This window comes from Triturus cristatus, chromosome 2_2 (assembly GCF_964204655.1).
Source record: "Triturus cristatus chromosome 2_2, aTriCri1.1, whole genome shotgun sequence".
NCBI lineage: Eukaryota > Metazoa > Chordata > Amphibia > Caudata > Salamandridae > Triturus > Triturus cristatus.
Genome location: NC_140582.1, coordinates 362,904,212 through 363,048,390, shown reverse-complemented (window position 1 = coordinate 363,048,390; position 144,179 = coordinate 362,904,212). Strand labels below are relative to the sequence as shown.

General features: G+C 46.7%; 1 pseudogene; it reads left to right on the top strand.

The window, feature by feature from the left end:
• Positions 1 to 55,471: 55,471 nt before the first annotated feature.
• LOC146862280 (serine/threonine-protein kinase RIO2-like) lies at positions 55,472 to 141,313 on the top strand (annotated as a pseudogene).
• The last annotated feature ends 2,866 nt before the right edge of the window (positions 141,314 to 144,179 follow it).

The window sequence follows — 144,179 nt, the reverse complement described above, 5'->3', positions numbered from 1 at the left end:
GAGGATTCATCCGACGGAGCGTCACAGACATCGTCACGGACTGCTTCCGAGGGTCCCCGCAGGAAGGTGGGTCGTCCACGAAAAAGACTGTGAGAGTCAGCAGAACATCACCATCTCCCAGGTCACCTGGCCTGGCACCTGGCCCTCTGGCCCAATAGCAGCACATGACATTCTCTGCCACATGGACTTGCTGGTCACTGTCTGACCTATGTTGACGAAGACTGTGGCATGGACTCTGACATTTTGCTACGGCAAGGATACCAACTCCCCCAGTGAACTTTGGATTCTACACTCCCGCTGTGCACCTCTTGTCATCCCCACAAACCCGTACCCCACCACAAATAAATTAATCACACTTACAAGATGATGCAGTGATTCTGCATTATTACAATACATGTGTGTGTCGTAAAGTCAAAGCATGCCTGATCTCAGAATTAACTCCAACCATCCAAACCGTGGGGTCGCAGTCTTGCCCAGGACACACATGGGTCCCAATGTATCATCTGATACAGACATGGAGTACCATACTCACCTGTGCTGGGCCCAACCAGCTGAGTGGTTCCCGCACAACTGTGGCTAGAGACACATTCAGGGGAGCAACAGTCATGCGCAGAGGTCAGGGATCATGTGGAGTGACCTGGCTTGCCGCTCCCAGGTATGTCTAGACATGTGTCCCTACAATGTCCTGCATGCTTGCGTCAGGCGGATGTTGAGAATGGTGGCTAGCCCAAGGTTGGATGCATGGAGATGCCAGAATGGAGTTTTGGATCACAGTGCCACATGGTTGTGTTGGGGTTGTGGGCTGCATCATGAGTGTGGGCGTGGATCGAGAAGGTCATCCTGCAGCTGGCTGTGAAACATTCCCCCCATCCCGTTTGGACGTTGATGTGGCCTGGTTGCCCGATGCAGTAGCAGAGCTGTGCAGATGCACTCCGGATATGGACAAGTATCATGGGAGTCGTAAGGCACATGTCCGTAGACTGCAGGGTAGGATTCGACACGGATGTTGTAGTTGCCCTGGGGGATGGTCTCTCTTGCCTTGAGGTGGATGGAACTGTGCATCTTGTGCATAATACAGTTCCCACTCCCTGACAAACCCCTAGCATCTTGTCACTCTACACATAGACACATATGCACCACCTCTGAAAACTATGCCAGACATGCCGCACGCACAGTGGCAACAGGCCACCATTGACAGGGAAGAGGCACCTTGGAGACAGAGGGACAAATTTATTAGTCATGTGTGTTGGAATGACAATGATACTCTGTCAACACATACACAGGTCATGTGGATGAACATATGGGAGCAACACTGGCACCCCCCATTGCAACACAGATGCTGGTATTCCATTGAACTGGCACACAAGTGACGGATAACAGCTAAACACCCCCTGCTGCCACGGAGAGGCCGCTATACACCATTGAGGCCCTGATGGGGCAATCACACACCATGTCAACCCGGTGCAACCTGTATGTTTCCGAGGTCAGTGTTACACACAATGATGGCCTCATCACAATCCCCAATCCCCTGCCACATGACAGTCACCAAGTCTGACCATGGCTCCAGGTGAAGCCTGCCCCATGTCATGTTCCCCATGTAGGATCCACATGTATGCAAATGGAACACACATGAACCGGAGAAGTGCACACAGACTACAAACAATTCACACACCCAAAACGCCGTGAGGCATCCCTTACCCTAAGGAGATTTCAAAACTTGCCCGTGCATGTGACGCAGAATCAGCACATGTTGCTGTGTTCATGAGGAGTAGCAGGAGCACAACAATGCCACCAGCAGACAGCATGCCCATGGACCTGTGGAAGAGAGACACACAAGGAGTCAGCCCAAAGGAGCACATCCGCAAGCATGTACTCAACACGTATCATGTTGTCAACATGACAGGTGACAATGATGACCCTCAGACAACATCCTTCCATTGCGCCATCACTCGAGTGACACTTCAATACACACCACTGACTCACTTGGCAGACATGCAGATGGACACACACATTGCAACACATGCCACACACAGCCCAATGCGTGCACACTCAGACACTGGAACTCACCACTAAGCAAAGAAGTTGCGTATGAGCCGACTCCGCATGTCCTCCACAGCCTCTTCCTCCTCCACATCACTTGCCCCGTCACCAAGGCCTTCATCCTCCACGGGTGGATGGTCCTGGTCATCTTGATCCAGTATGAGTGGAACAGCTTCCTCCACTGCCATGTTGTGCAGCATGCAGCAGACGATGATGATCTTGCACACCTTCACCGGGGCATATGGGAGTGCTCCACCGGTCTTGTGGAGGCACCGGAATCGGCTCTTCAGAAGTCCAAACGTCCTCTCAATGACTCTCCTGGTCCGCCCATGTGCGTTGTTGTAGCGGTGCTCGGCAGCCGTGCTGGGGTTGCGGACAGGCGTCATCAGCCATGGCATGTTGGGATAGCCAGCGTCCCCTACAAGGAAACATCATGGACAGAAGTGTGTCAGCACAGGCAGTGAGATTGGAAGATGACGCCAAACACTGAACTGCCAGAGTCTACCCACCAACAATACATGCTCGCTCGTTCCGCAGCTGCAGCATCATTTCAGGCAGCCTGCTACGCCTCATGATGAAGGCATCATGTGCTGATCCTGGAAAGCGAACACAGACATGTGAAATCACCATGTTGGACAGACACACCACAAGGTCATTAATGGAGTGATAATGTTTGCGATTCCTATACACCACCTCCTGTGCCTGTGGTGGTACCAACGCAACATGTGTCCCATCTATGGACCCAATGACATGGGGCATCCCTCCCAGGGCATAGAACTCACGCTTGACATCTGTCAACTGCTCACGAATTGGGAATTTAATGTACTCATCCAGGTGAACCAACATGGCCTCTAAGAAATCATGCAGAACACGGCTGAACATCGTCTGGGACATGCCCCCGACATCAGCAATGGTATGTTGGAACGTACCCGTGGCAAGGAAATGTAGGGCTGCCATCACCTTCAACTTGGGTGTCAGTGCACTGGGATACCTGTGGCGCGGGAGGAGTTGTGCTTCCAGCCGGCCAGTCAACTCATCAATCAACCGTTGGCTGAATCTGTAGCGGCGTATACAGTCCCGTTCATGCAGGGCAGCCATGTCTGGCATATGTCGAGGGAGAGGCGGAGCCCTGCAGTGAAATGGAAGGAACACCGAAGAGTGAGCACTGTACAACGACATTGTCAATGCACTGAGCACATGTTACACAGCCAATACACATATGCCACATTCTGAGTCAGCTCTGTGCCACATTTCCTGGACACGTACGCCAGTCAGGTGACACTCCTACCAAGGGACAGCCACTAACGGAGGGGGGCAAGATCACGATGACATGGCATGAGACTAGCTGTGGGCCAGTGTAAGTGAACATGCACACGGATTCACAAGCGCGTGTACAGTTCGTACTACTGTGGCGTACGCATACGCCAGCGCCCATATTGTGATCCGGACCGTACAAGCGCGTGTACAGTTCGTACTACTGTGGCGTACGCATACGCCAGCGCCCATATTGTGATCCGGACCGTACAAGCGCGTGTACAGTTCGTACTACTGTGGCGTACGCATACGCCAGCGCCCATATTGTGATCCGGACCGTACAAGCGCGTGTACGGTCCGTATCACTGCTTGGAGGGTGCCCTAGGGCGTGGAACGCACCGTACCTGTGTGTATATGTATGAAAACACATAGGGGACACATGAGGGACAAGTATAAGGGCCTAAATGCATGATGGTTGCCATGGAGACTGAGTTAGATTTTTGAATTTGAGCACCAGGTGCCCAGCAGAAGTCAGTTTGAAAGAATCTACATTGTTGCAATGTGGATGATGACTTGACATCCTCATCAAAACTGAAACCATGCAAAGGCACACACTGGGGTAGGTTTGAAGGGATTGGATGAAACGTAGGATGCAAATGTGACTGACCAATCAATCTGTACTCCTGTACATGAACAGGCCAGCCAGGCATATATAAGGCAGCCAGGTCCCATGAGAGAGCACTTGCCTGCACATCCATTCATCCATGACCACTGCTGCTGATAGTGATTCCTCTGGCACCATGTCCAGGACTGTGGAGAGGTCACAGCCATTCACCCAGGAGGAGAACCTTGCCCTGATAGATGTGATCCTCCCACAGTTCCAGAGCCTGTATGGTCGACCAGGGGTTCAGGTGAGTGCAGACTCCACTAGCTTAGACTGTGCCCCTTTTGTGTGCCAGTGACTTCTGCCATTGTATCCATGTGTGACAGACATGCACTGTTGTTTGGAGTGGGTCCCAGGGTGTGGAAGGCCTCATGTCACCCATGCAGAGCATGCTGTGTTTCCTGTGTGCACTCCTCACTTGCATAGTACCTACTGTGACAATGAATGCACGGTGCATGCCACATTCTGCATGCATACTCCTCCTGGGGATGTTGTTTCCACAGTCCTGATGTGATCCTGTGTTCCCCCCAGTGTGACAGGTGTCAGTACCCATGGATGTGTGTTTGTTCAGTGTACCTGTGCTGTGAGTGTCCAAAGGCGGTGTTTGTCCCCTGCACATTGGTGTGTGTGCAAGTCCCCTGTCATGTGGGTGAGTGCATATGGGGAGTGTTGCACACAAGCAGCATGAGGGATGGATGTAGCCTGGCCATCCAATGTGAGCAGGGAGCAGTGCTGTGTGCATGCCGTGCTGAGCCAGCCCCACACCTGTGACACCCCCGTCTACTGGCACATGGGCAGAGTGAGGTGTGTACCCCCAGTTGGCAATGCCATGTGATTGTCCTGTACCTGTGTGTGTCTGTGTACTCTGCTGAGGTAGCATCAGTGTGCTGGGGCAGGTGACTGCTGTGAGGTGCTGTACATAATCCTGGTGTAGCCTGTGAGGCACAGTGTGATCCCTGGTCAGTGAGTGTGTGGTACCCCTCATGCCACCTGTGTACTTTCAATGGCACGTAGTGCATTTGGCCTTCGACAGTGGATAATGTCCCTATGACAAAGGTGCAATTAGTTGCATGCATACCATGGCCTGTTCATAAAGAGGATTGTTCTATATGTGTGTCTCTGTGTCTCTGCTCATGTGGATTAATGTATTCTCACTTTTGCATCCTCACAGGTAGGCGCCATTGCCAAGGGGGAGATCTGGAGTGAAGCCGTCAGTGCCGTGAGGGGTACAGAGGGTCGGAGGCGGAGCCTGTCTCAGGTGAGGAAACGCTGGCAGGACATCCGGTGCTGGACGAGGAGGATTGCACGGGTCCTGCTGGGGGACTCACCTGTGAGCCGTAAGAACCGTGGGCGCCGTCGTCTGACCCACATCCAGAAGCGTGTGCTGGCGGTGGTCTTCCCCGATATGGACAGGCGCCTACAGGAGAAGCAGCAGCAGGAAGGGGGTAGGTACATGTGTGTCAGTTGTGTGTCCCCAGCCAATGTAAGTGTGCAGTTGCATGGATACACTGCCAGGGTTTGATTGTGCAGTGCGTCAACTTCTCAACAAAGTAGCACAGTGCTGTTCTCACTCCCTCCCTTCCCCTCCTTGCCATGTGTTCCCTGGTCTGTCTGTAGCCACTCTTGCACAAGGGTATTTAGGCAGGCAGTTCATGCAGGTGCCCTATGCCATCAGCATCATGTGTGGGGGTGATGTGCCACAGGTATGGGGACCTTGCGTGTGCCATGGCCAATTTCAGTCATTGTGGTGTCCATGTCACTTGGCACTGATTGTGAATCACGACATAGGGGTGTGTCTCCAAACTGTACAGCCTTCCAGCATGCATGTCCAATTGTGTGCCCTCTGACATGATGTGCCTGAGTGGGAGGCCTGCTAAGTGCAGGGACGGTTGCTTAATTTGCAGTCATGTCCATCCTGGACCATGGAGGAGTGTGGGCACTACTGTGGCCTGGGGCACCTCTTCCTAGGTATCATGTGCGTCATCCAACAATATGGCCATTCACTGTGTCTTCGCCATGGGTTGGGTAGGGTGGCATTGTACCCTGGGCTCAACTGTTAGGACCTACAGGTTGCTACATGTGTCCACTGTACAGGGGGACCCATTTTGCTTGTGCATACTCACAGTGGGCATTACCTGTGTGTGTTGTTGAGACAATCTGATGATGTTTGCCTGTCAATGATGTGTGGACATGCCCACCAGGGGCTGTGTGTGTACAGTCATTAATTAGTGGAGGCCATGTGTTTTCATCCCAGAGTAAGAGGTGTACATACTTTCTCCGTCTCAATGAGATTGTCTCAGGTGTGGGTGGTTTGTGCGTACAAGGCCTACATGTCAGGAGCTTCATCCTCCTTGCTGGGTTTAGCCTGTGTGTGATGTTTGACTGGACATACGCTCAAGGTGCAGTGACCCAGTCATGTTTGGCCTGGTTTCATGTATTGCCTTTGCAGCATGCGGCAAGAGTAAATGTATATCATTCATGCTCATCCCTTTTTGACGACGCAGTGTGGTGCAGGTGCTGTGCACATTTGTCCCCAGAGGCTGGCTCCTCTGTAAAATTTCAGGTGCAGTGATTTGCTGTTGTGTCATGCTCTCCATTGTGTCTCAGTGGCATGGTGGGTCGAAAAACTGTGTGTTCCATGGCCTACATGTGTACATTGTTTTGTAGGTGTTACTCCTGTTGCTTTTCAGGCTATGCAATGTGACCTATGTATATTTGACTCATGTGACATATGTGTACAGGTGTCTGATTATCTCCTGTCTCTTCACCTTGCCCACAGCATCGCCGGGGGACACGGAAGGAGACACTAGCACGGACCGGGAGGAGGGATTGAGCACCAGTGCCAGCAGTGCTGTCCTGTCTGGCACATGGAGTGGCACGGAGGCCGAAGGGAGTGAGGCATAGGACCTGTCGACTGCCAACACAGACTATGACGCAGACGGGTCCGAGGCTGAGCTCCAAGAGGTGGCGGAGTCTGCCCCCCCAGCTGATGGCAGCCCTCCACATCCCCCTGCCACCTCAGGTTCCATCACCGGCCTCCCACATGCTCGTGGCCCTTCCCTCCGTGCTCGGTCCCCACATGTCTCCTTCCTGCCAGGCACCGCACCCCCTGCCCCTGTCACCACTGCTGCGGTGAGTGCAGAGTCTGTGGACATCCTGAGGCAGTTGCAGGTTGGTCAGACTGCGATGCTAAATGTCCTCCATGCCCACACCCAGGTGCTGACCCAGATGGAGGCATACATGGAGGGCATGTCGGCTGCGCAGTCTGACCAACGGCAGTTGCTGAGGACCATAGACTCCACACTGACTGCAGCACTGGATCTCCTGCAGCGCTGCGTACCCCCCCCTACCCCTGCCCCATCCACAATTCCCACTCCCGTGCCTGTCACACGCACATCCAGACGTCAGCGTGCACGCACCCCAACAGACACAGGCACCACACCACCAGGGAAGTCGAAGCGCACACCTCCTGTCACGCACACACAGGGTGAGGAAGGCACACCCACTGGGTCGGGGGGAAACGTAGAACACGCAGCCACAGTGGGAGTCCGCATTCCACACAACCCACTCCCTCCAAATCCACTCCCCTTAGCTCTCCTGGCCAACAGTCGGTGACAGCATCATCCACTGCGAGTGTGCCCCCCAGCCCCAGGATGACACCACCCCGCAAGCGGTGGAGGCGGGACCCGGCCAGGGGAGTTGAGTCCCCCACCCTGTCCATACCCTCCCCCAGTGGCGCTGCGACCCATCCCTTTGCCCCCCCCCCTCCTTGGGGCCTGTGGTTGGATTGGGTGCGGGGGAGTCGCTGGGGGAACTTGCCGACGTGTGCAGCGCCATTCTGTCCTCCACCTTTGGCGCTGGCACCCCCCCTGTGGCAGAATCATCCCTCCCTGCACCCACAACACCTACCCTTTCCCCTCCGGTCCCTGCGGTGCCTGTTTCCACACTCCCCCTGATGCCCCCTCTTCTGTGGATGAAATGGACTTGTGAACTGTGCAGGCAAGCTAGGGGACACACGTCCCGATGTGTACCCCCCCCCCGGACTTTGCTGCTGGGCTGGCCCATGGCCCTTGTACACAGTGGACATTTTCTCAGAGATATTTTCCTGCTGAATAAAGCATTTTCTTTTGGTTTTGCACACTGATGCTTTCCTGGACTTGCTGTTGGTGCTGGTGCTCCCTGAGTTGGGGTGGTGATAATGTGTTAGGGGTCTGTGAAATGTTGGAGTGTGCTGCTCATGGGGTGTACCCTGCCATCTGCGTGCCATCACAAAGGTCTCTGCCAATGGTATTTGGTCATGTTTGCTCTCACTGTATGGTGACATTGTCCCAAGGTGTGTTCCATCCTCTGTGGAGCAGGCCATTTTCCCTGCAGGGTGTCTCCCAAATGCTGTGCTGTGCTGTGTCTACATTTCCTGGATGTGTGAGGGTTGCCGTTCAATATAGCCATGCTGGCTCAGCGATGGCTCCGCCTGCATCTGGGGTATCACCCTTGTTGGTCACTGAACTTGTTGATGGGGTATCTTGTACTATGTCTGGGCACTGCTGGGAGGACTCTGCACCAACCCCTCCTGTGTCTGGGCACTGCTGGGAGGACTCTTCACCCACCCCTCCTGTGTCTGGGCACTGCTGGGAGGACTCTGCACCCACCCCTCCTGTGTCTGGGCACTGCTGGGAGGACTCTGCACCCACCCCTCCTGTGTCTGGGCACTGCTGGGAGGACTCTGCACCCACCCCTCCTATGTCTGGGCACTGCTGGGGGTGTTTGGCACACACCATTCTTATTGCAGGTTCGGTGCGTACATACACGGGTGGGGGTTCGGTGCGTACATACAGTGCTGGGGTGGGGTTTCGGTGCGTACATACACGGGTGGGGGTTCGGGGCGTACATACACGGGTGGGGGTTCTGTGCGTACATACACGGGTGGTGGTTCGGTGCGTACATACACGGCTGGGGGGGGGTTCGGTGCGTACATACACGGGTGGTGGTTGGGTGCGTACATACACGGGTGGTGGTTCGGTGCGTACATACACAGCTGGGGGGGGGGGTTCAGTGCATACATACACGTCTGGGGGGGTTTCGGTCCGTTCATTCACGGGTGGGGGTTTGGTGCGTACATACACGGGTGGGGGTTCGGGGCGTACATACACGGGTAGGGGTTCGGGGCGTACATACACGGCTGGGGGGGGTTCGGTGCGTACATACACGGGTGGGGGTTCGGTGCGTACATACAGTGCTGGGGTGGGGTTTCGGTGCGTACATACACGGGTGGGGGTTCGGGGCGTACATACACGGGTGGGGGTTCGGTGCGTACATACACGGGTGGTGGTTTGGTGCGTACATACAGTGCTGGGGTGGGGGTTCGGTGCGTACATACCAGGGTGGGGTGGGGGTTCGGTGCGTACATACACGGGTGGGGGTTCGGTGCGTACATACACTGCTGGGGTGGGGGTTCGGTGCGTAGATACACTGCTGGGGTGGGGGTTCGGTGCGTACATACACGGGTGGTGGTTGGGTGCGTACATACACGGGTGGGGGTTCGGGGCGTACATACATGGGTGGGGTTTCGGTGCGTACATACACGGGTGGGGGTTCGGGGCGTACATACACGGGTGGGGGTTCGGTGCGTACATACACGGGTGGTGGTTTGGGGCGTACATACAGTGCTGGGGTGGGGGTTCGGTGCGTACATACCAGGGTGGGGTGGGGGTTCGGTGCGTACATACACGGGTGGGGGTTCGGGGCGTACATACAATGCTGGGGTGGGGGTTCGGGGCATACATACACGGGTGGGGGTTCGAGGCGTACATACAATGCTGGGGTGGGGGTTCGGTGCGTACATACACGGGTTGGGGTTCGGTGCGTACATACACGGGTGGGGGTTCGGGGCATACATACAATGCTGGGGTGGGGGTTCGGTGCGTACATACACGGGTGGTGGTTCGGTGCGTACATACACGGGTGGGGGTTCGGGGCGTACATACAATGCTGGGGTGGGGGTTCGGGGCATACATACACGGGTGGGGGTTCGGGGCGTACATACAATGCTGGGGTGGGGGTTCAGGGCGTACATACATGGGTGGGGGTTCGGGGCGTACATACAATGCTGGGGTGGGGGTTCGGGGCGTACATACACGGGTGGGGGTTCGGGGCGTACATACAATGCTGGGATTGGGGTTCGGGGCGTACATACACGGGTGGGGGTTCGGTGCGTACATACACGGGTGGTGGTTCGGGGCGTACATACAATGCTGGGGTGGGTTCGGGGCGTACATACAATGCTGGGGTGGGGGTTCGGGGCGTACATACACGGGTGGGGGTTCGGGGCGCACATACACTGCTGGGGTGGGGGTACGGTCCGTACATACCCGTACCCACGCTCTGCATGCCTGGGTACGGCCCGTACCCATGCCTTTGGTGGGTGGGTACGGTGCGTCCCCCCATTGTTGCGGTGCCGTGGGGTCCGCACCGTACACAGTCCTTGGGGGCGTGGCTACGGGTCATACCACGCGTACCCCTACATGACCCCAGCAATGCTGGTACGAGCCGTACCCAGGCATTTCTGATGTGGGTACGGGCCGTACCGCCATTGTTGTAGTGACGTAGGGGGACGCGTGGTACGTTCCGTACCCACGCTCTTACTGCCTGGGTAGGGTACGTACCGGTTCGCATGACCATCCACTTCCGCTGTGGCGGACGCATGCCTTGCTGGCCACGCCCCCACCCCCTGGAGGTGACCAGGCCCTGATGGTCAGGTATGTCCAGGCCATGTATGATTTGGTACCATGTGTTGGTGTTGTGTGTCCTGCCCCTGCCCCCCCCTTTGCCCCTGGTTGTTGTGCTGACCTTCTGCGGCGTCTGTGGCGGTTCCTGTACGCCAGGTGGACTGCTAGGAGGGCAGGGATGGCACGTAGGTTCGGGTCCATGTCTGTTCGTCGCGTCCAGCTGCTCCTTGCGTGTGTCGTCCTGATTTCCCGGCAGTTTTTGGCAGCCGGTAAATATTTTCCGTGCGGGATGACGTCGGTTCGAATCGTACTTCCTGGTTCGTGAAACGTAGGCTGGATGCGTACCGACGTCAGGTCGGCGCCTTTCAGGATCGGAATTGTGTTTAGTTTCTGTTCGGTCGGTGTTTTGTTCGATTCGTACGGAAATGGTGTTTCCGTATGAATCGTACTTGCATTTTCGGATGGATTTCGCACCGGGTACGAGTCGGACGGAGAAAAGGCTCCGTCCGACGGTTCGTACCCGGTTTTTACCGGATCGGAATTGGCACCTAAATGTGACTCTAAAGCATCCGTAAGTGACATCTTGACTCAATTGAAATATCAGAGAGGGATTGAACCCTGTGTTTCATCTATGAATAATCCTCTTTTTCCGATATTGAAACCGGACAGTTCATATCGTATAGTTTTAGACTACAGACATGTTTGTACCTTTGCGGTTCAGCACACATAGCTCTGCGTTAGTAAACAACATTGTTCTAAAAAAATATAAAACTACTTTGGATATTTCCGATGGCTTTTTCAGCCATTCCTTGGCGCCATAAGGCCATGATTTGACCGCATTCAGTGCGTTAGGCAACCAGAGATGCTATGCGAGATTGCCTATGGGATATAAGAGTAGGCCAAGCGTGTTTGTGGCACGCATTGTTTCAATTTTACATGAGATAGACCCTGATGCCTTTTCCAACGTCGATGACATTTATTTGACAGATGATGATATGACTCTGCATCCTATGCGCGTGGATCGCATAGTCACACAGTTTGCAAAGTTAGGCTACAAATTTAATTTTGCGAAATCACACCTTTCCTTTCTGGCAGTACATTTCCTTGGTTATGAACTCAATAACGAAGGTAAAGGGATGGCTCCCCACTTTTTGGAGAAATGTGCTCAATTGTAGCCTCCCTCTACCCTTAAAAAAATTGCAGTCTTTTCTGTTTTTTTAAAATTTTGGCAGAAATTACATTCCTGATTATGTCCTGTGTATCAAGCCGCTATACGCGTTGATACAACCCTCTTTTTCGTCTTCCAGTTGGCTTCCGGAACATACAGCAGTACTTAGGTCTTTGCAGTCTTATCTGCTTGTGACTCAATTCTTGTTAACGAGAGATAATACTACTAATTTGGTCATAAGGATTGAACCAGGAGCATTAGGATTCACTTACGTGACTTTCAATGAAGGGTACAATGTCCCCATTGCTTATAAATCGCATTTGTATACTCCAGCTGAGATGTGTTTCTCTTCTACAGAATTTTTTTTGACAGCGGTCCAGATGGCGATTCTGAAAGAACTCTCTTTGGCTCAGGGTAAACACATTTTCATGGCCTCGCCAGTGCCTGCTTTAGAAGCAGTCACAAAGTCTAGTGTCCCAAATTCCAAAGCCTTGCATCCACGTTGGATACAATGGGCTAGTTCTTGGTGTCAGCTGATGTAAACTTTATCTTTGACCCTTCTTTGCAAACACAGGAGTTTCAAACATATCCTCCGCCTTTATCATTGCTCCCTCTTGATCAGTACAAATGCATTATTTACACTGATTGGTCTGTGCATCGAGCCATTGGTTCTAAACATGCTTATTATGCATCCTGCGCAATTGTGCTGGTACGATTGTTAATGGGGATTTTAAATCCTCCTTGGTGCCCACACAATCTCTTGGAGAATGCATGGATTAATTGGCTGATCTACGTGCTTTGGTTTTGGCTCTTGAATTTGCTGATCCAGACATTCCTACACTTGTGGCGTGGGATTCGTTTTACTGTGTACAGTCCTTCAATGATATATTGTTCTTCTGGACATAAAATGATTTTTGCGATTCTAAAGGCAGCAAAATTAAGCATAAAACTCTTTGGGCCTGAGTAGCCGCTCTTAATGAACGTTTGCCACTCACACGTTATCCATACATTGGGCCATCAACGTGTGGGAGCACACGCTGTTGGTAATTCGCTGGCTGATGAGGCAGCTAAATCTGCAGTAGCCACATGTTCAGTAGCAGCAGTCACTAGGTCTATGACTAAAATTGATGACAATATTCTTGCGGCTACTGCTGTGACAAAGGACAGGAACAGATTTCCCCAAGGTTTCCCTTCACGTTTTACATACCACTTGTCGGCTGATAAACTTCTATTTGGGACTATTCCACCCATTGGAGATCAGCTGATTCCCAACAAGGACTGCAGATTTTCTTTAATAGTGGCTGCACATGAAGGCATTGCTTCTGCACATGCCAGAGTGACAGCAACTATTTCCCTTTTACAGCAACGTTTTTGGTGGTGTGGTTTGTACCAATAGGCATGTAAATATGTTCTTTCCTGTGATATTTGTCAACAGATTAAGCCTTCCACTGTTTCACGTCCACCCCACACTCAACTGTACATTACAAATCAACTGTTTGGTTGTATTTATCTTGATCACTGCTGTCCTTTTACATCTGATAATGCTTGTAAGTATATCTTGGTTGCAGTGAATTCGTGCACTAGATTCCTTTGGGTTTGGCCGCACCGTAGTGCTGACGCTCAAACTCTTATAAAAGATTTGAGTGTCTTTGTAGGGACATTTGCCTGTAGCACCTTCCATTCTGACCCTAGATCCTATTTTTATAAACTGAAGATACCCACCCAAACCAAATTTATGCTGACCCATACTAAATTAGTCTACTCCTTGCCCTTCATAACTGATTTGTCCGTGAAAGGTTATGTTTACTGGAAGGACATGGTTGATTTACAATCCATTTGGGGTACCAAGGTTTGGCAAGTTCAGGGCGCTGAATCATTGCATCACGCGTCTGAAACCGTCACAGCTCATATTTTTAAATGAGACGGTACAACAGACTACTTGTTTTGGTTTAGTCACAGCTAAAAATCTAAATACTCCTTCGATTCCGTTATTGCTTGCTTATGACACATGGCAAACATATTCCAACTACTCAATTGAGAAATTAACTGTAATGTTTCAGAATGGCACACTCAACTCTTCCAATATTGACCCCTTGGGATGGTTATTATGGCCAACAAGCTCAAATGCATGTCAATTCTACTTTTTGAATACCACAAAAGGGTTTACACAAAGTAGACCTGACCCTCATTTTCCACATTCCCATACAGTTACCACATATTCTGTAGGTAAATTATGTCAACAGTGGTTGGAACATTCCACAGTATCATCTGTGAAACAACATCTTTTCCTTTTGTCAGGTGACATTGATCTTGCTGATTTTCTTTTGGGTCCAAAGTCCCCTCGAACAAAACCTTTTGTTTATGTGGTATCGCAGATGGAAGCTGCGGTGCGCCTGCGCCAAATTGACCAAGATAATTTAGAAAATGTTCTGGCAGTAGTCGATAACAGTATTAATAAATTGTCTTCTCATATTAATACTTTGGATAATATTGTGTCATCAGTCATTGACATTGTTCAAAATGAAGTGTCTGTTTTGTACCATGGTCAAAATCAGTTACGTTCTGTAATGCAATTTGGTTGGACCTTGCAAACACTCAAAAGTGGAAAAGTACCATGGGATTACCTGAATGCTTCCACACTGTTTAAACCATTTAATTTGACAGGAATCGATGTCAATGAAGGACACGACATACACATTGTTACATAGTGAACAACTAGAACAGTTACCATTTTCTGTGGCAGAGACTGATTCAGCCGTGTGGTTAATACATGGGGTTATTTCATTGTTTATCTCACTCTTTCAGTTTATGGCCTGCATGAAACACTATCCGGTTGGTAGATATGAGCCCCTCTGCAGTAGCTATAATCATGAATTATGGTTGTTGCCTTTCACCTTTTGATGTCAATGAGCAGATAAGAAGGTTTTCCTTACAGGAGAGGATTGTGATTGTGTAGTAGGACACTCCTTGGTCTGCAAACAAGTAAAACTTTGCGGTCCCTGTAACGTTTCGGCTCCTAATTTAGCTTGTTATTTAAAGGGGACCTCAGTCCCAGCTATTATTCCAGCACTAACTTTGCTTTCAAACGGCAGTTATCCGCTAGGCCTGGGCAAAAATGTCGTTCCGTTCGCGGAAATTGCGATAATTTGACATTTTTGCGTTCCGCGGAGAGCGCGAAAATGTCAAAAATTCCGGTTTCCGCAGCTTGGCGATAATTTGTTTCTTGCTCGCGCTGTAAAATGATACATTCTCGCGCGCGCGCGATCGCCTTACCTGAATCCCTGCGTTCGCCGACAAGTTTTCTTGATCCGGTCGCGTTCTCCATGAGATGTTGTATTGTTTTTAGCCATTTGCGCTGTCTCGCGACAGTTCGCGCCCGCAGTGACGTCATGCGTCGCGCGATCACGTCTTTCTTCTCGCGATCATGCACCGCGAGAACAACTCAAAACAAGATGGCCGCGCCCGCAAGCAACCACATGGGTAAGTTGGCGACCCGCAACCATGCAGAAAATCTCGCGAACATGCCGGAAAAAAACTTCCGCATCTTCGCGATATTTCTGCTTGTTTGCGATAATTTTAAACATTCTCGCGATAATTTGCGAAGGTTAATTCCGCAAATTCCGCCCACCCCTATTATCCGCTTCCCAATAATCACAACTGCTGCAGCTTACAGGCAGGCATCCCGTATACAGTAACTGATTAACAACGTGTTACATGTTGCAGCAATGTCCTGTTTCGGCCCCCGCATGGGATTGTAGATATTTCACTTTAGCCTTCCATTCCAACTTTGAAAACAGATTTCAAAAAGCTAAGTAAACTCAAAGCGCTATTGTTTCAAAAAGATGTGGCTCTCACATCAGCTCGTGAGACCTTCGAATTGCAGGTGGCAAGAACCGCAAGTAAAATTCAGTCACTGCTCAACACGAATCTCCCACTCCTTTTTAGAGAATTAATTCACCAAATATTTAATGTGTCTGATACAGAGGGCTTTGCCGACTTTTTTAAACTTGTAGCATCTGGACTTGTCACCTCCTTTCAGACTATTTTTGGAGTAATCCTAGCTTTTATCCATTCTATTTTTTTCCAGCTCATTCGGAGGGTTTCCCCTGATGATCTTATTGATTTGTGGCATTCTCGTACTTCTACTGCTGCTCTGTAATGGCTGCTCAACCTGTCGTGCTGACAAACCCGGTCCAGCTGCAGCTGTACCATGAACGAATGTGGCAGCTTTTTGGTCTGATGCCATTAGAAGCTCTTAACAACGACTGTTGGCTGACCTTCCATTATGCCTACTTTACCTGCGTGCAACCTGTTTTCTACTGCCTCCGGTGTCCTTTTCAATGGGCCCTGGATGCCTGCCTCTCCAATACGTCACACACTGCTCTGGATTATGAACTGTTGAAGGGTACGTTGATGGCCCGTGACTAGGACTGTTCCATGGGCAGGCGCCTGGTGTGCGATCCTCTGCTTGGACCAGCGGCAGACTGGAGTACCTGTGCTCGTGCACAGCACCTCTTGGATCAGAGTTTCATCAAAGTTAACGCAGGTTGCCCTGATATGCTCCTAACGGACTCTGGATATGAGGAGCATGTGTGCTCGTTCAACTTACTTAATTAGATGGCATACCTTTTTACTGTGGAAGGTTCAGACAACATACTGGAGTTTATGGCATTCCACTTTTCCTGTAACATGTTTGACTCTGATGACTCACTGTGAATGGATATATTTTATGGTACCCGGTTGGCTATTTTTTAAATTTGAGAAAAAATCTTTTGGGGGTTCCGCAAACATTCTAATTTGGATACAACCAAGACGCTTTGCCTCTGCCTACCTCTGAATTTTGTTTTAGCCCAGTGCTAACAACCTGACCAAGGGGAGGGTGTCATATGGCCCATGGGGACATTGTCGTTTTCGCTAAGTTAGCAGAAGCATGCTGCAGCTTGCCTGCTGCTTTTCACACGTTACTACACAACTTTATTTTTGCAATAATTTCTATGGCTGTTTTAACGCGAGAACTCATCACTGTGTTCACTCTCTGCAGGTTCCTGGGATTTTCACTAAACATTGTGAGCAAGGTTGAACAACAATGTGCCTTGTTATTTTGTTCTGGCCAGGCGTTAGCCCATAGACAAAAAATACTGATGCAGCTGTTGTTTGAATAACGTACTTGGGTTTTATTGGAATACACCAATAGGTAGCACACACTTGGAGAAGGATCTTTCCAGGGAGAAGAGCTCCTATGATGTAGATCTACCATCTATAGGCTAAGGTATGGGGTCTTCTGACAAAGCCCAGAGATCTTCTAATATATAATAATAATACATCTTAGCAGGGGGAGGAAGGTTAGGCTCTATTGTCTTTTCATGATGACATCTCCCTTCATGATTTAGGGACTAGCTGCTATGCTGACTGTATTTGTACTATGCATTTTCTGCATGTTAGGGCACGTTAGTTAAAACAAGGGGAGGGAGGTTAGGCTCTATTGTCCCTTCATTATTTATGGACTACCTGCTATGCTGACTGTATTTGTACTATGCATTTTCTTACTTGTCGCACGTATACTGCATGTTAGGGCACCTTAGTTAACATAAATATTTTAAACTGTTTCGTGCCTCTGTCAGATCTTATTATGAACAAGTACAAGAGTGCGAAAGAAAGCATGTGTCTTGTTACCGCCATTCCTGAGAGATCTGTGAGTGTTGTGTTATGGGGGGTCTAATCATTTGTTTCTCTGTGAGTGAGTAGGAGAGCAAGTGAGATACTATAGTTAGTCGGTCCCGGGTTCATGGGTGCTAAGGTGGTAGGATGACTCAGTCCCTATATACCAAGGTCCTATAATCCTTCGCATAGTTCTGTGTTTTTGGGCAGAATCCCTGCGACACCCTGTTAATTTGCCTATACCCCTTCTTTATTTGCATCTCAGGCTGAGTACATGGGGGCATCAGTCACTTGATAACATGATTTGTAAAAGGTGAGGACTAGAAATATGGATCCATGTCCACATGCAATGACTTGACCACTCTACCATAAAGGTTTCTTGTAGCAGAGATGAAGAAGAGTGCATGCAGTGAAAAATCATTTATAATTAGTGAACCCAGGGCAGGGATTCCAGGCCATTATGTTGTATGTTACTGTAGGCATGAGTTCTCAGGGACAACTAACAGGCCCAGATGGGACGGGCAGGGGCAACAATTCAGCGGGGTGGTTTGGTGTGTAACACCACTTCAAATGCATTCTTTGTTCAGAAGTTGGGTCTGGTGGCCCTGAGTTGAGTCTGCTCTCTGTCAGTTTTTCTCATCATTCTCATTTCACTAAGAAGTTTAAACGTGTTAATTTTTTGGTCCCGAATCTTAAAAATATATATATAGTGACTGGGTTGCCCAAAGAATAGTAACTATGCACCTCGGGAAGTCCTCCTTGATTTCAGTGCAAATGTACTACTTTTTGGAATTCACAAACATTGGGAGTAGTAGGTTTAAAAAGCAGTGGCAGTGTCATGTTTTCCTGCATACTACTCGTAATCAAACACCCAGGAGGTGATTAAATAAATGCTTTCAAACAGCCTAACAATTGGCAATAACTTGAGGTAGTATTCTAACCCATCGTTGTTCGCCCATTGTGCCACTCTAGACCGAGGACCATTGTTAGACTTGGCATCTTTGGTGTGGTTTTCCCTGACTTTTTATCTCCACCTCCTTTATTTTTGATGCTGTGCTGGATTTCGTTTTTGCTGGTTGAGATGCTTTGGGCACTTTGCCACTGCTGATCAGTGTCAAAGTGCAAGTGCTCCCTGTGTAAATTGTTATTGTGATTGGTTCTCCCTGATGGGCATATTTGATTTACTGGTCAGTCCCTAGTAGAGTGCAATGAGTGTGCCAGGGCTGGTAAATCAAATACTACTAGTGGGCCTACAGCACTGATTGTGCCACCCACACGAGTAGTCCTGAAACGGTAACTCAGACTTGCCACAGCAGTGTCTGTGCGCAGTTGTTAAATGCCATGTCAACTTGGCAAGTGCGCTCACGTGCCAGGCCCTAACCTTCCCTTTCTTACATGTCAGTCACCCCTAAGATAGGCCCAAGGTACCCCTGTGGGCAGGGTGCAGTGTATGGAAAGGTAGGACATGCCTTGATGTGTGTGGCATGTCCTGATAGTGAAATACTGCTAATTTCGTATTTCACTATTTTAAGGCTGTCTGTCCCCATAGGAAAGCATAGGAGTTAAACATAACTTACCCATGGGACCAGATAGGAAAATAAAGTTTAGTATGCCTGAACTCAGAATCTAAAGATGCATCTTTTAGGAAAGGTGATTTTTACATTCTGAGTTTGAAACTACCACTTTTAGAAAGTGGCTATTTTCTTGTTCAACCATCCTGTGTGCCTCTGCCTGTTTGTGGATTGACTGTCTGGCTTTGGAGTGGCAGGGGCTGGGGAGGTGCAGTGGCTCCAGGAGTCTGGATGAGTCAGCAGTGGGCTGGATAGGCCTGATCTGAATTAGAGTGGTGGGAGGAGTAACACCTGTACCTGAATAGGGCTGTGTGTGCCTTCCACAATGCTGGCTTCGCCCCCCATGTGGTGTGTCTGGAGCCAAGGCTCACACTGACAATGGATGTTGTGTACTTGCAGGGTGCTCCCCAGAACTGGTTTGAACTGGGCTCAGAGCCCCTTGCACGAAGAGAACAAAGACATTTTGGGGTATAAGTATCAGATCCAAAACCCCTGAACTTTAGACTACTTCTGGAATCAAGAGGAACCTTTGCTGAGGAGAAGAGCTGGAGAAACTGAGGAGAAGTACTGCCTTTGCTGTGTGGCTGGGGTTGGCCTGCAGTTGCTATTCTGCCAAAGAAAGGAGAAGGACTTTGCTGTGTGCTGTGTCCCCTGCTTGAGGAAAGTCTCCAAGAGCTTGAGTAGAGCTTGCCTCCTGTTTTGACGTCTCAGGAACACAAAGACTCCCTTGAACTTCCTTGATGGGAGTTCTGATCTGCCAGGAGTGCCTGTGACTGTGTGGGGCCTCTGGAGGTTGTTTCAGCTGCTGGGAGCTGGAAACGAACGCAGCAAACAAGGAAATCGACGCATCGCTCTTCTTGCGAAAGATTTCTGATGCAACGCTGTGGTGCAAGAAGAATCTCCCTGCACCGCCGTGCCGCTGCTGAAATCGATGCAGCGCCTGTCGGTGCTACAAGAATTGACGCATCGAGGGATCACAGCTGAAAAGGTTGACGCAGAGCCACTCGCCGCATCGTTCGACAACGAATCCCGGATTTCCACGCATCGTCCCTGTGCCGCAAGTTTTCCCCGATGCATCACCCACGGATCGGAGTTGTCTCAGAACCGACGCATCGCTTCCCCCTACAGACCGGACCTGACGCATCGCTCCCCTGTGTAGAGCGGAACTGTCGCATTGCATCCACGAAGGTCTCAGGAACGACGCATCTCTTTGTTTTTTGACGCTTCTTATCGCTGCGGCTGTTTGGCATGGTTAACTTTGTTGCAACAACAGGTACTTTGCAAGAAATCACGCATCCATAGTTTTCTATGAACTAAGTTGCTAAAACCTTTTGAAAGTCATTTTTCTTAATACTTGTATGTTGTATTTTTGTTGTTTTGGTCTTGTTAAGTTTAGATAGTGATACTTTATCTTTTAAACCGGTGTGGTGTCCATTTGCTGTGTGATCACTGTGTTACTGTGAGTGTTGTTACAAATACTTTACACATTGCCTTTGGGATAAGCCTATCTGCTCGTGCCAAGCTGCCAAGGGGGTGAGCAGGGGTTATCTAAAGTGTGTATCCCCCTTACCCTGACTAGAAGCAAGGGTCCCTATTTGGACAAAGGTACCCACCTCTGCCAACTAGAGACCCCCATTTCTAACACCCACCAAATGGAAACAGTTCTTTCCGAACCTTGGTCAACCCACCCCTTTACCCTTCAGCCCTCTGCTTTTTTATTTGGGAAATCTGAGATTCACCCTCCCTCCCCCAAAATCTCATTGATTAAGCTGCACCCCTGAAGACAACACTCTTGCACACTACCACATAGCAAAGCTAAGGATTAAATTCTGTGTCTTTTTTCAGATTTTAATACTTCAAGGTTTCAAAATCACTACATGGCTCTTTAACCACTTGATACGTAACTGGTTAACAAACAACACTATACAGCGCATTTTGCTTTATCCATAGTGATCCTTAGGGCTGGACTAGCCGAGTGGGTGCAATCTGGCAATGCTAGAAAGGCTGGTCTGAGAGATCGGTGTCTGGGTCGATTAATTTGCAGTTTATGGTCCTATTTAATGGTGTGGTTAGTCGGTTTTTACAGTTAATTCCCTGACGTTACTCCAAATATATGCAGTCCCCCATACATACCAGTCTGTCTTTGCAAGTTAAAAACAGCCCCAATGTTCAAACGTGGGCCACTTTCTTTAGCTTTATTTATTTTGGTGCCTGGGACTATTTTCGGTGCCAGTCGGACCCTCGTAGTCAAAGTCTTAAGTAGAGCAATCTCAGGACAAGCCATTTACAGGAGAAGCAAATGCAGCCAGCTTTCCCAGCGTGCTTCCTCTTCTGTCATGTTCCTCATTTGCATCTCATGATTAGTCTCCAAATATTAAGCAAAGCTCTGCATAGTCAGACAAAATAAACTGCTGGAGTGATTGTTCGCCCCTCTCTGAGATTGCTAGGCAAGTACAGGACTGCATGTGCTGCATTCTGTGACTAAGATAGAGCCCCGAGTGTTTTCCCAGCTCAATCAAGTGTGCTAAGAACTGTCACAATAGTCCCTCAGCCAAGAAAAAGAACTTTAGGTTAGAGTGAAAAATCCTGAGTTGAATCTTAATAGATATTCACTTGCACCAATGTGTTTATTTCTATCGCATTATTTTGCCTCTATTGACAATCTATTCAAGTCTTATCATTTCTTCTTTCAGGACTAGCAGAAAGGAGAGACGGTGTTTTTTTAGAGGCTGGATAATTGTCACTGAAATGTTGTCACATTCCTACCGGTAGCCATTTCTTTTCAAGTGGCACCCACTGGCATTTCCTGCACAAAATGTTATTTGTTTGCCTTTTTTTTCTTTCAGAAAGAGAAAAACACATACTTCAAAATGATAAATTATGACAGAAAAATCAACAGCTGAATTGAAAGATAATAGTGAGAGCAGAGGTCTTGAAGCAGGAGAAGGAAAACAACAGTGCCTGAAGTTGTTTAAATCCGTGAGTCGAAAAGCGTCTATTCTGGTTGATGAGCAGAAATTGAGGGCTTACAGTTACGCTCGTGGAGGCCACTAATAAACAATGCCTCATCAAAATCGCTGACAAGTTCAGAATAGGCCAATGGCTCAATCAGCTTAGAGAATAAACACAAAGTTTCTTTTTCATATTGTGGTAAATAATTTTCCTTTACCGGGACTGAATTTGATACAGAAACATAATAAAATAGCTCAGTAAAATGAGAGGCAGAATCCGTGGTATTAGAGGTTCGGAATGGGCTTTATTCCAATACTCGATTATAATCGGATGCTTCAAGTTCCGTCACCACGAAGGTTCAGGAAGTGAAGTACATACATTATTGACATGAAATGGCTTTTATAGAACATACATTACAATGAAGCGAATACAGTAGGCGTAACAATTGATAAGGAAAATGACGATACATCTACGTAACCAAAAATGGGTGTAATAAGGAGTAAAAAGGAACATAATTGGTTGTGATGTCATGTATAGGTGGATCTATAAGATAATACTTGGCATAGATGCGCGCGCAGCATTATGACGTGTGATTGACGTGTAACTAGGGGGTGAAGGGGACTTGACATTTAGCTCTACATGTGGAGACAAGAATTCTGAGGGGTCAAGTCAACCTAATCCCAAATCATATCTAACATCCTATGTTTAAAGAACTATGTTATCCACAAAGGAAGGACTCTCGGACAGAATCTATTCTATACTGACTGTGCGTGCGTGTACAAGCGTCTAAGTGTCTACACTAAATGCGAGGGCAGGAATCTTCCATAGTAACAGGGCTATGAATTACTTGTATTAAGACAGAGAAGCCGGGCCCTTTGCTTGGTAGCTGGAAGAATTGTTTACTTAAACTACTAGGCAGGAATGCATCGGCTGAGGGGGAAGCAGATAACTCGAAGGTGAAATACAGTTCTTGGCAGAGAATAGGCTGATGTCAGGCTTCGTGAGCCGCGCAGAGAATGAGACAGAGTTCATGGTCACAGATGCAGGCTCAGACTGGAGCTTTCAGAGGCAGAAGGCAAGAAGAGTTTGATGACAGAATCAGGGCCTACTTGCCTGGACTGAAAAATGGCATAAGTGAACCATATAAAGGCGGTGGCCTTTCGTACTTAAGAAGGGAATATCCGGTCTATTCATGGTGGGTCTGACAGAGGACATGTTGACGGTGGACGCACATGTATTTGCGTCTTCATAACTGGAACTGGAGGGAACATACATGTACTTGTAACATGCACATAGAACCGTTGGGGTCCAAGATAGGGGACATAACTGACCAGAAAATCCATATTTCCACATTCCCTCCTTGTCCCCTACTTGCCCATCAAGAGACATCAATCTTCATTAATCCATCGATTTGTTCATATAGCATCATTTGTTCTTCTTTCTTCTTCCGGGGTCTTGAATGAAATCTTGGTGGTGGAATACACGATGTGGCACACAGACCACAAATCGCTGGTCCACATTGTAGACATAGACAGCAACTGAATAGTATGAGAAGGCCAATACCTAGGAAGGATAGAACTCTCCATCCCCAGGCTGATATCACACTCCAAAACCAATTGGACCAAGTCCAAGTGCCTGGATTCTGGTGTATCTGGCTTACAATCTTGTGAAGGCGAGTTATAGCTTTATATACAGATGGCGAATTCTCTGGTATGAATACGCAGCAGCTTGATCCGATGACCCTACAAGCTCCGCCCCTATCAGCCAGGATGACGTCAAGGACAAGACGATTTTGAAGCACAACAATTCGCATAGCAGACTGCTCTTCTGTTAAATTGCCTAAGGCGGAAATAGTTTCATTCACTACTGCTTCAAGGGTTCTAGTTAATCTACGTATCAGTTTACTATTAGTAACAGTACCTATATAGGGAAAGATGCCTTTATTGAAATCTGTGTATTTTTCCCATGCTGTTTCAGTGTAATCGACAATCGGGAGATCTCTCCGCTCTCTATTGTGTACTAAATGAATATTTCTGTAATAATCAGGAGGAGCTAGGAAAACAGGTGGCAAAAGGAATGCAATATAGCAGGTACCATCCCAATCTAGAGGTAGACGCATATATGCAGTCTGACCACATACAAAGTAGGAATGGCGAGAAGCTCTAAATGAAGATTTGCCTTGATCACTGAATTCTACTATAGTAGTGCATTTACTATGGCCCATATGTATGGAACCAACTTTTCTTACACACAATTCACCTTTTGCTGGAAATACTGACATGGTGGGTAAGACTAGTTCAACTTCGGTTACGACATTTAGAATCATGAGATTAGGTGTAAAATTACCTAATCCATATACTTCATTTTCTAGATCAGTTCCTGTTCTTTTGGGGCGACCCTCCTTGTCAGGGTAGCAGACCTTGAGTAAAACTAGGTTTAGGTTTCCCCATACCCACTGATCCTGGAAAACTGCGGTGTCTGAGTCTATGGAATTGATTAAACTAAACCATGCTCCACAGGAGCCATTATGTGTAAATGGATGTGGAAAGAAAGGCAAGACTCCTTCATAATTCTGATAGGGAGGGAGTCGGCCACACACCCAACAATTGGTGGCATTACTAGTCTGATGAGAATGATGTAACATACTAATGAAAGTGTTATTGCGCAGCGCAAGTCTATAAGACAATTCATGCGGAGGTAAGTCACTAAAAGAATGTTCAACAGCAATATTATAAACATGTCTAGAAATAGGGTAATATATGTGCAACAACATACTTGTAATAATTATTAAAAGACTCAATAAAAACAAAATTAATAATGTCACTATACAGTGGCTACGCAGTGATTTACAATACGCCTGTCGTTTCAACATTTTCCGGGTATTTTCTCTACTCAGGTCCAAGGGATACATGTCAGAGACAATTCAACCGCTTCACCTTGGAGAGGACTTAAACAATCAAATTGCTCGACTTGTTGGGCCTAAGCTTTAGTTTGTAAAGTTCGGTTTCAGTCCTTTCAACCAAAGGAAGTTTTGAATCAGTCTGTGAGGGAGTGCAGGGCACAATGTCTATATCCGAGGATTGTCCATGAAATTTCTTGATATGACTTGAATGAATCCAGCCCTTGCGGCCCTCGATCTTCACGGCTGTTCTTGTGGTCAGCAGAACCAACTTGGGTGTCTTCCACCTGGGCTCCAGCTGAGTCTTTCGGTCGAAATTTCTCACAAATACAATATCCCCCGGAACTACGTCATGGGGTTTCACCTCAGTGTTGTCGGGAAATGCTGCAGCAACCTGTGAACGACAAGATTGTAGTGCAGACATCAAGGAAGCCAAGTAATCTGTCAGCATATTACAGTCAATATCAGTTATTTTGCGTGGTATAGGCGTCCCCCACATATTTGGTGGTCTGCCGAAGATCACCTCATACGGGGATAGCCCTGTTCGAGAGTGTGCTACCATTCTCATGTAAAAGAGTGCAACTGGTAATGCTACTATCCAGTCGACCCCTTTCTCTCTGCATATTTTGGACAGTCTTATTTTCAGTATCTGATTATGTCTTTCTACGAGACCTGCTGCCTCGGGGTGTCGAACAGAGTGGAATTTCCACTGATATCCTAGCAGAAGTGAAACATGTTTCATTAATTCGGATGAGAACGGCTGGCCGTTATCTGAGTAGACAACACGTGGTAAACCGTAGCGTGGGAAGAATTCTCGAACTAACTGTTTGGCAGTAGTCGGGGCAGTGTAATCTGAAACCGGGTATGCCTCCGTCCAACGAGACAGAGCGCAGACAACTACGAGAACATATTTGAATCCTCGACATCGTTCCATCTGGATATAATCCATCTGGAGGACTTCAAAAGGGTGATCAGGAGGATGAAATCCACCCTGTTCTACGGGAACGCTTTTTCCTGGGTTGAACTGGCAACAGATCATACAGGTACGGACTTTTTGTTTGGCTGCTGCTCGTAAATGTTTATTGAACCAAATGTGTTGAATGCTGTCTAGCATAGCTTTCTCTCCTAAATGCGCTGGACTATGGATAGTGTTAATAATGACTTGGACCATTGAATCAGGAAGGAACCATACAGACCTTTCTTTCATCATCCATCCTTGGTCCGTTTGGATCCCTCCTAATTCAGTCCATTTCCTTATTTCGTCTGGTGTAGCATGTGTCTGTATGTCAATTACGTCAAGAGTAGGATCTTTAACTGTCATACAATGTGTCGGCATCGGGACTATTGTCTTTGTCATGTCGGGTGTTTGTGTTTGAGCAGTCTGTTTAGCTGTTCTGTCCGCTAAATCATTGCCTTGAGAAATGATATCAGTAACCTTCGTATGAGCCTTACATTTCATAATTGATATTGCAGTAGGTAGATGTATTGCATCTAATAAGGCATGAATGAGGGGTCCGTGCTGAATGTGGGCACCGTGGGAAGTTAAATAACCTCTCTCTCGCCACAGCACGCCGAAGTCATGTACAACTCCGAATGCATATCGTGAATCAGTGTATATGTTGACTTTTTTACTTGTGGCTTGAATACAGGCTTGTGTCAGAGCAATAAGTTCTGCGGCTTGAGCTGACAAAGTATTTATACGATTTGTTTCAATGACTTCAGTATCTGTTGTGACTGAGTAAGCAGCCACCAACTCTCCTGTACTTGTTCTCATACATGAACCATCTACATACAATGTCAGGTCTGGATCTGACAATGGAACATCTGTCAAGTCTTGTCTAGGTTTCGTCGTTATAGTAATAACTTCAATACAGTCATGGGCTAGTGGGTCTGTTCCGGTTACTGGCAAAAGTGTGGCAGGATTCAATGTGTTACAGCGTCTGATTTCTATGTGTGGCTGAAACAGTGTAAGTTCGTACCCTGTGAGTCGTGCTATAGTCAAGTGTTGTGTTTGCGTTCTATTTACAAGAACCTCTACTGCATGTGGTACTTGAACTGTCAATGGATGTCCTAACACTATGGCATCGCTTTGTCTAATTGCTAAAGCTGTTGCTGCTACTGATTTCAGGCATGCAGGCAAAGCCTGAGCTACGGGATCTAATGTACTAGAAAAATAAGCACATGGTTTGTGTGCTCCTGCTTGTTCCTGTGTGAGTACTGACAAAGCAGTACCTTCGCGTTCTGTAACAAAGAGTGTAAACTGTTTTCTGTAACATGGCGTTGCTAAAACAGGTGCTTGACATAAAGCTTTCTTTAGGCTTTCAAAAGCTTGCGTATGTTCCTGGGTCCAAGGGAGAACAGTCGATGTGGCTGCCTCCTGGGTTGTCAACTGAATGAGTGGTTTTGCTAGAAATGCATACTGAGGGATCCACTGTCTACAGTATGAAGTGAGGCCTATGAAAGCCCGCACCTCCTTTTGTGTCTTGGGTATTGGCATGTTAGCTATTAACTGAATGCGGTCTGGTGTAAGCTGCCTTCCCTCCTTGGACAGCGAGTGTCCAAGATAAATAACTCGCTGGACACAGAATTGCAGCTTAGAAGGGGACACCTTGTGCCCCTTTTCGGCTAGAAATTGTAAAACTGTCAGTGATGCTTTTTCACATTCAGGTTCGCTTCGGGCGGTGATCAGCAGATCATCGACGTATTGAAGCAGAGCAGTGTTAACTGGCATGTGGATACTGTCAAGTTCTCGTTTCAGTGCTTGGCTATAGATGCTGGGGCTTTCTGTAAATCCTTGAGGTGCGCGTGTGAATTTAAAGCTACGTCCATTTAAACTAAATCCGAATAAATATTGGCTTTCCGGATCTATTGGGACGCTGAAAAAGGCATTCTTGAGATCGATTACAGTAAAGAATGTTGCTTCGGAATCAATGGCTGTCAGTAATGACGAGATATCTGGGACCACAGGGAATTGTGGCACAATGCATTTGTTTAACTCGCGCAGATCAATAACCAATCGATATACTGGCGGGGCCTTTGGATCTGTTCGTTTAAGAATCGGAATTATCGGTGAATTACATATATTGGAGTCGGTTTCTACAACCACTCCTTGGGTAATGAGCTCGTCAATGATTTGTAGTAAAGCCACTACAGCATCTGGCGGTAACTTGTATTGTCGCATTCGTGGTAGCACCACTCCTGCCTTTAGTGTGACTCGATATGGTGTAATATTCATGCAACCAACATCAGTAGGGCCTCGTGCCCATATATGTGTCGGTAAAGTCTGCAGTCGGGGATCCATGTCTCTAGATACATAGTGACCTTTAAAATCACGTAAAAACAATCTTACTCCTTCCGGAGAACAACATATTATGGCTCCTAGAGCTTTTAACGTTTTTATTCCTAATAGATTTTCTGGACATGATTTAGTAAGCAATAAATCTGTAGTTCGGGTCAGAGGTCCTATCGTAAGTGGCAGAGGTTGTGACACTTCATTAACAATAGGTTTTCCTGAAAAACCAAGGGAAATATTTTGTGAGCCTGAGAGGGGTGCCCCTGGAACTTCACTACGTTTTATGGTTGTTCGACTTGCCCCGGTATCGAGTAAAAATTTTCTGTCTTGGCCTAACAATTCACTGTGTACATAAGGTCCTTCTTGATCTACAGGTATCTCGATAAGGGGTAAGTCAACTTCCCTCTCTAGGCTAGTTCATGCGTAACGCTGGTACTCAGGATATTCATACTGTGCGGTCTGATACATTTGTCGTGTTGTTGTCTGTGTGGCAGCAACAGGCAACGCTGGTGCAGCTGGCACGAACTGTATTGGCTGTTGTGCGGCTGGCATGGCCTGGGCATGCTGTAGAGCTCCTTGTTCATTCTGATCTTGTCTAAGTGGCCGTGATCTTTCTTGCGTTTTACCTATGGCGATATTATGTTTTAAAACTGGACAATCGTGTACATAATGACCTGGCTTTTTACAATAATTGCATGTCCCTTTTACAGGTCCTGCTGAATCAGAATGTGTCATACCCTTTTTATGTCCTTCAGCTGGAACTGTCTGAGAAACTAGCATTTTCATTTTTGTGTCCTTCATGCGTCTGTGTTCATGTTCTTGTTCTTCTCTGATTCTATTGTGATGGTACTGTAACATTTGTAACATTTGTGATGGAGTGTTACCTTGCCAGGTACTCTCGAATTTTAATACTCTATTCTTTACTGGGGGCAGGGCATTTTCTACTAATTTTGTTACAAACAGATGTGGGTATGATTCGCTACTTGCTTTTATGCCACTATTTATACCGAAACATTTTTCAAATCGGGCATAGTAATCACTAGTGTCCTCATCTTGCTTCTGTTTACAGGCTGAAATTGTACCCCAGTCTTCCTTTTTCGTAGTTAATAAGCGTGGCAGTACCTGTACTAATAAACCTGGTAATGCCTTAGTTTTGTCCCCAAGCCCTGCTCCTGCAGTTCGGGCCTTTTCTTCTGCTTCTAATACTGACCATTCTATCTTTTGGTCTCCTACCTCCCACTCCTTTTCCTTGAGTTTCTCATAAATGCCAGCAGGCATCAATACCTTTAATATTGTCATAATGTCGGGATAGGTATACTCTCCCATGAGTAACATGTCTTTAATTTCTCGGTGAAAACCCGCTGGGTCTTTGTCATGACTGGGTACCACTTTCTTCATTTGTAACAATTCTATTTTCGAGATGGGCGTGTATACAAATACGCGCTTGAACTGATTGTCCTCGCCCTTTATTGGGTGCACTTCTCGTAAGGGATTCTGTCTATCCATGTGATACGCGGTTCTTTCCTTGACGGGCAATGAAACATGTTCTGAACATACAAAAAGAATATATTGCTTTCTTGATTCTAGAATTTCTTTAATTAATTTAGTACCTGAACCTCTCCATCTATTCGTGAGTAATTCAGTCAATATGTCGGGTAAGGGACCAGGATCTGAATGTTGACTCCGATATAGTATAATGAGTTGTTGAATCATATAAATCCCAGCTAACCTCTGTTCATCTGGGGTGAGATTCAAAAATGTGCGTACTACTGTATCATCACTATATTTTCCGGGACTGTCCACCCAATGGACAGCTGCCCTGGCTAAATCTTGTTCATCCATAGAATCGAGAAAATGATAACCCCTTCGTTCTCGGAGTAGTTTGTCAGCTGTTTGGAACGAATGCTCGTTAGACCTTATATGGACTATGGGTGTTGGGAAACCCCTGTTATTGTCTGGACATATCGGGCGTATCGGGTCAATAAGACATCTCGTACTATTATAAGATCTTCTTTTACCTACATATGCTATAGTTTCTGACTGTCCTGTGGGCGGTCCTGACCCTTCTTCCTCGCTTTGTTCGAACTCGTCTACCTCTAATCTCTCTTCGTGTAGGCGTTCTATTTCTTTACGGATCTTTCGGCACATGGCTATTATACAATTTTGTTTATCATGTCTCCCTTCTGATATATTCTGGCTCCATCTTGTAAGAATTTGCATTGCTTCCGGGTCTACCCCCGGTCGGTCTTGATTTCTGATCACACAGTTTATGAGGAAACGTAACAGTTCCCCCTGTATCTCTACTTTCTGGTATTCCATAGCTCTGTGAATACATTCTGGATCTCGCCCCGTTTGGACAAAATTGTATATATTATCTAGATGCGCAGTCATTCCTGGTAACTTCCCTAAATACACTGCGGCTCGTCTGATACGTAATGATGCTAGGGTCATTTCGTCCTCTTTTCCGGGCACAGGGTCATATCTACAATCTACAAGAAGTTCCTTAAGCGCACGGGCACTAATGAGTTTGGGTGTACGTGAATGTGCGGACTCTTGAAAAGTAAGTTTATTTATTCTAGGCGGCGTAGAAAAGATATTGGTAGCACCTCCCGTGGCCCCATCTGGGGTGTCGGGTGTGAAAGGATTCGTCGAACGTGACACAGCAACTACAGGTGTGGACACAGCTATAGGAGTAGCTGTAGGAGCGGATGCAGAAACAGATGTGCTTGCCGGAACTTGTGTCAGAACTTGTTGCTGTAACGATACGGGTACTGGATCTTGGCGTTGAACCTCCCTGGTATGCGGTCTGTGCGGGGCGGGATTAGCATACTCGGGAGCTGCGTCATCTAAATATGAGGACAGAAAAACATCTTCTGCGGTTCTAGGATGCCCCCTTGGATGTACCTTTATTGGAAATAATGGGGTTGGCAAGTCTTTCGGTATCTCTGGAGTAGCCTTAGGTAATCCTTCGGCCAGAAGGGGGTACATACCATTCATAAGGGCATTTCTTTGTCTGTCTACTTGTTCTGCTTTCACTCGGATACCTTCCTCAATTAATAGATTTTCTTGAACTTTATTGGAATTCTCTTTACTCTTCTCTTCCTGTCTACGTGCTTTTTCTGTTCGTCTATGTGATTCTTTACGCCATAATTCAATGGCATCTTTCTGTGACTGTCTGACTTTTCTTTTCCATAACTCTTCTTCTACTTTTATGATGCATTCCGCATCCCAGGTTCCCGCTGTGGGCCACCTCTGACTTTCTGGTAATTCCTTGGTATAGTCTACCCATAAATCAAGAAATAATATGGCATCTAAGCCATGTTTATGATACATGAAGTACCCTGGGGTGTCCCTAGGAGGAATAGGAACGGCTTCTTCGAGTACCCCTTTTCTGGTGGTGATCTGTCTTAATTTCGAAAAGAGCGGCATATTGAAAACTGACCTTATACTTGATTTTGACCAACTGACCTGATACTTGAATTTGAACAGACTTAATACAATAAACACGATAATGAACAGTCATTCATACCACAACATACAGAACATACTTAAACACATTAAACATTAAACATTAAAACCTTTAACTGAAACAACAATGATGATTGTCTGCATAACTAATCACCAAGCTTAATTCTTGACAATAACTAGATACTTCGGAATACTTGATATACTGCTAAACAGTACAGATACACTGCTAAAACAGTGCAGACCGGATTTGTGTACCCAAACCCGTCTTGACCGGCACAACCTATGTGCACGTCAGAAATGCCTCCCCAGCAATGGTACTCACCGGGTAGCTTCGGAAACGGAAGGCCTCAGTAACTTGAACTTGAATCGGACTGGACTTGACTCGACTCGTCGGACACTGGACTCGACTTGGGACTTCAAACACGTGTGGGCCTCTGTATACCTCGGATCTTGCTCTCTCAGCTATGCTCTGGTCGGGATACTTCGCACTTCTCACCGCCTCGTCTGGGTGTTGATCGCAGTCTCAGTCGCCCCCGCTTGACCGGAGGGAGATACAGGAAATCCTGCTGGTACGCGTTATTGTCCGTCCAGCTGTGGCAGGAGACCGGGCCTGCAACTCACCGCCGGCGCGTGAGATGAGAAAGTGTCCCTATTCGGGCGCCATCATGTGGTAAATAATTTTCCTTTACCGTGACTGAATTTGATACAGAAACATAATAAAATAGCACAGTAAAATGAGAGGCAGAATCCGTGGTATTAGAGGTTCGGAATGGGCTTTATTCCAATACTCGATTATAATCGGATGCTTCAAGTTCCGTCACCACGAAGGTTCAGGAAGTGAAGTACATACATTATTGACATGAAATGGCTTTTATAGAACATACATTACAATGAAGCGAATACAGTAGGCGTAACAATTGATAAGGAAAATGACGATACATCTACGTAACCAAAAATGGGTGTAATAAGGAGTAAAAAGGAACATAATTGGTTGTGATGTCATGTATAGGTGGATCTATAAGATAATACTTGGCATAGATGCGCGCGCAGCATTATGACGTGTGATTGACGTGTAACTAGGGGGTGAAGGGGACTTGACATTTAGCTCTACATGTGGAGACAAGAAGTCTGAGGGGTCAAGTCAACCTAATCCCAAATCATATCTAACATCCTATGTTTAAAGAACTATGTTATCCACAAAGGAAGGACTCTCGGACAGAATCTATTCTATACTGACTGTGCGTGCGTGTACAAGCGTCTAAGTGTCTACACTAAATGCGAGGGCAGGAATCTTCCATAGTAACAGGGCTATGAATTACTTGTATTAAGACAGAGAAGCCGGGCCCTTTGCTTGGTAGCTGGAAGAATTGTTTACTTAAACTACTAGGCAGGAATGCATCGGCTGAGGGGGAAGCAGATAACTCGAAGGTGAAATACAGTTCTTGGCAGAGAATAGGCTGATGTCAGGCTTCGTGAGCCGCGCAGAGAATGAGACAGAGTTCATGGTCACAGATGCAGGCTCAGACTGGAGCTTTCAGAGGCAGAAGGCAAGAAGAGTTTGATGACAGAATCAGGGCCTACTTGCCTGGACTGAAAAATGGCATAAGTGAACCATATAAAGGCGGTGGCCTTTCGTACTTAAGAAGGGAATATCCGGTCTATTCATGGTGGGTCTGACAGAGGACATGTTGACGGTGGACGCACATGTATTTGCGTCTTCATAACTGGAACTGGAGGGAACATACATGTACTTGTAACATGCACATAGAACCGTTGGGGTCCAAGATAGGGGACATAACTGACCAGAAAATCCATATTTCCACAATATAGCTCTTAATGTCAGATTCCTGTGTTACTCAGCACTATGTTTCACAAATGTTAATAATTCCCAATCTATAGGCCCTCACTGCAAGAATTATTTGATTTTGGCATGATTCAAACTTGTGGCTGTAGATCAAAATAGATGTGAGAAAAAAGAATAACTTACTGAGTCAACTTACTATCTTTTGCGAACACTTAAAATCGGTCTGACGGAATCTGAGTTCTAAGACAATATACATTTTTAACCAGCGGCGGCTCCACTGCTATGGAGGAGTAGCATGGCCCCTCCAAACATGGCAGGAAAGGAAAAATAAAATGATAATAAGCACTTGGTTTCTTTTTCTTTTCCAGCTGAGTCTTGGGGACGGAGCCTGGGGGCTGACAGGAATTTAGGGGCGTGGTAAGTGCACTCCCTTCAATGCGCATGACGGGTTGGCCGGCCGTCTCAGGCTGGCCAACCGTCACACACAGCTGGGTTGGAGAGAGCAAGCACATACTCACAATCTGTCCTGGAGCACAAATCGAGGGGGCTCAGGCCAATCCTGAAGCTACTATCATGCATGAGAGCAGCTTAAGGATTGGCCGCAGGGCGTTCTGGGAGCCTGTGACACCTGGAGAAGAGGAGCAAAGAACGCGACATGGCCTACTGCAGGTAAGCTTAAACAACATTTTTTTGGTTTACATAAAAGTCTCACTGCAATGCTTCCAATTAAAGGATTGTATTTTACAGTTTTTTTTATATTGTCGATGACTTTTTGCCTCACTATAGAATATGGTGTCTCACCAAGACCAACCAATGCAAGGGGCAGGTCCAGCACTCCATAGCGCTACAAAGCGTATCACTGTCTCACGCTGTGTGGAATGCCAAACTCTGCAGCAGCCAGAGGTGACAGGAGACTCCAAGCCCCAGGAACCCATGCGCCAGGAGGCGTGTCAGCATGGGGTAGGTCCAGCACTCCATAGCCCTATAAAGTGTATCACTGTCTACCGCTGCGCAGCATGATGAACTCTGCAACAGCCAGACGTGACATCATTTTATATTTGCATAGTTACAGTAAACCAATACAGAGAGAGAGTATCTTATTTGAAATACACCAGATCTAAACTGGAACTGTTCATAAATGAGGAGGTGCCAATTGCACATCAAGAGTAAGCACGATTAAGGTTTTTTTTTAACTTTTTATTGTTTTTGATAGAAACAAAACAACAAGACACTTGAGTAGACATTTTGTTCGTATCATTCGACAATACAACATCCCGATTTACACCACAATTCAGGTTTTTAATTGTCCATCTGCTCCATAATTGTTAATGGATCAATGTCTACAATACTTTGTTACACAAGCTCTCCATCAAGTTCTGCATTCATTCTTGGGATTTGACTTTGAGTGAAAGTGTGAGTGAATATTTGGTTTTAAAATACCTCGCCATGATCTATTTCCTCTAGGAATAGGTGATGCGAATTGTAAAAGACAAGACGGCTCTGAGAGATGATTTTGAAACTTTCCATGTGACACGCAGGGAGAGAAAGATGTAGAGGAAAGGGCCTATTTATTCCACTCCTTAGTACATGATTTGTCACTCAGGATAGATTTATGGATATGTACATCATCTAAACTGAATTGGATTAACACACGGATCTACCTCCCTCACACTCTGTCTGATTGTTTACCTGTAATGCTGCAGCTCACACCTCCATGTGTAGCTTTCAATGAAGAAATACCAACTTTCTTAGAGATTATTTTGTACTAAATGTTGACTCAAGGGACACATGTTATTGGAAGCATTTAAGTCCATGATAAGAAGTGTGAATAGCTGGAGAGGCTGGCATATAGAAGTCAATACAAACAGTTACAAAAGTTGTAAAATAAACCTAATACACTGGAAAGAATGCTCAATGTAGATACAGACCTCAGTAAAGGACGAAATAAACTTAGCCTTGCTTGTGTTTCATGACTCAGCAGACAAAGAAGTATTCCCCCATTGGGAATCGCGAACAGTGTCTCAGTCACTGTTGTACATTGGCGATTGCGACTCGCAAACTGAGACTCGCAATTTTGCGCAATTTGCGAGTCGCAATTGCCAATGGTCATACATCTGGCCCCAAGATTGCACTGAGGCCTGCTAACCAGCTCTCAGTGCCAGTGTCCTGACCCTAAAATTGTATGTCGAATTGGCTAAGACCAATTGTAAGTCCCTAGTAAATGGTACCCTGGCACCCATGGAACGTAAGTTGAAGGGGTACCCCAGGACTTGCAGCATTGATTGTGTCACCCTGGATGTCCCCCAAGTAAAACAAGTCCCCCAGTCTGCCACTCCAGACTTGTAGAGCAGTTGCGCAATGCTAGACCGACTTTGCCATTGGAAGCAATAGCAAAGCCACCACTTCCCTTGGACATGTGTGCAAGTCACCCCTCTGGTAGACCTACGAAGCCCTAAAGGCAGGATGCAACATATGGCACAGGTAGGATATGTATTTTACATGTCCTGACAGTAAAGCACGCAAAACAACCGTTTTTATTGTGGAAAAACTTAGTCGGCCAATTGGCGAGTATAGAGTTGCATGCTGACCGCTCAGCTGTGCTAACGCCTGAACAGCACAAACAAAGTGTGCACTGCTACTCATTACATTAAGCCCGACTTGTATTCCAAGTCAAAAACTTATTGTAGTGTGAAGCTTTAGCAAAGCTGCCATTTTGTTACTTTTAAAACTCCTGTGCCTTCCTGGGCACACAAGGAACCTGCTCAACGAGACATCTTTCTGCCCTCCTAGAAAGATATGCTAATGACTCTCAGGAAGGAGAAAAAAAAAGGGGTTGCAGGCCAGGGAGGTTTCACCTCCATCCTTCAGGAATCCACTTAGGTGTTAGCCTCAAAAGGAAGGCATCAAAGGTAAAGTTGCCTTTAAACAGCAGATGCGGGACACCAAGGAGGGAGGGCTGTCTAATTGTTGAGGTAGACAGGCTGACATGGAGAGCAGAGACGGGAACCAATTCACAAACCAGTTACCCAGGGGCATGTAACCCTGAGGTAGCCACACCCCAGGTGTGTGTTAGGGAGGTCTGTACACCAGGATGTAGATCTTGCCATTTGGAAGTGAGCAGAATGGTGCATCCTGGGCTAGCCAGATGCCACACTCCGCAGAAAGTGGTCACCAGGTGGAAGGGAACCTGGTAGCCCATTGGCTACCAACCACATCCTGCCCTTTGGCTTTTTCTGAGCATAAGAGGGGCACCCCTGGAACCCAGACCTCAGATCTCGACTGACTCAGAAGAAGGACTGAAGAAGGACTGCCCTGCTGCACAGAGGGACCAGCTAAGAGAGGGTGCACTGTCGAGGACTGCACCTGTACACCTGGTGGCAAGTGAAAGGAGGGACTGTGCCTTCCATGTCCTGCTCAAGCAGACGTCATCTCCAGAGCCTAGTCAAGCCAGGAGAACTCCAAGGGCCAGCTGACTGGAATGCTGTTTGCAGCACAGGTACACAACAGCTGAAGGATCCTGGTGGGGCAAGTTGGTCGCCCAAAGTCTTCAAGCTGCTTCCACCGCTGCTGAGCAACACCGAGGACCATGACCCAACACACAGAGTTGAACCCAAGTTTGCTGAACCCAGGAGTTACTGTGACCCTCAGAAGGTGAGTTATCGACTAAGGAAGATTGGCCCGTGACCGCGACGAGAGACTGGTAGTCCAGTAGTGACTGGACTTCGGCCAGACTGGAGAGGACTTTGTTGGATGTTGACCCTGCAACCAGGACCCCCACACTATCTTTGTGGGAGGAATCCCTGCAGGAAGATCCATCATCCACTGCTTCGCATCCTTAGAGCATCTTCAGCATCTTTGCACTGATTTATTAACGCTTGTAAAATCTTTTACCTCTGGAACCCTCCGCTGGATCTTTTTTGTTCTAGTGTCTAAAGTTTTATAATTTTATAAATTGGTGTTGGATTTCCTGAGTGGCATGTCGACCTTTCCTACAATTGTTATAGTGCTGTTTAAATGCTTAACACTTGTTCCTCTGTGTAAGCCTTGCGGCTCAGTGCACACAGCTATTCATTATTGACCTGAGGCTTTTTGTGTTGAAACCCAAGGGTTCCAAAGGGGTTGGTAAGTGCATTACATGGCTAGGTTGCACTACCACACCATATAATATACTCCCTTATTTTAAATCCTGCCTGACTAGAAAGGGTTTAAACTTACTGGATCTACCGCACTTAACATACTCAAGTTATTTGCAACAATGCACCAGATAAACCCATAAATACCAGCAACCGGTGCCCTTTTAGATCCTCTTAGAAGGCCTTTGAATTGCTAGAATGGCCTTTCATATGTGCAATAATAAAAAAGTATGGGAATATGTGCAAAATTACTTAAAATTATAAATCTACTAATGTAAGCCCTACTGTTAGACTGTCATTTGTAGGGTGATCTTTCCCAAAGACGTTTTGCCTTCGCCTCCACGTTTTGCTGATCCTTTTTGTTGGCCTTAGGACTCTGAAAACTTTACCACTGCTAACCAAAGCTAAAGTGCGTCTCCATTAAACATGATGACATTGGTATATACCTGATTTATACATTGGATGTACTGGTAAGTTCCATGTAAATTGGTGTACCATATACCCAGGGTCTAACCTAAAAATATTACTAGTGGGCCTGCAACACTTATTGTGCCACCCACATAAGTAGCCTTTCAAGCCTGTCTTAGGCCTGCCACTACCGTGCCCGGGTTTGCAGTTTACTCCCACTTTGGCTCATCACTTAAAACTACTTGCCAAGCCTCAAACTCCCATTTTTATTTCTTATATGTCACCCCTAAGGTAGGGCCTTAGTAACTCTAAGGGGATGGTGCCATGTAAGTATAAGGTACGACATGTGTGTTTAACCTTTACATGTCCTGGTAGTGACAAATTGACTATTTTCTTTTCAATATTGTGATGACTAATCCTCTTCTAGGCTAGCAAGGGGAATTACCTAATACACTTTTAAGCTGTAAATCCTGATCACACAGAAGTAGCTTTTTTTCATACGTTTAGAATGGTAATGTTAAATCCTCCTTACTGGGGAAGTTGGATTTAAAATTACTGTTGTAAATATGCCTCTTTTAAAAGTGGACATGTCTATGCACTTACTGCTCTGTGTGCCTGACAGCCTGTCTCCAATACATTTCTGGTCAGGGTGACAGCCACAGCACAGGAAGGATAGGTGTGCCTGAGTACTCATCTACATACATCTGCATTATGATGTGCAGGACGGAAGGGAAGGGCTAACACTTCACTTGAATAGGCTGTGTACTGCCGCCACAGAAAGGACTGATCACCCCCCTACAGATCGTTTGGCAAACAGGAATGGTTTAAAAGGGATACCTGTGCACTTCAGAGAACGGCTTTAAAGTCACTCCTCACATCAAAGGCACTTTTGGGTATAAGTACTGGGCCTCTGAACCCCTAAAATCAGACACTACTGGACTTTTAACTGAAGCTCTGCTTGAAGATCTGTTGTGCTGCTTCAAAGGACTCAAATGGACTGCTGATCTGGAAGGCCTGTTTTTCTGTTTGTTGCCCTGTTGCTCTCTGACTCTGCTGAAGGATAGCTGGACTCTGCCTTCACTCAAAATCATCTCCAAGGGCTTGCTGGCTTGCCTCCTGTTCCTTGAGATTCATTGATATCAAATTGTCTACCCATCCGGCGCATTGCTCGATGCCCCTCGACCCCAGCACTCGTCTTTGGAACTGACGTACCACCTTCAGTACATGGAAAAGATTGACGCATCTCGCGGTTTGCGACCAGGAAAGGTACTTTGTTCACCAGGGCCAGCGTAGGTCCTTCAACCAGCCGGCGCTCCATCGCTGTTGACCCGAGCTTTGGTTTTGCCCTGTTCAGTGCAACCTAAAGAAACCTTTGTATCACTACTTGCTTCTAGGCACTTTACTGTGTTCAATATTTCAACTTCAATGCATTGGACTTTTGTAATTTTGGTCTTGTTTTGTTAAGAAAATAATAATCTATTTTTTTTAAACATGTGGTGAGCCTTTTTGTGGTGTTTTCATTGGGTTACTGTGTGTGTGTGTGTGTGTGTGTGTGTGTGTGAGCGTGTGCGCACAAATACTTTACACATTGCCACTTTAGATAAGTGTGACTGCTCCGTGTCAAGCTACCAGGGGGTTAGCACAGTTTATCTTTTAGACTGCATCTAGCTTACCCTGACTAAAGTGGTCGTTCCTGCCTGGCCTGGGTGCATACCTCAGCCAACCAGGAATTCAAGTTCTAACACCAACTGCCTGCATAAACATTAATAACTCGATAATAGAACCAATACCCTTCACTAGCTGCAAAATACAAGGTTTTCGCTGTCACTGCACCCATTCCCCACAACAATGGAGCCATTAGCATGTAAGAACAGACAGCATCATACACACAGTGAACTGTCTTTCCGCAAAAGTTGACTAATTATTTGCATGTTGCAGTAATAATGCAGAGACCAATCTTACACCAGTGCTCCATGAGACCACCAAAATTCGGGGCCTACTCAGGGAAACTGGGGCAACTCTGAAATTTACTCACTGACACCAGTCATCCTGACAACTACACTACACTAAACCCTGGTAGAATACTGTTGGTTCAATTTAGCAGACTTGCTTGGGCAGGTCGGCATGTGTGACTGCTCTGGGAGATATTGACAATACCACTTGCCAAGGGTGGCATTACAGACCCAGACTCCGAGACATACTATCTATCAATGCATGCCTCTTTTTACAGTATCCAGGTAACTCCCAAAGCTACTCATACCCATAGGTCTGACAGGATAGAGGTAGACTCCCTTTAGACCTGTCTCTTCAAATGCATGCCTCATCCCATGAGTGGCATTGACATGGTTGTAGCAAAGAGCAGGGCATAGTATAGATTGAGTAGCTAGTTAAACATACACCAAATACACTCACTATTGGCACCACTTTTAGATATTTCAACACTGTATGGATGACTGAGACAGTGGTGAAGGACTCTTTAAATAAGCACAAGCTAAATGAGTTAGGATATTTATAAATAGATAGGTTCTTTTCATCCTTGTCACAATTTAAAGACAGAGGCCACACCAATGCCCTGGATGTTTTAATCTATTAACCCCTTCTGTGCCACGCCCTTTTCCCCTCCTGTGCCGGGCGTTTTATTAGTGGGTGGGGTTCATGACGAGATAGTCTCGTCATGGGCACAGCGCGACCGTGCTCCATGACGAGACTATCTCGTCATGGGCACTGAAGAGGTTTAAGACTAAGGAAAGCCATGGGCATTTTGTGTAATATGTTTCAGAACTTAAGGGTTCTTTGTGTATAAATCTTGTCATAATATAGGTGATGGTTTGAAATATATTTCACTATATCAGCCCTCAAGATACGTGGATTACTTTCCATTTGTATATGGATAATGATGGGATATTTTTGAATATGTTTTTACAGCCCTGATGAAGTCCCATTTTGGGAACAAAATGTGTTGGCTCGGCTAGTAACTATTTGATCACAAGTTAAGAGAAGACAGAAGAATAAAGGATTGAAAATACATCTGTCTTTATTGGCCTATCTTTAGTGTTTGGTGGACTGAATAGTTTGATTGACTGAATAGGGACATCCTCTAATCATCACCTTGAGCACAAAAATAATATGTTAAATAATGAGATCTAGGATACAGCAATTGCTAATTAATAGGTTGCGCTTGCTCTTGTTTGTATAGCAGACTTTGATGTATTGAGGAGGTTTTTGTTGGCAGTTGGACCTCTCAAAGTTAGCACCCTTGAGTATAGAGATTGCTGATTACCAGTGTGAAATACAACCATCTCTGCCAATCGGACCTATTATTTCATCTTATCTGTTACCTTTAGATTGTGAAAATTGCAGCTGCCATGTCTGTTACTTAATTTACTTTATCTTATATTAAGTCCAGTTGGACTTTTCCATAAGCTACCAGTGACTACATAAATAAAATTTTTGAACACTTTCCATGGTGCTGGCACTTGCCCTGAATAGCTCAGGCCTCGACTACAGCTCTATCTACCCTCTCGCATGCTTTGTTCCTCCTCTCACACATTCTTGGTTGTGGCCATGCCCCATCACACTAGTGCCAGAAGACTCTCTTTTGGTTCTTGCTCCTATTTCCAGTGCACAAGAGGTAAAAGACTGTGGGCCATATTCTCAAGGAGCTATCTCCGATTTAACGTACTTTAGCGCAGCCAAAGTCGTGATAAATTTACCGCCCCATTCACCAGCTGGTGCAAACAGCCCACAGCACCACTTTTACGACGTTGGCATCCGCAACAAACATCACCACGTATAAATCTGGCAACTATCGCTAATGAGATGCAGAGTAGGCGTTCCTGAGCAAAAATCAGCGACAACATCACTCCGCAACATTCTCAATGACCAGCCAGATCTGCGATAGGAACACAAAAAAGGCGATAAGGCGCGTTAGCACCAGGAAATTAACACCTGCTCAGACCTGGTGCAAAGTCGGACCACAGCCTGCACCAGACAAGGGAGCACAGCCCATAGCCACACATGAAGAACAACAGATGCCCCCGAGCAACTGAACATGCAGCACGGACACCCAAGAGGGCAACAACACCCACCGACACCACCCCCAGGCCCGCAACACCCCCCCCCCCCCGGCCCATCCCCAACCCCGGACAAAGAAACTGCACACCGACACCATGAATCCCAAAACAAATATTTTGCCTGATGTCGCACTAGCAGGAAAATAAACATACACACGTGGCCAGAAAATGGAGAATCAGTCATACAGCAATGCAATCACAAATACAAAACATCATTCAAACAAAAGCCAAAACAACCATTCGGATGAGTCCCAGCGGGTCCTCACTGGGCAATCGGTAGGACACAGCCTGGAAGACAAAATCCAAGTGAAGAAGTTGTGCCATACGCCCAACAAAGCAAAGAGAGGGAGAGAGCGAGGAAGAGAGACGGAGTGAGATTGCACAAGCGGCGCAAGGCCTCTCAGGCACCTGGCTCCACATGCCAACATGTGTGTGTGTATCGCCATCCATACACCATGAGCCCAAGTCCTTGTCCCAATCTCAGCGCCAAAGCCACATCACATTCCGAAAACGCAAGTAGTAGTCAGACAAACATCAGGGATGAAAGCTCCATTGTTTCAATGCAGAAGGCGGAAGGACACCTGCACCTCTGACCTTGGTCCAGAACGTAGCTGGAACACACTGAGAGAGATGCCATGGCAGATGGTGATGACTCCCACACCACGCATTGCACAAATGAACTGTCCAACTTATCCACACCCCACACACAGAAGCCTCAGCCTGAGGTACCCTGGGACGTCCTTGACACTCAAGGAAACAGCAACCCATTCTCCCCAATGTTGCACACACACTCGAATCATTGCTCAGAGCTATGGCATATCCTCCACACAACTGCCGCAGTTCAGAAGAGTGCTGGTTCCACAAGACGCAATGGCAGGCTATCCCGGACACATGCATAACCCCAGTATCGTGGAACAGTACCTTGCACGTATGCTGCATTTACTGGGCGCACTGGCAGTGCTGCGGATCAGTTACCGTCTGAGCTTCCCCCTTGTCTACGCCACCTGCGTCCAGCCCTGGTTCCACTGCTGAACATGCACATTCGAGTGTCCCATGGATGTCTTCCTATCCAACACAACTGTAGATGAATTGGACTATGACTTGTGTCTGCGCCCCCTGTTGGATCACGAACAGGAGTGTAACCGAGACAGCCGTGCATGGGATGCCTTGACATACTGCATATGTATTGACAGTTATGCATGGGAGATTGCAAAATTCCTCGTGTGCAGTGACCACATCAAGGCGCTCCCCTATTGGGCTGTGTTGCGGATTGGTGAAACAGCGTGGGTTGAGCACACCTGCCCGAAGCAGTTGATGGATTGGCTCACCCTGGTGTTCCTTGAACACGACAACAACGTACTATTGGAACACATTGCATATGAAGCTGCACGGGCATTCATGGACAAGTAACTACGTTCCTGCAGCCACATCGGATTATCAACCACAGCACAGGTCCCAACAACTTGTTGCATCGTAGGGAATGCTCACATATCCCACCACAACAGAGGACATGTCTGCCTTCGTCAGGACGCTGGATGCATGTGCGTGGAACTACACGTGTGTCCACACACCTGTGCAAGGTGATGCAGGTATATGGTCGCAGCAACACAGCGTCATTTGCCAACGTTACCAATTCGGACACACTGCTGGGGGAGAGTATACACATGGCAATGTAGCACGACATGTAAACCTATCGGACTCTTTTACCTGATCACTGTCAGCAGAGCAGACAATCGGCGCACTCCGGTGGCAGAGCACTATGCAGACCCCATGGGCAGTGAGTCGTGCCCCCTCACACGGGGAAATGGGCAGACTCCAAAGAACACATGACTCGTCCAGCACGGCAAGGTGGGCTGAGACCGTTGCCAACTGTGATGATTGTTGTCCATTTTAGCCTAACCATTTTCTGAACCTCAACATGTTCCCATGCTGCGTGTAAGTGTCTTAAGCATGTCCCTGCCTGTTGTGGCCGTTGCCTCGTTCGTACTGATACGCACATGCCAATAAAGTCTATGCCACTCCACTGGTGTCTAACTGTGATGTGTGTTGATTAGATTGTCCACTCGTGTGCCACAATGAGCATCATCACTACACAGGGAGGAACTGACTGATGCATGTGCAATGGAGGTGGCTCCCTTTTGCAAGCTCCACCTCTGTGAGCCAGACATTGTTTTGGGATAGTTGCTGGCCGACCTGTGCACTTACGTGACTTCAGCAATGTGAGTATGGTGTCCAACCTCTGACTATGTAGAGCAATGTCATATATCCTAACAGAATTTGTCCACACAGATGTGTGTGAGTAGGTATGAGACGTGCAGTTTTGTTGTCACATGTGATGTAGGACATCACTTCGGGCCTGCTACCGATTTGGTCATTCCTACACACAGCCCTATTCAATACATGGACATTTGCCTATGTTGGGGGGTTGTGAGATTGTTGTTGATGTGCAAGGAGGACACAGCTAGTACTCACCTTCACAGTCATCCAATTGGCCATGTGTCTCAGGGATAAACATGTGCATAGATGTCAGTTACCAGGGTGCACCTTCATGTGCAATCATTGTACCTACATCCAGCCAAATTTCCATATGTGAGTGAACATAGTCATGACACATCTGTGTGATTTAGAATGTTTTATTCACATTCAGGTGATTGACAGAGCTGGAGCTGTACATGGCCATCCAAGCCCACATTAAGTGGAAGCCCAGTGATGGGCCAACCAGAGTCCTTTCGGGATTCAAACATGATTTGAAAGAGGGGGAGTGCAGTACACAGCAGGATTGCTGTATAATTGTCCAGCAGTGAAGATATGGCAGTCTGTGTCGGGGTCCAGGTGAATGTCGCAGAGTGTTCCAGGGGTCAGTGGGAGGTATTGTCCCAGGGCATGATGCATAGGGCAGAACCAGGCAGGGACAGGCCATCTGGTGATTGATGCTACTGCCTCCTTCCTCACACAGTAATTACCATCCCCATCTTACTCCCCTGATACGGGTTCTGTGCCCGGTGTGTCTGGTGTGTGTGGCGGGGTAATGGCTGCATCACTGTGTGCCACGTACACATCAGACTGCGAAGGTGATGGGGCAGCATCACTGTGTGCCACTGACACATCAGGGGTCAGAGCTGTGTGTGTCGATGTTCCCACTTCAGTCATCTGGGACAGGCTCAGTGGCAGCAATGGCAAGATGATGAACTGCAGGGCATTGAAGTTCCCAGCTACTACTCGCTAGTGTCCAGCCATGGCAGCCATACTTCCAGCCTGCATCTGCTCCATGGTCTCCATTGACCTCCGCATCTGTGCCAGCTCTGTGCTGTCATCGCTGGTGCCTGTCTGACCAGACAGTTCTTGTATTTGATTAATGGCCCCAGAGAGGTCAGCCAAGGTCTGTGGTGGAGCATGGTGTGTACAGGGGGTGTCCGATAGGGACTTTACGTGGTCCCTGATGGGACTCGGACACCCACGTATGGCATCGAGTTTGGCTGCCACGAGCTCGAAACCCACCCGCAGCTGTTCAGCCAACTCCACCTGGCAACCCCACATACGCTGTTGGAACTCCATGTATTGGTTGGGGGGTCCTGGGAGATAGCTGTGGTGGTGTGTGTTGCCTGCTGTGTGGTCTGTGCAGGTGGTGGGGTCACCTAGGGGCAGCTGGCCTGCCCTGCTCCTGGGGATGGGGTGTGGAGGCTGTCCATTATCCGTTGGAGGGTGTCTTGACATATGTGCAGGTTGTCCTCATCATCATCAATGATGGGAAGTGTGATGTGCTCTGCAGGAGGTGTTATTTGTCCCTCCGCAATGTAAAGGGGAGATGCAGGTTAACAGAGTTACTCATGTATGTTGAAGATTTGCAGATTTTTACATTCAGACTGCATGCCAATGTACATTGTGACTGTTTTGGTGGAGCTGGCTATTTGATGGCAGTCAGGGTGTTTTTCGACTACATGACGGATGTGTGGTAGTACCCGTACATTATCATCACACAGTGTCAGGCAGTGCCAGATGTGAGTGGATGGTTACTACGCATATGCGAAACCTGTTGTGAGCCCTGTCCTGTGGTGTTGGTGTTGCACTTTGTACCACATTGGCGTCATTGCTGATGTTCTGTGATTGCTATGTGTGTGTGCTGCATTGTGGGGGAGTTGCCCCTGCAGCTCTGATTTCATGAAGCCTTTGAGGCCGGGTGACTTTGAATTGTGTGCTTTTCGGAGGCTGAATTGTTTTTGACTTGGGTCATATGTGCTCTCAGCAGATTTTGTGGCCCGGTGCATTGTTTGTCTGCTGCGTATATTGTACGGCATGGGTTGTGGGTGCACGTGGATATGTGAGAGTGTGACCTGCTCCTTTACGGATGTGACCCGCACTGGGCCACCTCCATGTCAATTTGTGGGCCATGTCATGTTTTTTGGCTGCTGCCATGCTATCGGGCATGCAGTGTCACTTTCATAGTCAGTGTGGGTCACAGAGCTGCTGCTTTGCTGGATTCAGCAAATGTGCATGGGTCGGTTGTGATATTGGTGATAGGGAGTGGGGCCCCTTTGTGCACATTGTGGACGGGGGCCTACTTGGTGTTTCTTTGTGTGCTGCAGGGTTCCAAGGCTATCAGGGACATGTTCCACGATCATTTTGGGTGTGCAGTGTGCTAGACATAATTGTGCATGTGTGCCATTGTGCCCATCTCCCCCATCCCCCCAGTCCCTGGTCATTACTCACCCTGTTGCTGTTGGGTCAGGTCATATCGAGCTGTGTCCAGGCCACCAAATCTTGCCACCGTCTCCACACTGCTGACTGTGGCCACCATTTCCTCCAGCTCATCCAGCTCCTCCTGTGTCGCAGGACTCCCACCTCCTGTCGCCGTTGCTGCCTTCCTGTTGGCGGAGAGTTTCTGTTTGGTTTGGCTGTGCACTTCATGCCAGCGCCTCTTGACCTCCTCCATTGACCTTCTTGACACTCTGACTGCATTGACGTTGGTGACGATGGCCTGCCATATTTCCGTTTGGGTTGCCAGTGCCACAGTGGAGGTGCCGAACAGTTGTTGATGGTGTTCTATCACCTCCGTGACAATGATCCGGTCTTCCTGCGGACTGAACTCTGTCTTCCTCTTTCTCTACTTCTTGCCCTTCCCCGAACACGGGGCTCCTTGCTGGCCCTCTGTGGGGCTTGTGGGGTTCGGCTTGTCCTCTGCACTCGGTCCGGGTGCATCCATGATGCTACGCAGTTTGAATTGGTTTTGGTGTTTTTTTTTCTTTCTTTCATAGTGCAGACGCGTGGGATTTGCAGGCCTGTGACTGGTTTTCGATGATTTTTGTACCGCAATTGGCCACATCGCATGATTTTTTGAGTTTGCATTTTGCATTCTTGCGGCGTGGCGTTGATTTTCACTCTGACATTTGATGCGTTATCTGGTGACTATCGCATGCTACCGCCACGTTTTGAATACTTGGTTGGCAGGGCGTAATTTTCCCGCATAGGCTGCGATGTTGAGAGTTGCGTTCAGCTACTCTTGCGGTAGTTATCACACATTCTTGAGAATATACCCTTATGTCCATGTCAGTGTAGAGTAGGTGGTGTGCCTGTAAAAGTGCATGATGCTGTGCATTAAGGCCAGTGCTAAGCAAACAAATGATAGACGGAATGCTGAATAAATCATACATTCACCCCCAGTCAAGAGATCTAGGTTAAATCCATTGTTCTTTTGCTCACCATGCCACCCCAGTTTAGTGCATTAAGGCCTAACCTATTGGCATGACAATGCTTGTCCGATAAGTAAAGAGTTCTCTTTTCCACCAAGAGTACGTAAAAGTTTGCCTAGATTGCATGCCTTACATTATGCTACGGAAGCAGAAGAAATCTAGGTTGATGAAGCGGATGGAAAATTAAGCATAGAAGGACAGTGGTAATAGGGTAACTGTGGAGGGTATGGAACACTTCATGAATCCAGAGCGAGGAGGGCTGGGGTTTGGCTTCATTACAAGTGGAAAAGGACTTATGGAAAATGTATGTCTGCTGATTGGCTCTCAGGTGGCTGGCTCATTTTTTCATACAATAAATTCTGAGGCTTGCAGTCAATCTATTTTAAAGCTTCCATACGTCTTGTTGTAGGTGGTCACAGAAAGACTTTGGGGCATATTATCAAGGACGGCGTTAAAATTATCGCCGGTTTAGCGGTAGAAAACTGCAGCTAAAACGGCGATAATGGGCTTGATAATATGCCACAGAGAATTCCAGTAGAAACCCAGGTTCACACCAGAACATGGGCTTCTATAGGAATTCACTAGGGCATATTATCAAGCCCATTATTTTTAACACCCTCCTTGATAATATGCCCCCTGAATGTTTATGAAATGGGGACTTCAACTGCATACCTATGGGTCAGAGCATGATTTCATAGTTTGCTCTGTCTCTGTGTCAGTTGTGACAAGTTCAAACACTTCATAGAAACTTATCTGCATTCCATAATTTTAGCTTGTGATGATAGCACACTTTAATAGCAATCTGAACTTTCCACATTACTTTGGTTCCCGTAATTTCGTATGCCTATCACATGCATTTAAATCTCTAAATGATTGCAGTAGTTATCATCTGCAAATGCATCACTTTTATGCTGCTTGAATTTAAGCAAGGATAGATGAACCTCATTTTTGGTGAAAATCGCGTCTACTATTTTCTACGCTTTTCGTAGCAATTTCTATTAGGCTATCAAACGCCCACATTCTAAATTAGCCACAGTTGAGCAAAAAGAGAAAAAAATTATCCGCGATGCCAGAAATGAGAAGAAAAAATATGATTTCTCTCATGTCAGCTGTAAATATTCAAAAGATTCAAGTTCCTTTAGAATCTAATTCTAATCTAGAGAGAGAGTCCGATTCCCTCCCCCGTCTCTCCCACACTTGTAGCTGTTAAATCTGGTTGATTCAGACCGTGTGCTTGAAGTTTTTGAAATGCATGCTGTGAGTGCGGGAAGTGTTGTAGCTCGCCTGCTGTTCGGAATGCATGCCATTTTAGGTTTGAAATTTGAAGGTACTTGAGCCATTTGTGGCAAACATACTGTAATCAATTAATAAAATAATACAAACACACTTCAGCAGAAAGGGGGGTTTGGACAGCCCCCTTCAGCTATTGGCTTCTCGAGGTGTCATTTCCATTTTAGGGCAGCCCACTGAGTAGGATATATACCATAGGGCACAGGGTCAGCCCCGACAGGTTTTGGCTGTCACTCATGTTTGAAGCAGCCCACTGAACACGTCTCTAGGAGTGGGAGAGATGGCGTTTAGCTTTCTTACTGACTGCTGGAGTACACCTCTAGAGGAGCGCCAACTAGGAAAGTACTTCTCTGCAGCCCCTATCACCTGCATAGCACATCATTTCTCTTCACATCTTGTGTTTGGAAAGGTGCTTCTTTGTACATGCTCCTATGTGATATTATGGTTGAGTATGTGTCAGTGTGAGCTTGCCTTTGAGAATGCATGTATGAGTGTGCATGCCCGTATGTGTAACTACATCTGGGAGCAAGAACTTGAGGTGAGACCTCTTCTACGAAAGACTCATTTCACAGGACTGCAGCATAGAGAGGCTCTCCTACTCTGTTCGCCATCCATCGGCTATTAGAAGCTGCATTCATAAGTGGACCTCAGCATACAGGTGAACTTGACATTTCATTACGTATGTGTTCTCAGTTTGTGATGACATAAACCCTAGTCCCCAGACAAATGTCAGACCTCCTGTCTTTGCCAAGGGTTGTTAAAGTTCCTGCTTGTTTCCTCTTTGTCTATTTTATCTGGACCTTACAGCCTGCAGTAGTAGTCCCCCAAACATTCTTCCTTCTCCTCTACTCATTGGTGAATTTGTTTTTGTTCGCTTTAGGACCCTATGCGCTTTATCACTTCTAACTAGTGTGAACGTGATTGGGCTCTCTCCCTAAAACATGCTAAATTGGCCTACACCTAATTGGCACATTTAATTTACTTGTAACTCCCTAGTAAATAGTACTACATGTACCTAGAGCCCATAAATTAAATGCTACTATTGGGCCTGCAGCACTTATTGTGCCACAAGTTAAAGTTGCACTTTATAACATGCCCCAGGCCTGCCATTGCAGCTTGTAGAGCAGTTTTAAACTGCCAGTTCAACCTGGCAAAATCAAACTTTTGAAATGCCTAAATGTTCTTCACCCGTAAGGTAGATCCAACCAGCTCCATTGGCATGGTGCATGGTATTTAGGAAGTACGACATATAGGTTTAAGCTTTGCATGTCCTGGCAGTGTAAAACGACTAAAGTCGGTCTTTCCCATTGACTATGACTGTGTTACCTTATTGCATTTAATGAGTGCCAAATTCAGACTGTGAGCAGATAAAGAGATGCTGTTTAAACTCAAATGAATTGCAATTAAAAAATACTCTTCTCTTTAATGGTAAACTCAGATTTTAAGTCACAATTCTGAAAATGCCACTTTTAGATATGTGCCCAAATCAACAGTGCCTTTGTGCCAGTAGACAGTCATAGGACTGTGGCTGTCTCTCATGTAGTGTGTCTCTCCAGTAGTGAGTTGATGATTCCTTCTAGTCATAGGAAGAAAGGGGCTTAGGTGTGGACAGGATGGGCCACCCTGGCAGGATGTCTGGGAAAGATGTTGTACCCAGCCCTAATTACATTTCAAAGGGCCAAAATTGCAGCTCGCACAAAGGAACCTGTCCTGGCTTTTGACCCTGTAGATAGTTAGGATCCAAACCAGGAAAGACAGGGGAACTGATCAGAACTAGTTTGGGGGTGGGCTAATGGTTGCACCCCACACAAGGGCTGGCAGTACAGATATAAGGTGGCCCTTTCAGACCATACATCAGATCACTCCTTGACCTGTGGAAGATTCAGGAGAAGGGCTGCCCTGCTGCCTTGATGCCCTGCTTCCAACTGTTCAGCGGATTGCCTTGCTGCCCTGCTCTCTGAGGAAGGAAGACTGGCACTGCTCCCTTGAACACAGGACCCCCAGAGTAACTCCAAGCACTGGTTGGCTAGCCTCCTGTGTGAGCTACAGCGACAAAACAAGTTTCCGCAGACTTCCCTGCAACTACCCAGCTGACCAGCACCAACTGCCTGGACCTGCCTGCGCCCTGCTCTTGGCCTCTACCTAGAGTGAGACATGATCCCCAAGAGGTGCCTCCCAGGTTCTGGACCCTTGGTTGGCATCAGAGTATACTCCTCCCTATGAAAACATGAAAATCCTGAATTTTGGGATCTTTGGAACTTCACTCATGCTCCTTTGCACAAAGACGCTTCCAGCTGCAATGACCACCAACACAAAGCTCCTGTGAGACCTGCTCTTCATGCCGACAGTTTTGTCTGTGATGGATGGCAATGTGAGACCTGACTTTGCGCTGACAGACACCGTCCACAACGATCCACCACTGCGAAGCTCCAGCAATGACCAGATCTTTGTGCTACAACAACGACTGTCCATGGTGTTCGACATGCTCTTCATGCTAAAAGCCTCCTCCTTGCGGCCTACTCCAATGTGAAGAGAACTCTTTGTGCCAGGCTTGAGAAGTAACTCTTCAGTGGGACTAACCTGGTCCAGGTAACCTGCCTGCTCCCGCATCGTCGGTGTGGTTCACTATCGTATTAACTCCGTAACCTCTTCCAAGGTCCGCTGACCCTTGACCCTCGAGCCAAGACGAAGAACATATTGCATTATCCTAGCCCATCGGCCACGACTTTCCTTTTAAATATAAAAACTCGTCTCTGATATAACCGCGGCCGCGGTTATTCAGGTTGTATCTTACTGCCATTATTGTCCTTTGTCCTGATGATGATCCTTGCATTTATTCAGTAGGATCGAAACGCCGTCGACACTCACAAATACCCGATATGTTTAAAAACCGTGATTTTGACACATAAGGGTGTTATTTAAAATGTTTGTCTCTCAATTATCTACGATATCTATAAGCAAACTATGTTTTTATGCCTGAACCTTCTTGTCTCTTTGACCTAATGTATGTACTGGACGCAGGCTTGTGTCCCACTTTATGAATCTTCTAATTGTTTGGTCATTTTTCTATATCAGTAAAATTCATGACCTCTGTCCGGCTGGACAAGTCTTCCAAATTAAAAGTACTGATTGGGTCCTTATTTATCACTAACTTTATTCTTCCTATGTCTAGGGACATTTGTTGCTTAGAATTACTTAATTCCCAAGGTCCCTAGCTGACCTTTTTGGGTGCTCTTGTTGTTACTCAATATAATAGAAATACTTATGACACGCAGGGTAGGCTGGGTGGGTAACAGGCCCAAAGATGTTTGTGGGGACTGTGTTATAATTAATTTTAGGAACCCACGTATCGTACAGCACCTATTGCATCTGAGCCAATCCCTCCCAATCACAGGTTCTGCCATCAAACGTCTTCTGCTCACCCACTTTTACACCCTTGAATCAATTTTTAACACTAGGGCCGACACCAGACCTAGACAAAATGACTGGTTCCAGAATCAGCCAATAGTGTGACAGGGTGCTCTACAACTGAGACCATACACTTTCAATTTACCCCTGGCAAATAGATTTGGGGTTTTGGAAGAAGTCGATTGATTTATGGTCGAGTGGGCACCCTGAACAGTATGTGTGGGTGAACACTTAGTGGAAAGGGCCCCGGATTTTAAGAACAAGGCATTCAGTTCCTCCAATAAAGACTTCATTTCAAACACTGTAACTGCCCATCCCGGTCCTGTTGTCCAACCCAAATCGCCAAAAGCTCTATTAGTAACCTCTAGTCCTAAACCCACCACAATCATACAGGACACATATTCTTTTTCCTCTACACATTCCCATGCTCCTATTTGTTCCCATGGCATCCCGGAAACCTCTGCTAACCCAGACAGGGGGACAAACCCAGTGGTAATCATAGATTCTCTGAGCAAGTACCACAAAGCGTTATTGGAACCAGAATTTCTATCAGTGAATGTGGCCCAGGGAGGCACTTTAGCCAACCCTAGCACATTGAACAAATTTAAGGTTGTATCTTCGAATGTGGCAGGTCTTAAAAGCCAACGAGATTGCCCTGACTGGGGGGGGTTTGTGGATACCTGTGATATTTGTATGTATCAGGAATCCTGGGCAACTGAGGAACTAACTCGCCTGGGTTTTGCTTCATTTTACATACCTGCTGTAACCAGGGGACAGGGTAGACCCTCAGGCGGGCTTTGTACATGGGTTGGGTGTCATTTAGGGTGTACGATCACTCCAGTGGTGCATCACTTCCCAGACATACTGTGCCTCATACTGACCTTCACCCCAAAGTTTAAAATAGCCTTAATCAACATTTATTTGAGGACGGTGAGAACTGGTCAAAAATCACCAACCCTAGACCAACTTGACGGTCTGCTATCTGGTCTCTCGAATAATGCTCTAGTAGTGCTGGGTGGCGACCTTAATTGCCAATTTGAATAAATGAAAGATCTAATTGGTACAGTAGGATGAGCTGTGGGCTATTCCTAAGACCAACATCTTTCCGATTAGGGCTTGGACACCTCTGGCTCTGCAAATCAAAGTACTCACATTAAAGCATTCCCTGTGAGCCTGCAATGGTCGTTTTAGCTCATAATCTCCCGGGAGTTATACTTATAATAGGGTTGGCCACCCCTCTATCCTGGATTATATCCTAGTAGAAACCAGGTTGTGGTGCCAGGTTAAGGACCTCATTGTTCGGCCGTGCCATGATAGTGACCATAATGCTTTAATACTTGAACTCACCTTGCCAACAACTAGGGACCAACCAGCAGAAGCATCTGCTATAGATCACAGACTGACACTAACCAACAACAGGCGCAAAGTCAGGTGGGCATGGCTAGAAAAATCGCACGAAAAAATGGCTGTCCTATTTGAAGCCATTACACCCAATCTTGAAACCATGTCAGAGCTTGTAAAGTCAGGAGACATCACTGCTTCCCTTACAGAGGTTGCAAAGATCAATGAGTCCACCACCTCAAAGCTGGAGGAGGTGTTTTGGACAGCGTGTGCTAGGGGACGCGGGAGGAAGCCGAAGCAGTCTTGGTTCAATGGTAGTTGTCGGGTGGCAAAAAAGGCATTGATAGAGGTCATAAAATCCAAGTGTAATACTGCAGTAAAATCAGCAAGGTCCCTCTATAAAACCATCATTGCATCTGCTAAAACCGCATGGGAAATGGATCAATGGGATAGTTTGAACCTGGATCTGGAGACAAAAGATATTAAAACATGGTTGAGCATTATATCTACAGGTAGCAACAAAGGACAGGCGGCCTTCGAGCCAAATATAGCGGCCGGTAGTTGGAAAGAGCATTTTTTGGCTCTTTATGCCTCACATGCTGTTGAGGCCAGTAGCCTGACTCCAGCTAATCCGACTCCTTCAGTGTCTGAAATAGCTATTCCCGACATCGCTCTGGCAGAAGTCACAAAATCCCCAAGTTCCTGGGAAGGCTGCAGGCCTGGACAAGATACCAGGGGATCTTTATCGGGCAGAACCCAAGATTTGGGGTCCTTATTTTTGGGTCCTTATTTTTGGGTGGTCTTTAATTCAATGGCCCTTCCTGCAACCTGGCCAGCTGCTGAGATCCTTCCGGTATGCAAAAAGGGATCACCTCTATTACCCACAAACTACAGACTGATCAGTTTGATCGATGTTTCACAAAAAGTATTTGCCAGGATTTTAGTAGATCGCCTGCAATCCTGGTTGGAGAAACAAAAGATCATTACCCCTTTACAGGCCGACTTTAGAGAAAAAACATCAACAATAGATCAGATTTTTAGGCTCCAACTTCTTTATTGGAAAACAGTGCATCTTGAAGGAGGTAGCCTGTATCTGGTCTTCATGGATCTCAAGAGTGCATTTGACCTGCTACCCAGAGATGCTTTGTGGAGGGTTCTGAGTGAATAAGGACTACCCCTCTATCTTTTTGATATATTGAGAAGGTTACACAATGGTAACTATACCCAAATTAGGTATGGGAAAAATGGGGAACTCACGCCGCCCATCCCTGTCAACAGGGGAGTAAGACAGGGATGTGTGCTTGCCCCTACCATGTTCGGCAGCTACATCAACAGACTGGTAAGTGCGCTGAGAGAACTTAATATAGACGCCCCCAAACTAGCGCACAAGCCAATTCCGGCCATGATGTTTGCACACAATACCCTAATCCTCTCCAAGTCTCCCATGAGTATCCAGATAATTTTAGACGGGTTCTGTGAGTTCTGTAGGTCTAGAGGGTTGGAGATCAACATTCAAAAAACAAAATTTATGGTCTTCAACCCCAATAGATCAACCCGCCCTAACCCATGCATGAACGGTACTCCCCTAGAGTGGGTATCTATGTTTGACTACCTGGTCCTTACACTTACTGAAAACATGGCCTGGGGGCCTCAAATAGATAAGTCAAATCTTAAACTGGCCCAGACCGCAGGTGGCCTGGCCAAGTTCAATAGAAAGTCATCCCACAAGCCGGTAAGTCCAGTCATGGAGATCTATAAAACCCAGCTTAGAAGTGCTGCCCTATATGGGGCTGAACTCTGAGGGCACTATCACCTTAAGCTTATTGTTAAAACAGAGAACAACTTTCTTAGGCAATTATTCGTATTACCGGTGAGTTCCCCTCTGATTACACTGCGTATGGATCTAGGGGTGAGACCCATTGCAGAGGAAATTGGCTGCATACCTCTACTCTTTTGGCGGCTCCTCTGGGTGACACCGGAACTGGCCGAGTATAGATCTGAGCTCTTAGAAATTTTTAGACTCCCCTGCATAGGAAAGCTGTCATGGTTTGCATATATTAGGGAAGGTCTACGTGCAATTGGCAGAGACGACCTATGGGATAATCCAGATACAGCCTGTTTGAGAATCTCGCATAAACAGTTAAGTATCAGCTATTGAGGTGGCATACTCAACAAACTCCATGAAGATTCTACCACTGGTTCTCTTACATCAAACTTTCTGGATGTGAAGGTTACGTACAATATTGAGCCATGCCTAGATGAAATCCGACCGGCATTAGCCAGGAAACTGTGTGTGCAGTTTCGGCATGGCTGCCTTCCCTTGCGTTCCTTCACCAACAAATGGTCCAGTGGCACTTCATTGGGGTGTCCAGCATGTAGCTCGGTGAGGAGTCTGAGCTCCATGTTTTCTTCTTTTGCCAGGGATACCATATAATTAGACACAGATGGTTGATCCAGTTGTGTAGGAACCTTGGCACAACACATTGTAAAGAAGCATTAAGGCTCCTAGAATATAACACTGAACTCCACATTGTCTATGCAGTATCACGTTTTCTAAACTAAATGTGGTGGGCACGGATGAATTTTCTTAAGGTTTAACCAAAGACTGGGCTTTGTGATTGACCGTCTCATTGTTTTAATCTCAAGTAACATTTTAACCTATAATTGTTTTTACCATGATTATTATCCTTTTTAACTGTTTTAGTAATGTTTGTATCTATTAGTGTTTGTTCTTTTATGGTGTATAAACTGAAATAAAGAAACAATTGATGAAGATGATGATGAGAAGAGCCTATATTTGTTACCTCTAGTTGTCCTAGAAAGAAATTATAATATGAAGCAACATCTTTGGCTACAAGAGCATGCCAGCTGTGAGTGGGTCTCCTTTCCTGAACAGACTGAATTAGTATATATAAGACATGTTCTAAAAGAAGAATGCTACGAAAAGGAGTCAGAGGAGGAAGTTGAGTTGTAGGTGGTAAGCTTGAAAGACATAAACAGCAAAATATTATAGTAGAATCTGGTGACAAAGGGCCATTGTTTTAAAAGGTGCCTGTATGTGCACAGCTTTACTTTGTGAATAAAAAACTGTAAATCCAAAAACATGTTATCATGTTAGCAGATTAAAACAAATGAACATACAACTGTGATTAGTGTATAGTGATGTGTCTTTAAGACATTTTAAAGCATCCAAATCGCATGCCCTTCCCAAATGAAACAAAACAAAGAAGCCATAAAGCAGCAATTAGAATGCTATCAAGCCATCAAAATAAACTCATAAAAAACACACAATGGCTCTAGTGTATAAAATAACTACTTGAAGATTAATCACACATCCTATCCTGACAATAAAAATGGAAAATGTAAGCATCCCCAAAATTACGTCTTTGATGGATAATCCTTTCAAGAAATGGCAAATCATAAAAAGCACATGAAAGCTAATGAATGAAATGGGCTGATCCCAAGCCCAGGTTCTCTTTCTGTACTTCTTACTGTAACTTTTTGAAAAATTCATTACATTACATCCACCAACAAATAAAGCTATCTATAGACAAATGTTAAAATCTGTTCACATTTCATGATACAGAAACTGGGCATTGTATTAACATTTTCAATCAATATCTCTTTTTGGAGGATGATATGCTTCAATTTGTACATTCTCTAAAGCCTTTAGCGAATCATATTGACTTTAACCTAATTTAGCTCAAAATGAATGTTAGAACTGCAGATTTGAAGTGTGTCACACACTTGTTCAGTTGCTTCATGAATCATGAATGCAGGGTAAACATGCTTGTCATTTCAAAACATTGGTTCTAACCTTCAAGGCTTCCAAACGCTGTTGTGCTGCCCTCATCAATGCTTGTTTCTAGATGCTATTATATACCCCAATGCTAGGCACTAGGGCCCTAATGCACAAAGGTAAACTTACACTTTTTTATAAGTTTACTATTTTTTGCAATTCACACAGGAATTTTACAAGCAGTATCTTTACAACTGCGGTGTCTCTGTACTTGATGTGTGTTAGAACCGGCGGTCTCTAGTTGGCAGAGGTATACACTTCTGACAAATAGGGACCAACCAACTCTAGTCAGGGAAAGGGGATTACACACTCAGATAACCCCTGCTATCCCCTTGGTAGCTTGGCAGAGCAGACAGGCTTATCTCAGAGGCAGTGTGTTAAGCATTTATGACCACATACAGTAATAAAGTGAATACACTACAGATGGACACGACACAGAAGTTATTATAAAAATAGGATCTTTATATAAGGTTTAGCACAAGACCAAATAACGACAAAAATATACCACAGTCTTAATAAATACTCTTTGGAAGGAAAAATAATAGTTCAAGTAAGGTTTCTTCTTGGCAAATAGTTCTTTAGCAAAGTATTCTTCTGAGCACAGTTCTTTGGCAACAATGTAACCCCCACAGGAGTCACACGACGTCGAGTCTACAAGATTCCCAAGGTTCGGCGTCGACCGCGAGGAGCGCTACGTCGAGCCTGGAGTCGCAACAGACCCCACAAGTACAGTACCTTGAGAAACGAAGAAAACGAGGATCCACGGCGTCGAGATGTCGGCGTCGAGGTCGGCGTCGATCGTGCCTCGGAGTCGGGTCAATCCGCAGCGGCGTCGAGGGATGTCGGGCCGGAGCAGCGCTCACGGCGTCGAGAAGGGCGTCGAGTCGATGCGATCAGCAGCGGCGTCGGGACGGGGTCGCTTGGAGGTAGAGCCGATACTCACTCCTCACTGGCGTCGATACCGGCGTCGAGACGGGGTCACTTGGAGCCGGGGCCGATACCCACTGCTCACTGGCGTTGCTGCTGGCGTCGAGACTGCAGATTTTCCCTTGTGTACTGGAGACAACACTTTCCAGCAATTCAGCAATTCAGTAGATGGTGAAGTCCTTTGGCCCTGTGACTTCAACAGGAGACTGGCACTCTTCCAGTCCTTGGAGATTTCCTAGCAAGTGTTCAGAGAGTACACACCAAGTTCCTCTCTCCTTGTTCCTTGGCAAAAATAAAGAAGCAGCCTTCAGGTTCCTCCACAGCAAAACAGCACTCTGGCAGAAAGGGGAGGCAAGTCCTTAGATCAGCAGGCTTCTTGTCCTTGGTACAGGTTTCCTTGTCAGAAGTGATCTGAGTTCTTGGTTCAGGGGTCCTTCTCTTATACCCCATTTCTCCTTTGTTCCCTTTGTCCAAGCAGGGAAATTCCCACCATCTCAGGTTTGTTGTGGGTGTTGCCAGGCAGAGGCACCTGGCCTATTCACTGAGCAGGGCAGGGTCCTCAGCCGCCCAGCAGGAGGCGGAGCCAGTATTGTCACTGGCAGGAGCAGGGCTATCAGTCGCCCAGCAGGAGGCGGTGCCAGTATTGTGTCAGGCAGGGCAGGCTACTCTTCCCTCACTCTATGTGTAAACGCCCCATTCACCCCACACTGACTCATTCAGACCTCTGGAGCCACCCAGCCCCTGACACACACACCAAACCAGCAGAGACCGGTAGATAGTTGGACAAGAAACTAGCCACTTTCTAAAAGTGCTATTTTCAAACATAGAATTTAAAAACCATCCATCCTAAAGGGTGTGTTATTAAATTCTGAGTTCAGGGATACTAAACTCGACTTGCTACCATGCTCCCTGAGTCAGATAGATTATAATGGAGTTAATAATCAGTCTGCCCAGTCTGGCCTATTGGAGGCAGGTAGCCCTTCAATAGTGAAAAACGAAAATGGCTGTAATTCACTATTAGGCCATGCCACACACATCAGGGCATGACCTACCTTTTACCAACAATGCACCCTGCCCTAGGGCCTACCATAGAGGTGTCTGAAATGTGGCAAAGTGAAGGTTTAGAGACTGGCAAGAAGGTTTCCTTACAAAGTCGACATGGCAGTCAGGGACTGCACGCAGGCGCTGCGGTGGCAGGCCTGAGACACATTTTACACGCTGCTTCTGTGGGTGGCACAACCAGTGCTGCAAGCCCACCAGCAGCAGTTAACTTACACGCCCTTGGCACACGCAGTGCACTAGACTAGGGTCTGAACAGTAAGTCAACCAAGCCAATCATGGTAACACCAATCAATGTAACAATTTAACATAGGGAGCACTTGCACTGTGGCACTGATCAGCAGTGGCACAGTGCCCAAAGCAATAATCCAGCAAAAACATCGTAAACAGAGGAGGCAAACAGAAAAAAATGGAGGAGAGACTCATGCCAATGATGCCAGGTCTAACACGTGTCCCCTCCAGCTGAAATGTGGGGAGAACTACCCTTCACCCAGGGAGTCCTCATCACTAAGGCGGAAAAATCTGGACAGACCATCAGCATTGGCGTGATCTGTACCAGGGCGGTGTTCCACTGTAAAGTCCATCCCCTGTAGGGAAATGGACCACCTCAACAGCTTTGGGTTCTCACCCCTCATCTGCATTAACCATCTGAGGGGCCTGTGGTCTGTCTGAACCCGGAAGTGAGTCCCAAACAGGTAGGGTCTTAGCTTCTTCAGCGCCCAGACCACAGCAAATGCCTCACGCTCTATCGCACTCCACCTTTGTTCCCTGGGAAGTAACCTCCGGCTGATGAAGGCTACAGGTAAGTCTCGGCCCTCCTCATTCATCTGTGCTAGAACAGCCCCCACACCATGCTCTGAAGCGTCTGTCTGGACAATGAATTCTTTTGAGAAGTCGGGTGCCTGGAGGACCGGTGCTGTACACATTGCAGTTTTCAGGGTGTCAAAGGCGTTCTGACAGGCGTCAGTCCAGATCACAAGTCTCGGCTGCTTCCTGGAAGTCAGCGAGGTCAAGGGGTGCACAATGTTGCCATACCCCTTGACAAACCTCCTGTAGTAACCCGTGAGACCCAAGAAGGCTCTCACCTGAGTCTGGGTTTTGGGCGGTTCCCAAGCCAGGATGGTATCTATCTTGGGTTGCAGGGGGGCCACCTTGCCGCTCCCTACTTGGTGCCCCAAGTACACCACTGAACCCTGCCCAATCTGGCACTTACTAGCCTTGATTGTGAGGCCTGCTCTGCGCAGGGCCAACAACACTTCCTGGAGGTGGCGCAAGTGTTCCTCCCAGCTGGCGCTGAACACTGCTATGTCGTCCAGGTAGGCGGCGCTGAAACCTTCCAGCCCGGCCAATACCCGGTTAACCAACCTCTGGAATGTGGCAGGGGCATTCTTCATCCCAAAGGGCATCACACGGAACTGGTAGTGCCCATCTGGTGTGGAGAATGCAGACCTCTCTTTTGCCCCATCAGTCAAGGCGATCTGCCAGTACCCAGACGTTAGATCAAACGTACTAAGGTACCGGGCAGCCCCCAACCGATCGATGAGCTCATCCGCTCTGGGGATGGGGTGCGCGTCAGTCTTGGTGACCGAATTGAGTCCTCGGTAATCCACACAGAACCGAAGTTCTGGTGAAGCACCAGGCGCCGCAGCCTTCGGGACCCAGACCACTGGGCTGGCCCAAGGACTGCTAGAGGACTCAACCACCCCTAAGGCAAACATCTTGGAGACCTCCTCCTTGATATATGCTCTGACCTTTTCGGTCACCCTGTAGGCCTTGTGCCTCACAGGAGTGCTGTCCCCAGTGTCCACATCATGGACACACCACTGAGTGACACCAGGGATTAAGGAGAACAGATCAGGGAATTGTACCAACAGATGGCGACAATCTTGCTGCTGCTCAGGGGTCAGTGTGTCAGAGAGGACAACACCATCCACTGACCCATCTTTTTCTTTTGCACACAGGAGGTCAGGAAGAGGCTCACTCTCCTCCTCCATCCCAGCATCTGTGGCAAGGAGCATGCCCACTTCGGACCTTTCTAAGTGGGGCTTTAACCGGTTGACATGCAGGACCCTTAAGGGGTTCCTGGGAGACTTCAAGTCCACCAAGTAAGTGACATCGCTCTTTTTCTCCACAACCTCAAATGGTCCAGTCCACCTGTCCTTGAGTGCACAAGGTTCCACAGGGGCCATGACCCAAACTTTCTGACCAGGTTGAAGCTCAACCAGAGTGGCATTCTGATCGTACCACCGCTTCATCTCTTCCTGGCTGGCCTCCAGATTTGCCTGAGCAAGATCTCTGAAGCGCCGAGTCTGGTTCCTAAAGGCCAGCATGTAACTATATACATCCTGGGGAGGTTTCCTGGGAGATTGCTCCCAGCCTTCTTTGACCAGACTCAAAGGTCCTCTTACCGGGTGACCATACAAAAGCTCAAAGGGGCTGAACCCTAGAGACTTTTGTGGCACCTCACGGTAAGCAAACAGCAGGCATGGCAAGAGGACGTCCCATTTACGCCTCATTGGTTCTTCAAGACCCATGATCATGCCTTTTAGGGTCCGGTTGAATCTCTCAACCAGCCCATTCCCTTGAGGGTGGTAAGGAGTGGTAAACTTGTAGGTTACCCCACACTCCTTCCACAGAGACTTCATATAATTTGAAATGAAGTTGGTGCCCCGGTCTGACACCACCTCTCTGGGGAACCCCATGCGGGAGAAAACACCCATCAGTGCCCGTCCCACCACGGGGGCCGTCACTGTGCGGAGAGGGATGGCTTCCGGGTACCGGGTGGCATGGTCCACCAAGACCAGGATAAACCTGTTGCCCATGGCTGTCTTGGGGTCCAGTGGCCCCACAATGTCAATTCCCACTCGCTCAAAGGGGGTACTGACGACGGGAAAAGGTTGGAGGGGAGCCTTCTGCTTCCGCCCACTTTTCCCACTTGCCTGGCAAGTTTGACAGGTCCTACAATGGATATCTGAATCCCTTCTCATCTGAGGCCAATAAAAATGGGTGACAAGCCTGTCATAGGTCTTGTCCTGCCCCAGATGTCCAGCTAACGGAACGTCATGAGCCAACCCCAGTAGTAAGGCCCCGAAGCGCTGGGGTACCACCAGCACACGGGCTGACCCAGGTTCAGCAGCCTTAGGCTCGCTATACAGGAGGTCGTTCTCCCAGTAGACCCAATGTGATCCTGACTGATCACCTGTCGTTTGGGCTGAGGCCTGCTGCCTCATACCCACAAGAGAAGGGCACACTTTCTGTTCAGCACAAAATTCCTCCCTGGAGGGACCACCATCCTGCTGCCAATGGGTCAGCTCGGGCAGGTCTCCCAGTTCGGCCACTTGTTCTCCTGTCGGTTCCAGGGCATCCCCCTCAGGGTCTGCTCCCTCCTGGACCGCGGGAACGATGGGGGACGGTTTCCCGCGCCCCCTGCCTCTTCTCTTCACGGTTGGGACCTGGGCCATACTTTCAGGCTCCGGGCCCCCATCAACACCCTTACTGACTGACATGGACCGGGTGGTCGCACACACCCACTCAGGCAGACCCAACATTTCCAGATGCGCTTTTCTCTCCACCTTAGCCCAAGGGGAGTCCTCCAAATCATTGCCCAAGAGACAATCAACAGGCATGGCGGGCCTCACAGCAACCTGAAGAGTACCTGAGACCCCCCCCACTCAAAAGGAACTTGAGCTACCTCACACTGACTCTGTGAGTTGTCAGCAGCTACAACGGGGTAGAATGCATGCGGGACCACCTGCTCTCTGGACACCAAGTGACACTTGACAGCTGTCACACTCGCTCCGGTGTCTCTGAGAGCTTCCACCCTATGGCCATTAATGGTCACCCACTGCCTATATTTCTTAGTGTTACTAGGCAGAGGGGTTGGAGGGACCATTTCCACGTCTCCTAAAGAGACCAGGGACATTTCTGCGGGACCCCACCCACCGGGGGCACCCATCTCATCCCCTCCCAGGGCTACACTCGCTACCTGACGAGGGGGTGCACGCGGCGGTGCATTCGAATCCTTCATGGGACACTGGGGATCATAATAACGGTGTCCCACCTGCTTACAGGCATAGCAGGTCATGGGGCCCCTGTGAACAGGTTTACCTGTCGGGGCCTCTGGCTTCTTTACAGGGAGAGGCTGGGAACCCTTCCCTTGGTTCCCTTGGGGACTACTTTGGGGCCCTTTTTGAAACTCCCTCTGTTTACCCCTGTCCCCCCCACTCTTCTGCTGGGGACCCTGCCCACCTTTGGCTGAGTCTCCCACTGGACCCTTGTGGACCCTGGTACTGACCCAGCGGTCCGCCTCCTCAGCAAGTTTTCTAGGGTTAGATATCTTGCTATCAACAAGGTGCTGGCGTAGCTCTGGAAAACAGTTATTAGACAAGTGCTCCCAAGCAAACAAATCATAAAGAGCATCATAACTATCAACCTTGCTACCCTTTATCCAACCATCCATGGTTCTGCAGAAAAAAGACACATATTCAACCCACGTAGTACCAGGCAACTTCTTACATTCTCTAAAGGTTTGTCTGTACTTTTCTGGAGTTAAGCCATATCTCAGCATTAAAGCATCTTTCATATGAGTATAAGACATCCTATCCTCAGCAGGAAGGCTCAACAAGGTATCTCTCCCCTCGTTTGTAAAGCGGCTCCACAACCCCGTTCCCCAATCCTTCTCAGGGACCCGGTGGGCCAATAATGCTAACTCATATGCTTTAAACCATTGGCTAATATCTTCATTCTTACTGTAATCTTTGATCACATCTTTAGGAAAATAAAACCGACTTTCTGCAGGCACAGATGGAGTGCTGCCACCAGAGGGATTCAACTCTAAACTCTTAGTTTTAAGCTCCATCTCCCTCACCATCTTCTCACGTTCAAACGCTAATTTCTCTCTCTCAAAATCTAATCTTTTGCTCTCCATTTCAGCTTCTCTCTTGCTTCTTGCATTCTCTAATTCCAACTGCCCTCCTAATTTAAGTTTTGCCATTTCTAACTTGTACCCCCTCTCCTTCTCCCTGTCTTCTAATTCTTCGGGGGAAAGGCTCCTAGAGGACGCACTACTGCCTGGAGATGACACTGTCCCACCTGTGGGCTCTTCCTCTTCCTCTTCTTCTTCCTCTTCCGGTACCACCACCGGATCAGAGGGATTTCTGGCCTCTAACCAGGCCTTCAGCGCTTTGAGGAAGCCCTCTTTCTTTGAGACACCTGTGGTCGGAACTTTAAACTGCTTGCAAAATCCTTTTAGATCTTTTAGCGTGTAGGAATCTATCTTCTCCTTATCAAATTCCCCCACAACAATCTCCACAGGTGTAGTAGCTCCGGCATTCTCCATGGTCAAAACTGGCAGTGTTTAAAAAAATAAGCTCCAGGAAAGCGGAGAACAAAAATAGGATATCCTACCAAAAACAGATTGTGGCTGCGTTATGGTCTGCCTTCACTATGTAGCGTACACTAATCACTGCACATGAGTCATAAATGCAAAGTTCAAATCCCACCGCTGCCACCAATGTTAGAACCGGCGGTCTCTAGTTGGCAGAGGTATACACTTCTGACAAATAGGGACCAACCAACTCTAGTCAGGGAAAGGGGATTACACACTCAGATAACCCCTGCTACCCCCTTGGTAGCTTGGCAGAGCAGACAGGCTTATCTCAGAGGCAGTGTGTTAAGCATTTATGACCACATACAGTAATAAAGTGAATACACTACAGATGGACACGACACAGAAGTTATTATAAAAATAGGATCTTTATATAAGGTTTAGCACAAGACCAAATAACGACAAAAATATACCACAGTCTTAATAAATACTCTTTGGAAGGAAAAATAATAGTTCAAGTAAGGTTTCTTCTTGGCAAATAGTTCTTTAGCAAAGTATTCTTCTGAGCACAGTTCTTTGGCAACAATGTAACCCCCACAGGAGTCACACGACGTCGAGTCTACAAGATTCCCAAGGTTCGGCGTCGACCGCGAGGAGCGCTACGTCGAGCCTGGAGTCGCAACAGACCCCACAAGTACAGTACCTTGAGAAACGAAGAAAACGAGGATCCACGGCGTCGAGATGTCGGCGTCGAGGTCGGCGTCGATCGTGCCTCGGAGTCGGGTCAATCCGCAGCGGCGTCGAGGGATGTCGGGCCGGAGCAGCGCTCACGGCGTCGAGAAGGGCGTCGAGTCGATGCGATCAGCAGCGGCGTCGGGACGGGGTCGCTTGGAGGTAGAGCCGATACTCACTCCTCACTGGCGTCGATACCGGCGTCGAGACGGGGTCACTTGGAGCCGGGGCCGATACCCACTGCTCACTGGCGTTGCTGCTGGCGTCGAGACTGCAGATTTTCCCTTGTGTACTGGAGACAACACTTTCCAGCAATTCAGCAATTCAGTAGATGGTGAAGTCCTTTGGCCCTGTGACTTCAACAGGAGACTGGCACTCTTCCAGTCCTTGGAGATTTCCTAGCAAGTGTTCAGAGAGTACACACCAAGTTCCTCTCTCCTTGTTCCTTGGCAAAAATAAAGAAGCAGCCTTCAGGTTCCTCCACAGCAAAACAGCACTCTGGCAGAAAGGGGAGGCAAGTCCTTAGATCAGCAGGCTTCTTGTCCTTGGTACAGGTTTCCTTGTCAGAAGTGATCTGAGTTCTTGGTTCAGGGGTCCTTCTCTTATACCCCATTTCTCCTTTGTTCCCTTTGTCCAAGCAGGGAAATTCCCACCATCTCAGGTTTGTTGTGGGTGTTGCCAGGCAGAGGCACCTGGCCTATTCACTGAGCAGGGCAGGGTCCTCAGCCGCCCAGCAGGAGGCGGAGCCAGTATTGTCACTGGCAGGAGCAGGGCTATCAGTCGCCCAGCAGGAGGCGGAGCCAGTATTGTGTCAGGCAGGGCAGGCTACTCTTCCCTCACTCTATGTGTAAACGCCCCATTCACCCCACACTGACTCATTCAGACCTCTGGAGCCACCCAGCCCCTGACACACACACCAAACCAGCAGAGACCGGTAGATAGTTGGACAAGAAAATAGCCACTTTCTAAAAGTGCTATTTTCAAACATAGAATTTAAAAACCATCCATCCTAAAGGGTGTGTTATTAAATTCTGAGTTCAGGGATACTAAACTCGACTTGCTACCATGCTCCCTGAGTCAGATAGATTATAATGGAGTTAATAATCAGTCTGCCCAGTCTGGCCTATTGGAGGCAGGTAGCCCTTCAATAGTGAAAAACGAAAATGGCTGTAATTCACTATTAGGCCATGCCACACACATCAGGGCATGACCTACCTTTTACCAACAATGCACCCTGCCCTAGGGCCTACCATAGAGGTGTCTGAAATGTGGCAAAGTGAAGGTTTAGAGACTGGCAAGTAGGTTTCCTTACAAAGTCGACATGGCAGTCAGGGACTGCACGCAGGCGCTGCGGTGGCAGGCCTGAGACACATTTTACACGCTGCTTCTGTGGGTGGCACAACCAGTGCTGCAAGCCCACCAGCAGCAGTTAACTTACACGCCCTTGGCACACGCAGTGCACTAGACTAGGGTCTGAACAGTAAGTCAACCAAGCCAATCATGGTAACACCAATCAATGTAACAATTTAACATAGGGAGCACTTGCACTGTGGCACTGATCAGCAGTGGCACAGTGCCCAAAGCAATAATCCAGCAAAAACATCGTAAACAGAGGAGGCAAACAGAAAAAAATGGAGGAGAGACTCATGCCAATGATGCCAGGTCTAACAATGTGATGTAGAAATAAAAACATAAATTGAAAACCAAAAGGAGCTTTAAGATTTATTGGGATGGCACATCGCCAATCAGGTTACTGTGAGTTACTGTGCGATCAAGGATTGTTTGCAAAACAGCATATGACATATTATGATGTTGTTGGACCCGGCCTCGTAACATGGCTCTACTGGTCCCCACACCACCTAACCTGGTACCGGCAGCCCCAATCCCCCGGACTAACCGATCCTTTCCACCAGAACACACGCACCCGACCCGGACCTCCTCGTCCATGGCCTCTCTCCCTTCGGCCACCCCGGGCCCGCGTGCCCACTTCATGCACCAAGATGGCCGTCCGGCCCCAGCGCGACCCGGGCCTAGAGGCGCCACTCCGGCTGGAGGACATCACGCTTCCAGGGGATGAGAGAGGGAGGAGCAGTTTCTATCGCACCTCTGAACCCCCCTGGGGCGATGGGTTTCGATCGGCCCTCCGGCCTCCCTGAGGGCTGGCTCCACGCCTGCTGGGTGTCTGGGACTCCTCCCGACCCGGCCCTGAAAAGATCACAAGACAATGGCAGGAAACCCCGACAAGCGACCCCCAGGTGACAAGACCCCTGCCTGCACAGACTCAGGACATCAAAGAGGGGTCGACCTATAACAAGGGGTGATCTGGGACTGTCCGCAGATTCGACGCTGGAACAACGAGAGCCTGCTGACGCGGTCGCGGCTCCTGGAACTTAGAACCACCTGAGCCCTGCTGAGTGACTCGCGGCTCCCTGAAGATCGTAACACCTCCGAACTGTACCTGAGCCCTGCTGAGTGACTCGCGGCTCCCTGAAGATCGTAACACCTCCGAACTGTACCTGAGCCCTGCTGAGTGACTCGCGGCTCCCTGAAGATCGTAAGACCTCCGAACTTGTACCTGAGCCCTGCTGAGTGACTCGCGGCTCCACGAAGATCGTAAGACCTCCGAACTGTATCTGAGCCCTGCTGAGTGACTCGCGGCTACCTGAAGATCGTAAGACCTCCGAACTTGTACTTGAGCCTGCTGAGTGACTCGCGGCTCCCTGAAGATCGTAAGACCTCCGAACTTGTACTTGAGCCTGCTGAGTGACTCGCGGCTCCCTGAAGATCGTAAGACCTCCGAACTTGTACCTGAGCCCGCTGAGTGACTCGCGGCTTCCACAGACTCCACCGGTCCCGCCGGACCCCACGACAACCAGCCTACCCCCCAGCTCGAGGATTGTGAGCTGTGCGCCGGGTACGCCCTTGCCTTGAACCTTTTACCAGAGACTGTCCCGCTACCCCCTATCCCTTCCGAGACTCATTGAGCCCGTGCTCTCCTTGTACATATTTGCAGTGCTAACCTCTTTGATAAAGATTGGTTCCTAAGAACGCACGGTGTGGTGTTTCTGTGTCGTGTGGTGCCAGAAGTACGATCCTCGATACGAGATTTCTCCTCCTGAGGAGTCTCCCGCCAGTGCCCGGCTACGATACTTTGAGGGTGGGTCTCAGGGTAGTCAGGACCCCCTTTCCGGGCTCCTCTGAGGTCGCCGTCTAACATTGGTGGCAAGCGACGGGATTCGGGCCCATCACCGAGAGATCGTACCGTGAACAACGGACGCACTACCGACAAAGATGGCAGAAGGAAACGCCATGATCCCCGCAGAAATCAATGCCAACAGGGTGTTCCAGGTGGAACAACTAGAAGAATACACACACAAAGAACTAAAGCAATTCTGCAAAGAACTTAGAATCGCTACCACCGGTCTCAACACCAAGGAAGATTTGCAGAAAGCACTGAAAGCCTGGGTGGATGCCGGGGCCTCCCGCCCGGAAGACACGGGGGAGCGCCCCGACGAGGCCGAACCCCCGAAGGCGAAAGCAGCAGCAATCAGGTGCGAGGCATCGTACCAGACGGGGGTCTATCCCCGGAAGAACTCGCGGACAGAGAGAGAAGCCGCAATCACGAACTCGAGTTAGCTAAACTCAAAATTGAAGGCGAATTAAAGTTAGCGGAGAAAAAGCTAGCAGTAGAGCAAATGCGCGTGCAAGGCGAGCTAGAAGAGAAGAAGCTCCAACGGGAACACGAAGGAAGAAAGCTCCAACTAGAGCACGAACGCAGCTTGAAAGAAATCGAGCTCAAGGCCAGAAGTGAGGAAGGGAGGCCCCCGGGAAACCGAGAGGCGACCTCCCCAGCGGAGCAGAAGGTCCACATCCCCAAGGACGTGGTCAAGGAATAAAAACGATGACATTCAACAATGGTTCAGGGCCTACGAGGTCGCCATGACCTCCCATCGGGTCCCGCAGAAGGACTGGGGGGCAGGGTTGTGGGGACGGTTTCTGAGCGAAGGAAGAGACACCCTGCTCGACCTACCCCTCTCTCTGCAGACCTCCTACAGCCACATGAAAGAGGCTCTACTCACAAGGTACGGTCTCACCCCCGAGATGTACCGTCAGCGATTCCTGGACTGCAGGAAAATCCCGGGCACCACCTGGGTGGAATATGTAAACTTTTTTAGTCGGGCCTTCGATGGGTGGGTCAAGGGCAGCAAAGTCACCACCCTTGAGGAACTCACCGACCTCCTGTTGTGGGAACACCTGGCTGCGAACTGCTTTGTGGAACTACGCCAGCATCTGCTTGACAGCAAACTCACCGATCCCAGGAAGCTGGCGGTGGAAGCAGACCGCTGGACCAACACCCGGGTCACCCGGGGCATGGTAGGAGAATACCCCCGAGCCAGTCAGGGACCACCCCGCCAGAGAGGAGGGGGGAACCAGGGAGGCCAGAGAGAGTCCCAGCCGAGTCCCCCAAAAACCCAACCTCCACCTTTCCCAGCGCCCCCCCCCACCAGTAACCGGACCCCCCGGGAGACGGGGACACAGGGTAACCGTCACTTGTTTCCGTTGCCAGAAGCCCGGCCACTACGCCAATGACCCAGAATGCCCCATGGCCACCCAAAACACCCCTGCAAGACAGATAGCCAACATAGCTCTGGGGGAGGAGGTTGAGGAAACCGGGGAGTGGGAACCTGCAGCCATGGCCCTAGTATCCTTGGGAGATAGGGAGATGGTCCCTGGTAGCCTCCTGCCCTCCAACACGAAGAAATACGGGCAGCTCGTCAAGATCAATGGCCACCAAATAGAGGCCCTGCTGGACACCGGGGCCAGCATCACCGGTGTCCTCAGGCACTTAGTCCCCGAGGAGCAGATCCTCCCCAACGTCTTTTGCCCAGTAATTTCCGCCGATAATAGAGAGAGTATTTGTCAGGTAGCTCTGGTGCCGTTTGAGTGGGGTGGGGTGATAGGTAAGCTGAGGGTTGCCGTAAGAACCTCCCAGCCGGTCGACTGCCTCTTAGGGAACGACCTGGAGAGTTCTCCCTGGAAGCACGTCGAGCGCAAGGCCCACCTAGAGATGATGGGGCTCCCCGAGTGGGTGTGCGCCACCACCCGATCCATGTCAGCTCGACTTCCCCCCCTGGGAGAAGTCGAAGACGCCCCGACCGAAGAAGTCAGAGCAGTAACCCCCGAGGGTCCTCCCGTCCCCCCACCGGAAGGGCCCGTCGCCAGCGACGAGCCCTCCCTGTCCGACACCGTCCCGGTCCCCGAGTTAGGCGATCTACCCGAGTTGGCCCAATGGCGCCACGAGGGCGGGCCCACCCGGGAGGAGTTTTGCCGGGAGCAAGCCACTTGTCCTTCCCTGGTCGGACTACGGCGCCAGGCCGAGGGCCAAGCCGCAGGCGACCAAACTGGAACGCACCGAATTTATTGGGAGAATAGCATTTTGTACAGTGAGCAGAAGTCGGTGGAGCTGGGATCCGGACGGGTGCTGGTGGTACCCCTCCGCTTCCGAGACTTCCTCCTGGGCTTAGCCCACGACGTCCCCCTCGCCGGCCACCTGGGTCAAGACAAGACCTACAGCCGTCTCGTGACCCATTTTTACTGGCCTAGAATGAGAGCAGCTGTAGAAGCCCACTGCAAGTCCTGTCCCACATGCCAAGCTAGTGGGAAGAGTGGGGGGAAGCGCAAGGCTCCCCTCCAACCCTTCCCGGTCGTCAGTACCCCCTTTGAACGAGTCGGGATCGACATCGTGGGGCCCCTGGACCCCCCCACCTCCCAAGGTCACCGTTTCATCCTGGTCCTGGTGGATCACGCCACCCGATACCCTGAGGCGATCCCCCTACGCACCGTCACGGCCCCCGTAGTGGGCCGGGCCCTGATGGGGATCTTTTCCCGGGTAGGTTTCCCCCGCGAGGTCGTGAGCGATCGCAGCACTAATTTTATCTCGAAGTACATGACGTCCCTGTGGCAACAATGTGGAGTGTCCTACAAATTCACCAACCCGTACCATCCCCAAGGGAACGGCCTAGTAGAGAGGTTTAACAGGACTCTGAAAGGGATGATCACCGGCCTAGAAGAGCCCCTCCGGCGTAAGTGGGACGTCCTGCTCCCCTGCCTCTTATTCGCTTACCGAGAGGTCCCCCAGAAGTCCCTAGGGTTCAGCCCGTTTGAGTTGCTCTATGGACACCCCGTCCGAGGCCCCCTCAGCTTGGTTAAGGAAGGGTGGGAGGCGGCACCCCAGACCACCCCACGAGATGTGTTCCACTATGTTCTGACCCTCCAGAACCAGACCAGGAAGTTCCGAGCACTGGCCGAGGCCAACCTAGAGACAAGCCAAGAAGAGATGAAGCGCTGGTACGACCAGAATGCCACTCTGGTCGAGTTCCAGCCGGGCCAACAAGTATGGGTCATGGCCCCCGTAAAGCCAGGCGCCCTCCAGGACAGGTGGACCGGGCCCTACAAAGTGATTGAGCGGAAGAGTCAAGTCACATACTTGGTGGACGTCCAGTCGCCTCGGGATCCCCTCCAGGTCCTTCACGTGAACCGCCTCAAGCCTCACTTCGTGCGGACAGAACTGAGCCTCCTGCTGGCCACCGATGACGGGGCCGAAGATGAGTCCGATCCCCTCCCGGACCTCCTGTGTGTCAAGGAGCAGGATGGCTCCGTGGAGGGAGTAAACCTCTCCCCAGCTCTCACTGCCCAGCAACAAGAGGACTGCCGCCAGCTACTAGGACAATTTGCCGACCTCTTCTCCCTGATCCCCCGAGTCACCGACTGGTGTGTCCATGACGTGGACACCGGGGACAGCCCGCCGGTGAGACACCGAGCATACCGGGTCCCAGACCGGGTCCGGTCCTGCATTCAAGCTGAAGTCTCAAAGATGTTGACCATGGGGGTGATCGAGCCATCTGACAGCCCCTGGGCCAGCCCAGTGGTCCTGGTCCCGAAGGCAGCGGCCCCCGGTGTCGCCCCCGAGCTCCGGTTCTGTGTGGACTACCGGGGGCTCAATGACGTCACCCGAGCCGATGCCCACCCCATTCCACGAGCCGACGAACTCATTGACCGACTCGGGGCAGCCCGGTTCCTCAGCACCTTCGACCTCACCTGCGGATACTGGCAGATTGTGCTCACCGAGGGGGCCAAGGAGCGGTCCGCCTTCTCCACCCCAGATGGGCATTACCGCTTCCGCGTAATGCCCTTCGGAATGAAAAATGCCCCGGCCACCTTCCAGCGACTGGTGAATAGAGTCCTGGCCGGGCTGGAACAGTTCAGCGCGGCCTATCTAGACGACATCGCCGTGTTCAGTTCCGAATGGAGTGAGCACCTCCAGCACCTCCGGAGGGTGCTAACCGCCCTGCGCCAGGCAGGCCTCACAGTAAAAGCCAGCAAGTGCCAAATTGGGCAAGGATCAGTAGTCTACCTGGGGCACCAGGTCGGGAGTGGCCAGGTCGCCCCTCTACAGCCAAAGATCGACGCCATCGTGGCCTGGGAACCCCCCACCACCCAAACGGAGGTCCGAGCCTTTCTGGGCCTCACTGGCTACTACCGAAGATTCATCAAGGGGTATGGCAGCCTTGTCGGCCCCCTCACAGAACTCACCTCCAAAAAACAGCCAAAGAAGGTGCACTGGACGACTGCCTGCCAGGAGGCGTTCGAGGCTCTAAAGAAGGCCATGTGTACTGCCCCCGTCCTCCAGGCTCCCGACTACTCCAAGGAGTTTGTAGTCCAAACCGATGCCTCCGAGCATGGCATTGGGGCCGTCCTGTCCCAGGTGAATGACCAAGGCCTAGACCAGCCCATCGCCTTCCTCAGCCGGCGGCTGTTGCCCAGAGAACAGAGATGGAGCACCATTGAGCGCGAAGCCTTTGCCGTGGTCTGGGCGCTCAAGAAACTACGCCCTTACCTGTTCGGCACCCATTTCAAAGTCCAAACCGACCATCGGCCCTTGCGATGGCTCATGCAGATGTGAGGAGAAAACCCCAAGCTACTGCGGTGGTCAATCTCCCTCCAGGGGATGGATTTCACCGTAGAACATCGCCCTGGTACTGACCACGCCGATGACCTCTCCCGGTTCTTCCGCCTCAGCGAAGAGAACCCCCCAAGATGATGGGCAGTTCTCTCTGGCTTTCAGCTGGGGGGGACGCGTGTTGGACCCGGCCTCGTAACATGGCTCTACTGGTCCCCACACCACCTAACCTGGTACCGGCAGCCCCAATCCCCCGGCCTAACCGATCCTTTCCACCAGAACACACGCACCCGACCCGGACCTCCTCGTCCATGGCCTCTCTCCCTTCAGCCACCCCGGGCCCGCGTGCCCACTTCATGCACCAAGATGGCCGCCCGGCCCCAGCGTGACCCGGGCCTAGAGGCGCCACTCCGGCTGGAGGACATCACGCTTCCAGGGGATGAGAGAGGGAGGAGCAGTTTCTATCGCACCTCTGAACCCCCCTGGGGCGATGGGTTTCGATCGGCCCTCCGGCCTCCCTGAGGGCTGGCTCCACGCCTGCTGGGTGTCTGGGACTCCTCCCGACCCGGCCCTGAAAAGATCACAAGACAATGGCAGGAAACCCCGACAAGCGACCCCCAGGTGACAAGACCCCTGCCTGCACAGACTCAGGACATCAAAGAGGGGTCGACCTATAACAAGGGGTGATCTGGGACTGTCCGCAGATTCGACGCTGGAACAACGAGAGCCTGCTGACGCGGTCGCGGCTCCTGGAACTTAGATCCACCTGAGCCCTGCTGAGTGACTCGCGGCTCCCTGAAGATCGTAACACCTCCGAACTGTACCTGAGCCCTGCTGAGTGACTCGCGGCTCCCTGAAGATCGTAACACCTCCGAACTGTACCTGAGCCCTGCTGAGTGACTCGCGGCTCCCTGAAGATCGTAAGACCTCCGAACTTGTACCTGAGCCCTGCTGAGTGACTCGCGGCTCCACGAAGATCGTAAGACCTCCGAACTGTATCTGAGCCCTGCTGAGTGACTCGCGGCTCCCTGAAGATCGTAAGACCTCCGAACTTGTACTTGAGACTGCTGAGTGACTCGCGGCTCCCTGAAGATCGTAAGACCTCCGAACTTGTACCTGAGCCCGCTGAGTGACTCGCGGCTTCCACAGACTCCACCGGTCCCGCCGGACCCCACGACAACCAGCCTACCCCCCAGCTCGAGGATTGTGAGCTGTGCGCCGGGTACGCCCTTGCCTTGAACCTTTTACCAGAGACTGTCCCGCTACCCCCTATCCCTTCCGAGACTCATTGAGCCCGTGCTCTCCTTGTACATATTTGCAGTGCTAACCTCTTTGATAAAGATTGGTTCCTAAGAACGCACGGTGTGGTGTTTCTGTGTCGTGTGGTGCCAGAAGTACGATCCTCGATACGAGATTTCTCCTCCTGAGGAGTCTCCCGCCAGTGCCCGGCTACGATACTTTGAGAGTGGGTCTCAGGGTAGTCAGGACCCCCTTTCCGGGCTCCTCTGAGGTCGCCGTCTAACAGATGTTATTTAGCCTGGAGGGCAGACAGTCTAATTCATTAGCATGTAGAAAATCCTTTAACATATTTAAGGAGTCCCAACATTTAAAAGGGAAACATTGAATATTCTTAGGTTATTCAAACAGTGTGTAAGTACTCAAGGTTGTTAGACCAAACTTAAACTGAGGGGTTGGTTTGTGTCCACATCTGAGTGAACAATCATATCAAAAGCAACTTTGTAATGGCATTCATAACAGACAATAATTGTTATGCAATTTTTTGCTGCCCATTTTTATTGAGCTCAGACCTATGAAAACCATATTGGGCCTCCCAGGATCTGAGCCTGTAAATACATTGGGCCCGATTCACAGAATTAACTTAAGACAAAATCCTAAACTTACTACTTTTGGTATTCACAGAATGCACTTACTACTTTTGGTATTCACAGAATGCACTTACTACTTTTGGTATTCACAGAATGGATTTACGACTACTAACTTTACGTCTGCACTCGGGCCGGAAATTCCGGCCCGGAGGCGGAGCTTCTGGCCCGGAGGCGGGGCTTCCGGCCCGGAGGCGGAGCTTCCGGCCCGGAGGTGGGGATTCCGGCCAGTGGCGGAGATTTAGCCATGGCCAAAATCTCCACCTCTGGGCCGGCCCGGAAGCCCCGCCTCCGGGCCGGAATTTCCGGCCCGAGTGCGGACGTAAAGTTAGTAGTCGTAAATCCATTCTGTGAATACCAAAAGCAGTAAGTGCATTCTGTTAATACCAAAATGGTAGTAAGTTTAGGATTTTGTCTTCAGTTAGTTCTGTGAATCGGGCCCATTTCACCCACAGATCTATGCTGCTGCTACTGAAATCAGTGAGCAACCTCATCAACAGGCATGAGCCAAAATATTCTCCTTTTCACCCTAAATGTGAATGCTTAGAACATGGCTTGATCATTCTTAGGCACAGTGTGTTTTTATTTCCCTATGGAATATGTACATGATGTCAATAGTTTTCTGCTTCTGACATATGAATCTTATGAGATACTTGTTCTTCCTCTAAGTGTCCTCCTATTCTATAACTAATTGAGACACTTTGGGCCTTATTCACAAACTGCACTTTGTAGTAAGTTTTATACTACAGTAGTACTACAAAGCTTACCACAAAGTGCTAGTCACAAACTGTGTTTGCTAATTTTGGGTAATCACAAACTGCACTTTTATAGAAACTTACCCTTTTGTAGTAACATGCACCTTTGTAATAACTCCCTACCTTCAATATTATCTGTTTCTGTGGAAGTCTGTTGCAGTACCAATTGTTGGCCATGTGTAGTGCTGGACATTCTACAAAAGTATATGTTACTACAAAAGTGTAAGATACTACAAGAGCAAAGTTTGTGAGTACCCAAAAGAAGCAAAGTTCATCAAATATGTAAACTCCACTCAAAAGTGTAAGTGTACGTTTCCTTTGTGAATCCAGCCCATAATGTTGATGTTGGCCTCAATTAAAAAAGTGAGTGAGGTAAATTCTGAAGGACAACTAGGTAATCAAAGCCCTCAGAAAAAGAAGCCCTCCTTGTTTATTTTGTTAAGATCAATTTGATGGATTTTTCTCAAGTTCAAAAGTCAAATCTGTTTTGTTAGACATTCCAGAAGACGATTGTGGTCTATGCAATCAAATATCACAGAAACTTTCTCTTTAATCAACATATCGATCTGATCCTGAAGTCAGTAGCCATTGTGTAACTCAAACCAGGGACAAATCTGTGTCCCTTTGGATCAGAAAACAATTTCTAATCCAGCTTGTGTCTCATCATATTCAAAGGTATTGCTGAACCTAGCCACTATATGACCCTTCACAACCTAACCGCAAATTGTCAGTCCGAAAAGGGATGATTGCTTGAAGGGTTTAAAGTACCAGTGGTAAGGTGTCATTAGAATATCAGTTGATCACAGTCTACATAAGTATCACAAGCCTGTCCTCTCAGAAGGGAGTTTCATTGGCATCAACATGTCTGTCCTTAAAACCATTTCTCAATCCCAAAACATTCATGAGGAAGGAACAAATGGTTGCAGAGGTGCTGGATTGTGATTAAATTAAAAGGTCTACAGAGTGTGCAGCAGAAGAATAGCTGTAACGTATTATGGAGCTTTACACTGGAGCCAGTGTTGGAGAAGATAAGTGGGTCAATGACAACACACTACATCTGTCCTTTAAGTTCACTCAATACCATGGCATGTCTACCTCTTCTTTGCTTAACTGCCTTACATATCATTGTCAGAAAAAGCAACACTTTTCTCAAGCAGTGAAGCAGAAGTCAAGAGTGCGTGACTGGAGTGCAGCTACATTCCTGTTGCAGGGTTTCTGGTGTTCTTTGGCTAGAGGGTTCCATGGCACTGGAGGGACATCTATGGTAAGTGGTGGATGCTGCTGTGTGAGATGCTGCTTAAGCATTGTTAGAAAATGGGTCTCTAGTTGGCAGAGGTATGCACCCTTTCCAAGCAAGTACCACTATCCTAGTCAGGGTAAGTGAGAAAAAAACTTTAAATTAACTTGTGCTCACCATCTGACACCTTGTCTCAGAGCGGTCAGGCTTAATTTGAAGAGGCAAAGATTTGGGCAACACTTCAAACAGTAACACAGTGAAAACACCACAAAAAGACTCCACTTCAGTTTAATAAAATAGATTATGATTTTATAAATAAAACAAGGTGAAAATGACAACAATTCAATAAGTAGAAGTAGAGATAGGAATTTTTAAAGAATAGAAGTGTAAATAGCAATTAGAAGCCATAAGTGCCTATGGGGGTTACCTAGTCATGCTGGACTGGGGCAAAGTCAAAAGTTCAGGCCGACTGTGATAGAGCGCAAGCTGGATACAGGAGCGAGCAAGTCCCGCTGAACAGTACCTTTGTTCCTGGTTGCAACAGCGGGTGCAATCAGGCAATGCGTCAGTGTCTATCCTGCAGTTCAGGTGATGCATCGATTTTCTCCACCCAACAATGGCAAAGCGCTGGTTCTGTAGACAAAGCTTAGGAGCTGAGATGCGTTGGTTCCAAAGCTGATGTGCTGATTTCCTCCCCATGCCATTGAGGGGAAGTGTCGATCGTCTCTCACTGTAATGGCGGTGATGTGGTAGTTTATTCCAGAAGACAGAAGCTGTCCATAACTTGTAAGTCATCACCTTCAACTTTAAATTTTCGTGCTACATCTGCGGCCTATTACTGATAGAGTGCACTTTTCCTCTTGATGCGTCAGTTCTGGGGGCGATGCACAGGTTCTGAGTACAATTCATCAGTTCTGTTCCTGCAACAGTGTCAATGCATCAATTTTGCTTCACGCAGCAGCGGATGCATCGGCTCCACTGGAGCAAGCACCTGGATCCACTTCCAATGGACCAGGCACAGGAGTCGGAGGTGAGACTTTGATATCTCTGAGTCTCAAAACAGTAGGCAAACCAGCATGCCCTTAGAGATCACTCTGGATTCAAGCAAGAGTTCAGTTCTTCCTTAGCAGGGGCAATGGGTATCAGGCAGCAGAACAGCACAGCAGAAAAGCAGTTCTTCCAGAGCAGCAGTACAGCAGAGTGGCAGTCCTTGGATCAACACAATAGTCCTACTCCCTCGCAGAGTCTCTTCACAGGTCCAGGAGTGTCTGATTTAGTGTGGTCAGAGACCCAGTTCTTATACCAGTCATGCCTTTGAAGTGGAGGTGACTTCAAAGAGGAGCTTTGAAGTGCAAAGAGGTCCATCCTTCCCAGCCCTGGCTCCAGACTCACTGCAGGGGGGTATAAAAAAACTTTGTGTGGGAACAGGACACTGCCCATTCAGGTGTGTGAGCACCTCCCTCCCATCTTGTCCAGGACGACCCATCAGGATGCAGATGGCCACTCAGTCCTACCTAACCTTCCTTTATGTGCGGTTGTCTAGAGTGAATGCACAAAGTCCAGCTGTCACCCACCCCAGACGTGAAATGGATACATAGCTTTAGGAGCAGATAAGTGCCATCTTTCTAAAAGTAAAAGGAAGAATTGATGGATGGAATGCTGAACAATGCAAACATTCACCCCGAGTCACAAGGATCTGCATTTATTTCATCGGTCTTTTGCTTACCACTCCACCCCAGTTTGGACTCAGCCTTAAGCAAATCAGTCTTGACTCTGTTCCTCATGGGAACAGTCCAGTCCGAACTGCCAAGCCAGGTTCTCCATGGACCGGAAACAAGCATCCTGGGATCGGTTTCGTGGCATCACCCCATATCATCCAGGCTAGCTTGAATCCAGTGGGACAGTGAGCACGGGCCTCACGTCTAGACATACCTTTCCCACTTAGAGCGACAAAAGCAAAAGGAAAAATTGATGACTGGAATGCTGAAGAATTAAGCTCAGATCTTTGTGACTGGGAGTGAATGTATGCATTGTTCAGCATTCCATCCATCCTTTGTTCCTTTCGCTTTTCTTGCCCTAAGTGGGGAGGGTATGCCCAGACGTGGGTCGCATGCTCATTGCGCCACTGGCTTCAAGCTATCCTGGAAGATTAAACCCGGATCTTTGAGACTGGGGATGAATGTTTGCATTGTTCCGCATTCCGTCCATCATTTCTTCCTTTTGCTTGCATCTTTCTAAAAGTGGCAATGCTAAATCCAACTTTGCCAGCAAAGAGGATTTGCAATTACTATTCCAATTATACTAAACATGACAGAGCTACTCCTTCTCAATCAGGAATTACAGCTTAAGAGGTTAATAAGAAATTCCCAAAGTTAAGCTGTGAGAAACTATGACCTCACAGTAGTGGAAACATTTTTTTTTTGTGTTTTTCACTCACAGGACTTGTAAAGCTTGAAAGTACATGTCCTAACTTTTATCTTCACAGCACCCTGCACTACGGACAACCTAGAGCTTACATTAAGGGTGACTTATATGTAATAAAAGGGGAGTTAAAGGCTTGGCAAGGGGTTTGAAATGCCAAGGTGACATGCAGTGTGAACTACACACACAGGCTCTGCAGTGGCAAGCCTGAGACATGTTTATTGGGCAACTTGCATGGGTTCTAAAACCAGTGGTGCAGGCCCACTAGTAGCATTTAATTTACAGCCCCACTGCAAAGGTACTGCACTCAAAGAGAGACTTACAGATACATTAAATATATCGCTTGTGGTTAAGTCCATGAAACTATGTTTATGGGAGAAGCACATGCACTTTAGCACTGGTTGGCAGTGGTAAAGTGCTCAGTGTCCTAATGCCACCAAAAGACTTCAGCAAAACTTGGAGGTAAGCAGGCAAGGTTTGGGGAAGGCCACCCTAAGGCTGCCAGGTCTAACAAGCACTTTCACATGTGTCTATTATTTCCTGGGCATACTGCTCGGGTGCAGTTTGGACGATGGCAAATGATTTTTTGTTTTTGTTATTAGTGGCATCAAGTCAATAGTGACAACTGGCGACCATATCTTCTAGTTGGACATTAAGACATCCCAATGGCATCTTGATTGCAGTTGCAATTGAGTCCATTAGCCTTGTAGCTGGGCCCACTTTCCCCTTTGACTTTTCCAAGCCTCACAGCATTATGTGTTCAAAGTATAAGGGCTTTAATATGGTTGCCTATGCTTCAAGTGAAAATGTTGTCATGATTTGATCAGGGATGTATTTGTTTGTGTCCTGGCTGTCCATGGTATTCTTAGAAGTCTTCTTCATCATCACAGTTAAAAGGCATCTATGATCTTCCTATTCTGCTTCTTCATTGTCTAGCTTTTGCATCCAGACAGTGCCACAGGGACTACCATTCCTTGGACATTTCTGACCTTTCGCCACATAGTCACTTCAATGCATTTAATTTCCAAGTTTTTTATCTCAGCTCTGCCTAGTGCTCATCTGTGACATTTATAATCAATGCTGGGATTCTTATTAATAATCGTTTATTCCAGAAGACAGAATTTTCGTGCTACACGTGCTATTACTGATAGAGTGCACTTTTCCTCTTTATGCCACGACACACATTAAATTCCACTATGTTGCTGAATGAGCGGCCCTCAGGCCAGCCGTGAGCTCATGCTGCCCTGGGGACAATGCATTCAAGTGAAATAGGTAGTGGCTGCTTCAAAACTGCTCTGTGTTCTACCGTGGAGCTGGCAATCTGCCTGCACTTTAAAGAGGGGAGAGAGATCCCATTGCAGGTGGGTAAAGTGAGTGATTGCAACAGATCCCCTTGCAGTTGGGTAAAGTGAGGGATTGCACCCGTCTGCAAGAGGATGTCTGGGGAGTTCATGGGACCCCTTTTCTCCCTCCCCTCCAGAGGGCTGCTTTAGAAGGTGCACTAAAGGTGTGCCACCTTTTTGTGGCGCACTTTCAGTGTGTCTCCTAAAGGCATGTTGTTCCCACGTCGATTATACGACACAGCCGCTGAAGCAAAGTGACTTCTTCTTCCATTATTCATGGTTCTTGTGTTATTCTAATGTCCTCTAGGATATTTTGAATGTTGATGGGTCTAAGGTAGGTGTCTTTTTTTTTTATTTTTCCAATGCTCTGTAACCTTTGTCACATCGGCATCATCAGTTCACTGTCTTATTTCGGCATACCAAATTTGAGGTTGAAACTTCTTTTGGTATCTCAAATCTATTCAAAAACAGTGCTTGACGTTTCCATAATTGTTTTTATCCTCATGTGTTGCCGCTTCTGAGATTAATCCCTGATGGTTTCCTTGATTTTCATCCATTAATCTTCTGGCTCCCTGACAATTAAAATCAGCATATCTTGACCGTTTCCTTAAATACGAGAAGTATATTTCCAGGTCATATTTTAGAACCAAAATGGCTGTGTTCGTTGTCTTCAGCTTGATTTGACTTGAAATTTACAGCTGACCAACATATGATCTGTTCCACAATCTGCTCCAGATCATGGGTTCAATATTAGAATTGGGCACATGTAAATGTTATCTAGTTATTCTTATGCGTCACATGTTGGAGCATAAACCTGGGTAATTTTCAAGTCAGTAAAGGGGCTCATCTTCTTGCACCATACCAACATTCATTCAGGAATGTCTTTCCGTATGATTTTCTATGTAAAATACAAATGTGGGTTACCGTGTCTTCTTGTGCACAGTGAGTGCAATTTGATGTTTCTACCATTATATCTGAAGAGATAATTTGAAAACAAAATAGTATACACTCCTTTGTGCAGGCCCAACACTGCAGAGTGATCACAAGGTGCATCTTACTGCTGTCCTATATAGGTGGTATGTTTAATCTGGCACACCTGCTGGGATCTGTCTCTGGTGGATAACCTTGACAGGAATTAAACTGCCAACAACACAGCTGCATGTTTCATTTAAAATGTGAGTAAGTTCCCTTACTCTGCAAAGGCACTAAACCATGAGGGACGATATTGTTTGCAGAGGTACAGATTTTCAGTGATATTCATGACACACCTGTAGAAGTAGCTGAAGCTGTTGTCTGAGTTTGCAAAGAGCAAGGCATAGTAGTACCTGTAACAGTTATGCACTGTTCTTCTTCAAAATAAATCCAAATTCAACTGTAAACATTATATCCTTGTATGTTTTACTAATTCCCTCAACATGGTGCCATCATAAAAAAGTGTGAGAAGCTGTAATGGGTTGTATAGGTGTTGTCAATATAGCATTCACCCTCCAATTCGAGGAATGCATCTGGTGCAAATGGACTCTAGAGAGCATAGTACTGAACTTTTACTCCACTGCTGAGACACAGTGGGGCATATTTACAAGGCCCTATCGCCACCACAACATCACTTTGAGTGACGTTGTGATGGCGATAGGGGCCTCGTCTTATTTACAAGGCAGCGTTAAGCCACTTAACGTGGCTTAACGCTGCCTTGTAAATAAGGCCCTCTTTCACACTACGCTTATCGTGAAAGGGGTGGGCAGTGGGTGTTGCCTTGGCTGTTCCACCGCAACTCCCATTGTTGATGCTGCCACCTATGTACAAGGGCAGCGTAAATAGGTGGCAGCGCCAAAATTAAGACCAGGAAAACCCTGGTCTTAAGTTGGTGAAACGAGGAGAAATGCTTTATTTCTCCTCGTTTTTGCTTTTTTCACTTGTGCTGCCTTGTTCAGCACACATGGAAAAAGCAAAACGCCTTGGATTGTTTATGTGTAGAAAGGTTACCCTTCCTGTACATAAATAATCCTTTAAAAAAAATCCATTTTGTAACTTCCATGTGTGCTGCATTAAGCACCACACATAGAAGTGACAAAACGGCATTTCAGGAATGTTTATGTGCAGGAAGGGGGAACTTCCTGTACATAAACAATCCTCCCCTGCACGCAGACACCCTTGCACTATGGTGGAAGGGTGCCTGGATTGGCGCTACACTGCTAAGTGTAGCGCCAGCGCAGGGGGAAACACAAGGCTGCACCATATCCTTGTAAATATGGTCCAGCCTTGCGTTTCTGAAGTGGCGGAGTGAGGCGTTAAGCCATGATGGCTAACGACTCACTCCGCCACTTCATTGTAAATATGCCCTTGTGAGTCTGCCATTAAACAATGCTCTCTCTCATTCCTATAATCAATATCCCAAGATGCCAGCGGCGGAACATCATATCATGACAGCTCTGCCCATGGATCTCTTCCCACAAGCGAAGTCCTCTGACACCCTTATTGTAGCATGCTACAATCAACATGAACATGGGATCACCTGCAGAAAATATTACCAATGTCAATGAACTTCAACGTACATAGCCTTAGAAATGTCACCTTTATCAAACACATTTCATCATGCAAACATTACACAATTGATGGGTTATCTATCAAAATATACTTCATTGATATCAAAAGTTATTGTGATTTTTTTATAGCAGTATTTTAACATTAACAAAGTCCTTTTATCCATGGACACTAATGTGAAGGGACTTTTTATTGTGAGGCATGTCACTAATATGATCACATAAGTTTTATAATATGCAATAAGTATCATAACAATCATTTTGTTTTGGAGATAGTGGAAATAGTATGCTCCTGAATTGACATTGAATCTTTTATTTCCCATTTCTTTTTTCCATCCTGTGATGCTGGAACAATTTTCAGAGTGGGGCTGCTGCCATCAATTTTACATTATGTCATAGGAATTGTGAAAAATCAGTGTGTCACACAAAGAACAAGTGTAGTAAATGTATTCAGCAGGAGAGTGGTATGTGTCTAGTATGTAACAGGTGGTGCATTTTGGAGCACACTGTTGAAAATATATGACAAACAAATGGTGTGATAGCACCAGAGACGTTTTAAGGCATGGGCAAAGTGGGCCTTGACCCAGGGCCCCAGCCTTCCGGAGGCAGGGGAGGACTGATAGTGCCAGTTCTGTTCTGAATGGAGTCTTGCCCTGAATACCTTGAACAGTACTTAAATAGATTGCTTTAAATACTGTTTTCCTTCATTTTTTATGTGAGTGATATGACCTTTCAATATCCATAAAAAAAACTTGTTTTAGATCAAAACAGGACCTTACATATGAGAAATAGGATGGGGTCACAACGATTATTTGCAAAAATATTAGTGAGCTGTTGCTGCATTATAATGTTGAAAACAGCAGATCACTATCCCTGAATATGAGATGAAAACAGATTTAGAACTTGGACCAGTGTGCCTGTGCTCTGGCCGAAGAAGGCACGAAAGAGATGAAACTGGATCATTAATTCAAAGCGGTCCTAAACAGGGGCCCCCAAAATACCCTTGGACCAGGGCCCAATAAATCCTTACACTGTCCCTGGATAGCACACTATCAGTTGCAGATAGCGCACTTTCCATTGAAATGGCTATTAAATTTGCACATACATTATTACTGATAAAACTATTCAGCGCACAAATGGTAGTGTGTCGAAATGGGGGTGTCAGTGAATGTTATATTTGCACATGACCAAGTATACTGATTTCTTTTGATCCTTTTAACGTTTTTGTGACCATCACACTTCAGAATTACAAAGCACTGTGCTTCATTTGTGCTTTTCCAACTGATGGCATATTCTGAAATATTTGTGCAGTTCTTTTACAAGTTAAAAAATGTTGTTGTTCCATGGAACCTGACACATTCCCAGATTTACAAAGTTATGTAAAGCTGGGAATGTGTCAGGATCCTACGCCTCCCCAGGGGAGCCACAGGAGGGGCGCAACAAGGAGAAATGCTTTTATTTCTCCTTGTTCTTTCCTCTTTCTATGCATGCTTCATTCTGCAGCATGCATAGAAAGAGGAAAATGCCATCAATTATTGTTTTTTTTGCAGGAAGGTGTTCCTTCCTGCAGTGGCGGCTCCTCCACTAAGGAGCGTCGCCACACTGTTCTCGGAGCAGCGTAAAAAGAAAAAGAAAATGATAATAACTTATTATCATTTTATTTTCAGTATCAGCCAGGTTAGGGCGAGGTGTGAAGGGGCTAAGCTCTCTTGACGTCGAGGGAGAAGGAGTGGTTGCTGCACCTGTAAGTGCCAATGATGGTTTTAATGCACAGCCTAGGTGGCAAATATGCACAGGACGTCAGTCCCTGTCTGAGCGCTGAACCATGTTGATCAGACCAATCACGAGGCTGCTATCATGGTAACAGCAGCGTTGAGATTGGCTTAAGGAAGCCTTGGTGCCTTTCTGGAAGAGGAGTGGAGCAGAGATGACGGAGGAGAGACAGTGTGCTGAGGTAAGTGAATTTTTCTTTCTTATTTTTTCCCCTCCTCCTTACCTCATCTCGCCACCCCTGTTCCGTACCGGCCGCCACTGCCTCCCTGCACAAAAACAATCATCCCCGCAGCGCAGGCACCCTTGCAACATGACGCAAAGCTGCCTGCACTGGTGCATGACAGCCAATTGTGCACCAGCACAGGGGAAAGAACACGGATGCTTTGTATTGTTGTTAGTACGACGCATCCCTGTGCTTTTAAAATGATGCAGCTCATGGTATCAAAATGGCTTGCGGAGATATTTTTTTGTAAATGATGCCCGAAGAGTTTTTCCCATAATAAACGTCATGCAACGGCGGTGCAAGGGGCTTGTAAATAAGCCCCTAAGTTTTAGTATTTCACACAGAGCGCGCGACCCTTGCAATGAAGACAAATGGCGCCTCTGCTTAGGTAATGTCTGTCAATCTGTCACTTAATTCAAACCTTGGTTCTGCTGGAGCTGCACGTCACATTGGAAAGGTTTGCAAAGGATGTGAGGCCTCCCTGCGGGCCACCGGTGGTATACTTATTAATAAACATCCTGTCATTGTAGTGTCTATATTATTTCAGAAAATAGATGGCACCTCCGAGCCTTCGCGCTCTGTAAATGTCCCGTTGAGTATCGGTGGCCTTTCTTAGTCAACAAATGAGTGTTTGTCTGACGCAGACCAGTTTCATAAATAAAATGAGGCAACAACGGAGCATCGAGGGGGCGGGATACTTCAGAGGGCTTGATTGATAGGAGGGAACAGTGTCCATAAAGGCCATATGACAAAAACAATGCGATGCGACGACGCGTCGCTACTCCGAGAAGAGAAGCACAGGGCTTGAGTGTTCGAACTAAAGGGGGCTGCCGAGTGGGCCATTTCATTGCTTGGACTCTCCAGAGAACGTCCTTTTCATTAAAATGACTGTTTAATTATCAAACTTACTGTGCCATAACTGCCCTAAATCTGTCAGTTTACAGAAAAAAATAAAAAATAATTTTGGCGTCAAGGGTAGAAAAAAAAGGTTTAAAACACAGGATTATGCTTTATTTTTTTGGCTTTGGATTTGTTTGTTTTTTTCTTCTGAGAGCCGTTTCTATTAGATCAGCGTGACTTGCGCTCCCTCTACTGGCCAAATATCAAGCAACTTCAAGAGTCCGGCTTTTTCTTCGAGTCAGGCTTCTGTTTTACTTACTCATAACAAATGCTCCTCATCATAAAACAGTAGGCTTTGTACTGGCAATTTAATCCATTTGCATTCATGATGTACTCCCGAACAGACCCTATGGTACCAGTTTTGAATGCAGCACACCCCTTCCTTCTTGAAACATAGATTACTTTTAAAAAAAAAATTGGGACATATTATCAAGCACGGCGTTAAAATGATCGCCGCTTTATCGGCAGAAAACTGCCGCTAAAGCGGCGATAATGGGCTTGATAATATGCCCTTGAGAATTCCCATAGAAGCCCATGTTCTTGTGTCAACATGGGCTTTTATGGGAATTCTCTGTGGCATATTATCAAGCCCATTATCGCCGCTTTAGCGGCAGTTTTCTGCCGATAAAGCGGCGATCATTTTAACGCCGTTTCTTGATAATATGCCCCATAATCTTAGATCAGTGCTAGAAGGACGCAACACTGCTTGGCCCTTTGTCCACCTACTGTTTCTTTATTCTGCGAAATGTAATTTCTTACTAATAATGAAAGAAAACATGTCTGTAAATAAAATTTAGAAGGGCAGGGGTGTTGTCCTCACATTTAACTAAGAAAGAGAAAGAGTCTCTGAGATCCTAACGAAAGAATTTGCCCTCTCATGAAGGAATGAAGACAGGTAGGTAACACGGGGTGGGCCATTTCAGTCTTTTTCAGCCAGGTCCTGAAAAGGTGCAAGTGAGGCTAGGATTTTTTTAATTTTATTTATTCAAGCAACACCATTTCGACCAGAAACACTATGCAAGAGAAACAATGTCAGTGGCTAGACCAACAAAGGTGAGATGGTTTTAATGGATCCAGCATGTCATTTGTTTGAATAATAAAGGTCCAGGTGCATGGGGTTGGGCGGCACTTTGGGAGAAGCAAAGAACATCTTGGGAACAACTGTGACTTATTTATAGCAGATCTTAGGTTTATGAGCCAGGGAATGATGTTAGCCAGGTAGATGGGGACCATTGCCCTGCACTGTTTTGAATGCAAGTGTCAGTAGCTTGGATATGGCTGTTTGTGGCTGATGTCATCTGCTTTGCTGGAGGTGAATTGGGGTCGAGGTTTAATCAAGGATCTTATGACGGAGTTCTGGGCAGTGCCTAATGCGGTGAATGACTATTGAGTTCGGCCCACTTGCCAATGATTGCAATGCTAAAGTCTGTTGAGAATTACTGTACTAATAAGTGCTGTGGCTGCATTCAATGAGCTGTCTGGGTAAATGTGGTGATACTCAGGGCCTCATTTATGAAAGGTGTTGCATCGCTGCATGAAAGCAGCGATGCAACACTTTTCAGTGCACCCTCCGTGCGACATGATGGATGCGCTGTATTTATTATACGGCGCACCATGTCACAAATGGCAGATACGTCAGGAATTCTGATGTACCTGTTGACGCAAAACCCATGCATTGTTGGAGTTGTATCGTAAGCATGATGCAACTCCAGCAATGCATGGAGGAGGCGTATTCCCATTGCACTGCGTCACCCTTATGCCTGCTGTGAGCAGGCGTAAGGTTGTGATGCAGTAGCATCCTCGAAGTGGTGCAGTGAAATCTGATAGATTTCACTACGCCACTTCTACGAGGCTTTTTCATGTGGGAACACCCACCCTGCATACATTATACCTGACGCAGTTATAATGTAGCACAGGCATTTACAGAGTGATGCATCTGCTTAGATACGTCACTTTGAAGCAACAGCAGCGTAAAAGTGACGCAACCCTTCATAAATAAGGCCCTCAGTATGTGGTGTTGTGCTGTTGAAACGGTATTGGATAAACACGATTCCATCTTCACGGAAGAGCGCAAGAGAAAGGTTCTGACAGAGTAGGTGAACGTAAGGAGAATCAGGGAACAAACTGATAGACTGTCCGAGAGGTGAATGTAGGTAATATCAGGCTATATGGGTATGTCATTTCTGGTGAGGATGCTAACTTTGATTGCTTTTTTAATTGCTATTTCACTCATAGATGTACATGTACAGGAGTAGCATAATCCTAATTTTAAAAAGTTGTATAGCTGTTGCTTGTTATCATCAGTTGTACATTGCAATATTAATGAATGTTGTATAAAGTACAACTACTGGTACTGCCTTCAAAGAGTGTTTGTGCTGCAGTACAGCACAAACTGTGCCCTATCTATGGTGGTCCAAATGAGGAATTTGCACTCTCCCCCTCAAATCAGTCCTCAAATCACTCTTTAGTTTATTCCTAGAAAGGTGTTCTGTTTATGGGGTTCCCTCAGCCAAATATACAGAACAAACCTGATGACAAGTGAATTGAGTATTCACTTAGTTGTAGGACTATCTTAATGCTATCCTCTGAATGTCACTATATGTGCATTGTTATTAATACAAACATCCAACGAGTCATACTACTTTGTTCCTATTTTATTTGGCATTTATTGAATAGGTCATTCGTTCCCTCCTTTCTGCCATTCTTCTTTCCTAGCTTCCTTTCTTCTTTTCTTGATGCTCCCTTCCTTCCTTCTTTCATTCTCTGATCTTGCCTTCCCAACTGACATACCCTTCGACTCCACTCATTATTTTCTCTCCTTCTACCCCTTCCACATTCCTGCCTTCTCTGTTCTTTCCTTCCTTTTTTCCTTCCTTCTTTCCTTTATCCCGTTTCTCGGGTCCTTTTTTTCTTTCTGACCTTTTTTCTTCTTGCCTTTTTTCCTTGTTTGCTGCCTTCCTTCCTTCATTCTTCCTATCTTCTATCATACCTCCTATCCATTTGCCGTCACTTACATCTTTTCTCCTTCGTTCCTGTCTTTTGCCCTTCCATCCACCCTCTCTTTCTTTCTACCTTTTTGTTTTCATTCTTCCGTCTTTATCTGTTCCACTCTGTCTGTCCCTTTTCTCACTTCTGTTACCCATCGCTCTCTTCCCTTTCCGCATTCATTCCATTCCCTCTTCCACCACCCCCTCTTACCTTCTATCCACCATGTTTTCCTTCTTTCATTAATTTCGTCATTTATTCAGCCCCGTCTTTCTTCTCTTAATCCCTACCTCTCTTTCATCACCTACTTCCTCTTCCTTCCTTCCTACCTCAATTCTTCTCACCTCCCTCCATCTTTCCCACTCTTCTTCACTTCTTTTCCCTCTCCCTCCCTCTCTTTCTCCCTCCATTCTTTTCCCTCGCCCTTCCACCTTTTCTCCCTCCTTCCTTTCATCCTTCCCAACTACCATCCACTAATTTAGTTTTACTTGCAAAATGCCTCAATTTATGATGCTGATGAAAATATGCATACTTCTAAAAAGTAAAATAAAAACCCTGCCAAAGATGCGCCCGGGGGAGCAAACATTGTCTGCGAAAACATTTCATGTGTTTATTTTTCAAACGGGGAAAACGTGTAGACAGTAATGAGCTTTTCTAAAAGCATATTGTCTGCTTTTTTTCTTTTGTTGGTTTCTTGGCTTTCGATGTGGGAATGTTGACAGAAGGGATTGGAAAACATCTTAATTTGCGTATTATCTGCGAGCCAGAGAATATCACTGGTTGGCACATCCTCTTTTTAAGACCCACCGGTCACATCCAAAGGTTTCTGCAAGGATTTGTGCGTGTTGACGATGTGGGAAGCACAGAATTGTATGCCAGAGATGTAGTATGCTGGCAGTATGTAGAAAAGAAGATGGGGAGTCAAAGTCACTGCAGATATTTAGGGCCATATTCTCAAGGAGCTATCGCCGAGTTAAAGTCACTTTAGCGCAGCCAAAGTCGCGATAAACTCATCACCCCATTCACAAGTTGCTGCTAACAGCCCATAACACCAGTTCAACCGTGATAGCAGTCACAAAAAACATCGCCACAGATGACCCCGGCAGCTATTGCTAATCAGATGCAGAGTAGGCGTTCCCGAGCAAAAAGCCTCGACACACCGCTCCAGAACGTTCACAATGACCAAACAGATCTGCGAAAAGACCACGAAACATGTGATAAGGTGAGTTAGCTGCAGGAAATTAACACCTGCTCCGACCTGGTGCAAAGTTGGACGGCAGCCTGCACCACAAAAGGGAGCCCTGCCCAGACCCACACCTGAAGAACAACAGATGCCATGGAGCCACTGAACATGCGGGCCGGACACTCAAGAGGGCCACAACACCCCACCACCAACACCCCCATGACCACCCCCCAGACACTCTCTGCCCCCCCCTGACCAACACTGAGGCAGCGCAGACAAAGACAGCATCCCTCCAAAAATGCACCAACCTCACAGACCCAACACCAAAGAATGTCATTGCCCACTACATGCTCAAAGGGACAACCCTCCTCCTCATCCTGACCACCACTACCCACAGTCTGATGGTACCAACACAGCAGACAACCAACATCTCACCTCAGACACAGCTGATGTCCGTGCTGCACCTGTTGGCATCTGGTACCCTCCAACCAACATCCGCCGTAGACGGAGGAGACATACTGCCATTCCAATACAAGTCCCTCACAACGGCCATGGATGACACCATCAGCTTGGTATCCCTGCATCTATACTTCGCACACACTGCGCATGAACAGCCTGAGACCAAGCAAGGCATGTACACCACAGCTGGCTGCCCGCACATGCCAGAGGGCAGTTGACTGTACACATGTCCCACTAGTGGCCCCTGGCAACACTGCACACAATAAGAGCAACAGAAAGCGCACGTACTCCACCAATGTCCAGGCAATAGTGGACCGCCAGGGAATTCCTGCCAACGCCACCGCAAACCACCCAGTCAGTGTGCATGATTCTCACACCTTCCGACAGTCCATCATCAACCTGCGCCACCAGGATGGCAACTACGGAAATGCACTGCTCGTTGGCCAATACCAAATGCACACACCACACACCTCAACTCAACAATCATGCAACACACGACACAGGAAATGCACACGTCACAAGCTCACATACAACATGCACACCCACCAGAAACGACAGCACAACTCACTGTGAGAACCTGTGCCAGCCATGTACATTACCCATCAACAGCATGGCACCACGGCCACACCATAGCAGATAGTGTGTAGAGGTGGGCATCAGGCATGTGCGAAGGAGACAAGTCAATCAATCAATCAATCAGTGACACTTGTAAAGCGCGCTACATACCCGTAGGGTCTCAAGGCGCTGGGGGGGGGGGGGGGAGCCGCTACTGCTCGAACAGCCAGGTCTTCAGCTTCTTCCTGAAGGAGAGGTGGTCTTGGGTCAGGCGCAGGTCGGTCGGGAGGGAGTTCCAGGTCTTGGCGGCCAGGTAGGAGAAGGACCTTCCTCCTGTAGTCGCTTTTCGGATGCGGGGGACGGCGGCGAGGGCGTGGTTGGCTGATCGGAGGTGGCGTTTGGGAGCGTAGAAGTTGACTCGGCTGTTGAGGTAGCTCGGGCCTTGGTCGTGTAGGGCTTTGTGTGCGTGGGTGAGGAGGCGGAAGGTGATTCTTTTGTTGACGGGGAGCCAGTGAAGGTCTCTCAGATGTCTGGAGATGTGGCTGGTTCGTGGGATGTCGAGGATGAGTCTGGCTGAGGCGTTCTGGATCCGCTGGAGTCTCTTCTGGAGCTTGGCGGTGGTACCGGCATAGAGGGCGTTGCCGTAGTCCAGTCGGCTGGTGACGAGGGCCTGGGTGACGGTCATCCTGGTCTCGGTGGGGAAACCACCAGAAGATCTTCCGTAGCATGCGTAGGATGTTGAAGCACGCCGAGGAGACGTTGTTGACTTGCCTGGTCATGGAGAGGGAGGAGTCCAGGATGAAGCCCAGGTTGCGTGCATGGTCTGTCGGTATGGGTGCGGTGCCCAGGGCGGGAGGCCACCAGGAGTCGTCCCAGGCGGAGGGAGAGGAGCCCAGGATGAGGACTCCTCATGTAATGAATATGTACACAATGCCAAGTGCGGCGTGGATGTGCTGGATAGACTGGAGTATGCAGACCACACCCGTATCCATGTCAACATACACTGCTGGTGTATGGAGTGTATCAGACAGTGAACGCAACCATGTCACCCCAGCCAGGGGGGAAGATCGCAGGAATGCAGCCTGTTACGTCCCCCCTGTAAGCCTGAGTGGAGTGGGCTGGCCCTGCGTACATCAGGCCAGCATAGGGGTGAAAGCACGTAGCCCTGGGCATGGTCCTCTTCTGGAATGCCCAACGTCTCTGCCAGGGCGATGCCTCTCACCCAGCCACAAGGCCGATGCCATTGTCCTGAACGGAGTTTCCTGCGATCCTGTGCGCCTGCTGTACCCGGGGCCACTGGTTCCCGAACCCATCTTGCCCGCCCCGGTGCAGCCAGGCCTCACTATTCGCCTGCTGATACGGGTGTGTGTCAAGGAGGGCCCACTACGTGCCGATGCAACCTCCAAGCCCGAGGCCCGCAACCTTGGCAGCCTGCTCAGACCATCACGGCCTCCTCGAGCAAGGCCCTCAGTCCTCCTTTCTCGTTGACAAACTCCACCGGCATACACAGTGGACAAGTGGGTCAAACATTTGGAACTGAGTCTAGATTTATTCATTTCAGAGTGTGTACCATTGTACGCAAGGAGAGGAGTAAGAGGAAGACGCGGTTCAGTCCAAAGGAAGAAAGGATCATCGTTACGGAGGTGATTGAACAGTATCAACAACTGCTCTTGTGCCACTAACTCTCTGCATCGCAAGACAATGACACATGGCTGTTGGCCCCTGCTGAGCCATGGCTACGGACTGCACTGCGGACAGGTAGGTCACACATATGGAACTGAGACATGAGTTTCTTATGGCAGATTCTATGCCATTGTGCACGCATCATCGCAGACTGCATCCCCTTTCAGCACTGGTACCACTAACTCTGTGCCCCGTAATCCATGTACACTCCCTGGTTGAACTTTGATGGCATGTGAGACTATGGCCTGGGTGTTGTCATCATCATCATGTAGCTGATACTGATTTGGTGTCAAGTATGTGTCTGTAGCATTCATCTCCTACATATTGTCTGTGTGTGCTTGGTTCTGCCCTCTGCATCAGGCCCTGGAAGAACACCTTCCACTGTCCCCTGAAAAACTCCGTGTCATTCACTTTGGACATCGAAGAGGACCCAGCTCAGCTCTGGTGTCCCTATCTAACTGCACCATAAGTCGCCATCCCATGGCAGTGTGCCTGTGCCGACTGCACTGCATCCGGGGGCCACTAACTCTGTGCACCACAACTCATGGACCTGTTCTGATTGAGTACTGTGCTGTGGATAGCGCACGCAACAACGTTACCTCATGCAGTGGGGAAGACCTGGGCCTATGATGAGGAAGATGTGGCAAGTGTGCAGATGCGAGAAGGCACAGACCATGGGAGGGCAGGTGGCAACAACCCGAAGGCAGGAATGCAGACTGCAGGTGGTAGTCCAGCTACACACCGGATCTATTGCTGGGTATTGTGCTATGGACTGCGGATGCAACTGTCACCACAGGCAGTGTGGAGGACCTGGGACGATGATGGGTGAGATGTGGCAGGTGTAACACAACCTACTGCAGCTGCAGCAAGGATATCCCGAAGGGACACAATCCGAGACAATGTCTCACATGAGCACGCTCAGTCGTGGTGCCCCTACCTCAGTGCACTGCAACTGGCGGAATCTCCTGACTGGATATTGGGTGACCTCTGTACTTGCTCTGGCTCCACCCTTGTTGCTCAGCAGTTGACTCTGTTATGCTGGTGTTTTCTGTTTCCATTGCACTGGTGTCCATTGTTCAAGTTGTTGCCAGCACCAACCACTCCGTGCGGGCTGGCTTATACTCACCCCACACACATTCAGGACAGGCATCACTGTACATGTGGCCCTGCCAATAAAGGGGCCGGGCGCACATGCCCAAAGCCAGTTCAACATGATATATGCGTGTGTCCCTGCGGTCTTGTATGCAGGAGGGCCCTGGGCCCTACGACATTATATTGTGCTGTGTACAGCGGACGCAGACATGTCACCGCAGGCAGCGGGTACGACCTTGGACATGTAGCTTTGTCGTCAGCCACTCAGTACGTAAGAGGAGTGGACTGGGCCATCGTACGGATTACCAGCATCGGGGTGTGAATGATGATTCCGTGGCTCTGGGCGTGGTTCATTGCAGGACATATGCATATGCATGTGTGTCTGTCGCGGTATGGGTCTCCTTTGTGGGGTGTAGGTAGTCCCTGATGAGACTTGAACACCCACGTATGTGATCTAGTTTAGCTTCCATGAGCTCTGACTCCACACGCACCTGTTCGGCCACCTCCTTTTGGCATTCTGACACCTGGCATTAGAATGCGATGGGTGCCTGGATGAAGTGTTGGAAACCAGTCGTGGTGGTGGGTGCTTCCTGCTGTGTGGTCTGTGCAGGGGCTGGTGTCTTCTCTATGTGGATTGGCTGCCCTGCTCCTGGGGGTAGGTTGCCTGAGAAGTCCATGAGCTGTTGTAGGACACTGGGACTACATGACGGATGTGAGATTGTACTGTGCATATGCATCTCACAGTTCCCTGCTCTGTCCAATGTGATTGGCCTGTTTGTGCACATGGGCGGACCCAGTTTTGTCCTCTGTTCTGCCGTGTCAGTGTTGCACTTGGTGCCACATTGTCATGGGATGTGCTGTGATTGCTATGTGTGTGTGCTGCAGTGTGCCACAGGGATAAGGGACATGATCCTGGGTCATTGTGGCTGTGCAGTGTGCTATACTTTATTGTGCATGTGTGCCATTGTGCCTGTCCCCCCAGTCCCTGGTCATTACTCACCATGTTGTTGTTGTATCAGGTCATCTCGAGCTGTGTCCGTACTCCCCCCTCCTTGCACACTGATGACTGGCCTCCATTTCCTCCTGCTCCTCCTGTGGCACAGGACTCCCACCTCCTGTCGCCGTTGCTGCCTTCCTGTTGGCAGCTGGTTTGTGCCTGGTTTATGTTTTCAGGCCATGCCAGCGCCTCTTGGCCTCATGCATTGTCCTCCTTGACACTCCGGCTGCATTCCAGGTCGTCTGATTGTGGGTCAGTTGCTGGTTGTGTTCTATCACCTCTGTGACACTGGTCTTGTTTTCCTGCAGACTTCATCCCGTCTTCCTCTCTCTCTTCTCCTTGGCCTTCCCCGAACCTTGCTGGTGGTCTGTGGGGCTTTTTGGGTTCGCGTTGGCCTCTGCGCTCAGTCATGGTGCATCCATGTTGCTACGCACTTTAGATTGTTTCTGGTGTGTTGTTTTCGTAGCTTTTATGGTGCCTTTTCCTGCCAGACACGTGGGATTTGCAGGCCAGTGGCTGGTTTTCGCAGCATTTTGTATCACGCTTGGCCTAATCGCAGCTTTTTTTATGTTCGTGTTTTGCCATTTTTGGGGCATGGCGTTGATTTTAATGCAGCCATTTGGTGCATTATCTGGTGACTATTGCATGGTACCGCAATGTTGTGAATACATGGTTAACACTGCGTAAATTTACCGCGATAGACTGAGATGTTGCGTTAAGTTACTTTTGCGATGGTTATCACACGTTCTTGAGAATATGCCCCTAATATTTTTAACCCCTGTACCGACTAGAAAAGGAGTGGGTCATGGGCATTTTGTTTAACTATCAGTGCTTCAGTTATTTACATCTCCACCTCTAACCTGAAAATCGACAACTTACCCCCAAATTACATTTTTTCTCATTGCAGAATTTTGTAGTTGTTTTCCCCTGCCAATAACAGTACAATCTTATATCTCAATAATGTTACGACAATCAGAAATGGTTTTGACATCTCCATTTTTCAAACTTCATTACTAAAAATTCAGTTTTGACTAGCAGGGTTTGCATACTAGGGCTGTGCATACATTTTTCGATGTTTCCGTAGTCAGTTAAAATTACAGACTACCATAACTAGTATTTTCTGATTTTCCGTGGGTAAACTAGCTTGCCTCCTGTGACATTTCTTGTGCTAGGTAGCTGTACTCCGGAGTGAATCCCCTTCTTGACATGGGATAAAGTTAGGAGGACGTTGAGGGACAAAGCAGCATTGATGTAGATGGCCGCGTTGATGCTGAATAGCCATTCATGTGCATCAGAGATAAATAAATCAGGAAAGGAAATGGGCAGTGAGGTATAGTCTGCGCAAACAAATGGTGATTTAAGACAGTAAACGAGAACCACAAATATCACAAAAATTGCATCGAAGGGAACAAAACAGCCACCACCCAATGCTGTTGCCTACAATTGATAACAATTGCAACTGTACAGAAAAACAATTAGTTCCCTGAGCAAACTGAATATATCAGGACCTTCAATTTGAAATCATAGGAATAATTCGAAAATCACAGATTAATATGTTTATAGATAAATGCTTTGTCCAATCTGCATCTTCTTATTGAGGTCTCTTGAAGTCACGGCTTTGGCATTGATTCTCAGGAGACTTGTTTAAATAATAAACACCTTAATGTTCAGTAAGAAATCCGAGTCCATATTTGACTTTTATAGACCAAAGTGTTTATTTCCGATTCATCGGGTCATAAAGGAACAGCTTTCATACGATAAAACAGAAGCCAACACGTGTTTCGTCTAAGGATGATATTCCATAAGACTTCATCAGGGCTGTAATGAATAGATATACAGCACAATTATTAATTGCACTCCTCTTAACCAAACAAGTCAGAGGTCCCCAACAAACAGGGGAGAGCAGCCCAAATTGGTGTAAGTGTAAAGAAGAATTAGATATTAAAGTGTGACAAGAGTTGTGTTCAGTATACCCAAACCACCTACGTCACATAAAATAGTTCAAAAATAGAAGGGAACAGAAAAGAGAGAAAAACCACAGCTGGTGTCAGTCGTCAAAAATGTAGTCAATATACCGAAGTAGCCAAGACACTAAGCACCACGTGTCAATTAAAATCAACCCAAGATGTCTAAATGCAAGTATTGTAAAGCACTCACCCCAGTTCCAAAATATTAATGGCGTCAACCAGACATAACCATAAAGTTTATACTCGAAGCAACGAGTACGGTGATAATCTGTCATACTCAACTAACAAACATACGGGCAGCTCTACAGGATAATGACCGACCTTATGGGATGGCAAGGTCGGTCATTATCCTGTAGAGCTGCCCGTATGTTTGTTAGTTCGAGTATAAAGTTTAAATAAGCACTTTAGTTATCATGTTTAGACCTTTTGTAATGTACAAAATTTTGTGTTAGTAATCTTTTCTAGTACCGAACGCTGCCGTTACTAGTAATTAGATGATTATGTTCTTAAGCTTTAAATATAAAAGGAGTTGTGTATTCATATATACTTTTCTATTTATTATAATATATCTTTTGTTTTATAGGCAACAGAAGTTTTTTGATAAATACTATCTAGTTGGGTTGGCTGTTACAATTGCGGCCACCTTTATGGTTATGTCTGGTTGACGCCATTAATATTTTGGAACTAGGGTGAGTGCTTTACAATACTTGCATTTAGACATCTTGGGTTGATTTTAATTGACACGTGGTGCTTAGTGTCTTGGCTACTTCGGTATATTGACTACATTTTTAATGACTGACACCAGCTGTGGTTTTTCTCTCTTTTCTGTTCCCTTCTATTTTTGAACTATTTTATGTGACGTAGGTGGTTTGGGTATACTGAACACAACTCTTGTCACACTTTAATATCTAATTCTTCTTTACACTTACACCAATTTGGGCTGCTCTCCCCTGTTTGTTGGGGACCTCTGACTTGTTTGGTTAAGAGGAGTGCAATTAATAATTGTGCTGTATATCTATTCATTACAGCCCTGATGAAGTCTTATGGAATATCATCCTTAGACGAAACACGTGTTGGCTTCTGTTTTATCGTATGAAAGCTGTTCCTTTATGACCCGATGAATCGGAAATAAACACTTTGGTCTATAAAAGTCAAATATGGACTCGGATTTCTTACTGAACATTAAGGTGTTTATTATTTAAACAAGTCTCCTGAGAATCAATGCCAAAGCCGTGACTTCAAGAGACCTCAATAAGAAGATGCAGATTGGACAAAGCATTTATCTATAAACATATTAATCTGTGATAAATAAATCAGCCTGCACAAGGAAACTATAGAGAGTGGGAGAGCTCTGTCTGCAGTGGAAGCAGACGCGACTATGTTACTCCTGCAGCAAGGAGGATGGTTACCACTGGCATGCAAAAGGACTGTCTAGGTACTCGTGTTGCTCTTTTCCCACATATTCTAGGACTGGAGTTAGAATAGTAATTGTGACCTTCCAGTGTCCGCCGCGCCCACTGCTGCAATGGAGGCATGCCACGGTGGCAGGGGTAGCTCACGAGGGTGAGGGGTCCATGACAAGAAATTAGTGAAGAAGTCTAGCTTTTGAGACATTCCAAATGGGTTTTTTAAGCTCCATGGGACAAATTCTCACAGAGGGGAATTAATGATCATAATAACACTTGAGAAGTCACTGACTGCTTATGAGGATAATGAGAGTAGGACGGAAGGATCAGCTGGGATAACATACAGCAAGCAAGACCAGTCGAAGGGAGTGGGGACTACCCAGAGAAACAACCAGGTGATTACGGTGAAAGAAGGTGAACTGGTACCAGAGAAAGAGAAGGACCAAGACGTTATGGGGAGCGAGGGACAGAATAGGAAGTACTATACGGCAGGGACAAAGGTCCAGTACATGGGCACTCCAGGTCTATTTGGGGTAGTTAGTGGCAAGGGAAAAAGAAAAGATTTTGGGCTTGATGTACTAAGATTCAATTTGCCAAAAGTGGTCACAAACTGTGCAGTGACTTTTAAAGAATGGGAAGGAATTTTGCAAATTGATCTATGTTTTAAAAGGTCAGTTCACAAATTTCTGAATCATAGTGGGTCACAATGTGAAGTACCTCATCAATAAACAGGAGATAAGTTGTACATTGCTATTCGCTATGATTGGATGCTGTCACAGGTGTGTTGGCCTGCTGGGGTCAGCAGACCACTGTGTCTGTGATCACATTTTAAAATAAGGTATTTTATTTTTTAAATGCAGCCCATTTTCCATACTCTGAAACATACTTTATTTTAACATTCACAAAAGAGAAGAGGTTCACAGCGGCTCCCTTCCCATTTGCAAATGGGTTAACACCTCCTTTGAGGTGTCAGTAAAATTTAAATGTTTTGCAACACTGTTTTCATTTGCTAAACATTGATACAGAGTTTGGTCAAAATATTGAATAAAAAATATAGTGATACAAAAATATTGTGTCAAGAATATTGGGATTTAAAAAATGTAATCAACGGGAATGTCGAAAGTAAAAATATTGTTTTAAGTGTTGTTTTTAATATAGTTGTAAAAATATTGCTTTAGAGAATATTGTTGTATGTCGTATCATTTGTAAGTGTTATTTTGTAATTGAAATTTTATTTATATAGTGCTTACTATCTCTGACAAGGCGTAGCAGCACCTGTCGACGAGTAGCATGCTACTCCAGAACCCAAAATATATTAGTGGTGGATTAGTATAGAAAAACAAAGTTTGTTAATTTGAGCTGTGGACATGTGATTCTGTTAGTTGAATATAATAGAACAAAGGATGGATAGAGGGGACAAGAGTCCAGAAAGTGTTATTTGGGAGATCATAGTAGTAAAATGAGGTTTGGGATGAGTCAAAGGAGAGATAGAGGAGGAAGAGTCTAGGTCGGGTTATCAGGGAGATCAAAGTAGTTCAATGAGGTATGGGATGAGTCAAAGGAGGGACAGAGGAGGGAGGAGTCTAGAAATGGGTATTAGGGAGATCATAGTAGTACAATGATGTTTGGGTCAAGTCAGAGTGGAGTTAGAGGATAATTTCAGAGAGGTATAGGATGATGTTAGACTTGACAGCCTTGGCAAACTTTTGCCTGCTTGCCTCATAATTTTGCTGATTCTATATGTTGGCCTTAGGACTTTGAGCACTTTACAACTGTGAACCAGTGCTACCATGAATGTGCATCTCCCGTAAACATGGTTTGATTGATTGGTGTATCCACAATTGGCATATTTAATTCACTTATATGTCCCTAATAAAGTGCACTACATGTGCCCAGGGTCTGTAAATTAAATACTACTAGTGGTCCTGCAGCACTGATCGTACCACCCACACCAGTAGCACTTTAAACATGTCTCAGGCCTGCCACCGCAGAGCCTGTATGTGCCATTTTACTGCCATGTTGACTTGGCATTTAAAACCAATTGCCAAGCATAAAACGCCACTTTTGTTACATATAAGTCACTCCTAAGGAAAGCCCTAGGTAGCCCGTAGCGCAGGCTGCTATGTAACTAAAAGGATGGACATGTACTTTTAAGTTTTATATGTCATAAATTTGTTTTTCATTGCTGAGAGGCCTACCTCTCTCACAGGGTAACTTTTGTGATTCCCTATTATATTGATTAAGCTGTAATTCCTATTGGAGAGAAGGTAGTGTTGTCCTGTTTAGTGCCTATGGAATGGTGATGATAAATCGTCTGTAATGGTAAATTTGTATTTCTCGTTACTTTTTTGAAATATCACTTTTAGAATTTTAGGCATTTTTCTATTCTTAGCCATTTAGTGTCGGCTGCCTGTCTCTAATCACTGGCTGGGTTGGGTGGCAGTTCACATTGTATATTCCCTCTAGACAGACACACACAAAGGAAGGCTGGGTCTGACTTCATGCATCTTCCTACGAGGAAGGGAGAGAGGAGCTAGGCACAGCCTCACATTTACACCTGAATAGGTTATGCCCTGTCCACACACAAAGGGCTACATAGCCCCCTGTAGTAAGTCTGGAGCCAGGACAGGAAGAAAGGACCTCTGTACACTTCGGAGACTCTTCTGGGTATAAGTACTGGACCTCTGACCCTACCAACTCAGTGCACTTCTCGACCTGAAACTCACTTGCCAAGAAGAAGAAATGCTGCATTGAGGACTGCCACACTGCTGGACTACTGCTCTGGAAGACTCCTGTCTTGCTGTGCTGCCCTGTTGCCTGCTACTCTCTAAGACCGGACCTTCATCACTTGACCCAGAGTGGCTCCAATGGCTAACTGACTAGCATCCTGTTCTTAGAAGACTCAGTGACATCCAAGCTTTCCCTCCTACTCCTGTTTAATGTTTATTGGTTCATTAGAAGTGGACCTAGGTGCTTGCTCTTGTGGAAGAGCGAGAACAGAATCTACGCATCGCCACTGTTGTGGGACCAGAACCGGCGTATCGCAATGAGAACCAGCACATTCACCATCGGAACTGCCACATCAGAGCACTGCATCGCCACCACTGCAGAAGGACAACCAACGCATCCCTTCAACTAGGTGGAGAAACCTGCTGCATCAGCTTCAGAACTAATGCATCTTGCAACCACCCTTTGTCTTCCTAACTGGTGGGTCGCCACTGTTGCATTGAGAAAACCAACACATCTCCTCAACTGTAGCATCAACACCAATGCATCTCTCAGCTGCACCCCGCATCTTGTTGTTTGTGGCCAGAATTAAGATACTTTTGCTGAGCAGGGCCTCCATGAGTTCCCTATCCGGTCTGCGCTCCATTGCAGTCGGCCTGAACTCTTGACTTTGTCCCAGACCAGCGCGACCAATTAACTCTTTAGGTGCTTACTGTTTCTAAGTGCTATTTTTACATTTAATCTTTAAACATTCATATCTTGACTTCTATTTATTGGATTGTTGTTCATTTGGTCTTGTTTTATTTATAAAATCATGGTCTGTTATTCTAAACTGGTGTGGAGATTTTTTATGGTGTTTTCACTGTATTACTGTTTGATATTTTGCACAAATACTTTTTATATTGACTCAAGTTAGGCCTCCCTTCTCTGTGCCAAGCTACCAGATGGCGAGTACAGGCTAATTTATAGTGACTTTGTGACTTACGGTGACTATGATTGTGGTTCCTTCATGGACAGGGTGCATACCTCTGTCATCCAGAAACCCACTGCTAACAGGTGGGATATAGAGTAGTGCATTGGATGTATTTTAATGACTTTTTATTTCTACAGTATGAGTAAAGTAATAAATATACAGATACATAGCTACAAAGAAATGTATACATATGTTTGGAAAATAATATAACATATCACACATTGTGACCTTTATACAAGTTAAGTTTCAATAATATACACACACACACACATATATTATCTACTGGCGGTCGCCAGTAGATAGTTATAGTTAGGACCTATTTTCCATAGGAAATCCGCAACATTCTATTCCCAATAAGTCTGGCGCCGGTTGACGAATCCACGCGAAATTTTCCAAACTTTTGGCCAGCTCCGCTCCGCTCCTACCCTGAAAGTTTCGTGGTCATTTGTCAAGCGGGGGCCGAGAAAAAAGGGGGTCCCAAAACGCATTTTCCCATGCAATTTCCCATAGGATCTGTTGTCGCCGTTACAGCCCGAACCGCTGAACGGAATGACACCAAATTTGACAAAGAGATAGTCCTTAGTTCAGACTCGTGCCTTTTGCATAAATTGTGTGAATCCATTCAGTAGTTCCTGAGAAAATTAGAGTTAAAAGTACATAAATATCTGTGGCCGGGGAGGATCCGCGGACCCTACCAGCATCATATGCGCACCCTCCCCGAACCAAGCGCGCACCCTCCCGATCGTGTGCTGAATGCTAATTGGCTGTCGAGTGTCTGTCTACATTGGAAACCAGGAACTGTTGGCGGCCATTTTCTGCCTCGGTAGAAGCGAGGCTGAAGAAGCAAGGGGGATAAGTGTGTAAAACATATAAAGGGGGCAGAATAGAAATACTCGGACCCTCTAGAGGTGCTTAGGGGGTCCCAGAAGGACCCCCTGGGGCCCCCTTTTAAAAAAAAAAAAACAACGGCGAAATGCGCGCACGGTGCACGCATCCTATCGCGTTGGGTGCACGGATTCTCTCGCGTTGGGTGCGCGGATCCACGGACGTTTTTGGGGAAAAAAGACAAGAAATCATTGGTTGTATGACTACTTTCTACGCTGAAAGGTAGGGTGCATATTTCTCTTTGTTAAAGGTATGATTCTTATTGGTTTACAAAAGCAGACTGTGAGGAACATATTATATATGATAAGCTGATATGTTGAAAAGTCAAGCACACTTCCTGTCTTGTTTAGCAACATTGTGTGCTGAACTTGTGACCTGTGTGCTCAGTGCAGTGTTTCATGACCTGTTTCTATGGTAATAAGCAGAAGGCAGATTGGGGGAAGGGTTGAAATGTATTTCAGTTGGAAAGGGTTGAAATGTTTAACCAATAAAAATGTGTGTTTGCTTTTGAGTGTATGTGTGAAGGATTGTGATTTGATGTTTACATGTATATGTGTGGAAAATGAAAGGGAAACTTTTCCATTCTTTGTTTTTGCTGAGAGGTGCACAGTGCAGAGATTCTGTAAAAGAAAATCTGGTGTGTGACTGATATACTTCTTAATCTACAAAACAACTTGAAAGGTGAGTTATTTAATTGTGAGGGGATGTATGTAGAGTACTTAGATTTTAATCAGACTAATGTATTTCTCCTGCTAAAGTGTAGGGAGTACTTTTTTTCTCTACAATCTTATTGACAGTGCGTGTGCATGTAGAAACCATTCTGTGATAAGCATTTGTGTTTTTCATGTGTTTGCAGACAGATAACTGTGCTGTTTTTATATTTTGGTAGAATTAGAAACCAGTCATTGTTTATGAATTTGTGAAATGAGTTATGTTTCTATACTAAAATGTAGTACTTCTTCTAGATGAAGAAATGTGTTTTGGTATAGTGCAATGGATAGTGTTGTTTGTCTTTAATCACACAGTGAGTATGTGTGCATTTGGGAACCACTGTGAGAGAAGCATTTGGTAACATTGTGTATTTGCTGACAGATAACTGTTTTAATACCTGTCATGTTGTCAAGTTTTAGTAGCATTAGACGCCAGTCTTTGCTTATGCATTGATAAAATAAGTCATGCTTTGACACTAATGTGCTGTACTTTAATATGTAGATTGTGTGTAGTCTCCTTACCCCTTGCACAGTAGTGAATGAGTTTTGGTAAGCTGCTAGGGATAGTGTTGCTTGTCTAGAATCACACTGTGAGTCTGTGTGCATTTGGGAACCACTGTGAGAGAAGCATTTGGTAACATCGTGTATTTTTTAGCAGATAACTCTTTTAAAACCTGTCATGTTGTCAAGTTTTAGTAGCATTAGAAGCCAGTCTTTGCTTATGTGTTGATTAAATGAGTTATGCTTTGACACTAATGTGCTGTAATTAAATATGTAGATTCTGCTAGATTCGCTAGTCAGTATGCATACACTTCCAGGAAACACCCTGTAACTCCCTTTGTAGTCCTATAGTGACCCATTCAGCACCATGTACTAAACCATTCACTGTACCAAAACCCAAACACACAAATAAATTCACCAAGATACTATCTTTGCAGTACTCTAATCATTCAGTCAGTGCCCAAGTATTCATGCACTGAGCCAGGCCTTAGCACATGGACTGCTTCAAACCCCTATCCACTATGTATGCAGTCTTCTATCCACCTAGACACTTGTCTTTCACACTTTCAATTCCCTAGGCAGTATCCATACAGTCCAGCAAACATCCTATCACTCCCTTTGCACTCCTCTAGTGACCCATTCAGTACCAAGTACTAATCCATTCCCTGCGCCAAAAGCCTACCACTTATAAATTCACCTAGGCACTCTCCTTGCTGTACTCTAATCATTCAGTCAGTACCCAAGTACTCATGCAGTGAGCCAGGCCTTAGCACATGGACTGCTTCAAATGCCTATCCAGTATGGATGCAGTCCTCTAATCACCTACACAGTTGTCTTTCACACCTTCAATTCCCTAGTTAGTATTCATACACTTCTAGCAAACACCCTGTCACTCACCCAGTGTGTCTCCTTATAGTACTGTAATCATTTAGTCAGTTAGCATGTAGTCTTTTAGTGAGGTAGGCTTTAGGGCATGAACTGCTTCAAAGTAGTATGCCCTATGCATGTAGTGTTTTAACCATCGTCACACTTGTGGTTCAGGTCTATAGTTTCTTAGTCAGTTTTTATATAAAATGTGTTTGTACAGTAATGGAATAGTGTAAATTTGTAAGTTATTAATATACATTTATTTGTGATTCTTTTTTACAGATACAGAACAGGAGTGTTTCTCATCTGTTCGCACTCTTCTCGTGCAAGATTGTTTGGATGAAGGGTCCTTAGGTGTTTCATCATACTTGCCATGCAGCACGAGAAGTTTTTTTGTTAGGATCCCCTCGTAACAGAACTCTTTTGCAAATCTTGCGCGTGACGAAGGTGGCATTGGTCTTTGTTTGCCCCTCGAGAAAAGTAGAAAATTTCCACACCACTGAAGGAAAACGTTGTGGGCGTGGTGCAACCTCCAAAAATTCATCCTTAGATTCGGTGAATATTTTAAAGCGACAACATTTACAGTTTCTGGAAGTTAAACTTATAACATTTTGTTAGCTGTATGCATTTTATATATCTGTGATTTGTATCTCGTTTTTTTTTTGTTGAGAATAGCATGTTGTTGTTTTTTAACAATTTTTGAGATTGGTTTTTTTTGCCCGCTGTTAAGTGATGAGTACGATTGAAATCATATTTTTAGTGAAATTTAATATATTCTGAGAACAGCAAAAAAGGCAAAAAAAATACTTTGTGGAAATTATGCTGTGTTGTAAAAAATGTATTATTACATGTTATAATTTTTTTTTCCTTTTCTTTCACAGATCCAAATTTTAAAATAAGCAATTTTTATGAATTTAGATTGGAATGAAAATGTGAAAAAAAAGTGTACCATTTTTTATTCCTATTACTGTGAAGGTAAGTGTTAGACCTGGCACCTTGGCGTGAGTCTCCCTCCCACATTTTGTTGTTGTGCCTCCTATGTTTTTGCTGGTGTTAGCTGCTCAGGGCACTGTGCCACTGCCAACCAGTGCCACAGTGCAAGTGCTCCCTATTTAAAATGTTTATGTTGGTTGGATTCCATGATTGGCTTATTTGGTTTACTGTCAGACCCCAGTAAAGTGCACCAGGAGTGCCCAGGGCTTGTAAATACAAATGCTGCTGGTGGGCTTGCAGCACTGGTTGTGCCACCCACAGAAGCGGCCTAGTAAAATGTGTCTAGGGTCTGCCACTGCAGAACCTGCGTGCAGTCTGGTACTGTCATGCTGACTGGGTAAGTGCCCCCACTTCCCAGTCCCAAAACCTTCCCTTAACTTCATATTAGTCACCCCTATGGTAGGCCCAAGGGCAGGGTGCATTGTAAGCATAAGGTAGGACAAGCCCTGATGTGTGTGGCATGTCCTAATAGTGAATTACTGCCATTTTCGTTTTTCACTATTGTAAGGATACCTGTTCTCCATAGGCCAGAATGGGCTGTCAGAATTGTTACATTCTATGATCCTAACAGACCCAGGGAACATGGTAGGAATTCGAGTTTAGTATGCCTGAACTCAGAATAATAAAATACATATTTTAGTAAAGTTTATTTTAATGTTCTGTGTTTGCAAATACCACTTTTAGAAAGTTGGTATTTGCTTGCCTGACCATTTCAGCCCGCCTCTGCTATGATGTGTATCTGCCTGTCTGGTTGTGTGAGTGACAGGGCTGGGGAAACCCAGAAGGGCAGGGCTAGGTAGCCTGGTGGTGAATAGGAAGATTGGCAGTCAGATGGGTGGGAGGAGTACACCTGGGCTCTGAATAGGGTTGTGCTCTGCTACCACAATGCTGGCGCCGCCTCCTGCGGAGCGGCTGATGTCTCTGCCCTGCACCCTGAATAGAAAGGCCGAGTCATGTCAACAGAGTGCTCAAGAGCTGGTTTGGACTGGGCAAAGGCCCCTCTACCCCCGAGGAACAAAGGAATTAGGGGTATAAGTATTGGGACCCTGCTCCCAAGAAATTAGATCAGATCCTGCTGAATTAAGAAGAACCTCTGCCAGAAGAGAAGGAACTGGAAAAGCTGTAGGAGGAGTAACTGTCCCTGACCTGGGGGATTGGCCTGCAGTGGTCGCCTTGCTGCTGAAGGAGAGGAGAAAAGACTACAAAGACTTTTATTTCAACTTGTTCTTAAAGATCTCCAAGGGCTTGAACTGAGCTTGCCCCCTGAACGAAGTCCCAGGACCAGTGGACTTCATCCCCAGCTCCCCAAAGTCTTTTGGAAGTGCCTGCTGCTGTTGTTGGGCCTTCTGAGGGACTGCGTGTCGCATGGAGCTGGAAGCGCAACGCAAGGGAGAGAAGCGTGTTGCCGTCGGAGCTGTTGCCGTCGCATCTCGCAGAGAGTGCCGCCGCTGCAGCATCGCATCGAGCGGAAGCGTCTCGCATCGTCCGGAAGTGTCTCGCATCCACGGAGAAGCGTGCCGCCGTCGGAGCCGCGGTTGCCGCACCTCGCAGAAGGGGTGTCGCCGCTGCAGCATCGCATCGAGCGGAAGCGTCTCGCAACGTCGGAGAAGAGTGCCGCTGCCAAGGCCGCTGTCGTCACATCTCGTCAAAGGTGACGCCGCTGTAGCTGACGCATCGAATCGGGCCTTCTCGCAACCTCGGAGAAGCGTCACGCATCTGGAAGATCCCGTCTTTATTTCTTTTGCACCAAGAACTTCAACGCATCTGCATCGCTGCAACACTTTCGTTGCCCTGCGTGTCGCATCCGAGGTACATTGACTTAAAGTGTCGCATTTAAGAACTTGAGAGAAACTAAGCAACCTTTTACCAACTAAGCAACCGTATTGTGTACTTTTAATCGTTTAATGGTCTTGTGATAATCCTATATAAAGAATCCTTATTTTTAATATACCGACCTGTGTGGTGTCCATTTGTAGTGTTGTCACTGGGTTACTGTATGTGTTCACAAATGCTTAACCTATAACGCTCTGAGATAAGCCTTGTCTGCTCGCGCCAAGCTACCTAGAGGGTGAGCAGGGGTTATTTTAGGAGTGTAACCCCTTACTCTGACTAGAGGAAAGGTTCCCTGCTTGTCACAAGTACCTACCTGTGCCAACCAGAGAACCCGGATTCTAACATTGGTGGTCAGCGGTGAGGATTCTGTATTTGCATTTGTGACTCATGTACAGTGATTGGTGAACACTACTTAGTGAGTGCAGACCTTAAACGCAACCAATACTTGTTGGTAGATTTCTTTTTTTTGGACTGTCTATTTTTGAGCACTGCCAAGCTTAACCATGGTGGAGAAAGCATCATCCATAGTCTCTGTGGATACTGAATTTAAATGGGAAGAAGAGAAACTAGACAGCTACACATTATCACAGCTGAAATTCTTTTGCAAAAAGTTTAATGTTGCTACAACTGGATGTAAAAACAAAACAGGGTTCTACACGGCGCTGAGGGCCTGGGTAGAAGCAAGGAATGCCAGTGATGATGAGAATGCAGAGGTGCCAGTGGGTTCAAGAGGAAGGAGAAGCCCTTCCCCTGCAGGTAGCAGTGTCTCTGACAAAAGTTTATCTCCAGAGGAGTTGGCAGACAGGAAAGACACCAGAGCTCATGAAATAGAGATGGCCAAACTAAATGGGCAGTTAGCCATGGAACAAAAAAGAATGGAAATGGAAGAGAGAAAAATGCTAATGGAAGAGAAAAAAATCCAAATGGAGCATGACAGAATAATGAGGGAGCTGGATTTGAAAGCCCAGGGCTTGGGAAGCACTCCCTCTGGTGGCAGCACACCCCCAGTGCAGGTAGAGTCTAGAGTGTACATACCCAAAGATGTAGTGAAGGAATTTTTTAAAAATGATGACATAGGGCAGTGGTTTAAGGCCTATGAGGTAGCCATGTCTTCCCACCGGATCCCTGAGAAAGATTGGGGAGCGGGGTTGTGGGGACGGTTCCTTAGTGAGGGGCGGGATACACTGCTGGATTTTCCTTCAGATGATTATAATTCCTATCCCCATATGAAGGCTGCTTTGATGTCTAGGTATGGGTTGACCCCTGAGTTGTATAGACAAGGGTTCAGGGGATGCACTAAGATTCCAAACAGTACATATGTTGAGTATGTGACTTTTTTTTGCAGAGCACTGGATGGTTGGGTGAAGGGTAGCAAAGTTAATGATTTTCAAGGGCTTCTTGATTTAATGGCATGGGAGCACTTGTCTAGTAATTGTTTTCCTGAGCTACGCCAGCACCTGATTGATAGTAGGCTGACTAACCCTAGGAAGCTTGCTGAGGAGGCGGACCGCTGGGTCAGTACCAGGGTCCACAAGGGTCAAGTGGGAGATTCCGCCAAAGGTGGGCAGGGTCCCCAGCAGAAGAGTGGGGGGGACAAGGGTAAACAGAGGGAGTTCCAGAAGGGGCCCCAAAGTAATCCCCAAGGGAACCAAGGGAAAGGTTCTCAGCCTCCCCCACCCCAGAAGCAGACCGGGGCCCCGACAGGTACACCTGTTCAGAAGGGGCCCATCAGATGTTACAAGTGTGGTAACCTGGGGCATTTTGCCTCTGATGTGAAGTGTCCATTATTTGGTAAACCCGCACCCACTGGTGCTCCATCCCGGCAGGTGACTAGTGTAGCCCTGGGGGAGGAGGTGAATGTCCAAGGTGGGTGGGGTCCCTCAGAGATGTCCCTTGTCTCATTAGGAGACTGTGAAGTGGTCCCCCAAACCCAGCTGCCTGAGAACACTAAAAAATACAGGCAGTGGGTGACCATAAATGGCCATAGGGTTGAAGCTCTCAGAGATACAGGAGCCAGTGTGACGGCTGTCAAGCGCCACCTGGTGTCTCAAGAGCAGGTTGTCCCAGGAGCATTCTATCCGGTTGTTGCCGCTGACAACACCGAGAGTCACTGCCCAGTGGCTCAGGTTCCCTTTCAGTGGGGGGGGGTCTCTGGTACTCTTCAGGTAGCTGTGAGGCCCGCCATGCCTGTTGACTGTCTGTTAGGGAACGACTTGGAGAGCTCACCTTGGGCTAAGGTGGAGCGGAGTGCTCACCTGGAGATGTTGGGTATGCCGGATTGGGCGTGTGTCACCACACGGTCCATGGCAGCCAGTAGGGGTACTCAAGAGGTCCTGGAGCCTGAGAGGGAGGCCCAGGGACCGGCCTTAGAGAGAAGGAGCAGGGGGCGCGGGAAACCGGCTCCTGAAGTTCCCATGGTCCAGGAGGGAGCAGACCTTGAGGGGGATGCCCTGGAACCTACAGGGGAACAGATAGCTGAACTGGGGGACCTGCCTGAGCTGACCCATTGGCAGCAGGAAGGAGGACCCTCCAGGGAAGAATTCTGCAGGGAGCAGAAAGAATGCCCTTCTCTTGTGGGTATGCGGCAGCAGGCTGCAGACCAGGCCAACGGTGACCAGTCTGGAACACACTTCATTTACTGGGAGAACGACCTCCTGTATTCTGAGCCTAAGGTTGCTGAGCCTGGGTCAGCCCGTGTGCTGGTGGTACCCCAGCGCTTCAGAGCCTTCCTACTGGGGCTGGCTCACGATGTGCCATTAGCAGGACATTTGGGGCAGGACAAGACCTTTGAAAGGCTTGTCACCCACTTCTTTTGGCCCCAAATGCGCAGGAGTTCAGATACTCACTGCAGAACATGCCAAACTTGCCAGGCAAGTGGGAAGAGTGGAAGGAAGCAGAAGGCTCCACTCCAACCCTTCCCTGTGGTCGGTACCCCATTCCAGCGAGTGGGGATTGACATCGTAGGGCCACTGGACCCTAGGAGAGCGATGGGCAATAGGTTCATCCTGGTCCTGGTGGACCATGCCACCCGGTACCCGGAAGCCATACCTCTGAGGACAGTGACGGCCCCCGTGGTGGGACGTGCGCTGATGGGAATTTTCTCCCGAGTGGGATTCCCTCTAGAGGTGGTGTCTGACCGAGGTCCCAACTTCATATCTAAATATATGAAGTCCCTTTGGCAAGAGTGTGGTGTAACCTACAAGTTCACCACACCTTACCACCCCCAAGGAAACGGGTTGGTTGAGAGATTCAACCGAACCCTAAAGGGCATGATAATGGGTCTTGAGGAACCCATGAGGCGTAAGTGGGACGTCCTCTTACCGTGCCTTCTCTTTGCTTACAGGGAGGTGCCACAGAAGTCTCTGGGGTTCAGTCCCTTTGAGCTGCTGTACGGACACCCAGTGAGAGGACCTCTAAGTCTGGTAAAGGAAGGCTGGGAGCAATCTCCCAGGAAACCTCCCCAGAATGTATATAGTTACATGCTGGCCTTCAGAAACCAGACTAGGCGTTTCAGGGAACTTGCTGAGGCAAACCTGGAAGCCAGCCAGGAGGAGATGAAGCGGTGGTAAGACCGGAATGCCACTCTGGTAGAGCTTCAGCCTGGGCAGAAAGTATGGGTCTTGGCCCCCGTGGAGCCCTGTGCGCTCCAGGATAAGTGGACCGGTCCCTTTGAGGTTGTGGAGCGCAAGAGTCCTGTTACCTACTTGGTGGACCTGAAGTCTCCTAGGAACCCCTTAAGGGTCCTCCATGTCAACCGCCTCAAGCCCCACTTGGAGAGGTCCCAAGTGGGCATGCTCTTAGCAACAGATGCTGGGATGGAGGAGGAGACCGAGCCTCTTCCTGACCTCCTGTCAGTCAAAGAGCAAGATGGGTCAGTGGATGGTGTCATCCTCTCTTCCACCCTGACCCCTGAGCAACAGAATGATTGTCGCCAGCTGCTGGGACAATTTTCTGACCTGTTTTCCCTGGTTCCCGGTGTCACTGAGTGGTGCGTCCACGATGTGGACACTGGGGATAGTACACCTGTGAGGCACAAGGCCTACAGGGTGACTGACAGGGTAAGGGCCTGCATCAAGGAGGAGGTCTCCAAGATGTTTGCCCTTGGGGTAATTGAGTCTTCAAGCAGTCCTTGGGCCAGCCCAGTGGTCTTGGTCCCAAAGGCTGCCGTGCCGGGAGCCACACCCGAACTCCGGTTCTGTGTGGACTACAGAGGACTCAATTCGGTCACTAGGACTGACGCACACCCCATCCCCAGAGCTGATGAGCTCATAGATCGGCTAGGGGCTGCCAACTACCTCAGTACGTTTGATTTAACGTCTGGGTATTGGCAGATCGCCTTAACCGAGGGGGCCAAAGAGAGGTCAGCATTTTCCACCCCTGATGGGCATTACCAGTTCCGGGTTATGCCCTTTGGGATGAAAAATGCCCCTGCCACCTTCCAGAGGTTGGTCAACCGGGTGTTGGTTGGGCTGGATTCGTTCAGTGCAGCCTACCTGGATGACATCGCAGTGTTTAGCTCCACGTGGGAGGAACATCTGCACCACCTCTGGGAAGTGTTGATGGCGCTGCGGAGGGCAGGCCTCACGATCAAGGCGAGTAAGTGCCAGATCGGGCAGGGTTCGGTGGTGTACTTGGGACACCAAGTTGGGAGTGGCCAGGTGGCACCCCTTCAACCCAAGATAGAAACCATCCTGAATTGGGAGTCGCCCAAAACCCAGACAGAGGTGAGAGCCTTCCTAGGTCTCACCGGGTACTACAGGAGGTTTGTCAAGGGGTATGGCAACATCGTTGCCCCCTTGACAGCGCTGACTTCAAGGAAGCAGCCCAGGAAGGTGATCTGGACTGACACCTGTCAGAAATCTTTTGAGGCCCTGAAAGCTGCTATGTGCACGGCGCCCGTGCTCTTGGCTCCCAACTTCTCCAAAGAGTTTATCGTCCAGACAGACGCTTCAGAGCATGGTGTGGGGGCTGTTCTTTCACAGATTAATGAGGAGGGCCTAGATCAACCTGTAGCCTTTATTAGCAGGAGGTTACTACCACGGGAACAGAGATGGAGTGCTATTGAGCGTGAGGCATTTGCTGTGGTCTGGGCGCTGAAGAAGCTAAGACCCTACCTGTTTGGGTCTCACTTCCGGGTTCAGACAGACCACAGGCCCCTCAGATGGTTGATGCATATGAGGGGTGAGAATCCAAAGCTGTTGAGGTGGTCCATTTCCCTACAGGGGATGGATTTCACGGTGGAACATCGCCTTGGTAGAGATCACGCCAATGCGGACGGTCTGTCCAGATTTTTCCGCCTTAGTGATGAGGAACTCCCTGGGGTAGGGTAGTTCTCCCCACTTTTCAGCTGGAGGGGACACGTGTTAGACCTGGCACCTTGGCGTGAGTCTCCCTCCCACATTTTGTTGTTGTGCCTCCTATGTTTTTGCTGGTGTTAGCTGCTCAGGGCACTGTGCCACTGCCAACCAGTGCCACAGTGCAAGTGCTCCCTATTTAAAATGTTTATATTGGTTGGATTCCATGATTGGCTTATTTGGTTTACTGTCAGACCCCAGTAAAGTGCACCAGGAGTGCCCAGGGCTTGTAAATACAAATGCTGCTGGTGGGCTTGCAGCACTGGTTGTGCCACCCACAGAAGCGGCCTAGTAAAATGTGTCTAGGATCTGCCACTGCAGAACCTGCGTGCAGTCTGGTACTGTCATGCTGACTGGGTAAGTGCCCCCACTTCCTAGTCCCTAAACCTTCCCTTAACTTCATATTAGTCACCCCTATGGTAGGCCCAAGGGCAGGGTGCATTGTAAGCATAAGGTAGGACAAGCCCTGATGTGTGTGGCATGTCCTAATAGTGAATTACTGCCATTTTCGTTTTTCACTATTGTAAGGCTACCTGTTCTCCATAGGCCAGAATGGGCTGTCAGAATTGTTACATTCTATGATCCTAACAGACCCAGGGAACATGGTAGAAATTCGAGTTTAGTATGCCTGAACTCAGAATAATAAAATACATCTTTTAGCAAAGTTTATTTTAATATTCTGTGTTTGCAAATACCACTTTTAGAAAGTTGGTATTTGCTTGCCTGACCATTTCAGCCCGCCTCTGCTATGATGTGTATCTGCCTGTCTGGTTGTGTGAGTGACAGGGCTGGGGAAACCCAGAAGGGCAGGACTAGGTAGCCTGGTGGTGAATAGGAATATTGGCAGTCAGATGGGTGGGAGGAGTACACCTGGGCTCTGAATAGGGTTGTGCTCTGCTACCACAATGCTGGCGCCGCCTCCTGCGGAGCGGCTGATGTCTCTGCCCTGCACCCTGAATAGAAAGGCCGAGTCATGTCAACAGAGTGCTCAAGAACTGGTTTGGACTGGGCAAAGGCCCCTCTACCCCCGAGGAACAAATGAATTAGGGGTATAAGTATTGGGACCCTGCTCCCAAGAAATTAGATCAGATCCTGCTGAAACAAGAAGAACCTCTGCCAGAAGAGAAGGAACTGGAAAAGCTGTAGGAGGAGTAACTGTCCCTGACCTGGGGGATTGGCCTGCAGTGGTCGCCTTGCTGCTGAAGGAGAGGAGAAAAGACTACAAAGACTTTTATTTCAACTTGTGCTTAAAGATCTCCAAGGGCCTGAACTGAGCTTGCCCCCTGAACGAAGTCCCAGGACCAGTGGACTTCATCCCCAGCTCCCCAAAGTCTTTTGGAAGTGCCTGCTGCTGTTGTTGGGCCTTCTGAGGGACTGCGTGTCGCAAGAAGCTGGAAGCGCGACACGCAAGGGAGAGAAGCGTGTCGCCGTCGGAGCTGTTGCCGTCGCATCTCGCAGAGAGTGTCGCCGCTGCAGCATCGCATCGAGCGGAAGCGTCTCGCATCGTCCGGAAGTGTCTCGCATCCACAGAGAAGCGTGCCGCCGTCGGAGCCGCGGTTGCCGCACCTCGCAGAAGGGGTGTCGCCGCTGCAGCATCGCATCGAGCGGAAGCGTCTCGCAACGTCGGAGAAGAGTGCCGCTGCCAAGGCCGCTGTCGTCGCATCTCGTCAAAGGTGACGCCGCTGTAGCTGACGCATCGAATCGGGCCTTCTCGCAACCTCGGAGAAGCGTCACGCATCTGGAAGAGCCCGTCTTTATTTCTTTTGCACCAAGAACTTCAACGCATCTGCATCGCTGCAACACTTTCGTTGCCCTGCGTGTCGCATCTGAGGTACATTGACTTAAAGTGTCGCATTTAAGAACTTGAGAGAAACTAAGCAACCTTTTACCAACTAAGCAACCGTATTGTGTACTTTTAATCGTTTAATGGTCTTGTGATAATCCTATATAAAGAATCCTTATTTTTAATATACCTACCTGTTTGGTGTCCATTTGTAGTGTTGTCACTGGGTTACTGTATGTGTTCACAAATGCTTAACCTATAACGCTCTGAGATAAGCCTTGTCTGCTCGCGCCAAGCTACCTAGAGGGTGAGCAGGGGTTATTTTAGGAGTGTAACCCCTTACTCTGACTAGAGGAAAGGTTCCCTGCTTATCACAAGTACCTACCTGTGCCAACCAGAGAACCCGGATTCTAACAGTAAGTTTAACTAAGTCTCAATATGCAGAATGAGGAGGTCTGCAAGAAGCTACAAAGTTGAAACATGTTTCTAAAAACACTCTGTTTATACCTATGTAGTTTTGAAATCTGACCATAATCAGATATCATGTGGCGTGCAAAAAAAGAGATTTGAGGGATTCATAATATTTCCTATTTTAGCTATTGAAGGACCGCAATTATTTCAATCATTCTTCTTTGAACATCTTTGCAGACAAAACTCTGTGCTTACCTTGTATCATTCGCAAGGAATTTTAAAAACGGAAATATGTCACTTTTTGTAACATAGTTATTGCGCAAGACACTCTTTCATATTTACAAAGAGAGGAAAAGGCACTCTGTGCACTTTTTTTACTCCATGTAAATACAACCTCATTATGCACACCACTTTGCGTTGAAAGGGTGTTCTAGAAGTGTTGTTGTGCATGATTGCAGTGAATACTCATAGAACAAGACACATGTCTAGATTTATTAGAAATCATGAATCTCTATATGTGTGTGAATGCTGCACCATTGTAAAATTGGTGTAGGAAAGCACAACAAGGAGAATTGTTTTCATTTCTCCACATTTTTATATCTTCAATGCATGCTGAAATGTTCAGCATATATTGAAGGAGAAAAATGCATTTTCTCATTGTTTTTGTGCAGGAAGGTGTGTCTTCCTGCAGAAAAACAAACAGCACATGACACAGATATGCTTGCACTATGGTGCAAGGGTGCCTGTGTCACCTCATGGCTGCAGTTTAAGCAGCCGTGCAGAGAGAAGCATAGATTTGCAACATATTTATGTACATATGTTGCATCCCTGTGCTTCGGAAGTACTACAGCACACTGTAGTTAAAGAGGTTACTGTGTGATGCTGCAGCACTTCCTCATAGTTCTGCACTTATACATTCCCCATACGCTACTAATGCTTTCATTCAGTCAATTACGTACTACACATACATTCATCTAAACTTTCACACACTAACAAAGAAATGTAGCTCTTTTTTTAAACCAGGAAAGTTAGTTCTTACAAAAACCTTTTTTTTTCTTCTTTCTTCATTTATATTTTGTTTTTGATTTTTCTAACAATTTTGTGATTTTTTAGTTTTTTCTGAAAAAAATAAAAATAAATAAAAACAGGAGAAACCAAACAATGAACTATAGGGAACAATAAAAAAAAACAAAAAAAAAAACTAGCAAATGTGACTTTCTTGCCGGCAGCAGATCCGATCGATCGACTGCTCACCATAACACAAAGCCGCATTGCACTTAGTGCAGAGCACTTTTAAAAATTGAAATTGAGGACGGATGTCCAAGGTTTGGGCTGATGGATGCACTCTTGAAGTGCTCGGCTGCGATGAGTTGGAAGGCGCAGGAGCAGGAGTGTTTCTCATCCGTCTGCACTCTTCTCGTGCAAGATTGTTTGGATGAAGGGTCCTCATGTGCTTCATCATACACACGAGTATTTTTTGTTAGGATCCCCTCCCGACAGGACTCTTTTGCAAATCTTGCACGTGACCAAGGTGGCATTGGTCTTATTCTGCCCCTCTGGAAAAGTAAAACATTTCCACACCACTGAAGAAAAACGTTCTTTGGGTGGTGCCTCCTCCAAAAATTCATCCTCAGAAATATGAGGAGATGCAGGTGATGCCTGCTGCCCTGAAGCCATTTTTGGTTGAAAAAAGTTAGAGCTAAGTGTAAACTTAGTCTAAAAAATCTTCTTCTCTCCAAAGAGATGGTCCTCTAAAGAAGGTCAAAGAAGAATTATTGAAATGGGTGGGGTCTTTAAGTAGTTAGAAGAGGAAGTGTAATGAACCAATCAAATCTCTTTTTTTGCAGGTCACATGGAATCCGCGCACCCTGCGCTTACGCAGCACGCACCCAGCACGCATCCACGAAATTGAATTAAAAAAAATTATAGGATTAGATGTAAAAATATATTACTTTTAAGACTAGTTTAGAGTTTGTCTTCAATTAATATTCACATGAAATACATAAATATGTTTATTTAAATGTTAAATAATTCACGGGATCCGCACACCTACCGCGTCATAGATGCAGATGACGCATTGCGGAAGCGCAAAAACGTCGCGTTACGTAGATCGAACGTGTATAGGCTGAGAGTCGCGTACCGGTCACATTGGAATCGCGCACTAACCACGTACCCGACGCATACCATGTGCGGATGCTATCACGTAGGGATCGGGCACGGTGCGCTTAGGGTGCGCGGATCCAAAAACATGAAAAAAATATATAGAAAATAAAGTTTTGAACATATAGTTAAAAAAATATTTTGAGAAATATAAAAAATGTGTTTGAAAAACCCATTAAATTCAAATATTATTTTTTAATTTTTAAAAGAATTAATTGAAAAAAGAAGTTTAAAAAATGGTGATAAAAAAGTATTTTCATTAAACATGATATCTTCAGAGATAAGTCATAGATAGGAATTAGCATTGAAAAAACCTTTGAAATTCACTGAAAAAAACCATAGGTTTCATGCACGTTATAGTTAGGAATTGGCATTTAAAAAACCTTAGAAATTCACTGAAAAAACCATAGGTTTCAGGGGTGTTATAGTTAGCTGGACATTTCCCTCGTACAAAACCCTAGAAATTCCCCTGTTATAGTTAGTTCAGCTAACTATAACTCGCGCCCCCGCAATGCACTGCTGATGACGTCACATATTACATCACTCATGACATGGTCAGTGACATCACTGATGACATCACTGATGGCATCTCAAATGACATCACTGATGACATCACTGATGATGTCATCCAGTGACTGTGTGTTTCTGTAAAGTTTAAATATGTTTTATATATTTATAGTGAAAGGCCTGTGGAAGAATGAGTGGCTGTACAAGTGTGTGAATGGATGATTTCCTAGGTGCGTAACTGACTCTATAAGTGGGTCATTAAATGTATCTTACTGCAGACTAGTGACTAAACTGTGTGAATGTCTGAATGTGTCTGTCTGTTGGTGTATAAGGGGCTGCATGGTTTTGTGAATAGCTATATGAGTGTCTATATGGGTTATGGATTGGTTGTCTGAGTATCTGTATGGGTGCCTGAGTGTTTGTGTGGGTAGGGTGTGTGCATAGATGTGTGAGTGGGTGATTCTGTGGGTGCATGGTTTTAAGAGTGCATCTGTGATGAACTGTATGGTTGAGTGAGTGTATGTATGGGTGTGTTAGGGATTGAATGTATATCTCAGTGGTACATGTGTGACCAACTACATATATGAAAGGCAGTATATATGCGTCTAAGAGTATATAAGTGGGTATATGTGAGAGTGTGTGATTGTGAGAGTGGCTGTATGGAATAGTGTGTGCTTGTATCAATGATTGCATAAGAGCGTAAGAATGTGGTACTATTTTTATGAGTAAGTGAACTTGAGTGTGTATAACTGCATAGGTGAGTAAATGGGAGTGTGATTAATTATTTGCATGACTGACTAGGTGTGAGAGTACCTCTATGGATGGTTGGTGGTGTGTGAGTGTCTATGTAGGTGTATAAATGCATATGATAGTCTTGTGCGGAGTGTCTGTAAGTATGAGTGACTGTACAGGTGAGTGAGTGCAGGTGTATGTAGACCTAAGAGTTAATGAGTGGGTATGTACTTATTGGTATTGGAGTATCTATGGTTTTGAGAATGGACGTCTGAAATTTTGAGTTGGTGTATCAACGGTTAAATTAGGGTGTGAGAAGATGCAGTAATTTATCACATGGATGATGCCATCAGTGATGTCATCAGTGATGTCATTTGAGATGTCATCAGTGATGTCATCAGTGATGTCACTGACCATGTCATGAGTGATGTAATATGTGACGTCATCAGCAGTGCATTGCGGGGGCGCGAGTTATAGTTAGCTGAGCTAACTATAACAGGGGAATTTCTAGGGTTTTGTACGAGGGAAATGTCCAGCTAACTATAACATCCCTGAAACCTATGGTTTTTTGAGTGAAAATATATATATATATAGTTTATATATGCTTTCAAATTATCCTCTGTTTGAAGATGCATTCTAAAAAAGATGAATTAAAGCAAACCGGCATTCTTTATTTCAGAAATGTTCAAAGCCTTACGCGTTTCAGAGCAGCATCTCCTTGGTCACAGGCATTTCATGAGGCTCTTGCAGGGAAAAGCACTGCTCTTATTGGCTGGCAACACTTCAACCAGGAAGTGTTAGCAGCCATTTAGGACTCACTGAGTCCCCCCATAAAATTTAAAGAAAAGGGGGCAGGGCAGGAATACCCTGACCTTCCAAGCCATGGTCTTGGGGTTCCCCTGGTGCCCCTGCCTGGGCATAAAATTCTAAATTGCAGTGAAATTGCAATATATTAAATTTACAGCACGTTAAAAAAAAATAAAGCGGATGAGTGGGTGTGTCAGTGGCTAAATGGATGTGTGAGTGTCAGTGTAAGTTAATGTTAATGTTAATGTTACTGGGTATTTGTAAAGCGCATGGCTACTCCCAGGAGTGTCCGGCGCTAGCGACAAGAAGGACCAGTGACAGAAACACATCTGTGGCGTCTCAGAGCGGCCGATCATGCAAACAGCCAAGTTTTAAGCTTGTGACGGAAACACAAAAGATCCTCCTCCCGACGCAGCTCAAGTGGTAAATTGTTCCAAATCCCGGAGGCCACCACCTGGAAGGAGCGACCACCCAGACGGGAGCGAGAGAACCTTGGGATCCGTGACAAACATGAGGTTGAGGAGATTACGAGATGGAACATAGAGCTGACATCTGTTTCTCAAATACGGAGCCCCAATAGTGTGGAATGCCTTGAAAGCCAATACCAGGGCCTTAAAGATCACCCTATTGCGAACTGGGAGCCAGTGTAAAGATCTAAGACGTGGGGTCATATGGGTCCTAAAGTCGACAATAAGTATGGCTCTAGCTGCAGCATTCTGAACCACCTGAAGGCGGCTAATCAGATAGTCTGGCAGGCCAAGATAGAGGATGTTAGCATAATCAAGACGTGACAGTATCAAGGTCTGCACAACTATCTTCCTGTGGGAAGCTGAGAGTAATGGAAGAAAGTTGCGCATCACCCTCAGGCCACAACAAGTGCCAACCACCGAGTGGACCTGGGATTTCATGGACATATCTTTATCCAGTTTGACCCCTAAAGTTTTGACCGTGGTGGCCAAGGTAGTAGGAGGAGACATGTTAGATGGCCATCATTCTCGCCATTCGTCCCCAGCGTTACAGCCAAAGAAAATAATTTCAGATTTTTCAGAGTTGCAGAGAAGTTGGTTCTGATTAAAGCATCCAAATACTGTGGATAGGCAAATATTTATCATTTTCCCATCAAGAACGTCGCCATTACCGCAGGTAAACAATAGTTGTGTATCATCGGCGTAAGAGACAATCTTAGCGCCGAAAGGTTCAACCAGTAACGCCAAAGGGGCCATAAACACATTGAACAGGGTCGGGCTCAAAATGGATCCCTGAGGGACACTGACATTCATAGATTGAATAGGTGCCGCAAAAGGGGGGGACCAGACTGTTTGCTGACGGTTTTCTAAATAGTACCTAAACAACTGCAGGACAGTGCCGCCGATACCGCATCCACATAGGCGATCAAGAAGAAGGTCATGCGGGACAGTATCGAAAGCCGCAGACAGGTCGAGCAGTATATCTCAAGGAGAGCTGTTTCAGTGCTAAAATTAGCGCGGAACCCAGATCGGCTTGAATGTAAGATACCACTGGATTCAACAAACTCTCCCACGACCTGATTCACAAATTTCTCCAGAGCCTTGGAGAAAACCGGGAGCAGCGAGATAGGTTTGTAATTGCTTGCTATCGAGGGGTTAGCAGATGTTTTTTTTAAAAGTGGGAGAATTTTCCCATGTTTCCAGCTATCAGGCACCATTACTTCAGTTAGTGATAGGTTCAGAACCTTATTAACAGCCGGGTTTATCACCTCGGCAATAGACGCGAGGACCTTCGCAGGACAGGGATCAGCAGGAGAACCTGATTTAAGAGAGAGTAGGATGTTTAGAGAATGATCTAAAGCAATCGTAGGAAATTGCAGCAGACATTTCTCGGCCTTAGGTGGCAAAAATAGGCTCTTATCGGAGTTGACCATGGAGCCTGAGGATACAGCTCCGAAAGAAGCTTGTATTGAGGAAATTTTCGTAAAGAAATATTGTGCTATACTCTCTGTCCATTCCTCTTTTGGAATAAAAGGATTCTTTATTGCACAGGGAGCCGTAAAATCTTTAACAATTTAAAACATTTCTTTACTTTTGTTGCCTGCCTTCTCAACTTTTACGTTTAGAAAGTTCTTTTTTTCCAGGCGAACTTTGGCATTATAGGCTTTTAATGCCGCCTTATATGGTTGCGGCAAGTGGCTCTATGGATGGGTAAGTGGGCCTGTAGTGACTGTATGGGTGAGTGAGTGGATGTCTGAATGACTGTATGCGTGAGTGACTGGGTGTGTAAGTGGCTGTATGGGTGAGTGAGTGGCTGAGTAGGCATATGTTTAAGTAAGTTGGTGTGTGAGTGTATTGGAGAGTAAGTATCTGTGTGAATGCCTGTATGGATGAGTAAGCGGATGTGTGAGTGCTTGTATGGTTGTGTGAATAGTATATAAGGGTTTGTGTGGTGTGTGAGTGAGTGTGTGATGGCTTGTATTGGTGAGTGAGTGACTGGGTTGAGAGACTGATTGGGTGAGTGAGTGGGTGTTCGAGTGACTTTGTAGTTAAATAAGTGGGTGTGTGAGTACTGGTATGGGTGTGTGAATGGGTATGTGAGTAGTTATGCGGGAGTGTGAGCGGGCATAAGAGAGGCTTTATGAAAGTATGAGTGTGTGTGAGAGGTTCTGTGGATGATGTCATCAGGGATGTCATGAGTGATGTCAGTTGACATGCCATCAGTGACTGCTGAATTTCACTGGTTTTGTACCAGTGAAATATGAGCCTAACTATAATGTCCCTGTATTCGTTGTTTTTTTCAGTGAATATCTAATGTTTTTTAATTTGATTTCCTAACTATAACTTCCCTGTAACCTTTGTTTTTCAGTGAAGTTCTAAGGGTTTTAAAATTCTATTTCCTAACTATAATGTCCTTGTAACCTTTGGTTTATTAAGTGAATGTCTTTGGCTTTTTTAACTGGTAGTCGCGTTTGCAGAGTGGTGGAGAAAGGGAGTGAGACCTCCAACCAGCTCTCAGCAATCCCACTGTGTGGGACTTACTGGAGGTAACAGGACCAAAGGAACCTCTGGAGCCAAGGGGACTTCATCCTCCAACCAGTTGTGCACTAGGAGGCGCATTCGCAGAGTGGTGGTTTAAGGAGGTGGACCTTCCGGCAACTTGACTGTCTTTTTTTTCTACTTTAAAAAAAAAATTATCAGGGGAGGGAGGCTGTGTGGCCCCCTTCCCGGTGGCATTTTTGGCCCTGGGACTGAATTCTCTGGGGACCGGACTTTTTTTTTTTAATGCCTTAAAGGGAGGGGGATTTTGGATCCCCTGGGCCCCTGCCTAAATTGTGGGTGCCCTGGTCCCACCCACAGCACCCTCTGCCACTGATGGGGACCACAGGTGGAGTCTGAAAGCCGAGCAGTCGCAGCTGGCTCCCCACCTGCTGTGAGAGCCGGCATTGCTTTTATACATAGGGAGCTGCTAACATGCAGCTTCCTGTGTGCAAAAGCAGTTGTTCTCCACTTTGAGAAAGCAAGAGCAAAATTCTCCTGCTTGCTCAAAGCAAAGCACAGTTTCTTATGGCTTGGCAGGAGTGGTAAAGTTCTCAACAAGCCATAACAAACAGCTTTGTCCCGTGCTGGGCAACCCGGGACATAGCAGGAGCCGGCCCTGGGGGGTGGCGGTCCCTATGGTTATATATTCAATCAGGATGGAAGCCACGTGGCCCCTATCCTTGCTTCAATTTTGCCCGGGGGGTGGTGGTCCCCAGGTAGCCCCCATTTGTTTATGCATAAAAAAACAGGGAGGTGGCGTTCCCCGGGGCTGGACGTGTCCAAGAGGCACTTTAATTTATAAAAATATAAGCCCTGGGGAGGTGGTGGTCCCCAGGACTGCCCCCAAATATTTAAATTTAAAACCCTGGGGAGGTGGTGGCCCCTGGGGCTGCAGGGACATCGACTTAGCCCCCGCTTTGTTTATACATAAAGCCCCAGGGAGGTGCTGGTCTTTTGCTCTCCATGCCACCCCAGTTTGGACCCAGCCATATGCAAATCAGTCTTGACCCTGTTCCTTATGGGAACAGTCCGAACTGCCAAGTCAGGTCCTACACGGACCAAAACAAGTATCCTGACACCGGTTTCAAGGCATCCCCCCTCATAAGCCAGACTAGCTTGAATCCAGTTGTGCAGTGAGCATGGGACCCATGTCTGGGCATACCTTTCCCACTTAGGGTGACAAATGCAAAAGGAAAACATGATTGAGGGAATGCTGAACAATGCAAACATTCACCGCCAGTCACAAAGATCTGGGTTTAATCCATTATTTTTTGCTCACCACGCCACCCCAGTTTGGACTCAGCCATATGCAAATCAGTCTTGACCCTAATCTTTATGGGAACAGTCCAGCCCGAACTGCCAGTCCAGGTCCTCCATAGACCGGAAACAAGCATCCTGGGACCAGTTTCAGGACATCACCCCTCATCAGCAAGGCCAGCTTGAATTCAGTGGTGCAGTGAGCACGGAACCCAAGTCTGGGCATACCCTTCCCACTTAGGGTAACAAATGCAAAAGGAACAAATGATGGATGTAATGCTGAACAATGCAAACATTCAGCACCAGTCACAATGATCTGGGTTTAATCCATCATTCTTTTGCTCACCTTGCCACCCCAGTTTGGACCAGTCATATGCAAATCAGTCATGACCCTGTTCCTTAAGGGAACAGTCCAGCCCGAACTACCAAGCCAGGTCCTCCCTGGACCAGAAACTAATATCTTCGGTTTCGGGGCATCACCCCTCATCAGCCAGGTTAGCTTCAATCCAGTGGTGCAGTTTGTCCCTGGACTCACGTCTGGGTATACCCTTTCTACTTAGGGTGACAAATGCAAAAGGAAACAATGATTGGTGTGATTCCATTCAGCAGTTCGGGCTGTAGCTGTTTCAATTATCAGTAATGGTCTTTTACTTATTTGTGGAAGAACTTGTGATGTGTATTTATACACTTTGTCAACCATTACCAAATTACCAATTCTAAAATTCTCTCAATCCGTTACAACAATTATTTTCTACAAAATATTACTTGCTTATCATATTAACTTCTCATTTACTCGGTATAACAACTCCACGCCACTTAAACATTTGTAATAAATCTTTCACTGCAATAAATGGAAAGATGAAGGTATTTCAAGAATTAATCATATATTTGATGGAAACAGCTATATTTTAATTACCTGTCTCTTTCCATAATGAATATATAATAATTCATTCTGCTCTTTCTAAATTGTATGCTAAAAACTCTGCTATAGTTATGCTTACATTAACAACAAGGAATTGGATTAAGTTATCTAGAGTAGTTTGAAATCTAAGGATGTACAACTTTACAGAATAATTTGACAACCTACTTCACCGAGGCCAAAATCTTTGGTTGAGTTTCCCTGGGAAAAGATCCACATGTCTGGTGAGATATTCAGCTGTGGAACTTCATATGGTTGAAAATAGTTAAAATGTTTGGATCTCTTATTACTATTCATGCTGTATTTTATTTGTTTATAACAGATGTCTCACCAATCATGCTAAATTAAGTGAGTTTGTGAATGGGAAAATAGACTATAACAGTTGTATGAATTAGAAAGTATACTTTACTTCACTAGTTATATGAATGTAAGTATGTATTTTGTTTTAGGTCCTGAAGTCTGTTCAGCGAAAATGCATAGACATTTTTAGAACTGTTATTCATTTGTCATTTCATAATATTTTCTTAAGATCTTCTGCTTTCTGCCAGACTAATTGTCTTATGCATTGCAATATTGTAGAATGTTTTATTGTCATTGTGTTTGAACAGTTTGCTTCCTTTTGGAAGGATTCTAGAAAGTTGTCATATTAGTCATGGTGAAATGGTATTTGCGACAACCATTGAGTTGATAATTGTATTGCCATGTAGAGTTTAAGAATAAAATGAAGAAGGATATGTTATGAGTACCATTCTTTTATCTGTACAGACATATAGTAGAAATGTTTCATAAAATACTATTTCTAATAGAGCTTATCCGTTCTTTCAAATTTGTACTGATTTATTTAGAATACTTCTTAGAAATTCCTTTATTTAAATTATGATCTTTACTTAGTAGGTACCTTGAAGACATGTCCTTACTTCTTCTCTTTCTTTTTCTCCCACTCTTCATTACTTTTTATAACATAATTTCAGATTGTGAAAAGGTGATAATTTCTACTATATTTCCTCCTATTTTAATACTGAGAGATACATTCTCTATGTAATAGATATTTATATTAAAAGCACTCTCTTTGTGATACTTTGTTTACTTCTGTTTTATTCTAAATGCAAATACAAATTATCTAATACAAATCTGGGGCAGGATGATATGCTCTGTAGATATTCCTCTCATGGTAAAGATCCCACTTACAGTGGTGGTTAATTGCTAATTTGATAAGCACGGCTTGATTTGAACACTGGCTCGATGGGGAGAATCTCAGAGGCTCCACAACTCAAGTTTTGAAAAGTATGCACAAAGGGTGCAATTCACAAGGAAAATAGTGCATCTGTGCCAGTAAAATGATGCCTACAAATAAGTGCAGATTTGCTGCTTTTTGAAATTTACAAACAAAAGCAGTGGCACACCTAGAAATATACACCAGGGACAAGTTTACAGGTCTACTACTTATTATGTTATGTGACCTATTCATTGGGTGCCTATTTCCCAAATACATAAATCTACATAGCATAGACTTAAGTACTAGGAAAATGGACCATGTCAGCAAATGCACAATTTTTTCTTCTCTTTTTCACTCCATGGAGAAAACACTTTCCTCTGTAGAGAGACAAGAATTCCTATATTTTTTCAAAGTTTGATGGAGATCTATTCTCCTACCCATCCTGCAAGAGGAGTTTCTCTAGTCTTTTGCTGATGTGAATGTCCTACTATTTCAAGGGTGGGAAAAAGTTAAAGGAGAGTTTCTGAATGCAAACAGATTTACAAATGTGGGCATGATTTCAAACTTACAAGGCTAATCACGACTTGTATCGCCCACTTACCACATGTTGCATGGAACATGTGTAGTTTTAACACTAAACCAATTTACACCTGCAAGTGTTCCTTTTGTGACTCATCAGCTGGTGTCACTGTGGGCATTTTGGATAATATGTGTGGGTTTATGGCCAAAATTCCTATTTGAATTGTCCCAAAATCTTCAAAGCAACAGCTTCCTCTGGATCAAAACCCAGCAGGGAGACTCTATTACAACGAGGAATCCAGCATATATGGTGGCAAAAGAAAAACAGGAGAAAGAGTCGGGTTTGCCACAGTAAAGGTCTATGGCAGGCAGACAAGGAGGCAGGCCTGAACTCTTCTTCTTAGGAAATCAATGATGTTTATCTGCTTCAACTCCAGGCAGGTTCTGTCTTAGCAGTAACTCAAATAGAGTTTTTTAAAGGGTAGATATAGTTTGATAATATTACTGAAACCACTCCTAATAAAAACTCTCATGGTTCTTAGTCAAATGTTTGTGACAGGTTGAAAGTTTGCTAATATCACATGGTGCATCATGTCAAAAAATAACCCCAACTCTCCTTACACTCAGAAAGCATCAAGGCACAATACTAGCACAGCAATACAGCGTTTCTCTCTGCTTACTAACTCCACCCAGGCCCCACCTAGCTCAGTCTTCCTGAACTATGAAGGAAAACCACACTCCCAGTTAGCTACTGGCCCAGGTTAACAACTTGGCAGAGGTACCAGAACGCCTATTTTGTCATTCTCTCTGAATGGAAATGGTTATCCCAGGCACTTTTCAGAGACACTTTTTTTCCTAGATAGGTACAGTCTGTTACTTAAGTGAAAAACCATTGAAGATCCTGTTGAACAGCAGAGTAATTATTAATTATGATGCAGTTACACTATTGACAAAAATGTGTACCCCTTCTAAATGCAATTGTTCATATTCCAAACAAATCAGGCATACTTTCTAACTAGTATGCAACTTCACCAGTGGTCGTTTCACACCAGGGTTTCCACGAGCTGCAAATGTAGAAGTTAACACATTTGCCAGTTAAAACTTCAAATTTAAAGATCATGTTGCAATTAAGTAGAAGAGGATAGGTTTCACTGAAACATAGGCGAGACTCCACTGTTGGCAATTGTGCAAATGACTTGCACGCAAACAGTTGACTTACAAGACAGCCAGTCATCACAATTTGGAAATAAAGGACATTTGTACATTTTGCCAACGCACATTTGATTGGGAGAAACAAGCAGAACTCAAGCCCAAATCAAAAAACCTAGGGTGATATTCCAAAAATAATGCACTATCTCAAAAGTCCTCAACCAGGAAAATTCTCTTAGTTCCAGGGGAACAAAATAGCAGAAGAGCAGTCAAGAGCACCCACGAGAATTCTGCATGAAAGACATGTCCCAATACTGTGGGCTGTTGCAATTTTAACAGATTAAGGGGCATATTTATAATAACTGACGCATCCCTGCATATCAGCAGGGATGCGCCAGTTATTTTGCGCCCCAGCTCCGCCATCATGGATGCGCCGCATTTATAATATGGCGCACCATGGGGCAAAAACGGCACAGATGCATCACGCGTCTGTGCCGTAAATGTGGCGCATTGCTGGAGTTGCGTCGCAAGCGCGACGCAGCTCCAGCAAGGCTCGGGGTGCCCTATCTGCACAATGCTGCATCAATCCTTACGCCTGCTTCAAGCAGGCTCAGGGTTTTGACGCAGCATGGGCTCAAAAGTGACTGAGTGAAATCTTGTAGATTTCACTCAGCCACTTTTAGGAGGCGTTCCTGTGCCGGAATGCCCCCACCTGCCCTGGAACGCCTACATGTGGCGCAGGGCTTTACAACGTGACGCATCTCCCAGATGCGTCACGTTATAAATACCCCGCACCATGGCGCAGGATTTGCGCCGCTGCTGCGTCACAAAAGTGACGCAACGGCGGCGTAAATGAGGCGCAAGGGCTTCATAAATCTGCCCCTAAGAGGTTAGTGCATTCATTGTCTGCTGTGAATAGCCTATAACCAAATTTGGGGTCTGTCTTCTAAATGTAAATACCTTCATCTGAAAGGTTGCCAAATAGAGGATGCCTTTGACCCACTTGTAAAATTCCCAGTTCACTGATTTTGCCCATGTTGCCAGTTTTGTGGAATGTGTATCTTATAAAGCCCTGTAACTGGGTGAACTTACCTGGATGTCGAAACCTAGTCTGAGACTCGCTCTTCCTGTCCTTCAGGACCTGACCAGCATGCAAAGTATAAAGATGATAAAATCAGGAAAAATTAGAGGGAGAAGGAGGAGGTAGAGAAAATACAGATAGAGAGAATGACTAAGGGGAGGAAAGAATACAGGCACAAGAGACATAAAAAAGTAGGGGAATAAGTTTGAGACATAAAAAGGGAGCATGAGGAGTTGCAGCGCCGACATTGCCGACCCAGAGAAGGAGATCTTATTTCACTGAACTGAGGAGAGATGACATTAGGATGCCAACACAACACGGAAGCAAACTGTTCCCACATTGCCAGGAGAATTCATGGATGGACGGATGTCAAATATGGAAGAAGGGGAAGGAGAAGAGTCAGAGGGGATGTGCTTTGAGGCTTGATGGTGTATGCCCACTCACCACTGAAGCTTATCATTCCAGGAGGCTTGTGGCCAGGCCAGTGATGTTTTTTTGCAGGCGGAAAAGGGGAAAGAGGGACCAGTAAAGAAAGACACATCACCGCAAATATTATTTTAATGGCATATGCCTACTTATTGCTATAACCAGATGCGTTTTTGAGTGAGCAAGACATCAGCACGGAATAGAAGCAATTGCCTAGTGCTTTATATTTACTTTTCCTTATGTTTCAATCAAGAATTGATGGGAAGGAGGCAAGATAAAGGGTGACATATGAGAATACAAAGGCATGTAAAACAAGTTGCAAAAGAATGTCAAAATATAAGAGAAGAGGAAGAGGACAAAAAACCATAGGATAAATAGAGACATAAAATCCTGCAACGTAAAAAGAAATCAATTTCCTTGGTGAGAAATGTCTCTATATGGGACATGGTGCCTTCATGCAATTCAAACTAATGGTTTCACTGGTTACAATTAAAGAATCAGATCAGCTGACTAATTATGGGATTCTCAAAAACATAATTTCTTGTTATCTCAAAGAAAGACTTTTTTACAGTGGTCATTGTAGTTTCTTGTATACCGACTGTGTCACTCCCTGTGGAGAATATAAATCAAATACTTAGAGAAAATCTCTTACTTACTTGAAGAAAATCTCTTTATGTTATGTATGCATGTAACAACACAAAAACAGTCCTTTGAATCCATTCCAGTGTATATTATTCAAAATATCAATCCAAAAACCCTCTCTTGTTAGCCAGTGGTTTGTTTTTGTTCTCAACTTTTCAAGATTCAGACACTATCCTTACAATTTGGAAACAATTGGATAAATGTTATAGTGGACTGTATTGAAAAGTATTACTACTAATGTGACATATTTATGGTGGGAAACCACCTTTACATCGCGGTTAGTACACCGCGATGCAGTTACATCGCAATCGTTACAACGACTGCATGTTACCACGCCATGCCATTACAACGCAAGTCTTTACATCGACTTGCGCTAGATGGCGTGCTAACATTACAAATAGTGTAGTTTACTATCCCAACACCTTCCCTACTGTTAAGTGGACTGGAGTTGGAATAGTAAATTACGCTTTTCTAATGTTAGCACGCCATCTAGTGTAAGTCGATGTAAAGACTTGCGTTGTAAAGGCATGGCGTGGTAACATCGCAGTCGTTGTAACGACCGCGATGTAACGGTACGTGTTGTAAAAACTCGCGTTGAAACATCGTAAATCCATTTATGATTATTTAAACGAATTATGCTTTTGTGTCCTGCCCAGCTTGTTTTGGCTATACATATGATTGGGGCCAGGTGCCCTGTGCCAAAGGACATTTTTAAGCATGTACTCAATCCATTGCATAGAATGTTGCATACTGTGTGAGTTGGTTGTTCTACCCTTTGGTGGGAGAATAAGCAATATCACCTTTAGTTGCATTGTAACAACTCCCAAAAAAACTACTGAGAATCCTAAGAAATGGGCTTCATTTCTTATACAAACCCTGTATTGCAGCGCCTGCCTCTTGTATAAACACCTTGCTTGCTGATATTGGATGGATCCAGTTCAGTTCAATTTGCGGATATATGTATAAGATCATATGCTGCACTTCTAATGTTAGTTTAACACAGTGACCGCTTTAGCCTATTTCACATGCTTAACATATTTTGTTTGAAATGTAATGTCTTAATGGCATATAAAGCATGCATATTTTGTGACTTACCATTGAAGCAATATTGGCCGATCACGAGTGATGCATCACTGTTATTTGATGACGTTTTATTGGCAGTCTCATATTGACAGTCATGTTCTCAATTTAGATGGTGAAGCACTGAGTTAATATAACTGATAGTCCTCAGCAATTCTGCAATTATCTATTGAGTTGTATGTAGAGATTCTAGTTATCAGTTATACTCCAACATAACTGTTAAGACCCCACCTAAGCAAATGTTTAGTTTTTCTTAAATCAGAAAACACTGAATACTGCTTCAGTGGACTATTCTATGATAGCTCCTGCGTCTCAGCCAAACTTGTGGCCCATAGATAATCCACAAAGTATGTACTTGTGACCATCCCAATGGTCTCTGAGCCTCTGGGCGCATGGCCACCCCCTCTGGATTCAGTTTGGTATTTTCTGCATGCTGCTGTGCTATTTTTATTGTCAATATATCTTGTTGTTCTTGTACTTTCTGCCCATGATGGAAAACACACCACAACAATGCATGTGTGACAATTACTGCTCAGAAAACATAATGTAGGTGGTGTAACTCTCACTCTCCAAAATAAACACAATTCGGGGCTATTCACAAAGGTAACGTACACTTGAGACTGTTTCATGTTTATGTTTTACTCTTACACTTTTAAGTAAGTTTACTACTTTTGTCTATTCACAAAATTCAAGTGTAAAGTTATTCAAAGATTTAGATTTAGACATTGAGGGAGAGGTGGAACTCCCCTTTCATCAGGGCCAAATTGTAGCCCCACAGGTTTCAGAGCCCTCTCCGTAACTGATAAATCTATTTATATATCACAAAACACTATTAGCCAGCTTTTTTCATAAATACTCTATAAGGCAGGTAAAATCAGCTGGCATTAGGAGGTGCCATAAAAACCGAGCAGCGCTCCACATCACGTTTGTGAATTTTGCCCCCCAAAAGTTTCTGACAACCCAGCCTTCCAGAGCAGCAGCTGTAGATAGCCCACCGGAAACTGCAGGTCAGCCAGGAAGAGACGTGTCTGGGCCTTGGAGAAACCAAAGGCCAACAAAGGGAACTCTTATAGAGACTAAACAGCATAGGAGGAAGAGAAGCGCTGAAGGAATAGTAGGATTTAAAGGAAGGGGGTGCAAGGAAGCAGCAGGATCAGGATCAAGGAGTAATGGCATCTCACCTATTCCAATGCAGAGGAAACGTAGCGCTTTATTTTTTCTAAGTGCCCCTGCATGCTGCTCATTGAATGCCCTATGCACAGAGTTCATGTTGACTGTAAGAAATAGGAAAAATAGATTTAGTATGAGAGTTCATTAACAATAAAATATTTCTAAAGCCCCTTCCTAGAAGGACTTATCATGATCTCGTCTTTATTCCTAGGCATAAAGTGCAAACTCAGAATACATCAAAATATAACTGATTCATCTTCACCCAACACTATCTAATATCGGTGCAACCAGGATGTGGTCACATGTGTACATAATGCATCGAGAGTAACACAGCCGCCTATGTCTACTAACTCTTGGACACCAAACTTTTAAAATCAGAATTTGGGAAAGCTGCTAGAATATGGTAAAATGTGAAGGGAAGTAACCTTCTGAAAGTAAACATGCTCTGGGATATGATGGTTAGCTGCAGATTAATTCTGTCACCTCTGTGTCCAGAGTCATCAGCTACTCCAGTCACAGCCAAACACAGAATCATGAAGCTTGCAACTGCTAGTGAGGGCCATTTGAATGCCTGAGCATTCAAACAAATGCATCACAGCCAAATCACCACCTCCCACATGCATACCACAATACATTTCTGATCCGAGCACAATTCAAATTGAGGTTTCCCAGCACTAAATTGCAAGTGCAAAGTAAACCTTGTTCGCAAAAGGGGGCAACTGTAAGGGTAACAACAAACAAGCATTGCCATAGCTAATAGCTCTCGCCTTTCGGAACTTACAATTGTTTAGCCGTGCAGCATATTATTATGGGTGGTTGTATTATAACTTAATTCTTAAATATGTGTAAGGTTATATCAAGTCCAAATAGCATCCATTTAAAAAAATGAACAAACTGCACACAAAATAAAAAAGTGTATGCAAATTGCAGGCACATGGCGTGTGAAGCAAAGTAAACAAGTCTTATGAAGATGAAGGTACCACACATCCCACCCTGGGACGGACCTAGGAATTGGGGAATTGTTCATTTTAACAAGGGGGAATATGCCAGAAGGCCCAGTAGGAGGACCAGAGTGGACTAGGCAGGGGGCTAACATGAAACAACCAGGGACTGTGTCTCAATAGAGAGCTGAAGCGTGTATTTAATACAGCTAGGAGGAGTATATCCAAGGAACCAAAGAAAGGTATAACAAGCATTGGCATTGCCAATAGGTCTCGCCTTTGGGACCTTTTAACAGTTGCATAACTAAATACTTATAAGGTCCCAAAAGCGAGACCTATTGGCTATGCAAAGCGGCCGTGCGGCCGCAATAGTGAAAGTGATTGCGATCATGATCAAATATCAAAGCGGCCGTGTGGCCGCGACAGTGAAAGTAATCGCGGTAAAGCGCGCGCCCGCGCACATGCACTGTAGCTCTAGGCTGGCCTGGTAGCACTTTTTGGAGCCCTCTCAATAAGTCTCGCCAGACCAGCGCATGCGCTGGGTCAGGCGAGACCTAAAAAGGAGACGGGGTATATAAACCTGACAGTCAGGAGGGTATGTTAAAAGGGATCAATGATCAAAGGAGGCAGGGACAGCATATAAAAGGGGTCTGGGAAGCACAAAAAATTGAGGAAAGTGTATTTAAATAAGGAAACAGAAAGAATAAGTACATAAGAAGTGGCTAGCCAGGGTAGGTACATGTGGCAGTGTTGAGCCCATAAATAAAATGGGTCAATGGCCTAGCAGAGAGCATCAAAGAGACCAGTGAGAGCATGTAGGATGTAACCAGGAAAATAACGTCAGGGGGAGCAGGGTAGAACATTCCAAAAGTGATGAGGAGAGAGCAGTTGAAAAGGGATTAAGATCGTCAAAAGGGACCAGGAGAGAGTATTTTAAAGGGGCCCTGTAAAAATCATGTCACAAGGGGAGAGCAGGGAGACACAGCAGGCAGCGTCAGGGCACAGAGGGTGCTGCAGATAGCTTTGTGTGGATAGTGGTGGTGTTCTCAGCTGCAGGCATTTTTACAGCAGGTAGAGGTGCTGTTTCTGGCAGGTGGCTGTACAGGGTCACAGAAGATAGCCTGGCAGCAGACAGGTTTACAGAGGGCCCTGGGGGTAGCAGAGGGGTGGTCGCAGCAGACACAATTTTCAAAAGGGCCCGGGTGGACCTTTATATTGGGGTAATCACCAGCATGCAGCCATACGTGGAACAGAAGGGGGGGGGGTCCCAGGAGCAAGCAACTTTACACCGGACTGCTGCCAAGAGCAATCAGTTTCCCATGGAGTAAAGAGGTGGTACCACAGGCAGCTTTAGGTGAGCAGAGTGGTGTTTTGGACATCAGGCACCTTTATAAAGGTCATCGCAAGCAGGCAGCCATACGTGGGGCAGAGTGGGTGCTTGCAGGGGCAGGCAACTGTACAAGGTACAGAGGGATGCATCCAAGAGCAGAAGGTTTCCCATGGAGTAGAAGGGTGGTACTACAGACAGCTTTAGGGGGCAGAGGGGTGGTCGCAGCAGCAGGCATCTTTATAGAGCATGCCCCCAGCAGAAGGCAGGTTTACAAGAGACAGAGAAGCACAGGATGCTGCAGATCGTGGAAGGGGGTTGAAATCACAAGACTAACAAAAAGTGCACTGTGTGACCAGTGAGCCAACAGGCAGCAGCAGCCCTTCCTACAGACCACAAGACACCTACCACAGACCTGACCAACAGCAGACCGGCAAGAAGTAGAAACAATTTTAAAAAGAAGCAGCAACGAGCTGGAGGTGGCATGATCACAGAACAATGACAACACTGAAAATAACAAGCAGCAAGGGGCGGGAGGTAATGGTGGGGGGAAGGCACGGCACAAGGAGATTAAGTGAACTGCGAGCAGCAACGGCCCACAAGACATGCACTATGGACCCCGACTGACGGCGGACAAAGCAAGAAGTAGAAATACTTTTAAAACAAGCAGCGATGGGGAGGAGGAGGTGCGATCACCGAACAATAGCAATGCTGCAAATAACAAGCAGCAACGAGCAGGAGGTAGTGGGAGGAATAGCACGGTACGGGGAGATTAAGTGGAGATTAAGTGAATTTGGAGCAGCGACAGGTGGCGAAGCTGAAAACGCACTGAAGACACAAACAGCAGAGAGCATCGACGGGCACCAAAGCTAAACTTGCACCGAAGACACATGCAGGAAACAATTATAACAAGAGTCTCCCAAAACAATACTTAAACACAAAAGTGTAAAGTGCCCAGTAATTGGGCAGCGCTCTGTGGGAGGAAGCAAAAGAGAAATGGGAGGGACAAAGAAGAAGGATTAACCACTAGCAAGCAAGAATATTTGAACAACAATTGAAGGGATTAAATAAATCACAATGGATGGGCCTCAGGCCTACAGAGTGAATATAGTATGTCTCAACGAGACAGCACATGTGCTGCCTGGGCTCGACCTGAAAACGATCACATTTGACATGGGGTGGCTAGCTGGTAGAGAGCATGCACTATGCCCCAGAAAAAAATTAATAAATCCACAGCCCAAAACAGGAGTATAAACTGTATGGGGCAGATTTATGAGCCCCTTGCGCCACTTTTGCGTCACTTTTCCCATGTTAAAAGTGACGCAAAAGTGGCGCAAGGGGCTCATAAATCTGCCCCTATGTATCTTAGTCCCAATTCACAAATTCGCCAGAGCAGGAGTGTATAGAATAAATCAATTCAATTTACTTTATTTAATTGTACTTTGTAGTAGACTAAACTTCATATTCTATAGTGTTTTACTATCATTTGAACTCATGCTCTAGTCGGTTCACTAGAGAGGCCATCATACATCACCTTGGGGCTGGTAATGGAGCAATAGGAAGAGAGAAGACTTGTCTTAGAACTGACCAATTGTATTGATATGCACAGGTGCACACTTTGTAAATCGAAACCACAATATCAATGGAACAATATATAGAGGACAGATTATTGAAAATAAAATATCAACAGGTAAAGAAGTCTAGATGTTTTACACCTAACTCCTCGGTTATGTATGCACCTTTGCGGTACATATATTTTCAATGTGCGTAGATGTGGAGTTAGGGATAGAAAATCTAAAATCCCCTATATGCCCTTACCTTTCAATATTTTGTCCCTCAATATTCTATCCTCAATATCCCAATTGCCAACTCAGCGATGCAGCGAGCGCAAGGTAAATAGTGTTATTTATTTATTTACTTACTTTACTCCTTGCCATCGTATGTCCGACTCCCCTACCCCCAACCTCCCCCCCACCCCCACCCCAACACCTCGCAGCACTCCCTCTGCCATCCGCCACTGGTATGCAAGAATTGACCTTGATAGTAAGAGTAGGGCGCTAATATATTTTTTGATCCACTATGGTCACATAGCTGCCACACACTCTCTATTTTTAATCAGGCAGGGAGCCCAATACAAAAAACTGGTTCGCACTGGACTTCCTGACCTGTTTTAACCTTTGCACTCACTAACACATCACATCTACACGTTATAGGTCCCTCACCCCCACGACACCATACGGCATGGAACAAAAGATCTCCGCCAAAGAGCCCCTCATTGGGTGCCCGTCGGGTATTGCAGCGCCGACCCGACGAGGAGCAGGCCCAATGATGAAGCATGACACCTGCTGGCTGGGTGTGTGAGGGCCCTAGTTCCAAAGGAAACAATTTTCCTGCATTATTAAATCAGCAGGATTACCTGTATTTATAGTGGGCCTTGTACATAGCACTCTATTCCCCATCTGTTCTATGACCCTGTTTAGGAACAACGTACCTTCTTTTGTTACAGATGCAAGAAGTGGTTTCAGTTTGGCGCCACACCCTGGCAAAATGTATAAATGCTGTGGGTTTTGTCAGGTTGCTGTGATATCTATATGAGGAAAAAACATAAGAAAATGCGTGGTAGCCCTGTGTACATTATGCTGTCTTTCACATTAGCAAAGACACAATTTCGTCCGATGTACAAGGCAACATGATATTAAGGACAATTATATAGCCAATTAGATAATTAACATAAGGTATGAAAGGGGAATGCATATCTATCTGAGAGAGGATATTTCCAACCGGTACAGGTTGTAAAACTACAGCTGTTGTGTATTTTTTCAGCAGTTTATTGTACGAGGGAAGAATTAGAACTGCGAGAGGAGCGGTTTTGGCAGGTGTTTACAAATTCTGTGTACTGTAATGAACGCAGAACGTGTTGGAAAGTGCCATAAAAAATAATCTATTTTTTGTCTAGCTGAAACAAGGTAGACTTGAGAAGTAGGGAATCGTTAGGCAATGACCTCATCTAATGTGTTAGTGCACTCACAGTGTCAGCCTACTTCAATAGGAGATTAATTGTAATTTTTCGAGATGGAAAACAAATACAGGAAGACTACAGACAACTCGTGTCAACATTCTATGCCAGTAATTACTCCATTTTTGGCTGAGTCCACCGAGAAATTTGATGAAAATATAATCAATTCCTGCACCTGCATTCTGCAGCAAGGCAACACAGATAACACAGAAAATATGTTTTTCAATCCAGCCGCACACCTGTCTCATTTCCCACTGCAGGGCCAGGTTTGCCAGGCCAGAGAGAGAAAGCGCGCTCTGCCACGGTCTTTCGTGCATTCCTTAATGGGCTGTGATGGGTTTCATTTAACCAAAGACATAATGAATGTCCTCTGCAAACTGTGAAAGAACGGCTTTATTCTGAAGTAATTGAAAATATGTTTTGCAGCCACTTACAAAGCCTTTCCCAGTAGGTTCACTTTTTCCCCACTGCTCTTTAACTGATCTTGAGGTAAGCCTTTGGTGGATAAGGAGTGACACCTAGTGACAACATTGCAAAATTACATGCTGATGTTCACATTTGTACTAGATGTTGAACAATACAATGCCTGGAGCACTTCATCACACTTTGATGCATGTTCGTTTCACCGAGAAATATTTAGGGGCATATTTACAAGGGTTTATCTCTGCTTTTTTGGCTTACAAAGCCAAAAAAGCGGAGATAAAACCAGCGCCCTATTTACAAGAGGGTGCTAACATGCATAATCGCAAGTTATCACCCTTTTTCCCAACGCCTCACTTTGCATCTCCAATGAGATGCAAAGTGGGCGTTACTGGGCGTACCCAAGATGGACTTCCTTGCAAATATCGCTGATGTTTACATTGCGATATTTACAAGGCAGCCCACATGATTTTAGCACACATTAGATTGTGGCGAAAACGTAAATTTTCGTCAAAACCTAACGTCTACTAAAATCCTGACTTAGCCATCCCTAACATAGGGGGTGGAATATGCTAATGCATGTTAGCGCAGCCTTGCTAATAGGGCGATGAAATTATCGCCGCTTCAGCGGCAAAAAGTGCTGCTAAAGCGGCGATAATACCCTTGTACACAGGCCCCCGAAATCTGTTCAGGGCTATCGTTTAACCAACACTGGGTATGATTATCTAGCTTTGAAAACACTCTGTTCTCGTGAAGTTGTGAAATCTGTTGGCAACCAAATGGGCGTTGGCAAAGAATCAGACATTTACATTGTGGCAAGTGATGAAGAGGAACAGCTTGCATTGAAGTTGCACAGACTCGGCAAGGACCTCTTTTCGGAATCTCAAAAATAACCGTGACTACCACAAGCACAGACGTAGCATGTCGTGGCTTTATTCATCACGCTTGGCTGCCATGAAGGAATTTGCTTACATGGAGGCGCTGTACGAAAGAGGATTTCCTCTTCCCAAACTATGGGGCATATTTACAAGCCCCTTGCGCCACTTTTGCATCACTTTTCCCATGTTAAAAGTGACGCAAAAGTGGAGCAAGTAGCTTGTAAATCTGGCCCTATTTGACTACAACAGACACGCAGTTGTTATGGAGCTTGTCAACGGCTGCCCACTGTGCCAGGTGCGGTCCATGGAGGACCCTTCATCCGTGTACAGTGAGCTGATGGAACCCATTGCCAAGCTGGCTAACCATGGCCGGATTCATGGCGATTTCAAGGAGTTCAATATCATGATTGATGATGAGGATCACGTGACAGTGATTGATTTCCCTCAAATGGTGTCCACATCACATGTTAATGCTGAAGGGTATTTGGATAGAGATGTGAAATGCATTCGAGATTTCTGTAAGAAGCGATTCAGCTATGAAAGTGAAATATATTGAACCTTTACAGATGTTAGGAGGGCATGTTCTCTAGATGTTGAGATTGCAGCCAGTGGTTACACTCAGGAAATGCAGGAGGATGATGCACTCCTGCACCCTTGGGGCCCAGAGGATGAGACTGAGGTAAATCCATCACCATTTTTAGATGATGAAGAAAGCAAAACGCACACATGCAACAAAGAGGAAGATCTCAAGGTCTTGGATGATTCAGATGACTCTGAAGCCCTCTCCTCGGATGGCTTGAACCAAGAGGACATTGATTCTCAAAAAGAAGAAATAGGAAACATTCTGCAAGGCTTAGACCTGGCTGAGTTCTCACTTGCATTGGAGGAACTGGAGGGGAAGAATATTGGAGAGAAACCGTGTTACATAGACAGCCCTGAAGTGGACTGTGTAGATGATGTCAAAGTTGATGAAAATGCCATCCTGGATATAGGGGAGGCTGGTCAAGACAAACCTACTGCATACCTAAGGGAATATGAAGAGGAGTGTCCAGATCTGGTTGCCTTCTCAGCAGCAACCAAAGGGCCTAATTTATGAAAAGTGATGCATCACTGCGAGAAAACAGCGATGCATCACTTTTCATTGCGCCCTCCTTGCGACACCAATGATGCGTCATATTTACAGTATGACGCATTATGTCGCAAGGAGTTACAGATACATCAATATTTCTGACGTATCTGTAGGCACAAAAATGACGCATTGCTGGAGTGTGTCACAAAAGTTACGCAACTCCAGCAATGGGTCATTACACATGGGCAAGTCCCATGTTAAATGTGCCTGCGTCAGTCTTACGCCTGCCATGAGGCAGGCATAAGATATTGACGCATTTGCGTCCTAGAAATGGCGCAGTGAAATCTCATAGATTTCACCTCATCATTTCTACAACCCTTTCTTGCATCGGAACCCCCCTACCTTCATACATTATACCTGGTGCAGGTATAATGTGGCGCAGGGGTTTACAAAGTGACGCATCTACTTAGATGTGTCACTTTGTAAATATGGCTCAACATAGCACACTTTTTACATCACTGGTGCTTCGCAAAAAGTGATGCACCGGTGGTGCAAAAGTGACGCAAGGGCCCATAAAAAAGCCCCAAAGAATTTCGACCTTTCAGAGACGAAAGCAGCAGGGATCACGTGAGTGAACACAATGGACAAACTGAAAGCAGCATGTCGTTTGGTGGCAGCATAGGGAGCTGTTCAAAAATTCCACATGAGCTAGTGAAACAAAAAGTTAAACGTAAGCTGACCAAACAACAAAAGGCTTCCCAGAGGTGATGGTTACAGAAAGGAGAAGCGAACGTTTGTACAAAAAAGCGTTGCAACAATATGCAGAACATTAAGTGGAGCATGGATGCTGCAGATTTTTGGGGATGGCTAGAAAAATGCAAATGTATTACTTCATTCACCATAACACGTTGAATATGGGAGTATTAACCATAAAAGATTATGTAGCCTTGGCATTCGGCACCAGATCTTCATTAGCCCTGGGTCACAGAATTCTGAACAAAACTTTGGGCCTTGGCACTTATTTATTTATTTATTTATTTACAAATTAAGCACAAACCAACCAACGTTAATCTTTTGTAACTAAAAGCAAGAGGCGCAAACATTTTTAAAAAAAATTTCTTTAAAGTGAGAGGGGTGGCGAAATCAATGAGTGGCGGAAACGATGGAGTCCAAGCAATTGGGGGCAACGCATCAGAGGATGGTGGAAGCAACACATGAAAAGCAGGTGGACAACAGGGTGGGGTCGGGTGAAGAACACGGTGCCAGAAAGCAGCATGAGGATTTAGAGAAGTACTTGAGGGAGACAGCTCAAAAACACATGCACTTTCGTTGAGTGCTAACACAAAAAGAAAAAAGTAGTTCCCGAACATTGAGTACAGACCCCAGGCAAACATACACACAGTAAAGAGGCAGTGTTCTCTCTTAGGCATAAGCACTAGGGGACTTATTTGCTAGCCCTGTGTGCTGCCGGAACATCACTTTTTGTGACGTCACTTTTTGTGATGTTTTGGTGGCGCACAGGGCTTAGCTATAACTACGAGGACACATAAAGCCACCCTGTGTGGAATTCATGGCATTGTAGATATGGAATGAGGCAATGCAGCGCAAGTCACTGTGTTGCCTCACATTGCGTTGGGGAGACGTGCCATAGGCATTGCAGTGGGTGTTCCCAAGCAACACCCATAGGTTCAATCAATCCTAATACCGATAGGGTATCCAGACACTTTCAGGCCTGGAGGCTTATTCGAACAGCCAGGTCTTGAGGGCCATTCAGAATTACGGAAGTGAGGTGATGTGTGGGAAGGTTGTTCCCGGTCTTTGCTGTGATGTGGGAAAAGGAGCGTCCTCCACTTCTGCTTCTTTAGATGCAGGGAGTATGGGTAAGTGAAAGGGAGGCAGAGAGCAGTCTCCTCGATGATTGGTGGAAGTTTAGGCAGTGGTTAATGTAGGCAGGTCCTTGGTTGTGTAGAGCCTTGTGTGTGTGGGTCAGCAGCTAGAACTGACATCTCATCTGTACATGGAGCCAGTGGAGTTTCCTGAGGTGGGGTGTGATGTTGGTTCATCAGGGAAGGCCGAGGATGAGTAAAGGGCATTACCGTAGTCCAGTTGGCTGGTGATGAGGGCTTGTGTCATGGTGTGCCTCGTGTGTAGGGGTATCCTCTTGAAGATCTTATGTAGTATGTGCAGAGTGAGGAAGCAGACAGAGGAGACTGCGTTGATCTGTGATTTCATCGTCAACTTGTATTCAATGATGAATCCGAGGATTCTGGCGTGGTTGGAGGCAGTGGGTGTGGGTCCTGGATCTGATGGCCACCAGGAGTCATTCCATGTGTTGCTGTAGTTTCCAAAGATAAGTGCTTCAGTCTTGTGTGTGTCCAGGTATAGGCAGTTGTTTATCATCCAGTCGGTGATGATGGTCATGCATTTGTGCAAGTCGGATCTGGTAGTGGTGGGGCCATTGGTGAGTGAGAGGATGAGTTGGGTGTCATCTGCGTAGGAAATTATCTTGAGACCATGGGATCTGATGATGTTGTCCAGATAGGTCATATATGCGTTGAAGAGCATTGGCTGAGTGATGAGCCCTCGCGGACACTGCAGGTGATCTCCTTGGGTTCAGAGGTGAAAGGTGGGAGGTGGATCCTCTGGGTTCTTCCAGTGAGGAAGGCAGCGATCCATCTGAGCGTGTCTCCTTGGATGCCGATGTGGTGCTGCTGAGAGGTCAAGGAAGATCAAACCTGCTCTTTCTCCTCGGTCAAGGAGGGTTTGAATGTCATCATTGGCTGCGATCAGGGTAGTTTTGGTGCTGTGATTGCTGCGGAAGCTGGATTGGGATGCCCTGACTAGCTGGTTCTGCTCCAGGTGTGTCATGAGTTGATTGTTGATAATCTTTTCCAGTACCTTCACTGGGAATGGGAGCAGGAAAATTGGCCGGTAGTTTTTGAGTTCGCTGGGGTTGTCAGAGTGTTTTTTGAGTGGTCTGACTTTGGCGTGTTTCAAGGCATCGGGAAATGTTGCAATGGTGATAGATGTGTTGAGTAGAAGGGTGAGTTCCAGACTGTTCATTTGATATCCGATGTTGAAGATTTGGTTCGGGCATGGGGCTGTGGGACCTCCTGAGTGAATGGATTTCATGGTGGAGGTAATGTCCTGAATTGAGAGGACGGTCCAGGTGGTCAGTGTGTGGTTTGTGTTAGTGACGGTGGAGCGTATCTGTCGAGGAATCCTTACGGTGTGGGTAGGGATTCGAAGTTTCTGTGTAATGTTGCAAACTTGTAATGGAAGAAGTGGGCGAGGTTGCCACACTGCTCCTGTGGGGGGTGATGTTGTTTTTGCTGTCAGCTGGGTGGGAGACTTCCTTAATGATGTTTAAAAGTGCCTTGGTGTTGTTGCCGCTGGTTTTGATGCCTGCAGCAATGGCTGTCTTCTTTCTTGCCCTCATCAGGCTGAGGGAGTTCTTTGAATGCTGCCCTGTTGGAGGTCAATCAATCAATCAAGAACATTTATAAAGCGCGCTACTCACCCGCGAGGGTCTCAAGGCGCTGGGTGGGGGGTGAAGGGGGGGAGTCGCTACTGCTCGAAGAGCCAGGTCTTGAGGAGCTACCTGAAGGAGAGATGGTCCTGGGTCAGACGTAGGTGGGTGGGGAGGGAGTTCCACGTCTTGGCCGCCAGGTAGGAGAAGGACCTTCCTCTGGTGGTGGTTCTGCGAATCCGTGGGACGGTGGCGAGGGCGAGGCTGGCGGAGCGGAGCTGGCGGGTGGGTGTGTAGAACGTGAGGCGG